Source organism: Lissotriton helveticus, chromosome 3_1 (genome assembly GCF_964261635.1).
Source record: "Lissotriton helveticus chromosome 3_1, aLisHel1.1, whole genome shotgun sequence".
In the NCBI taxonomy this organism is placed as follows: Eukaryota; Metazoa; Chordata; class Amphibia; order Caudata; family Salamandridae; genus Lissotriton; species Lissotriton helveticus.
Genome location: NC_136061.1, coordinates 1861232618 through 1861376796, shown reverse-complemented (window position 1 = coordinate 1861376796; position 144179 = coordinate 1861232618). Strand labels below are relative to the sequence as shown.

General features: G+C 44.3%; 1 protein-coding gene across 1 annotated transcript; it reads right to left on the bottom strand.

Annotated features, from left to right (window-relative positions):
- Positions 1-46757: 46757 nt before the first annotated feature.
- Positions 46758-135236, bottom strand: LOC144824336 (uncharacterized). The gene is made up of 6 exons (XM_078683453.1): positions 134981-135236; positions 91779-91907; positions 87340-87436; positions 80475-80582; positions 52516-52635; positions 46758-47571 (listed from the first exon to the last, which is right to left on the bottom strand). Exons 1-6 carry the CDS (start codon positions 135234-135236, stop codon positions 47466-47468), a joined length of 816 nt encoding a protein of 271 aa, XP_078539579.1. The 3' UTR covers positions 46758-47465.
- Positions 135237-144179: the final 8943 nt, after the last annotated feature.

Sequence of the window (144179 nt, the reverse complement as noted above, 5' to 3'; positions counted from 1 at the left end):
GGTGATGTGGGACTGAGAGGCTGGAACAATCGGCGTTGGGACTGACGGTGGTAACGTATGCCAGGCAACACCCCCTTCTCTCGTGGAACCCTCCGTAGGGAGGTTCGGAACGGAGTATGGGAAGGAGGGGGTGATGAAGTGCACACTCTAGATGGCCCCACTAGGGTGTGCCCCATTGACATTGGTTTTTGCACTGCGGCTCATTGGGGGTTTGCTAGCGGTGATGTGGGAGGTGGGGGGACGGAGTGCTGGAGAGTTGGGGATACTTCAGTGGGAGGGGGGTGGGCGGGGAATACATGCAGTATGGATGCTGAGAGCACTGCTAGGGGGTTTGAGGATTTGGGAGGATGCTATAGACTCTGATTGGGATGTGGGAGGGGCTGTTGGGGTGTTTGAATTGGGTGGGGGGAGGAGGGGGAAACTACGTGTGGTTGGACTGGTTGGTTACTTCGGACACTGGTTGCACAGGACGCAGCATTCTATGTGGAGGAATTGCACTGAGATGGCTGGCGGGTAGTGCGGGGGAGTAGGTCTGAGCGGCATTATATTTGCCACAGGAATGTATGGCTGCTAAGACTAGGAACTTGATATCGATTATGTCATGGAATGTGAGGGGCATAAATGATGCGAGGAAGGGGAGAAATATCCTTGCTTATCTGGACAGGCATAATGTGCACATAGCCCTGTTGCAAGAGACACATTTTAAGCCACGGCTAGACCCCCCTTTTGCTAGGAAATGGGCGGTGATCAGGAAATTTGCTTCATATTCCTCGTACTCTCGAGGCACTGCTATACTGATCAGAAGCTCTGTGCCCTTTCAGTTGGTTGGTGAGATACTGGACCCTAATGGACGATTTGTACTAATATGGGGAAGATTGGGCACAGACACTGTTGCGATTGTGAGTTGTTATGCTCCTAATGTTGACACCCCGGATTTTTTTGTGAAGATTTGGGGGCATGTACTGGGGGTGGGTGCTTCTCATGTTCTTTGGGGGGGATTTTAATGTAGCTTTCATTCCTGGTATGGACAGATCGGATGGCTGCGCACAATATAATAGACAGGCGCGAGATATATTGGTAGGCATTATAGAGGAAGCTGGGCTGGTGGATAGTTGGAGGCACACACACCCCACACAAAGGGAGGGTACACACTTCACTTCTTACACTAATACTTGGGCTAGATTGGACTACTGCTTTGTGACGAGGGGACTATGTGAGGGGATGGGTGCGGTGACACACTTGCCAAGAACTTACTCTGACCATTGCCCGGTGCTGCTGGCGCTTGAAGTGCCGGGTCAAAATCGATTGCGACCTCCCTGGAGGATGCTCCCGTCCATGCTATTAGACACAGTGTTTAAGACTGAGCTGGGGGTTGAAATAGAAGACTTTTGTCCCTAGGAATAGGGACTCAGTGGATAGTGTGGAAACGGTGTGGGAGGCATTCAAAGTCACGATAAGAGGGGTTTGCATATCTAAGGGAGGTGGAGTGCTGAGGGACATACAGGGGACGTTGAGCAGATTGAATCGTGAACTGAAAGCGCTCGAACTAGACATGACGACACGACCAGACGCAGGATTACACAAGATGTTTAGAGATAAACTAACTGAATATGAAGTAGAGGCGGAAAGGGAGGTCAATTTCAAAGGAAAGTACTGGACGGCGCGTCGGTATTGCGAGGGGGAGAGACCGGGCAAAGTACTAGCTGCAATGACGAAGAACCCACGCTTTAGCTCCAATGTGTTAGAAATAGTGGTGCAAAATGGGGTGCGGTATTGTGATACTGAGAGCATCCAGAGGGAATTTCTGTCGCATTATGGTCACCTTTACACCTCGCAACAAACCACTGCGGTTGATGTGAGTGGCTTCCTGGATGACATTGCGCTGTGCTGGATTAGCGATGTGCACAGGGCATTCCTTAGTGCGCCGCTGGAACTCGAGGAAATTCGTGACGCAATAATGTCATTAGCTAATGGTAAGGCGGCGGGACTGGACGGACTCCCTGCGGAGTTTTACAAATGTTACATCGATATCATGGCGCCAGTCCTTCGTGAAGTATATACAGACGCTCTGGAAGCTGGTGTATTGCCGAGATCAATGAGGGAAGTGGTTATTTCCTCCTTGTTGAAACCGGGGAAAGACCCGGCGGATACAGACTCCTACCGTCCGTTGTCTCTGATAAACTGCGACGCTAAAATTCTGGCTAAAGTTCTGGCGACGCGGCTCTCACTGATAATGTCTAAATTGGTACTGCCAGACCAGGCTGGTTTTGTACCGGGGCGTGCCACGTCGCATAATCTCAGAACGTTGTTCTCCTTAATTCAAACGATCGCACCTGATATCCCTGTTGCCGCCATATTCCTAGATGCCACAAAAGCATTCGACTCGGTTGAATGGACCTACCTCATTGCCATATTGCATAGGATGGGATTTCCGAAATTGTTTATTAGCTGGGTGGAACTGCTATATACCGCACCGACGGCCAAAATAGTCATCAACGGACTACTGTCTTCCCCTATCCCGATAACCAGGGGCACTAGACAAGGATGCCCTCTCTCCCCATTGCTTTTCGCTATAGCAATAGAACCCCTGGCTTGTCGTATCCGGCAACTGCACAGGGACAGTGCCTTTCGCTGCTTCCAATGCCAAATAGGTGTATCATTGTATGCCGATGACATTACGATTTACGTGAAAGATCCGCAAACTAATCTAAATCCTATTTTACGGGAGTTCCTGGTTTTTGGCCGACTGTCAGGGATACAAATTAATTGGAAGAAGTCTCAGTTTTTCCCGCTCACGGAAGCGGTCCAAAAGTTCCAGTTGGACTATCCGTTGGAATGGTGCGACTCGGATCTTAAGTACCTGGGTATTCAGATATCCCTGTGCAGAGAAGAGACGGTGAGGATGAATTACGGTTTGGCCATATCAAAGTTGGCGGATAACATAACGCGGTGGAAAACACTGCCGTTGTCAATGGCAGGGAGAGCATCGCTAATAAAAATGGTGATATTGCCAACATTTTTATACCTCTTCCAGAACATCCCTTATTATCCAGGAGCCTTTTTCTTTAAACAGCTGAGGTCGGAACTCCTTCGTCTGTTCTGGGGGGGAAAACAACCGAGACTGCGATGGGACATTCTAACGCAACCTTATGAGAAGGGAGGGTTTGACATACCAGACTTCGAGACCTACTATAATGCTGCGCAAGCGCAGTACGTATACCACTGGATTAAACCCGCCCCCTTTATGCCACAAGTCGCTGCTGAAGACTGGATCGCACGACCACTGCCACTTAATGGCTTGGTGTACGGGTCAGTGCGGGATATAGACACACCGTACACTACGGTGACGTGCACAATAGACGCTTGGACTCGCATAGCGAAAATGCTTCATACCACGCACCTATATTCACCTGCTTTGCCCCTAACATATCACCCTAGCATGCCGCTCCTGCAGGAGACAGGCTTCCAGCTAATGTGTAAGCGCCTAAAGGTGGCCACCTGGGGAGACATGTTCCTCAATGGACAGTTTCGCACCAGGGCACAACTGTTTCAGGATGTCGAGCCTACCCCTCTGGAGGTTTTCTACTACGTCAGGCTTAGACAGGGATTAAGAGCGCTCCTGCCTGACTTCCCGAGGGACCCTGAAGTGGTGCTGCCATTACACGTAATGCTCTTATCTGATGGCCGCCATCTTGTGTCTAGGCTGTACAATAATATAAGACTCCAGAGTCAGGGACCTGAAAGTTTGGCTCGTAGCCAGTGGAGCGAGGACATGGGCGGGATGATCACTGATGATCAGTGGCACTATTGCTGTGCCATCACAGCCAGGATCTCATCTAGTAGCAGGCTGAAGATTATACATTTCAAATTCTTACGACTGTACTATACACCTGTTAAAAAGTTGCGCTTTGGTCTGGTGGATAATGCTCGATGCGAACGCTGCAGAGGGAAGGGGGGCGGGATTTCTCCACTTAGCATGGGAGTGCCCTGGGGTGCATGAATATTGGATGCAGGTACTTGATGCTCTACAGACTATGACTGGAGGGGTGCTCAACAGTGATCCGTTGATACTGCTGCTGGGATTCACACGGGATGTACCTAAAACGGTCCGCAAGTTTGTAGAAGTTGCGCTGCTGTTAGCCAAAAGACGTGTAGCGTGCAGATGGGGCAGGGGGAGGGCCCCAAAGTTCAAGGATTGGATTGCCGACATGGTTTATTGCCAGGATCAGCAGTCTGTATATGCTGAGTTGATTCCACTACGAAGCAGGCCGGGTGACATTTGGGGTCCATTGCAGAACTATTTGTTGAGAGATGCGGAGGCGTCAACGGAATCGGATGCCTGTAGTCAGGAGTAGAAGCTGCAGTGGATGGTCCACCGGTCCTGCAAAGAGTACCCCTTAGACTCCTACATGAAATGATGCACCCGCCTCTCCCGGAGCGTGTGCTCCTCCCTTCCTACAGGATGATTGAATATGTGACGCTTGAGGGAATGTGAGAAGGGGCGGTAATTCTGAGAGTGAAAACTGTCCAATATCACGAGGCTATGGGATAGTCATTCTGCAGGGTCTTCCTGAATATTGTTCAAGTACGGATGTAGCGTTTTATACCCACCACAGATGACTTGCACTGCTGTACTGTTTTCCTGTTATATAAGATTGGTTTCCTGCGTTGAGGAACAGCGTGGGGACCTGATGTATGCTTGGATTCGGCCTGCTCGGGCCCGCTACCTACCATATTATAGTTATGTATATGCTTATAGAATGCACTGTGGAACTGTGTAACCTACCTGAAAGCCGTAATAACTTGTAGTTTTGTTATGAAAACATTACAAATAAAGTTAAAAAAAAAACTACTTCAGTATTTAATGGAGTGGACCAATAGTATGTATCTGCTTAGAGATTTGCAGAGATTATGCAAATAATATTTTATGTGTACTTATGTTGGTGCCTAGGTCATTTTATAAGAATACCATTAGTAACTGGAATGATGCCAGTGCTGCAAACAGAGTGAACACTTAATTTATAAGTGCTTACGTATTGGTGGAGTGATAGGATAAGTAGATAGTGGTAGATAAGTGATTACAGAAGTGCATGGGAGAGATTGGATGATTCCTACACTACATGAGTACTAACTGGGCATTTAGAAGTGTGTATCAATAGTATGTAGCTAGTTAGAGGTCTGCTTTGATAGTGCACTAAATATTATAGCTGTACTTGTGTTAGTAGCTAGGCCATTCCATAAGTTCATGACTAGTAACTAGAATAATTACAGTATTACAAACAGAGTGTACAGTGAATTTATAAGTGCTTAGGTATTGGTGGAGTAATAGGATAAGTAGATAGTGTTGGATGGGTAATTGGAAAAATGCATGGGACAGACAGGAGGATTCCTACACTGCATAGGTACTAACTGGGTATTATTTACAAGAGCGTATCAATAGTTTGTAACTGGTTAGAGGTGTGCATGCATAGTGTACAAAATATTGTACCTGCACTTGTGTTAGTGACTACGCCATTCATTAAGTATACGACTAATAACTGGAGTAATTTCAGTGTTGCAAAGAAAGTGCGTGCTGAATTTATAAGTGCTTAGGTATTGGTGGAGTGATACGATACGTAGGTAGTGCTAGATGGGTGAATAGAGAAGTGCATGGGACAGACAGAAGGATTCCTAGACTGCATAGGTGCTAACTGGGTATTTAGAAGAGCGTATCAATAGTATGTAGCTGGTTAGAGGTCTGCGTGCATAGTGCGCAGAATATTGTAGCTGAACTAGTATTGGTGTGTCTATGGTTTGAGAATGGTAGTCTGTATTTTAGGTTGTGAGGAGGTGCATCAGATGATCACGTGGCTGATGTCAACAGTGATGTCATTAGAGATGTCATCAGTGATGTCATCAGTGATGTCACTGACCATGTTATGAGTGATGTAATATGTGACGTTATCAGCAGTGCATTGCGGGGTGCGAGTTATAGTTAGCAAAACTAACTATAACGGCCGAATTTCTCTTGTTTTGTACGAGTGAAATGTCCAACTAACTATGACGTCCATGAAACCTGTGGTGTTTTCATTGAATTTCTGAGTTTTTTTATGCTAATTTCTAACTATAATGTCCCTGAAACGTGCGTTTTTTTCAGTGAATTTTAAATATATGTATTTAATCACCTCTCGCTCTTACAAGGAAGGAATCATCACTCAGGTTGTAGTTTGGAAGTATTTAATCTGCAAAGGACGTGATGTATGCGTTTCGGCTCGTCCAAACCTTGATAACGATACAAGACGTCATTGTAGCATCCTTATTTAAATAAGCCTAAAGTTGCCAACATTAAAAAAGGACTACATATTACTTTAATCCAAAAGTTGGCGGCCATATTGGCCTGGTCACGATGTGAAAATTCAGGAATTGATACAATAAAGAAAAGAAAATAAGTGTTAATATGCACACCATGTCATTTCAGCATATCTTGCCCCGTGACCGCCATACCTGTATGTTCGTCAACGTGACTTATTCATAATAAACATACTTACGATTGCAAACATCAACATAAACAATGGACTACACATTACTTTAAAGTGAAAGGCTATCGGCCATATTAATCTGGTCATGTTGCATATTATAATGGTTCTTACACGAAAGAAAAGAAAAAAGGGGGTGTTAATATACACACACTATCCCTAAATAAAGTTCTAGCGATTATAGTTCTATTCCATTCATAGCTTATTTGAGATGTCATGAGTGATGTCATGAGTGATGTAACTGACCATGTCATGAATGATGTAATGTCTGAGGTCATTTGCAGTACATTGCGGGGGCGTAAGTTATAGTTAGCTCAGGTAACTATAACTACTGAATTTCTCTAGTTGTGTATGAGTGAAATCTGAGTATAACTATAACGTCCCTGTAATCTTTGTTTTTTTCAGCAAATTTCTAGTTTTTTTTATTAACGTTAAGTAAGATGCATATCACAATGAATGGTGAGGTGTTGGAAGCAGGGCCTGGCATTGTGCTGCCCCCACCCAAGCTTGCTGCTCCTGCCTTCCCTCCTCCTAGCCATCCATTGTCCAAGTCCAGGTCCCTGCTCCCTTATTACAGCCCTGTGTGGCTGTTGTTCTGCCACTGGCCTTCCCGCCTTCTCTGAACAGTTAGCTTGCTGCCCCATCCACCTCCTCCCTATCCTCTGTTGTCTAAATCCATGGACTAGCCTCTTCCCTCCTGCCATGCATGGTCTGATGTGCCGCCAATGCCCTCCATTTATCATGATGTACCAGTCCACTTCTCCTGCCCTCCATTGCCCAAATCTATTCCCCATCATTGACCTCCAGCTTAGCCTCTGTGCTTAGCTTGCTGCCCCTATTCTCCTTCCCCCTGCCCTCCGATGTCTGTGTGCATGCCGCTGCTCCATCCTTTTTGCCCACCATGTTCCATGGACCTGCCGCTCCTATCTACTCTGAGTGTTCTGTTGAGCTGCCACTCCCCTTCCGCCTGCCTAGCATTGTCAGATGACTGTAACCTGTCCCTGCCAACTCCACCCTGGCTGTCTACATTCCATGCCCCTATCCCCCGGTCCCCCATGGTCCATCATACTATAACACCCTTCGGCCCTCCCTGGTCTGTTGTGCTGCAACTGCTCTTCCTGCCTTCCCCGCGTGGTCTGTTGTGAGGCCCCTTCCCCTGAACTATCTTGTCTGTGCCCAGGTCCTGACCCTCCCTTCTATCATCCATGGTCCTTTATGCATGCCCCTGCACCCTACTTCTTGCCCATCATAGCCATTGTGCTGCTACTAACCCTCCCGCTTGCCATGCATGGTCTTCTGTGCTGCAACGGCCCCTCCCACCTTCCCTGTGTGGTCAGCTAGCTGCCCCTGACCCCCTCTCACCTTCCCTCCATGGTCTGTGTGTATGCCATTATAGTCTCACTGTTGCTCTCCATGGTGTGTATTGCTTCTAGTGCCCATTCTGCCTGACCTTCATGGTCATCTTGCTACTCCTGCCCTGCCCCCTTACCCCCTGCCCTCTGTTTCCATGTGCAGACCCCTATTCCCTCCCTCCTGGCTTGTCTGTTCCATTGTAATTACCTTGATCCGTCCCTCCTGCCCTTTATGGTCCATTATGCTGCAGCTTTCTCTCCTGACTGTCCATTATGGTCAGCTAGCTACCATTGCCTCTTTCCCCTCTGTTCTCTGTTGTCCATGTGCATGGACCTGTCCCCTTCCTATTGCTTTCTATGGATTGTTGGGCTGCACTCCCGTCCTGCATGCCCTGTGTGGTGTATTTTGCTGCTGCAAACCCTGATCCCTGCCCTATAGGGTCAGTTTGGTGAATCTCTCCATGTCCCTCCTGTCCTCTGTTATCCGAGTCCATGTCCCTACCCCAAATCCTCCTGCCTTCCATGATCCAATGTACCATACTTGCTAACATTTTGAACTTGGTATTTTGAAAAAAAACTGCGGTATTGATTTTCCTCTTTAACTTACATTGAAAAAGAGGAGATTGTACACAGGAGAGAGATCAAATAAAGCCCATTTGAGCCTAAAAACTTTGGACGATTCCTGGCTGAATCGGGTCTGTTGGCATGTATGGTTGTACTACCACTGCCTCTTCCTTCTGACCACAATGGTCTATTATTATATTGCCTGTCCTGTATTGTTGGTTTGTTGCCCCTGCCCCCCTTTCCACTGCCCTCCATAGTCTGTTGTGCTGCCACTGCCCTTCCTGCCTGCCCAGTGTGGTCAAATTGTTGCCTCTGCACCCTCGTACCTGCATTCAATTTTCAGAGTCCGTGCCCCTGGCCTCTGCCTCTCAACAGTATCCTAATGAACAACTAGATTGCTAACATTCTATATTTATTACAGAAGTGTGGAACGCCTGACGTCATCTTGATGTAATCAAAACTGTAATACCTAGAGCATTTCCTTTAGAAATTACATATATGAGAGGGTCTTATTTGCATCAAAATTATCGTTAGTGCTCTAAAAATCTAAAATGAGGACATATTTTCTGAGTTTTCAATTAGCGACAAAACTCTTTTAAATTATTTGTTATCTTTATGTTTTTTTGATCAAGGTGACCACTTGATTAAATGTTGCACTAAGGGGGGAGGATGTGGTGTTACTTCCAGAGCTGCAGACTTTGCAAATGGGTAACCAGGTTGGAGTTTCTGCTTCAGCTCGACATTCTGTGATTCTGGTCAAATCACTTAATCTCCCCATGTCTAAAACCAGAATGAATTTGTTCTTGTGTGATGTAACCAATGCTCATGTAAAGAACTCCAATACCTGACAAGTCTGCACTATATAAAAGTGCAAAAACACCAAAATAAAAAGTGTTTTGCACACTTCTGTTATTGGGCTACATGTGGGCTACATTTGGGTGATATTTGTGCTACATTTGGGCTGTTTTGTCTCTGGTGGCCATCTTGGGAGACTTATTTGTAATTTCCTCATTTACTGCAGTCTCCTCAGTAGGAAATATTTCAGTTTTTTACTTTGGTTCCATCAAGAAGGCATTCAGATGTGTCACAGGTTTGCCATACATTCTGAATGTTAGCACTCTAGTTGCTCATTAGATCACTGTAGTAAAGCTACTGCTCACCAGGGAAGTCTGCGGCTGGTATTCAAAGTGCATGTTTCAGTCTGCATGTCAGAATTTTTTAATGAAATAGAAGAGGATTTGAGAAGTCAAAATGTGCCCTAATTTTTCTTACTGCAGCACTAATCATAATTTCTATGGAAAAATTAACCCCTTCATTGTGTTCCTTTTTAAATTAAATGTTTTAAGAGTTACCACTTTATTACAATCAAGATGGCTTCAGGTGTGCAATACGTTTGTCATAAGTAGGACTGTTAGCGCTCTAGTTGTTCTTTAGAACACTCTGGGACATTCTGTCATTGGGCTATACTTGGGCTACATCTGGGTGATATTTGTGCTACATTTGGGCTCTTTTGTCTCTGGTGGCCATCATGGGAGACTTATGTGTTATGAAGTTTCCTAATTTCCTCACTTACTACAGTCTCCTCAGTAGGAAATACTTTCAGTTTTTTACTTTGATTCCATCAAGAAGGCATTCAGATGCGTCACACATTTGCCATAAATTCTGAATGTTAGCACTCTAGTTGCTTTTTAGATCACCGTGGTAAAGTTACTGCTCACCAGGGAAGTCTGCTGCTGGTATTGAAAGTGCATGTTTCAGTCTGCATGTCAGAATTTTTTAATGAAATAGAAAGGATTTGAGAAGTCACTCAAAATGTGCCCTAATTTTTCTTTCTACAGCACTGATCATACTTTCTATGGCAAAATGAACCCCCTCATTTTGTTCCTTTTTAAATTAAATGTTTTAAGAGTTACCACTTTATTACAATCAAGATGGCTTCAGGTGTGCAATACATTTGTCATAAATAGGACTGTTAGCGCTCTAGTTGTTCTTTAGAACACTCTGGGAAGCTGCAGTAGAACACAAAGAAATCAAGTGACAGTCTCTGCCCTTGTTGGATGTACATGTTTTACTGAGAATGTCAGACTTCATTCTCACATGTCTGAGAAAGATAAAGTGAATTTACAGAAAATATGCTTTCAGTTTAGCTTATAGATCACCGTCTAAACCTCTGTGGGAAAAGCATGAGAAAATAGTTTTCTCTCAAACGTGATATCCCAGCAGCAGGCTTTTTCACATGGTAAAATCACCTTAGAACACACCACTATTCCTAAAATGAGTATGGTACCATCAACAAATGATTTATAATGTAACTAAAGTCTTAAAACCTTCTATTAATTGCAATGCTTTTTAATGAGGTGCTATCATGTATATTGGTCCGAAGATGGCTGCCAACACTTCTTGGATGAAGTGCTGACAGCCAATCAGATCTCACGATGAGATGTGTGGTTAGGCGCTGCCCAGATATATATATATTTCTTTTTCAATTATTATTTAAAAAACTACTGAACGGATTTACACTATAAACCAAGGGCTACGTTTTTGCCAGATTTGGTGTAATTCCATTCCGCAGTTCGTGCTGTAGCCGTGTCTAAAGTTTCCTAAGGAAAATTGCATGGAGAAAACATGTTTTGGGACCCCCTTTTTCTCGGCCCCCGCTTGCCGAATCACCCCGAAACCTTCAAGATAGGAGCGGACAGAAGCGAGCCATAAGTTCTGATAATTTCACGAAGATTCGTCAGTCGGCCCCAAAGTTATTGGGAATAGAATGTTGCAAATTTCCTATGGTAACTAGGTCCTAACTATAACTACCTACTGGTGACCGCCAGAAGGTAATATATATGTGTGTGTATATATATATATATATATATATATATATATATATATATATACATATATATTTTGCTCCATAGTCCACCTTAAGGCACAGATGCACTCTTCACGACGGGTTGCATACTAGCACGGAGGTGGGTCCATGCCAAATATCAACGCTCCAGATTCAAAGAAACTTGCTGCACTCGCGGGGTCCCTTTTAAAATAACTTTATTTGCAAGGACGCATTTCGGCTGTGTGCCTTCTTCTGGCTGCTTCATAAATAAAACATCACTGTCATGATTGTGCTTTTAAGTTCATACCTGGATCTTCATTGGTCCCTGCACAGAAACAGGAGAGAGGATTGGACGATCATGGGCCAATGGCAATGCCCCATTTCAGATTTTACATATCATCGGCGTACTTCGGCATTTTCAATATTTAGTTCTTTAACTGTATGCCAATGGCAATGTTCTTTTTCATATTGCACCCCCAGATGGGCACCTCCAAAGCACGCACACACATCCTCAAATACTGGACATTTACGCTGTGGTGACGGTTATATAGCGGGACCCCTCGTCAAACCGTCAGGGTTCTCAGCACGTCACGCAGGAGTCGGTAGATAGCCGTAACTTCAACAGTCTGTATGCCTGTCGACAATATCGACATTTCATGCCTGAAGGGAATCCTGGCAGTGGGTCCCACAAGTACACCCAGGGCCCCCCAAATTTTTATTTTTAAATCGGCAAAATCCGCGCAGGATGCCAAATTCAGGGGCCATTGTGAATAGGGAGTGTGAGTGGCCCAATTCCCCCCATACTGCCCTGGGGACTGCCACCCCCTGGGCAAAGTTTGAATAATTGCAGGGGGCACACAGCCCGCCTCCGCAGCCCTGGGGACCGCCACCCCCTGGGGCTTAATACTTTACTGTTGGGGGGCCAACTAACATTTTGAGTGTTGGGGGGCACACTGCCCCCGCCACAGGCCCCGGGGACCGCCACCTCCCCGGGGCACTAAATATTTAAATTGGGGTGTCTGTGACGGACCACCACCCCCCCGGGCTTTGCAGAACCCCCTCCTGCTTTCTCTTCCAAATATCAAAGCAGATTGCTTTTCCACAGGAGGAGCAGCTTGTTAGTTGCTCCCCGTGTTGAAAAGCAATGCCAGCTCCCGCAGGATGCAGAGAGCTGGCTGGGACCATGGGGGGGATTGGGGACACCCCACAGTCCCCAACTAAGAGGGCAAGTCCCGGGAGATGGGGTCCCCGGGGCTACAAGTGGCCCGGGAGGGGGACCACGTACCCCCCTTCCCAAAATGTATTACAATTTAAACATTTAAAAAAAAAAAGGCTGGCCCGGGGGATGGGTGCCCCGGGGCCAAAAGTGGCCTAAGAAGGGGGGCAAGGCAGCCCATTCCTAGATGAAGAAACAAAAGGGCCATGCCCCGGGGGATGGGGTCCCCGGGGCCGAGTATGGCCTCTGGAGGGGGGGCCACACGGCCCCCTTCCAGAATTTTTAATAAAAAAAAAAATTAGGGGGCAGGCCCTGGGGGATCGGGTCCCCACGGCCAAAATAGTAGAAAAGAAGGGGGGCCACCTCGCCCCCCTTCTTAAACCTAAACAAGAAAAAAAAGACCAGCATCGCGCCGGATGCCATGCCCCCTACCAGCATCACTCTGCAAACGCGCCTCCTGGCGCCTCCTGGCGCGTTTGCAGAGGGGAAAAGAATTTCCCTTGAATACTGGGGGTACTTGGAGGCCAACTAGCCCACCAGGAACCTCCAGTATGCGCCAGGGGGCTGCTTTGCAGAGAGGTGTTCTGAGGCCACGCCCTTTTTTACACCTCTCTGCAATGCAGCTCTGTGGCACTTACTGGAGGTAGCTGATGGGCTAGTTGCAACCCAGGGACCCTCAGTATTCAAGGGGAGTTAATCCTTCAACGTAAAAAGCGCCACGGGGTGTGTTTGCACAGTGGTGAAGGTAGGTGGCGGGGCCTGAGGTGATATGTGTGCAGACACACCCTGTGGGATGTATTATGTTGGGGGATTAACTCCCCTTGAATACTGAGGGTCCCTGGGGGCCAACTAGCCCACCAGGTACCTCCAGTAAGCGCCATGGAGCTGCTTTGCAGATTGTTGTAAAAAGAGGTGTGGCATCTGAACACCTCTCTGTAATGCAGCCTCCTGGCACACACTGGAGGTACCTGGTGGCCTAGTTGGCCCCCAGGGACACACAGGAGTGAGGAGGAATTAATTCTCTAACTTAACACGCGCCACAGGGCGTGTTTGCAGACATATTACCTCAGGCCACGCCCCCTTCCTTCACCACTGTGCAACCGTGCCCTGTGGCACATTTTAAGTTGTGGAATTAATTCTCTTTCAACACTGAGGGTTCCTGAGGGTCAAATAGCCCAACAGGTATCTCCAATATGCGCCAGGGAGCTGCGTTGCAGATAGGTGTTCAGAGGCCACGCCCCTTTTTACACCTCTATGCAACGCAGCTCTGTGGTGCTTACTGGAGGTACCTAGTGGCTAGTTTGACCCTAGGGACCTTTAGGATTGAAGGGGACTTAATCTCTCAACTTAGAATGGTGACAGGGCGCCTTTACACAGTTGTGAAGGGAGGGGACGGGGTCTGACGTGATGTGTGCAAACACGCACTGTGGTGCGTTTTCAGTTGAGAAAACAATTCTACATCAAACCTGAGGGACCATGGAGGCCAAGTAGCTCACCAGGTGCTTCCAGGAAGCGCCACTGCGCTGCGTTGCAGAGAGGTGGTTCAGGCCGTGCCCCTTTTTACATCTCTCAGCTACGCAGCTCTGGGCGCTTACTGGATGTACTACGAATTCCGATTTACTCACCTGTTATCAGGAGAGACCTCAGTGCTGCATCTTTGAGCCCAGTACTGATTCTGAAAAGTAATTCTAACCATACTTACCAGTAACTTGAATTTCCTTCCATAGGCTAACATTGACTGGTTTCACTTGGAAATTCTTCTAAGTGTGGAGTTTTGGAACTTTAAAATATTCACCTAAAATCAACCGAACAACGAATTCCGATTTACTCACCTCAGGAGAGAACCCAGTACTGCATCTTTTAGCCCAGCGCTGAACCTCAAAAGTAATTCTAACCGTACTTACCAGTAACTTGTATTTCCTTCCACAGGAATCCATTGTCTGGTTTTCAACAGAAAAGTTTCTAAGTGTCTGTTTTCATAAAATAAAATATTCCTAAAAAATCGCCTGTATGAATTAAACGCATTCTATCAGCTGTTTACAGGAGATGCCGCATTGCTGGATCCAGGATCCACCACTGAGTAAGAAAAGGTAACGATAACACTACTTACCTGCTGAGTGAATTTCCTTCTATAGGGTAACATTGACTGTTTTCACTTGGAAATTCTTCTAAGTGTGGATTTTTGGAACTTTAAAATATTCGTATAAAATCAGCAGAACTACGAATTCCGAAGAACTCACCTGTTATCAGGAGAGACCTCAGTGCTGCATCTTTTACTCCAGCACTGACCCTTAAAAGTAATTGTAACCATACTTACCAGTAACTTTTATTTTCTTCCGTAGGAATCCATTGTCTGGTTTTCACCAGAAAAGTTTCTAAGTGTCTATTTTCAAAAACTAAAAATATTCTTTAGAAATCACCTGTATGAATTAAACGCATTCTTTCAACTGTTTACAGGAGATGCAGCAGTGCTGTCTCCATGGAATAAACAACAATGAAGGACTGACAGAGTTCTTGGTGCAAATAGCGATGTTGTGACAGCCATGTCTGCATGCACATACATTACTTCAAACCTTTCAGTAATCATTTCGTTTTGCCATTATTAGTAAGTTCTTATAGTCTTTCATTGACAATGCGAACCCTTTTGAATCACTGTGCCAAGTTACATGATTTATTCCTTTTTTATTGATGAAATGTATTTATGTGATTTATTAATATATTTCAATATAATGTTGAGTAACTGGTGAGCCCATCGTACTACAAAAATCTTTTTTCATTGTTTGTTATTCAAACTAGTCACGTGGTGATGACGAAATGGAGCACTGGCACTTTAAAAATGAGCACGTGAATATGAGATGTTGTCATGTGAGCAAGGGTCCGAGGAGCCGAAATGTCATGCGGCATACTCTGTTTCAATAAATGATTTGCACAGAACTGGTCTGTGTCCGAGGTATCCTTGCAGCGCTGCGAGAAGGCGAGAGGCTGACATTGGGATGCGGAAAACCGTAATATATATGGCCTGTTGGTTCTGGTTTGGCCATCACACGGGACCCTCCTCATCAAAACGGACGATGCCATTACTGGGACCACATCTGAGCGTGCCTGGATTCTACATGCTCCGGAAGGAGAATGGCGTATGACCCCCTACAACCGCGGAGCATTGGAAATCCCACGGAGAGTACGCGGGTCGGCGGCTGCTTGGATAAACCTCGCTGAAGCCTCCGAAATCGACGGGAAAAACAAGTAAGCGAAAAAAAAGGATGGAGGAGAATTGTGCATACGGTGTCACAGACCTTTACAAAGAACTAGGGTTTAGCTGATTGACACCCGTTAATTATGAATAGTGCAGAGATGTCGGCTGACAACGTCAGGAATCGGGAAGCAGCTGCATTGACCATGTTTTCCGTCGACTCCCCGATACCCGACAACATCCAGGGACGGTCTAATGAGGGAGCTAGCAGTGGCAGCAGCACGCTAAAGCAAATATTTAAAGTATTGGAGAAAAAATCCAGAAGCGAGCAGGCAAAATGGTGGGAGTCAAAATCCCTTCAACTGTACATTGATGTTAACCGAATACCCCGTGGCCTCCGGATTCTTACAGCGCCCACTTTTGAAGACCCAAACCCGGAGTTGATGAAGGAGTGGGCTGAGATAAATTTAAAAGCCTCACGCCGCCAGGTACTCATTCTGATTAAGTACGCTGACATTGACAGGGCGGCGCTCCTTGTTGAAATTGTGGCTTTATATGAAGAAATTAGAATCCATGGGTGAACAGGAGGAAAGAGCAAGACTGACAAAAGACATGAATATACGTTTGAAAAAAGAAGAGGCGAAAATAATGGAACGAAAAACATTCAAGTTCCAACGGGATCGTAATGATTATGAGTTGGGCCAGATATTTACGTTTTCAAGGAAGTACGATGCAATGCGGCGACCTGCCCCTAAACCACCTGCTAAATTTAAGGGCAATGCAAGACAAAAACAGCCAAGTGATTCGTCTGCCTCAGCACTCAGTTCGGATGTTGACACTGAATCGAAGACGGACCGACGCAAGAATGCGGCTACCGGTGCACAGGCCATACCATCACCAGGGCAAGAAATTCGTTTTTATGTCTGGAAAGGCTGCAGTCATTAAGGCCACGGACTCGGCAAGACTACACCGGCAAAGGTCCAACTACAAATGGAGGCAGAGACTCAGGGCGAGGAAGAGGCGGGAGCTATCAAAACCAAAGAAGGGCAGGGGTCAGTGGGCTGCAAACCAAAAATAATGAAGGGGCTGCCTAATCGGACTGTAATAAACCTGACATCACTCAAACTTTCCAGTGAGGAGGAAATGATTTTGGGTCAGTGCCTCTCCTATGCGCCCCCCTGCAACTTCAATTACCCGGGCAACTAGGTGCGATGTATATAAAGCTATCCGCAAATTAAAGTTGCGAAAATTCTTCACTTTGAAAAAGAAATAGGAACAAAAACATGCCCAAACAGCAAGACACATAGTTGGATATTTCGGGGACTCCCGTTCCAGATGAAATAATGGAGCTGTGGACTACTGATGGGGTGGGGTATAAAAAACGTGGCTCTATAATCCTACCCTTTGGTGAAATGGACAAAGAGGGAAATCGTATGTCCACTCAAACGCCATTTAAACCCCATTCGACATTTACCCCGATTATGCCCCGTGACGCCATAGACATTTTTTCATGAGAACACAGTCAAACAGCTAAAGGAACTGCAAAAAAATACCTGCATGCAGAATATGAGAATGGACAAACAAACACAGGAATATCGAGCACTAATTGCACGTCTCTCCAAGGATAATAACATCATCATCCGGGGAAGCGATTAAGGAGGAAATGTGGTTCTCATGACCAGGCAACAGTATAACAAGGAAGCATACCTACAATTGAATGACCGTCAATGTTATGAACGCATAAACATCACAACATTGAATACGATAAAATTGGAGTTCCGCAAGAAATTGATCAGATGGAAAACGGCAAAACTAATATCAGAAGCCGAGTTCAAATATTTGAAGAACGACAACCCGGTAATGCCGTGCCTGTACTTTATCCCAAAAGCCCACAAGGATGTCAATAACCCCCCTGGCAGACCGATCATCTCGGCCAGGGGTGGATTATTGTAACGGACCTCCGTGTACATTGACTATTTTTTACCGGGATATGTATGGACTTTGGAATCGTACATACAGGACACGGGAGACTTTGGGCAGAAAATGCAACATACTACATTGGTGGAGGGAGATTGGCTGGCACTTGATGTCACCGCCCTCTACACAAGTATTGTGCACAAAGACGGTTTGGAGGCAGTTAGGCATTATTTATCCAGGCGCTCACATTTGTTTAATGAACATAACAAGATGCTGTTGCAAATGTTGGAATTTTGCTTGGTGAACAATGTATTCATGTTCAATAACCTCTTATACCGACAGTTACAGGGTGTAGCGATGGGAGCCAGCTTCTCCCCAAGCTGCGCATGTTTGCACATGGGAGCTTGGGAGGAGCTGGTCCTCAAAATGGAACATCAGGAGGCGTTCAGGACACATGTTGTAAAGTGGTATAGTTTCATTGATGATCTTTTTATAATCTGGAGAGGGAGTGAGCAACAGGCAATTGGGTTCATTAATGAAATCAATGTTTTTTTTTTGTGTTTGTTTTAAAGAACCTTTATTATTATAGTACGGAGATACAAACATGGGCCTACAACCAGTCCGACCGGCCGCTATTCAAATTGATTAAAATTTAATATAGTATAAAAACATACAGCGGTCCGGAGTTCAAAAGCTGAGTAGCATCCAGGATATATCATATAAGTAAAGTACCATGCGATAATAAGGATCTGAGGCGGTTCATTTTGTAATAACGAAAAATAAATTGAAAATCAATGTCGCATAATCACACACACACCTAATACAGCTAACTAAAAGCAAAAGATTTTACGCCAGTGATGTACATAGATGGAAGAGACGGGGGAGGGGGTATATGAGTCAGGATAGATGCAATAAACACTAAGCAATCCTGGCGAACTAGCCCCACCCCTCAAGGCGAAACACAATATGGGAGACATGGAAGACGACGACATCGAAAAAGGAAAAGGGCAAAGGGCCATAGAAACAAAGATAGAACAAAATAACAAACCCATCCCCCAACCCTCAACCCTGCACCCCTGCAAAAGGCTACGGCATACCCCCCCAGCAGCGTGCCTGTCTCCCTAAATAAGAGACCCGAAATACAGAGAAGAAAAAGAGAAAAAGAAGAGAAAAAATACAGGAGAAGGGCCCACGATCTGGTTATCCGGGCCCTCCCACCTCCGCGTGCGAAAATCGTAGAAACAGTAATGGTAGAAGAAGTATAGGTAGCAGCAATCACGTATAACACAATCAATGACATCCCCGCTAAGCACCCCTCAAATCACCATCAACCAGCCATGAGTCCCTCCATGTTCCAAGCGAATTCACCCCTGGCCTCGTTTATCAATAGTACCAACGTTGAACCATCCCTCAAACGGGATACAAAGTAGCACAAAGGGTCCGATTACACCGGGAGGGTCAGGCAGTGTCGCCGCTCCATAGGAACCCAGCCACCGAAATTTAGCCGATGATGCATGGCGGAAGTCTGATTGGAACAATGTCAACACCGCCAACAGTCTCGAGTCTGAACACAGTCCCGCCAGACACGGAAAGGGAAACACACGATGCGGGAAGCGCCAAAACCCGGACGGGGCCACCCAAGCCGTGCATCGACTCTGTTCCTCCACTTGCCGATCAGAGAAAGGCCCCGGTGAGACAATCACATGCGCCACAGGTGCATCCACAGTAAGCTCATGAACCAAATCTATCCACGTCTCTAAGAATGTAGACTCATCCGGGGAATACGTCGATGAAGCAGAGGCAGACACATCGGCTCCTCCATGAGCGCAATCCGTGCCGTTACAAGATGGCGGGACAACAATGGCGGCCATCCTTTGTCCCAAATTCCGGGCCTCCCGGATCAGGGCTGTCTGCAGGGTTGTTAGTGCAGCCAGTATATGTTTGGGCGTGGGCGTTTTCACGCATAGCCAGACCCCGGGATTCTCTTGTGCACCGGTTTCTCTGCCCGGGTGAGGGGTGCACGGGAAAGTATCATCCGCCATTTCAGCCATCACGTTCTCTTTCTCCTCCACCGCACCTCAGGATCGGGTCCGACCCCCGGAATAAGCAGGATTCACAGCGGGATCCCAATAGTCAGGGCAGGCAGCAGAAAGGAGATTCACCAAAAGGCTAAACAAGCTCCCTGCTGCCCGGGAGTCACCCACCGGTTCCCAGGGAGGGCTGTTAAAATAACCGGGTATCACACCGAAGGGGAACTGGGCATCGTGGACTCTCTCCGTCCCAGCCACTTCGCACCTCCCGCAGGGCAACCCACTATTGGGAGTGGGTTGGTATCATCTCTTCCGGCTCGCAGATCTCAGGTTCTCTCCGACCGGCTTCCCATCGCAACCAGAGGCCGCTGGTGTTGCAATCACGGCCGGACACTCTCCCCACTCGAGATCCCGGTCTCAGCACCTCGAAGGCCGCCAAAGAGACGGGGACAGTTCTTCGGGTCTACTGCGCGGTGGAGCCTCAAAAGCAGATGGTAAGTGAATGCTTTCCTTCACCTACTTAAATTAGCAAATACTGCTCAGGTTTATCGCCAGGATATATGTGCGGGCGGGAGGGCTCACGGAGCCAAACGGTTATGCAGCCATCCCGATCGCATCTTGGCTCCTCCCCCCAATGAAATCAATGTTAACAACCTTAACCTTAGGTTCACAGCCACACTCAGCCAAGAAACGGTAACTTTTTTGACACAGAGGTCTATGTCTGGAATGGCACACTTGAGACCAAAATCTATCGCAAAAGCACGGCAGGTAACAGCATCCTGCATGCTGGTAGTGCACATCCGACCCACCTCATAGCTAGCATCCCCTATGGGGAGATGCTACGCATGAGGAGGGTCTGCAGTAATGACACAGATCTCAAGATGGCACAGCAGGCCAGCAAAGAAAGATTTTTGCAGAGAGGCTATTCGGAACACCTTATTGAAAGTGCACGAATAAAATCCATGCCACAGAGTAGACAGGAGTTACTTGCCAACTATTGTGAGGGCAGTGACAATGCAGAAGGGGCTATCGCCACTATCGATGCAGGTCAGGACACCAGATACAAGAAGGTATTCAGAGTCATTACGGGCTACAGCAGGCAACATAGGGCCATATATAACATCATTAATAAGAATTGGCCTATCCTTACTGGTGACCCTGTAATTGACCCCATGTTACCTAAGAGGGCATCTTTAACATTCAGTAGGGCACCATCATTAAGGGACCAGCTATTGAATACTTGTCCTGAGGTCCTGGAAAGGGCAGCCTGGTTGCAGGAAATGTGCGGATTTTACAGGTGTAAAACCTGTAAGGCATACATGCACGGAGTCAATAAAAAGTCGTTCACGGATGGCTTTAGCAAACATGAACATCCCATCACCCAGGTGTTAACATGCAAAACAGAATTTGCAATTTATATACTGGAATGTCCGTGCCTGTTGAAGTATGTAGGAAGCACGAAGCTTCCAGTACATAAGCGCATACTTCAGCACTTACGAGCTATAACGAACCAGGACAATACGTACCCGGTGGCACGGCACTTCCGGGACTTCCATCAGAGCAATAACATCAGCCTCAAATTCTATGTTATTGATTCTGTCAAGGCCAGTCGGCGGGGGGGTGATAGGGAGGGAAAACTCCGCAAGCTGGAAACCCGCTATATATTACAGCTTGATTCCAAGGCACCAGGAGGCCTGAACACAACTGAAGATTTATACACCTGTCTGCCTTCATTGCTGGATTCCAGAGAACCCTTCATTAACTGTGTAGTACTGGTACTCGTTAGGTATAGGGACAGCCGGCTGGCTGCCCGGCCATTTGGTGAACATGATTTTTTGCATTTGCGACTTAAGTCTTGATCTCTTTGTATATCGGATAAACACACATACATGCCCCGGCTGGGGTATTAATTGAGAGTATATTAGGAATGGGATACTGACATTCCATCTAGTCCTGCTCTTACGTATAGGTCCTAATTGTGACTCAACTTTAGGCATACATGAGCTACACGAGAAACTTTGCAGTGAAATAACATATACACCACTGTGGGTCTATTTGAATGCTGTTGTTATTGTGCTCTCATAGCATTAGAAGACATAAGGAATATCATATATGGTTTTAATCATCACAATCACACGAAATATCACAAAAAATCTAAAAAGAGACACGATTTTTGTGGAGGGCAGGTCATCAGTGACAGACATGAATATAATATTACATCTAGATCTGTTAGGGTCACAAATAACGAATGATGTGTATTTAAATTCCATCACATCTATCATATAATTGATGTTATGAGATTGCAGTCTTAGCCTAAACCTTATGACAGCAATCCTGAAAAGGATGTCCATGTTGAGAAGTCTATAAGGTATTTTACCGGTATTGCGAACCCTTTTGAATCACTGTGCCAAGTTACCAGATTTATTCCTTTTTTATTGATGAAATGTATTTATGTGATTTATTAATATATTTCAATATAATGTCGAGTAACTGGTGAGCCCATCGTACTACAAAAATCTTTTTTCACTGTTTGTTATTGAAACTAGTCACGTGGTGATGACGAAATGGAGCACTGGCACTTTAAAAATGAGCAAGTGAATATGGGACGTTGTCATGTGAGCAAGGCTCCGAGGAGCCGAAACGTCATGCGGCATACTCTGTTTCAATAAATGAGTTGCACAGAACTGGTCCGTGTCCGAGGTATCCTTGCAGGGCTGCCAGAAGGCGAGAGGCTGGCATTGGGACGCGGAAAACCGTAATATATATATATATATATATATATATATATATATATATATATATATATATATATATATATATTACCTACTGGCGGTCGCCAGTAGGTATATATAGTTAGGATTTTTTCTCTATGGGTTTTTTGAAAATTCTATGTCTAATAACTTTGGCGTTTGTGGACGGAATTGGCTGAAATTATCAGGAAAATGGCACATTTTGTTTCTGAGCAGCCCTTGAAAATTTGGGGGGGGTTCGTCAAGGGGGGGCCGAGAAAAAAGGGGGGTCCCAAAACGTGTTTTTAACATTGAGTTTTCCATAGGGCGGTTGGCCTCACTTTTAGCCCGAACGGCTGAATGGATTTGCACGAAACTTGGCAAAATTGTAGGGACTGGTAGCCCGATGTGCCTTTTGTAGGTCTCAATATATGTGCTCCAGTGGATTTTGAGAAATTAACGTTTAAAAAAAGATATATATCTGTAACAGCGGACCAGGCAGCGCTCCGGTTCGCGTACTTTACGCGCAACGGAGCTTTGTGAAGCGAAGCTGATTGGTTCTCCGGCGTCTGTCAACATTCCAAAAAGTCCGTAGCGGCCGCCATCTTGTCTCTCGGTAGGATCGAGAGACAAGAGGAGGTCAAAACAAAGGGGGAAATAACTATAAGGGGGCATAGTAGATCCTCGCTGACCCCCTAGGTTTGATGTGGAGGTTTTAAAAGGGCCCCGCGGGGCAAAAAAAAATAATAATAATAATAATCGAACGGCTGAATGGATTTGCACGAAACTTGGCAAAATATTAGGGACTGGTAGCCCGATGTGCCTTTGCTAGGTCTCAATATATGTGCTCCAGTGGATTTTGAGAAATTAACGTTCAAAAAAAGATATATATCTGTAACAGCGCTCCGCTTCGCGTAACTGAGGTTTGCGAAGCTGATTGGTCATTCTGTCACTGGGCTATAGTTGGGCTACATCTGGCTGATATTTGGGCTACATTTGTTTTTTTGTGTGTCTGGCGGCCATCTTTGGGCTACATTGGGCTACATTGGGCTTCATTGGGCTACATTGGGCTACATTTGGGCTCCAACATATATATAGGCCAATGTAGCCCAATATATATTTTTCAAAGTTAATTTTCGTAAAAACCACTGGAGCATATATCTTGAGACATAGCAAAGGCACATCGGGCTACCAGTCCCTACAATTTTGCCAAGTTTCGTGGAAATCCATTCAGCCGTTCGAGCTAAAAGTGAGTCCAACCGCCCTATGGAAATGAAGGAAATGAATGGGTAATTTGTAATTAGCAAATAGCTAATCGCAAACTAGGAATGGTAAAGAATCGCTATTTATTCCTTAAAGTTCGCTATTTAGGAAATGCAAAAAACTTTGATGATACATATGGCGGTTCATCTCTAACAAGATAAGAAGCATAGGGATACATTTATGATGACTGGCGCATCACCAGGGATGTGTTAGTCATTCTGTGCCGCTGTTCCGTCACCTATGGTGTGCTGCATTTACAATGCGGCGCATCATGGGGCAAAAACAGCACAGATGCGTGATGTATCTGTGCCGTAAAGGTGGCGCATTGCTGGAGTTGTATCGCAAGTGTGATGAAGCTCCAGCAAGGGTCGGGGGTGCCCCTGTCGCAGGGTTTCTGTTCTCACACAGAACTGTGGACAGAGGATTGGAACCTCGGCGAATTAGGGTGTCCCAAAACTCACGTTAGTAATCAAAAACTCCTTAGCAAGCTAGGTACAGTGTCACATTGGATATAACAAACTCTCAATGTTTAGACAATCCAGAATATGAACTTATAGTACCTCAGGATACGTGGAACTCATGAACAGTCGGTCGTTATATATTTCTTAGAAACCAGAACATGGAGTTAAGAAGAACACATGTGTATTTGAAATGTTTATTTACTAATGCCGTCTTCTCAGGCGTAGTATCTTAGATAATAGAAGTACACATATTATCAGTAGCAAAATTACCAGCATAGTTACTAGTACATAAAAAGCGAATGGTGACAGTATGTTAACATGCTGTAAATGAATAAGAGTTAGCAACACTTATAAGCAGCCGCGGGCCGTGGAGGGAGTTACGGTGGGGCAGGGAGGCGGGGAGGGGGAGGGGCAAGGTAGAGAGGGCTCCACCCTGCTTCTCCCCCTCCCCGCCTCCCTGCCTCACCGTAACTCCCTCCACGGCCCGCAGCTGCTTATATCTCACCCTCCCTAATACACATATTATATTATTTGCTAAGAAGGTCTCTTTGTGTTGGTTTAGGGCGTGCCCATACTTTAGTGTCTTAGATTTGAAGGAATCACATCAGCATACACCAGCTCTCTCTTCATGTGAACCGCATCAACTGTTGTGTATGTGTGTTCGGCAAAGCAATATAAAACTCGCCTCATGCCCAGAATTGGCAGAAGTTGCACTTATGTTATGAGTATGAAGTCGTGGAGATCAGACCTCATAACAATTCTGTATCGTGTTGTTCTTGAAACTTTAGCACTCGCTGTACAGATATAGTTTAACAAGCAAAGCAGATAGTAGAGCAATAACATATTATTCTCATGTAAACCACGATGAACTACTAGGTGGAAAGCTAAAGCAACAACTAAGTGTCGTGTGCAGAAGTTGCAAAAAAGGAAAAATGGCGTTTAAACCGGTAATGAGCCCATGCTAACTTAACACGGTGTAAAGATATCCAGGACCTAGATGACACCTCCCCATGATCCGGAAACGAACTGAATAAGATAATAGAAGTGCCATCTCATGAGAGCAGATTGCAAGTTTATATGTGGACGGTCCGCAAGGTAAAGCATTAAAAACTAGGAAAATTTAATGCTAAAGAAAAATAAAACAGCCAAGTACTTTATCGAGTCTTAAGCCAATAGGCAAGGTAAATAATAAAAACTTGACAAATAAGTCAATGAATTGTCAATGAAATGCTAGTACTCAGCATATCAAACATGAAAAAGGTCTATGACATAACTGTGTATGCAAAATAAGCTGCAACAGCCTCCAATAGGAAGTCACCGTCTTCATCCGAAAACAGTTCAGCCATCCAATTTAAAAGCGGAAAAGAACATACGTGCTCTCCCAGCACCGGATCCTCTATCACCATCAGAGGACAGCTCGGTGGGTTTTCAAGAAAGCTCTGTTTCAAGAAAGACTGTGCTGCCGCCAGTAAATTCCAGGGACCAAGTAGTCCATGCATCAATGCCACAGCCATAATCCTTTCGCCAGGACAAACCAACTCGTGAGTAATGATAGGAGTCATCAGCTGATTAAAGTCGACGTCAGGAGAAACCGGTCCGCAGAGACACAAATCAATGGCCCAATCGAAATCACAGGTCAGGCAGTGAAATACAGGCTGGACACAGGTGAAGTAGGAGAATCGAAAAGATAATCCATATGCCGTGCTTAATATCGCCAACGGCATTGTGCCATAATATTCTAGCATGCGATTGCGGAACAGTGTCAGCAGCTGCAGGGCGGGAGGTTGCATAGGAGGGACATCCATATTTAAAAATGTAAAAAAGCACAAGAGCGTCCGCTGGTAATGCAAGTAAAAATGCCAATCCACGAACCGGAGTGGAGAAAATGGAATGAAAGGAAGCAGGGATGACTCCAAAGATTTTCTCAAATGAAGTCACGAGACCACTGGTAACAACTTTAAAAAAGTGCGCCAGGGTCTTTGTGGAGGATGCGTTAAAGATAGTCGGAACCATCTTGCTGAAATTGAAAGGCAAATCTGAATTAAAAGTATTCCTTTTATCGTAACAATAAGTGAACGGGTTATTTGCTGCAGAAATGTTCTATTTCCTCCCATACATGAACATAGGGAGTTTTCAATCTGGCCACAAATACCAACCTTGGGACAAATTTCAACGGCATGGCAAGAATAAGAGCTCTTTTGTCTCAGAGAGAGGTGGCCTTGAGTTCGGCCCGTGAAACTTTCGTGCTTCACATAGCGAACACCCGTACAGAGGTGCAGACCCTTTTCAATTAACTCAGAACAATCTTCATTATTGAGCATCAAATAACTACCATTTTCCAACAACTTGAACGTGGGGATGATAGCAGGAACTGGCGTGCCTTGCAACACGCAAGCCATATTTGGTCGGTGTTTGTTGCATGAACCGTGTAACTGTATGTGCCTACACATTAGTGAATGATCTGGCGTCTCAGTGCATTCCTCTCCATTCAGATAAACTTCTTGATCATCTTTGAAACATCTGTATGTGTATGGAAGCGACCAGACCTCATGAAGAAAAGCACTACCTAAAGGTTCATAACGACCTATTGGTATATATTTCATACAATTTGAAAACTTATATAAAGCAAAAGGCAGCGTTATTAAACCGTGGATAAGGCACGTTGCCAAAAAACCCGCAATCCTCTGCTGATGATGTCACTGAGCATGTCATGAATGATGTAATATGTGACATCATCAGCAGTGGATTACGGGTAATAGTATCTCTAGTTTACTCCCCTATAGCTGTCTTTCTTTTAACATAAGTGTCTGTTTCCTTCCCTTATACTTACTGTTTTTGGTTCGCTTCTAGTTCGCGTACCGGCGAGCGAACTGGGAAGCGAACTAAGAGAAATAGAGGTTGGCACAGTTCCAAATATTGTACCAATTTTTTAATAACGGGGAGGTAGTTCTGAAAAGAACTTTTTTTTTTATTGTTTTTGTTGTTTTATATTTTTTTTATTATTTTTCGGAACATTTTTTTACTTTTTTTGAATTTTTCTGAAGTTTTATATTTTTTGGGGTTTTTCTTGGAGGGGGCAATGAAAACGATTCATTGTAAAGGGCTCAACAGGAGCAACAAAACAAAAAAAGAAGTATTTATTATTTTGGGCGTTTCGTACAAACTTGCATATGATAGTCAATAGCTCTGTTGATCAGAGTGATGCTTTTTTCTCCGTAGGAAATGAATCCATCGCAAAATACGCAGGTGTGTTTTACTTCACCAAATTTCATTTGTATATTTGGCACCATCTCCCTGCCCTCTGGTCCCGTTACTTCCGGTACAACAGATCTTCTGGCCATAATAGGGAGATTATCTAGGTCGTTCCGAAACTGTGCAGCACTGTAGTTGTTAGGATGCCACCTAGTCATATGGCGATGCATTGTGTAGTTTCCGAAACTGTATTTTTTCTCGGTTCCTCTGGACAGTCTATCTTGACATATAAGGCAAGTTACGTATCTTGCATTTACTTTTTTCTGACCTTTGGGAATTTTAAAAAATTGCCAAATGAAGTTTTCTTTCCGGTGAGACGTCCTGGGCTGCTCAGGCAAAAACTGCCTCTCTTCGTGCTCGTCGTCCTGTTCCTCTTCTTCTTCTTCTTGTTGAATTATAACTTGAGCAGGTGGTCCACTCTTCCTTGGATGTGGTGGAGGTGGTGGGGAAGCACCAGCTGAAGCTACTAAAGAAGCCATTGCTCAGTGATCACAAAGGGTCTTTCTCTCACAATGATGAAAGTCAGAGTGAGGAAAGAAGGAGGGATTTTCATCATTTGGGAAAAACAAGAGTTCTCAACCAATCAAAAGTGTTCATTTTAGATTATATGACCTAGTCTTACATCATTAGGAAACCAAAAGTGAAATGAACCAATGAAAAGTGTTATTACCAAGTCACATGACTTGCTGTGTTTACGTTAAGCGCTTTGCAGGGCCTCCCGGTTTGCTTCCAGAAACCTGCGCTTTGCGACTCGCTTCGCGTACCAGTTCGCTAACGTAGCACGTCATATGACGTATCACGCGACAACGTGAAACGTCATGCGGACGGGAGGCGTCACGATGTTGTTTTCTAACGCGGCACTTGCGGTAAAGAAACGTTTACCGACTCGCGGTCTATTTCGCGGCATCAAGGTCAGCTAACGGGAAGCTTCCCGATTCGCGAAGCGGGAACGAAGAAAAAAAAATATTTAAAAAAAAAATTATTCATAAACATATAAAATATATTTTTGGATTTAAAGAAGAATACATTTTACAGCTACAGATATTAGCTGTTAAAAAACCAATGAAATTCACAGAAAAAACCATAGGTTATAGACCATATATAGTTAGGAATTAGCATTTACAAAACCTTGAAAATTCACTGAAAAAACCACAGGTTATAGACCATATATAGTTAGGAATTAGCATTTAGAAAACCCTATTTTACTCACACAAAACCATTGAAATTCCATATATAGTTAGTTGCACTAACTATATATCGTGCACCCGCAATCCACTGCTGATGATGTCACATATTACATCATTCATGACATGGTCAGTGACATCACTGATGACATCACTGATGACATCTCAAATGACATCACTGATGACATCACTGATGACATCTCATTTGACATCAATGACCACATCACTGATGATATCATTCATGTGACAATACAATGCATCTCCTCACATTTTAATATAACCTCTGTTTCACCCAGTGTTAAAAAGAGAGTATAATTTTTGAAACCATTGACACACCAATACTAGTTACTACATACGCACTCACTGATTGCTACGTCTACACACACCTTCATTCATTCACCCATACAATCATTCATACATACAATCACTCATCTTTACAACACTATCATATGCACTCATACACCTATACAGACACTCACAGTCTGCCACTCATCCATGGAGTTACTCACACACCTAGTCAGTCCTGTAAAGAATCAATGACACTTCCATTTTCTTGTCTATACAGTTAAACATAGAGCACCTTACATTTTCAAACATATACTAACACATACTTACCTTCTTATACAATCATTGATACAAGTACAGATTGATCTGCACAGAGTCACACACCTCCCAGCTAGCCACACACACACTCAGTCTCCCATACAAATACTTGGGCAATCAATCAATAACCCATATAGTTACTCATATAGCTACTGATCAACACATGCAGCAGTTTACAGAACAACAGACATAATGATGCACAAATTAAGACAGTTTAGTCACTAACCCATGCAGTCAGTGAGACACATTTAATCACTCACTCATACAGTCAGTCATGCACCTACTAAATCCTTCGTCCAGACACTTACACATCCACTCATTCTTCAATATGTAAGACATATTTAAACTTTATAGAAACAAAAAATCACTGGATGTTGTTATCAGTGATGTCATCAGTGATGTCATTTGAGATGTCATCAGTGATGTCATCAGTGATGTCACTGACCATGTCATGAATGATGTAATATGTGACATCATCAGCAGTGGATTGCGGGTGCACGATATATAGTTAGTGCAACTAACTATATATGGAATTTCAATGGTTTTGTGTGAGTAAAATAAGGTTTTCTAAATGCTAATTCCTAACTATATATGGTCTATAACCTGTGGTTTTTTCAGTGAATATATATATATATATATATATGTATATATATATATATATATATATATGTATATATATCACTCCAACTCTCTCCTTTACGGAAAGCAACGAGCTGCACTCCAACAGTAAAATTAAAAGATTTATTTAGATTCCTTGGCAGTCCTGACGCGTTTCAGTCGTGCTTCGACTTTCTTCAGAGGTTCCGCCTCGGCATCTCGTCGTTTCCACAACGTTGATTCCCTTTAAATAAAGCCCCCTAGTGGGCGTCCATTGATGGATGCTACCAGTGCATCCTGGGATTTGTGGTACTGATTCGAACCCTCCAGTGGGTGATGCTGCATATAGTTCAAGATTTAATCAGGAGTACAGTCCAAATTTTGATTTTACTGTTGCTCCATCGCATACCTCCTTTTGAGGTTGCAAGGAAACCATACCAGAGGCAGTCTTTGGTAGCGCCTGCCATCCCTATTCGTTTTCACGAGCATCCAAAAGTGGTTCCATTTTGGGCAAGAGCGGCGCACTTTCTGGCGGTGCGATCCTCCGGGCAGAACCAAGCCCGTGTATATCACTCCAACTCTCTCCTTTACGGAAAGCAACGAGCCGCACTCCAACACTCCAACAGTAAAATTAAATAATATATATATCAACAAAGAGGTCCCTCCTTCAGGAACACAAACGGAGCACTCATGGGTTTAGGAATCCTCTTATTGTACCCAGCATGACAAGTTTCGTCTGTCATGACTTACTTTTTCAAATGCTGTTTGATGAGCAAAGAGATCTGTGCCATCCAGGTGTTTTAAATGCCTCATTGGGCTTCCTCTGCACAGTGTTCAGCAAGAAAGGACTACACTTACAACACAAACTCTTCTAATTCTTATAGCCCCCATCTTTGAGTGTATGGTCCTTTCATTGTCATCCCATAGTGGTATATTTTACTTTCAAGAAGCAGCTTTTGAAAAAGTCGTGGCAATCACAACGCATCATGCTGGGTGCAATAAAAGGATTCCTAAACCCATGAGTGCTCCGTTTGGGTTCCCGAAGGAGGGACCCCTTTGATGATTTATTTAATTTGTGCTAGCTGCACGCACGAAGGTGACACCCATCACGAAAGGAGTTTGGCAGTGTGTGTTGGGACATTTATATATATATATATATATATATATATATATATATATATATATATATACATATATATATATATATATATATCATACACTAACATTTTCACAGCTTGGAAATACTTTTGTACTTTTGAAGTAATTAAATGATTGTTTCTGTTCACCATGTTACTGGCCGGAAAATACGTCAAAGCAAAGAGTTCCTGCTTACACATGGTCTATGTCGACCTCACAGCAGCCTTTGACTGTGTTCAACACTCCAAACTCTGGAGAATAATGCTGCAAATGGGGATTGAACCATCAATCGTTGACTTTCTCCGTGAATTATATACTGGCGCCACTGGAAAGGTCAGATTTGGGACCGGAGGACAACTGACAGACAGTTTTCCCATACAGAAGGGGGTCAGACAAGGGTGCGTACTGGCCCCCTTCTTATTCAGGCTCTATACTAATGGCCTTGAGAATGCAATGCTAAAGGATGTAAAAGATCTCCCTGAAGTAGGTCGTCGGCAGATTCCTGCATTATTATACGCCAACAACGCGGTAATTCTTGCCCAAACCCCTGTCCAACTTCAACGGGCTCTAAACAACTACAGCTCCTTCATGACCAGCTTAAATTGGAAAATTAACATCAAAAAAACGTACGTGATGCATGCAGGTACCAAGGGGAAAAAAACAAAAACTATATACGTGGATAACGTACCCCTCGCAAGAACAAAAACGTACCCTTATCTAGGCATCACCATAGACGAGGCCTTCAATTGGAAAGATGCAGTTAACTCTCGAAAATTGTCCCTCATAAGAACTATAGGGGCATTAAAAGCTTTTTCCCTCCGTCTTGGGAAAAGGCCCCCGACCAAAATGATCAAGATCTATAATGCTAAATGCATAAGTACTGCTACCTTTGGAGCAGGGGTATGGGGAATGACAAACGTCGAGCAACTGCAAAAAATCGAAAACTCCTTTTTCAGATTTTTACTGGCTGTCCCGAGAAGCACAACAACGTATGGATGTCATCTCGAACTCGGGGTGGAATTTATTAGTGACATTATTAAAATTCAACCAATCATGCTATGGCGCAGAATATGGGCCACGGATGAGTGTCACCTCACAAGATCAATAATCCAGGACTGTCTGAAATTAGACAACAGGAGAGAGATAAAATGGTTGGCCTATGTGGAATCCTTTTTTACAGATATTGGTATCCGGAGGTTTTTTGATGATCCATTTTCAGTGGCAGACATATCAAAAAAAGAACTGAAAACAATCTGTATGTCGCATCTATCTCAACTTCGGCTAATGACAGAAATAAGGAAGCCATCAGTCCAGCATTGTCTAATGATTCAGCTGATCCCTACCATCCAACCTTACCTGCAGTTTGATTTAACACAACATGAAAAGTTTCTTCTCACACGTTTTAGGTTTAATTTATATCACTATTTGGTTTTGTTTCCAAAACAAAACGATTGGACACATAACATTTCAGTATGCCCTTGTGACTCAATGTCACCCCAGTCCACTATTCTTGTCTTATTTTTTTGCAAATTTTATATACCATTACGTAAAAGATGGATAATACCAGTACTTAAAGTCTTAAAAATCCGTAGATGCCGCCCCGCTTACCTGGCACTACAATTTCTGGAAAACTACCTGATGTCCAAATCGGTCGTACAATATCTAAAACTTTGTATCAGACATAGACTGAATTTATGATCAAAGATGACGCTCTCTACTTCCTTTTATATGTATTGTTTGATTAAAAATGAATGCATTTTAAAACATTTTTTGTGCTTTTATGTACTTTTATGGTTTTCAAAGAAAAAGGAACCCGAATAAAGTTGATTTGATTTGATTTGAGTGTATGGTCCTTTCATTGTCATCCCATAGTGGTATATTTTACTTTCAAGAAGCAGCTTTTGAAAAAGTCGTGGCAATCAAAACGCATCATGCTGGGTGCAATAAAAGGATTCCTAAACCCATGAGTGCTCCGTTTGGGTTCCCGAAGGAGGGACCCCTTTGATGATTTATTTAATTTGTGCTAGCTGCACGCACGAAGGTGACACCCATCACGAAAGGAGTTTGGCAGTGTGTGTTGGGACATTTATATATATATATATATGCCACACACGTGCAGGAACCCTTTTGGAATCAGCCACACACGAATTCAATATTGAAACTCCTTTATTTCCAAACCTTGCCAGCAGGGTTTCAAAGGTGACGCCTTTCAACAAAGTAAACTGCCATATGCATTTCAAGAGCAGGAAGCTCTCTTCGTCAGTGGCCAAATGTCATCAGGTGCTGGAGCACTCACCATATATGCTCAGTCCCCGCCCTTTTGGGCGTCTGCCATCACTAGCGTTTCTGGGATCTGAAGTCCTCATTTAACAGGTAGGTGCGCTCCCAGCGAAATGGATGCAAATATAAACCCTCGTGGGTGAGAAGGCAAATCTCCATCGGCTGCCTGCCTCGCTTTGTAGATTTCATGAATGAGTGTTAAGGGGTTATCCCTGCAGAGCCCCCTAACGTTCGTGTCCACATTGTCCTCCTAAATTAAGAGGGCTGGCTCCACCTCAGCAGCGAGCTGATTCCACGACCGGGACGGCCGTCGTAAATGCCACACACGTGCAGGAACCCTTTTGGAATCAGCCACACACGAATTCAATATTGAAACTCCTTTATTTCCAAACCTTGTCAGCAGGGTTTCAAAGGTGACGCCTTTCAACAAAGTAAACTGCCATATGCATTTCAAGAGCAGGAAGCTCTCTTCGTCAGTGGCCAAATGTCATCAGGTGCTGGAGCACTCACCATATATGCTCAGTCCCCGCCCTTTTGGGCGTCTGCCATCACTAGCGTTTCTGGGATCTGAAGTCCTCATTTAACAGGTAGGTGCGCTCCCAGCGAAATGGATGCAAATATAAACCCTCGTGGGTGAGAAGGCAAATCTCCATCGGCTGCCTGCCTCGCTTTGTAGATTTCAGGAAGGAGTGTTAAGGGGTTATCCCTGCAGAGCCCCCTAACGTTCGTGTCCACATTGTCCTCCTAAATTAAGAGGGCTGGCTCCGCCTCAGCAGCGAGCTGATTCCACGACCGGGAAGGCCGTCGTAAATGCCACACACGTGCAGGAACCCTTTTGGAATCAGCCACACACGAATTCAATATTGAAACTCCTTTATTTCCAAACCTTGCCAGCAGGGTTTCAAAGGTGACGCCGGTCGTGGAATCAGCTCGCTGCTGAGGCGGAGCCAGCCCTCTTAATTTAGGAGGACAATGTGGACACGAACGTTAGGGGGCTCTGCAGGGATAACCCCTTAACACTCCTTCCTGAAATCTACAAAGCAAGGCAGGCAGCCGATGGAGATTTGCCTTCTCACCCACGAGGGTTTATATTTGCATCCATTTCGCTGGGAGCGCACCTACCTGTTAAATGAGGACTTCAGATCCCAGAAACGCTAGTGATGGCAGACGCCCAAAAGGGCGGGGACTGAGCATATATGGTGAGTGCTCCAGCACCTGATGACATTTGGCCACTGACGAAGAGAGCTTCTTGCTCTTGAAATGCATATGGCAGTTTACTTTGTTGAAAGGTGTCACCTTTGAAACCCTGCTGGCAAGGTTTGGAAATAAAGGAGTTTCAATATTGAATTCGTGTGTGGCTGATTCCAAAAGGGTTCCTGCACGTGTGTGGCATTTACGACGGCCGTCCCGGTCGTGGAATCAGCTCGCTGCTGAGGCGGAGCCAGCCCTCTTAATTTAGGAGGACAATGTGGACACAAACGTTAGGGGGCTCTGCAGGGATAACCCCTTAACACTCCTTCCTGAAATCTACAAAGCAAGGCAGGCAGCCGATGGAGATTTGCCTTCTCACCCACGAGGGTTTATATTTGCATCCATTTCGCTGGGAGCGCACCTACCTGTTAAATGAGGACTTCAGATCCCAGAAACGCTAGTGATGGCAGACGCCCAAAAGGGCGGGGACTGAGCATATATGGTGAGTGCTCCAGCACCTGATGACATTTGGCCACTGACGAAGAGAGCTTCTTGCTCTTGAAATGCATATGGCAGTTTACTTTGTTGAAAGGCGTCACCTTTGAAACCCTGCTGGCAAGGTTTGGAAATAAAGGAGTTTCAATATTGAATTCGTGTGTGGCTGATTCCAAAAGGGTTCCTGCACGTGTGTGGCATTTACGACGGCCGTCCCGGTCGTGGAATCAGCTCGCTGCTGAGGCGGAGCCAGCCCTCTTAATTTAGGAGGACAATGTGGACACGAACGTTAGGGGGCTCTGCAGGGATAACCCCTTAACACTCCTTCCTGAAATCTACAAAGCAAGGCAGGCAGCCGATGGAGATTTGCCTTCTCACCCACGAGGGTTTATATTTGCATCCATTTCGCTGGGAGCGCACCTACCTGTTAAATGAGGACTTCAGATCCCAGAAACGCTAGTGATGGCATACGCCCAAAAGGGCGGGGACTGAGCATATATGGTGAGTGCTCCAGCACCTGATGACATTTGGCCACTGACGAAGAGAGCTTCTTGCTCTTGAAATGCATATGGCAGTTTACTTTGTTGAAAGGCGTCACCTTAGAAACCCTGCTGGCAAGGTTTGGAAATAAAGGAGTTTCAATATTGAATTCGTGTGTGGCTGATTCCAAAAGGGTTCCTGCACGTGTGTGGCATTTACGACGGCCGTCCCGGTCGTGGAATCAGCTCGCTGCTGAGGCGGAGCCAGCCCTCTTAATTTAGGAGGACAATGTGGACACGAACGTTAGGGGGCTCTGCAGGGATAACCCCTTAACACTCCTTCCTGAAATCTACAAAGCAAGGCAGGCAGCCGATGGAGATTTGCCTTCTCACCCACGAGGGTTTATATTTGCATCCATTTCGCTGGGAGCGCACCTACCTGTTAAATGAGGACTTCAGATCCCAGAAACGCTAGTGATGGCAGACGCCCAAAAGGGCGGGGACTGAGCATATATGGTGAGTGCTCCAGCACCTGATGACATTTGGCCACTGACGAAGAGAGCTTCTTGCTCTTGAAATGCATATGGCAGTTTACTTTGTTGAAAGGCGTCACCTTTGAAACCCTGCTGGCAAGGTTTGGAAATAAAGGAGTTTCAATATTGAATTCGTGTGTGGCTGATTCCAAAAGGGTTCCTGCACGTGTGTGGCATATATATATATATATATATATATATATATATATATATATATATATATATATATATATATATATATATATATATCATACACTAACATTTTCACAGCTTGGAAATACTTTTGTACTTTTGCAGTAATTAAATGATTGTTTCTGTTCACCATGTTTTGTTTTGAACCAGCAAGAGACAGGAAGAGCCTGGCGGTAGGGAGAAGGGCAGAGGCTGTGCTTTAAGTAGGCAGGTACTCAGAAGTACTCAGCACTCGCTTTTATTATTTTTAGCACTCTGAGTACCAGCCTTTCTCTATTGCGAAGAAGAGTACCAGTACACATGAAAGATAGGTTCATAGGCTGCTAGTGTGGTTGAGCACTAGGTTGTCAGAGGGGAACCTGTCTCTGAGAGCCAAGACTGTTATGTTGTTATGTTTTAATTATATTGTGTGTTTTACTTTAAGTTGCTCGTGGTGCCGCTGTCATGCAATGAATAGCTGGTTTGATTCTGGTTCTATGGTCAGTTACTCTGGAGCCGGACTTGAGCAATCTGCTTCCCTGGCACTCACCTGTTGTGTACCTTTTTCTTGGATATATAAATAAAGGACTACCATTGCTACAATTGATTGGATCCTTTTCTACAATTGGTGACGAGGGAAATCAGTGTATTACAGTGGATTTTGTGGAGATTTCGAACTTTATTGCACTTCGTGAAACGGAAAAAAAAAAAAAAGGAAAGAAAAGGAATGGAAATACGAGTGGAAAATAAAGAAAACTGAGAGAACTGTTCGTGAATTCCTGCTGGATAATTTGATTGTGGTAAACTTTATGGTAGGCTTCACCATACCTTGATCTGCGCAGTGTCCGTTGAATTTTTTCCTCGGCTGCATCTTTCAAGCAGTGGTAAGATTCGGCACGGGCTGCTTGGTGACGCGCGCTCTCTGGTGTTGAGTTTGCGTTGGGACGTCTCTGGGGGAATGACGTCAGTGTGCAGGGTCACACAACGTGACCTTGCGCAGCGGCCATATTGAGAGCGCCGGAAAAACTATTACGAGCCATTGTGAGAGCGCAAGAAAAAGATGTTTACAAGTCTTTGAGTACACCGGCTGAAATTGTATTTATGAGTCGTCTAAGTGAACAGTTTACCAGCGGTTAGCAGAAGTTCACTGGGACTTTGCAACAGGTGAGGAAGTCGGGGAAAAAGTTTTTTGTTTTTTTTAATATACAATAAATTTGATTCACAGTTAGAGATTGAAGGAAAGAGCAGTTTTTTTTAATTGGTGAATGGATGAAGGTGATTGCTCTGTCACTAAAGACAAAGAAATGGCACAACAAAACTTTTCAATTAGTGCTCCTGAACCATTTTGGGCATCTGGTTCACAACCCACCATCAAATGGGTTGAATGGAAAGAATATTTTATTAATTTTAATTGAAGCTATTGATGAGGCAAAAAAGATGAAGGCGGAACAGGAGAAGAGGATTTTATTGCATTCATTAGGACCGGTTGGATTAAAAACTTATTCTAGAATGAGTAAACAACTGGACCAGGATGTAGACGTGTTTGAACATGCTATTAAAGATATGGATAGATACTTTGCACCAAAAGTCTGTATTGGGGTCATAAGGCACAGATTTTTCCAGAGGAAGCAGAAAAAGGAAGAGACAGTGGATGAGTGGATGGATGATTTGAAGAAGCTGGCAATTGACTGTAAATTTGGTGTGTTACACAATGACTTAATTCGTGATCATTTGGTCATGCATAATAACAATTCGACCTTGCAGGACCGATTATGGGTCAATGGGGATGCGCCTCTGGATGATGTGGTTGCTATAATGAGAAAATTGGAGATGTCCGGCAGATGTGCAACGATTGTTAAGGAGTCTGACAAAGATCTAACCAAGACATCTGGGGCGATATGTAAAATTCAAGCACCATCTAAGAGTTTTCATCAGCAGTGGCAAAACAAAGGAACTGTTCAGCCTACAAGATTCCAGAATAAGGATAGGAAAATAGATGAAAGAAGATGCTATCGTTGTGACAGCAGACAGCATTTAGCATTTAGTTGATATTGCCCAGCATTAAAAAAGAAATGTGGGATTTGTGGTTTAATGTGGTATTTTAGTCAAATGTGTAAAAGACGTGCTAATGTAAAATGTATTTGGGATGTAGATGACGGTGATTTGGAAGAGAATGTGCAATATGATGAATGTATCAAGAACGTGAGAGGGAATTATGTCATTAATATCACAGAGAGTTCTTTAGAGGGTAAACCTGTGTGTGAGATTTCCTTAGGTGGTGTGAAGGTCAATGTGTACGCAGACTCGGGTTCTCCTTACACTATTGTGAATGAGGATGTTTGAAAGGAGAAATTTGTTAGGAAAATTGAGGATCAACTGTGTGTATCAGAAATTTTGTCTGGTTAGTTATACAGGACAGAGTATTGTAATGCTAGGTTTTAGATGGCTGGTCTTTTTATTCAAGGGTAGATCTACTAGGGGTAAGTCGTATGTGTCAAAGGTGGAACCCTCGGTGCTTGGGTGGTTTGATCAAAAGAACCTGAATATAATTTTGGATCCAAATAGCATTGAAAAAGTGCTGATTTTGGATGAATGCAGCAAACTTAGTGATGCAATGTGTGAAAGATTTCCTAAAGTGTTTGGAGGGGAACTTGGTACTTTAAAGGGTTTCGAACACAGGATTGTGTTGAAAGCGAATGCGGAACCTAAGGTTCACAAAGCCAGACCTATCCCTATGTTAATCCGGGATGAGGTCAAGAAAGAGTTACAGGGGTTATTATCCAAAGGGGTAATTGAGGAAGTGGAAACATTCGAATGGATTTCTCCCATTGTGGTTGCTCGGAAACCCAATGGGAAAATTAGTTTATGTATTGATTTGAGGCACCTGAACAATAATATCGTAATTGAGAGATTTCCCCTTCCTAAGATTAACGAGATTGTATCCTCACTGAGGGGTGCCACATGGTTTTCAACTATCGACCTCTCGGCTGCATACCATCAGGTGGAGTTAGAGTTTGAATCCAGAAAGCTTACGGCGTTTATTACACCGTTTGGGTGTTTTCAGTTTAGGCGTATGCCGTTTGGACTGGCGTCGGCTGCGGCCGTATTTCAGCGTCTCATGCATAGATTATTTGGAGATATGGAGATGGTATCATTTTTTCAGGACGACATTTTAGTGGCTGCAGCTAGTAAGAATGAACACGATTTGAGGTTAGGCCGGGTTTTAAATACTTTACAGTCAGCGGGATTGACAGTGGAGTTATCTAAGTGCAAATTTGGTCAGAGGAGTGTGACTTATTTGGGCCATGTTATTAGTGAAGAGTGGGTTTGTCCAAAACCTTCACTTGTTGAGAACATTGTACAATCATCTACACCTACTAATAAGGAGGAAGTAAGAGCGTTTCTAGGCATGGCAGAGTACTGCGCCAAGTGTATCAAGAACTTTGCTTCTAAAGTGTACAATATCCGTGGTTTACTCAGGAAGAATGCTAAATTTGAGTGGAATAAAGCGTGTGAGGAGGAGTTTGTAATGGTCAAGACGGATCTACAGAAGGTAAACGCATTAGCTAGCTTTGATCCAAATAGTGATTGTTTATTGACTACTGATGCTAGCGATAAAGGGCTAGGAGCGGTGTTATCCCAGAAAGGTATGGATGGAAAGGAGAGGATTATGTTGTTTGCATCGAGGGCACTTTCTCCTGCGGAAGGAAGATATCCGATTATAGAAAGGGAGGCTTTGGCGTGCGCATGGGCTCTGGAACGTTTTCGGGCGTTTGTGTGAGGCAAACCGGTCACTGTTCATACCGATCATCGGCCTTTAGTTCGCATCTTGTCTTGTGATTGTATTTCTGGAGCTTCGGCGAGGCTTGCTAGATTGTCAATGCGCATGAAGGAATATATTTATAAAATGGTTTATTTGCCTGGAAGGGAAAACCTCATAGCAGATTGTCTATCAAGATTACCGTCTCCTCTTGAGGAGTGCGTAGATGACCCGTGGGGAAATTTTAGCATGGCATTGGTACATGATTCTGGTGCGCCTGCTATTAGTAAGGTTCAGTGGATGGAAGAGCAGGATAAGGATATGATTTTGAAGGATGTTATAACATATATTTGCAAAGATTGGCCTAGAAAGAATTTCATTAGGCAGGTGTTAAATGCTTTTTGGGAAGTTCGCATGGAGCTGTCTTTGGAGAGGGACGTGCTTTTGAAAAGTGATAGAATTGTTCCACCAGTTTCATTGAGAAGGAAGATTCTTCAATTGTGCCACGAAGGGCATTTTGGAATAGTAAGGAATAAGTTGATAGTTAAAGCAATGTTTTTGTGGCCAGGGATTGATAAGGAGGTGGAAAGTTTTGTGAGAGGTTGTGAAGTATGTAACTCGGCGGATAAAACACTTAAAACTTTGAAACCTGCAATGAGTAGTGGGTTAATTCCTGATCTTCCCTGGGATACTGTTGCGGTAGATATTATTGGACCCATTGGTGAGTTGAAGGAGTTTGGTTTAGTAGCTATTGACCTTTTCAGTAAATGGCCCATTGTTAGATTTGTTAATAAGATTGACTCGGAAACTGTTCTCAAGTTCCTTGACAACATTTTCATTATGGAAGGTTTGCCTGCCTGCATCCTGACTAACAATGGAGTGCAGTTCATGTCTAAATTGGCTAAGGAGTATTTTGAGAAATGTGGTGTTAAGCAAAGAACAACAGCTTTGTATAACCCGAATGGCAATGGCACTGTGGAAAGGTTTAACAGGGTTATTAAGGGTATCATCCAGGCGGCGGTTAATAAGAAGTTGGATTGGAAGATTCAGGTACAGAAAGCTGTGTGGTCGTATAGGATTACATCTCAAAACAGTTCTGGCTTATCTCCATTTATCATGTTGAGAGGTAGGTCACCTAGGTGCAAGTTCAACCCTGGTTGGTTGTTAAAGGGAAGTGTCATGCAATGGTCTCCGGTGGATGTGAAGAATGATTTGGTTTGTGCTCATGAAAAGAGTAAAATGTTTTTTGACAAACATCAGGGCACCAAGGTTATTGGTATTAAAGTAGGTGAGTGGGTACGGGTTAAGAAACCTTTTAAAGTGCCTAACGGTGAAAGCCGTTATGACCGACCTAGACGAGTTATTGAAGTTTTGAGGAACTCGGTTAGGCTAGATGATGGTAAAGTATGGAACCTCAAGAGTGTTGCTGTTAATCCTGAGCAGAATATTGTTGAAGATTCTCAGGATTTGGTAAATGGTGAGGATTTTGAATGGATTGAAGATCATTTTGAAAATAGTTGTTTGCAAGCTCAGTTGGCTGATGATGAAGAAGACACTTGTGAACAGTCAAGTGACCCTGTTGGAATGTCCTCTTCCTGTGTGGGGGGGGGGGGGAAGGGTTGTAGGTGTTGGTTCAAAGGTTGGGTTGTCCGAAGGTGATGGATCTCGGAAGGTTGGGTCTGAGCTTGGGAAAAGAACTAGAGTGTTACCTGGTTGGCTTAAGGAATATGTCAGGTAGTTTGTGTATATTGTTTGTTTTATTTTTTTGTTATAAGGGGGGGATGTGTTATGTTGTTATGTTTTAATTATATTGTGTGTTTTACTTTAAGTTGCTCGTGGTGCCGCTGTCATCGAATGAATAGCTGGTTTGATTCTGGTTCTATGGGCAGTTACGGTGGAGCCGGACTTGAGCAAGCTGCTTCCCTGGCACTCACCTGTTGTGTACCTTTTTCTTGGATATATAAATAAAGGACTACCATTGCTACAATTGATTGGATCCTTTTCTACAAAGACGCTTCTATAGTCCTGAGCTGAGCCGCTGCTCAACTATTCAGCAGGGGCTCATTTGCATGATGTCCCTGTGTTCATCATCACCCTGTGTTTGAGAGTAGAGGGTTCATTTAGGCCCTGTGCTGTTAATCACATTCACACAATTGGGTGAATTTGTGCAAACACAGGTATCAAGGCAGCCCCCGGACAGCAACAATTAAGAAAGCAATGGGAGGAAAAGAGTTTATAATGACTTTAATCTCACCTAAGAATTTGGGTGAGTGTTTGCTTATGTCTGTGTGCTTGCCTGCTTGTGTGTGCCTTTTTTGTGTGAGAAAAAAGTGAGAGAAAGAAGGAGAGAATCAGGACACTCTCAGGAAATATTTTAATGGAGATGTCTGGAATGCTTTGCATGTACACGTTTGCGTGTTTCTTTCTGTGTGTGTGCATGCTTGAGAATATATATTATTGTGCCAAACAAATAACAAATAACAGTCTGGCATTAATAAGCTGCAAATGGTATAAAGCAAGAAATATTAACATTGTCTCTGGCTTTCATTTTGTGTAACAAGTTAATCTGTTTTGTTGACATAAACATTTCTCATGTGTTTTGATATGTGTTGCAATTGGTATAGAAGTCATTGATTCTCATCATGTTTTGCCCTTAGCCCCAAGCCTAACACCGCCCTCTTGACACACCCATTTTAATGTGTACCTGCACTTATATTTTCTCATTTAAAGCCCTGTGGGTGATGGTGGTGTGTATGAACACTGGAGTTCTCATGGCATACATTTGTATTGTAACACATGTAAATAATATTGTTTCCTTTTACAGTTTTTGCATGTTATCTCTGCAAGCCTCCACAATACTTCTGAAAATCCTGCATGAAAACCAACCTCAAAACTTCGGATTGTCTACTCTAATTGTTCCTTCAAATAACCGTCTTCTTCCTTTCCATCTTCTGCATACCTTCTCTCCCTGAGCCCGTCTACTCTAAGTCACATGCATGTTTGCCTTAATCCCTTTTATTGTACCTCAGCAAATTGCCCACGTCTTTTTTCTTTTAAAGATCATAGCCTCTCCTTTAAAAGTCATAACTCTGCACCCTAAAAATACCTAATCTCCTGTGGCCGATCTATGAATACTGCCAACCAATGCATAAAATTCTAATGCCGACCTCTCCCACTAAATAGCACACCTAATTTCCGACTAATGTAATCTACGACATAGAAACTGGAGTAAAGGCATGGAACGGCTCTGCTAGAGCACAAGACAAAGCTCAATAACCAACAATACCTACAAAAACATTAACCTTGGGACTTGGAGCAGCATTCTGCCCAGTGTAAAGCACAACAATGCCTCGTCAGGGGCAGTAAGTGCTAAGTAATGCAATCACAATACAATATACAACCCACCCTCAAACTAATACCATAATACTCAGTGGTCATAAAGTCGATTGCAGTTCATAAAGACTGCCTAATATTTCCCTTTACTTCTTGCAACACTTACACTCACATAGGAAAAAACTGCTAAGGGTCACTTAGGACCACATCTACAACCGGTAATATATTAGTCTATAGCAACAAACCACTCATTACCATGTGAACAGGCGTGGAATAACTAAATGTAAATGTAAATGTAAATGTATTTCGATTTATATAGCGCACGAATCACCCAGGGGTCTCAAGGCGCTTGCTTAGGGAACACGTCCTGGTATTCCCCTGTGAGATACCCCGGCAGGGTATTCACAAGGTGAAAGCCAGGCATCCCGCCGCGAGGGGCCGTAGTGGAGATTAAGCAAGCTATTGCCCAGAGTCGCAGAGTGTGACCCCGTGAGTCGAGTAGGCACCGGAGCGAGAATTGTCGAGTCCGTGGAATTTTTGAGCCCGAGACCCGCCGAGGCGGGGAATCGAACCCTGGTCCACGGCTGATCTCAGCTTCCGGGTCTGCCGCCTCTAACCACTGAGCCACGCTTCTCCTAACTAAAGAGATCTGCCTCATACCGCTGGCCAACAGAGGCCTCTAATTTAGTCCACCAATGCAGGTCCTGACTGGATACATATTACGGCCACTTCCTGGCATGTGACAATGACAATCAGATTTGGGATGATTTTAACAAAGTCCATCCCAGCAGAACTCTCCCCCACTTCTCCCTTTAACCTATGCCTGCTCAGGACCATAAACTTTAAACAAAATTTCTCAGAATGGACAACCCACTGCAGTAACCGCCTAAGTGGACTATGAACAAAAGAATTCCCAAAATGGGATGTGCAGAGTTGCTCGAAAGCTCCAGTTTACTAAAAACCATAAACTGTTTGCCTGTCTCTCACACTTCTTCATCTATTACACTGCTAAATGCTGAGCCCCATAACACAATAACCACACATTGATGGACCTCACGCATAACATGGAAACACTTCTTACCTACATCAAGAGAAAATAGGGAATGCCAAAGCAAACATTTCGAAACAATGCACAGACACTTACAAATAAACCAGGGCATTTCCCCGATTCAGTCAGATGATCTTATTTTTTTTAGTAGATCAGCAGGTTGGAAATGTGTATTTTCGGCTCTTTTCATCTTTTAGAGAAGCTTTTTGCAATGCAGAGTATGCACATAGTCCAAACCATAGCTAGCAATAGTACCTGTTAGAAGATATCTTAGAGGAGGAGAGGGGTTACTAGGTTTGGGTTGATCACTTCTTTTTTAGTTTTGATAGATGAAAGAAGACGTTAGTACTAAAAAAAAGTTACCTTGAGTCCTAACAACAACACATTGTGAAAACAGACACAAAATCTGAACTTTCGTGGCTGGGTGTATCTTGCCATTATTTACCCTTGGATGAACATCTGCATTAACAGATTAGGATCTGCCTAAAGTACAAAACCTAAACAAGACACCACTCAATGTGCCTTTGTGCTGTAGTGTAATGCTATCATGATTATGTGCCATCTTGTAAATTTAGCTAACATGCCAAAGGCATCATCAGCGTGTCACATAGTAAATTCTGTACAATTACAAGTTTGGCTGTGTGTGCAATGCAAAGTGGGAGGCTGTTAAGCAGTGTTGGGTTGTGTTAATCTGCGTAAACTTGACCCCATGTCTAGAGACTCAGGGCCTGATGTACCAAGATACTTTACAATTGCAAAGGTAAAATCTGAGCTTTTGCAACCACAAAATAGCTTTTTAAAATGTACAAAACCCAAATTACGATTCAGTAATATGTTACACAATCGCAAGCTGGGTTTTAGAATAAAAGCAAAATTGGTATTTGGAAGGGGTGTGTAAAGGGTGTTCCTTACAAATACAGCTTCTTTAGCTTCTGTATTAATGTTTTGTGACCGAAATCTGGTCGCAGATCATTCATATTTTACCAGCAAATCTAAATTGGGTAACCATTTCCAAACGGGAAGGGGTCCTGGGTCCCTAAGGGACCCCTTCCTGTTTGTTAATGTCTACAAAAACAATATTTACATGTAGGCAGTGGTCCCTGCTACCACTGCCTGTGCCTAAAACAGTTAATCGAAGTATTTGTTGTTTAATGCATTCTGTTTTCTTATTAGGAAAAGCAGACTGCACAGACTGCATAAAAAAAAGATTGCTTATTTAAAAGCAATCATAGACATGGTGATAGGCTAACCCCAGCAGGCAACCATGACTCTACCTAATCTTAAAAGGTCTCAATTTGTGACCTACCTCATGCATATTAATGAGGTAGGTCAAATTGCGACCCATCACAAATCAATTTTTTGTGAACCAACCTATTAATACATAGGTTGGTCCACAAAATTCCAATGGATTTAGTAGGAGCTGGTGTGCAAATTGCACCTCAACTGAATTTATTTTAGTAGATTCCTAATAAGAAATTCCAAATGGCAAATCGTTATTACAGGGCCTTATTTCGGTCTTCATGAATGCAAGACATCTGTCAAACAAAGCATTTGCCCCATCTTTATTGTGGCTCTATGCATTCTAACATCCTCCACTTTTTGGCAGTTTATCTTGCATCTCCCAAAATCTAATTGAGGCCTCAAGTGGCTATTAGAGTGTGCAAAATGTTTGTGAGACATGATACACCTTATTAGTATTTTTGTATGTAAGTAAACTTTTTGTAAAGCGCTCGAATGCCAAGGTGTCTTGACACTAACATCCTATACCAGAGCTGAACCTACATAGTGCACGAAGCAAAGATGCAGGTTTTTAATGATTTCCTGAAAACTACCTGATTCGATCGAGATCTCATAGGGAAGGGCATGGAATTCTAAAAACTTGCAAACTTTATGAGAAATACTTCTACCTCCACATTTGGCCTTCTTTATTATTGGCATGGCCACTAATTTGGCTGCGCCTGATCTAAGGTTATGATGGGGAACATGCTATGGGAAAATCTCCTATAAATAGAGGGGGACAGTTTTGTACAGTGCTTTATACACAGGGCCTTAAATTTGACCCTCTTGCTGATAGACAACTAATGCAGGCCGCAAATACTTATTGAGAAAGGGCTATATTTGAAAACTCTTAAAAGCAAATGAGCTACCGCGTTTTGCAGTGATGAAAGCTTTAATTCCAAGCATTTCTGAATTCCAATTTATAACGCGTTATAATAGTCTATCTTGGCAAGAACCAAAGCTACCATAATCCTTTTTTGGATATCTGGGAGAATGAATGTAAAGACTTTTTCAAGTATCTTAAGAAGATGATAGCAAGAGGAGTTAGTATGATTCATTGGCTCTAAACAGCAGACCTGCTTATCAAGTATGTCCCCCAAATTCTTCACTTTCTGAGATGGAGATGGAGATGGAGATGGAGATGGAGATGGAAGAGGGCCAAGATTAGATGTCCACCAGGAATGACTCCAAAATGATATTTCATTGCCAAAGAGGATCACCTCAGTTTTCTCTGTGTTTAATTTAAGGCAATTTTCCTGCATACAGACCACTATATGAGCCAAATAGCTTTTAAATTGCATGCTAACAGTTATAGTCTCACATTTAGAAAATTTGAGCAACTCAATAACGCCCACTTTAAAATACACGTTTTATTGAAAGTACATTGTTTAATAAATATTCCATTAGCTTAAAACAGTACTACTTGTTTTAACCTGTATATTAACCTTCAGCAGGCTCTTCTAAACCCAATAGTGTACTTAATTTGAATTGTTTTCTCCTTGACTTAGAGAGACTGCCAGCTAGGTTTAATACACAGTCTAGTGATGCATTGAAGCTGGATTCTCCACCCACTGAGCAGTAAAATCAAGGTAGGTTTTCCAGGAGTCCATCATGAATATTTATGAGTTGAATTTTTAAAAAACGAATTTTATTTGGAGATTATAAGCATGTTTGTTGATCATTCTGAATATCCAACTGAATTTTAATATGTGTTGGTAAGCCCATCATATGACTGTCTATAATAAGCATTAGTGAAAGCTATTGCTAGGCTTTTCTATGTACATGCACAGGTGTGACGAAATCTTTCTCTGTTCAAGCACACAAATAAACCCATGATCTCTGATAGTTCGATCTCTGCTTTTCAATTCTTTTAAGGACAATATCAGAGACTTATCCATTTTTGCAGAGGCAGAGGGTTAAATAGCAGAGTGGGAAGAATGAAATCCTTGTGGAAAGCTAGATGTGGGTCACTTGAAGATCCAGTGAATGTTGAGTTTTTCCATCTGCCTCTACGTCACTGAGACATCATAGTAGCGTCAATGCCTCTTCATTGTGGTGTGCTAGGCAGACAGTTCGTCAGACAGTTCGGCTATCAGTTGAGCAAGCTTTGGGCAGAAGGACTTGTGGCTTATCTGCGCCGCTTCCATGGCATCTCCATTTGAAAGGCTGTAGGGTACAGAGCAGAAGCACATATCAAGAGAGTCAGATATGGCAAGTGTAAAAAATTATACTGGATAAAGTTCAGTAATCACTAATATTGGAATAAAGTTACAGAAGAGCATAGAGTATGTTAGAGGAATGCAATTGAGCTTAAGGGAGTCATGGAGTAGTAATCAACACCTTAGTAAACACATTCAAGTTAGATTGCAAAATCTCACTAAGGGGCAGATTACGATCTCGTAAGGAAAGCCTCCGAATGGGATTCGGTATTGCAGAATCCGATTCGGAACCCTTATTACCAAACGAATCGAACACATTTCCCAACAACTGATTAGGATGCCCAGTAACCGTTTGGGCAGTCCAAATGGGGTCTGAAAGGCATTTGAACAGCCTGAGTCTATCGGAGCTGATACGTAAAGTTCTATGGACACAGTTTCTGGACAAGCGATTACGCCGACCGATTCACACAGCGTTCCAATTCGGTCTGCCCAACATGAAACGGATGTTGGAATCTGTCTTTCGGGGTCTGTTGTGGGCCCCCCTTTCCCCAGAGGCATCCAAATGGGGCCCATGAGGTTGCCCAAAGGACCCCTCTTCCTATCCATGCGCAATGTGGCAGGCACCATGGGGTACCTGCCACAGGGTGCAAAGTTCTCCCCACCCACCCCTTTTTTCAATGGGAGCCTGTGTTCTCGTTTCGAACACAGGCTCCCATTGAAGTTAATGGGAATTCGACCGAACGATGTTGGGAAGGATAATAATCAGTCGGCTGGACTTGCAGAATCCGATTAATTCGGAAACAATTCCGAAACTGATTCGTCAGAAGAGTTCCCTAACGAGATCGTTATCGGCCCTTTGGTTTAAATAATCAGTGATGGAATATTCCTCATCCCTGGAATAGGATGCAATAAATTAAAAACGATAGTAAGTATAATAGTTCATCTTTTCCACAGCGCCATGTTTGATAGCTACTCTTTTGGATTATGTAAGAAATGTCGAGAAAGATACTCTCTTACAAAGGTGCAGTGTGCGCAAACAGGCCCGTAGGCAGAAGCATATGTTTAGGGGGTACGGCCCCCAGTAATTACCCAACATTGAAGAAGAGCTTAGGGGTGCAGTCTCTTCCTGATATTTGTAGGGAAAATTGTATACTATAGAAGTCTTGAAAGCACCATATACTTTTTTTGTTTTTTCAAAGAATTGATAACAGTTGGTAGACCAGAGAGTTCCTCTGTAAGGGCAGACCAAAAATCATAAGAAGTTCATCAGTGCTGTGTGAAGACATCTTGAGAGGTCAATTATAATGCCTTTGCTTTCCACATTAGAGGCCCTAGTGATGGCTCCCACAATGTTCAGTCCAAGGAGATCAGTGTGTTGAACCTCAAAGATTATCTTGATCTTAAAACATGTTTTAATGATAGATAGCCCCCTATAGCACCTCAAAGTTAAATGGAATGCTAGTTGGGTTAATTTAGATTCATACTACTTATATCTAGAGTATGTGCTCAAGTCTTCAGCAGGCACATTCATTAACGAACCATTTTAACATGATTGGAATCCAACTCTGTACACAAAGTACATGCTGTGACCTTGCATACCATTTACTCCATGGGAACATCACATCAAGATGGTATACAATTCTATGAGTAATTCTTCTAACTTGAAGCAAGGAATGGGATTAATGTGCGAGAATGTCTTGCAATGTTCTGTACACAAAGTACATCCGTGGGGTATGTACATGAACCCACCAGGCTATATTTCACAATGGGGCAACTTGTTTGTGAATATAAATTCACTTACATCTGGAAATGGCTTGATGTATGTGTGCAAGGTGTTCATCACAAGATGGCATACAATTGTATGGTAATTCTTCTAACTTGCAGCAAGGAATGGGATTAATGTGTGAGAATGTGTTTGAATGTTCTGAACACACAGTTCAGGGTCAGATTGGGAAAGAAATTAGGCCGGGCACCAAAATAAAAATGGCCTCTGTTAGTGAGTTAGATACCTAAAATAGTGGTCCATGTTTGCAAATTTGGGAAGTTTTGAACTTGTAAAGACATGTTGCATAAGTGTTTTGCAAGGTTGTTGCTCTGGTTCAGTGAAGAGGTGGGTTTTGGGAAACCACATTCAGTAAAACGGGAGGCCAAAGTGGGACCCACTTTGGAAGAAGTAGCATCTTTGATGAGGTGAGAAGAGATGGAGGGGTATAGTGAGTGTTCAATGTTTATTATTTTTTCAGAGAAGAGTTTGGCAAACTCTTCACAGCGCTTGACTGAGTCATCCATTGAATTTTGTGGGGAAGAGGATGTTTGTTATTTGATGATATTGAACAGGTCTCTAAGAATGTTTCTGGAGTGGTCAAGAATGTTTCTGGGGTGGCAGATTTTTCTCTGTATATATGTTTTTTGTATTTAAGACGTTCAGCTTGAAGTAGAGTGAGAAGGGTCAAGGAGGGTTGTAATGTCCAGGTTCTTTCAGCCAGCCTAAGATTACGTCTCTTTAAATTCAGATATCTATTGAACCAGGATCTGTAAGAGATGATTCTTGATTTCTTGAGTTTAAAAGGAGCGATATTGTCAAGAAGTCCTATCATTTTTGTGTTAAATGGGGGTGGTGAGGTTGTCTGCTGAAGTGAAGTCGGGTGGGGGCAAATTTGAGAGATGCTTAGGGATTCTAGCTCTAATTTAGGGATTTGGTGTGTGTTCCTTGCCCAATGTTTAGGACTATTATTTTGGGTATGGTGCTTGGGTTTGGAGAAATTGAGATCGAGTAGGATTAGGTGGCGGTCGGTCCAGTTGGTGGGTAGGATGGAGTGAAGGGAAATGGTAATGGGGTTCGAGAGGACAGCAATGAGGGTGGAGCCTTTATTGTGAGTCTGTTGCTTGCAATGTTGAATAGATCTTTTACTTAAAGGATGGTGGATGGGGCTCATATTGTTGCATCATCTGTATCGTTCAGGTGCAGGTTTAGGTCTCTTAGTGTACTGTTTGTGGAGTCCTTCAGGGAGTTTTGTGTTATGTTATTATGTCTGTTACATCCTCAAGGAGTTGGGTTTTATCACCTGGAGGGTGATATATGGTGTCAAATTTGATTGGGTTGTAGCTTTTGAAGGACAGATCAACTCCTAGATATTCGAAGGATGAGTGTTCGGCTGTGCGGAAGGGTTTTTTGGCCTAGATTGTTTTTGTGTATGGTAGCTAATCCACCACCGATACAATCCTTTCGGTAGCAGTGAATGATCGAGAAGCCTGGTGGGATGGGAAGATCATTAATGGGAGCTGAGAGGTTGTTCAGCCATTTTTAGTAAGGAAACAAATGTCTATATCATGTAGTTGGATGGTTACTGCTATTTCTGTGACATGTTTGGGTGCAGACCGATATTTTGAAAGCATGCAGTTTAAGGGAGGTGATGTTTTCAGTTCAGATTGATTAGGCTGGATGGTGCCAGTTGGGAAGGAGGTCTGGGAAGTTGATTAGTAAAGGGGATCCTCCTAATAGCGAGGATGACCAGAATCATGTGTTGGCAGGGTTGGGAGAGAGCATTGTCATATGAGTTGCTCAAAGTTCCCGCTTCTAACTGTTACATTCCGGTAGTGGTGCATTTAGGTCTAAGGTGGTAGTAGGTATATGGTATGGTTGCCCGGGGGGAAAACACAGGGGATTGGACTGCATGTATGTGGTAGGAGCTGTGTTCGCCAAAGTTATGAGATTGAAAGGTGCTTTGGAGCAACATTTTATGTCCTTTTGTAATGAGGTGATTTCAAACAGTCGGTTGTAGATTTTGTGTTCAAGATTGTTGATTTAGGGGAACACTTCAGCGGTGAATGGATCAGTGGTGAATGGATCAGTGGTAGAGAGTGGGGTAGGTTGGTGATCATCAAAAATTGGAGTGAGGGCTATGGTTGAGTCTTGTCTGATATGGTTTAAGGATTGCGAAAGTACAGGTGTGGTAATCTGGACTAACTGCATGTGGGAAGTGGGCCATGATGTTGGGGGAGATAGTTCTTGGTGTGTAGTCATGGTTTTGGGGCGTTTCAGGATAGGGGAGTATAAGGGGGTGGTGATGGTTTGAGGGGATTTAGAAGTGGAGGGTTCATTAGAGGGAGGAAAGAGAGTGGAGATAAATTTAATGGGGGTGGGGTGGCATTGAGAACAGATGGCATGGAGGCACGGAGAATGGGGAAATGGGGGAATGGGGAAATGAGTGTCAAAAATACTGAGATTCTGTTCTGATGAACAGCCCGAACTGCCAAGCCATGTCTTCCCTGGACCGGAAACAAGCATCCTGGGACCAGTTTCTGGCTAATTAGCCATCATCAGCCAGGCTAGCTTGAATCTAGTGGCAAAGTGAGCAATTAGAACAATGGTCTTGAGATGGGAAATCTGGCTTTGCTAGTGAGGTTAGATTGAACGAAACCCTGTGATTGCGATAATTTGGTTTTGCACACTGCACTTTACAATGTTTTAGTCCGCAAAACGAGTTGCATGCTGATGGTTAATCTGCTATTCTTCCAAATGTTTTAACACTTGTGGGATAATGGGCAGCAGACTTCTACTGCTTTTTAGTGAGAAGACATTTTAATTTCTATACTATTTTGTATTAATTACATGTGTTGGTTGAATTGATTTAAATAAGTGATATGTATTGCTGATTTTATTGTATTTGTAACTGTATATGTCAATGAATTGGGTAATGTGTCATTGAAATAAAGAATTTTGATTGATTGAGAGGTCCCTCTCACTGGAATCATATTGTTAATATTTCCCATTGCACTCTGGTTTAGCAACATGGCACTTACAATGAAAATGCATTTAAGGGGTTTATAGGCAGACTGGAAGAAGTAATGAAAAGGAACTTTTCATGTCAGTGCAAATTTCAGGGGAAAGCAGAGAGCAAGTGTAATACTTTCCATTATCAAGCACTGTCCTATCCACTCCCATCCATACCTGTCATTATTGATAAGGCTCTGGTACAGCCACATGAAGCAGAACTCCTGGAACTGGTTCCCATCTTCCTTTTCAGAGATGTCCATGTTGACTAGGCTTGGCAAATTGGTCTTAATCAGACTGGAGAGTGATAAAAATAGAAGCAGTATTAACCAACAGCACATAAGCAAAGCTGGAGTCACCACTGTAGGTGATCTTTACTGGCGTAATTCAGGTAGGATTTGGGGATCACTCCAGCCATACACAGTGATTAATTCTTTGAGAGGCTCAGCCTAACTTGCCTTTTTCCTATTCTACTGATGAAATTAAGTAATGTACAAGTAGCAGCTATCAAATATAGATCTCATTTTGACTTTGGTGGGCCTGAGTTGATCTGAAATGAGTCTTGTACAGAAAGATGACTTGATTTCAAACATAACCTTATCCCAATTGAAAAATCATTTGTCTCTTGACTTAACAATGCATCATTTTTTATGTGTAATATTCAGGTTTTCATAAATCATAGCATATTTTGGTATAGTATTAGAATAATATGCATGAAATAATATCTTTAAAACTAATATGTCCTATATATAATTGACAAAAATGTTGTCCAATTAGAGCTAAGAATACAATATCAACTCACAAAGGAACACTATTTTTGCAAATTATATTCTGACATAAAATCCATATTTTCTCCACCTTTCATACCTGATCTCAGGTCCTGGAATTTATGTTTGTCCACTTCTCTGAGATTCAGGTACAGTTAATGAAGGATTTGAAGCGGCAGAATGATATTCTGTAATAATCGCATTTCAGAGGCTGGTGGCTAAGACACATACAACTTGATGGATTAAACAAAGCACTCTCTGGGCGCTGGCATAGTGACGGTCCAAGCTCATAAGGAAGCCATTTTACCTCTCTCCACCACCCCAACTGCATCCTTGGGATGAAGCTCTCTAGCTCTGTGGGAAAGTATTGGAGTTTCTTCCTACTACCCCCGTTTTCATGAAAGAACTTAGAACAGCTTTTGGTACGAGGGATAGCTCCAATCTGAGATCTCAAGGCTTTATTAAATAAGTATGTGTCTGTCTGCCTGGCCAGAAGTTATTATTAACACCAACACCTTGCTGAGCAGTTAATATGATTTTTCAACAGTGATTTACAAATGCCTGTGCGTGGTTGAGCAACCAAAATGCTTTGTTGTTTATTACAGTTTCAAACACTGAGTCCTATTGAGCAAAAAACATTGCATTCAGGCGATCAAAGCTAGAGTCTTGCTGAGGATAATGCATGGGTTTGTGTTAGAGGAGTATTACAGTCTAAGGCTGTGCTGGTCACAAAGTAGCTAGCCTGGCTGATGAGGAGTTTTACCCCAAAACCAGTCGCAGAATGCTTCTTTCCGGACCAGGGAAGACCTGGCTTGGCAGTTCGATCTGGACTGTTCCCATGAGGTACAGGGTCAAGACTGATTTGCATATGGCTGGGTCTGTACTGGGGTGGCGAAGTGAGATAAAGACTGATAATGGATTCAACCCAGATCTGTGACTGGGGGGAGTGTCTGAAAAGTTTCAGCACTTCGCCCATCATCTCCCTGTGTCTGCTCTGATCCAAAATATATCAGATCATTTTCACGTTGATGAAGTTCAAGGCGATAGCTCATAGGTGCTAGAGTAGGGGTGTTGAGTGTGCTGCAACATCCTCTAAAATATCCATGCTGGGGTTCAGAAAGTGAATGAGCAATACAGATGCCTTTAACTTTTGTGTATATCTTGCCACATGCTATGCGTTCAATGACAAAAGTCAAATATCAAGCTATGTCTTCTGACAAATTGCTCCTTAGTCAACACTAGTGTTTATTTATATTTTTCTGACTGTAAAGGGAGGGGACCCACGTGACAACCTTGCTGGGTTACAGAAAGGGAAATGAACAATTGTAGGACGTCAGTTCAGTTTTTTTCTAACATACAACAGCAGTTAAATAACTGTAATATAACTATACACATATTTAAAAATATAACAGCAATTAGGAAATGACAAATGAATCACTTTTTTGTGATTTTAAGCAGTGATTATTGCAAAGATTTTGATAGGACCAGAACAAATCAAGACACTTTACTTGGTGATGTGCAAATGATAAATATTCACTGATACCCAATATCCACACATTATTGTTTGTTCACTATATAGTTTTATCGCCAGTATATATCTGTGCAAATTTAGTGGGTCTTTCAATTGAAGCTTTGCTGTCTATAAATGGCCATGTCTGAACTGGGGTGGTGTGGAGTGCAAAAAAAATGGATTTAGGCCCAGATCTCTGTACTGGGGTGAATGTATGACATTGTTCTGCATTCTGTCCATCAACTGTTGTTTTTGCGTTTGTCACCCCGAGTGGGATGGGTATGTTCAGACGTGAGTCCCATGCTCTCCACACCACTGGAGTCAAGCTATCCTGGCTGAAGACGGCTGATAGCCAGAAACCGGTCCTAGGATGCTTGATTCCGGTCCAGGAAAGACATGGCTTGGTAGTTCGGGCTGGACTGTTCCCATGAGGCAGAGGGTCAAGGCTGATTTGCATATGGCCATGTCTGAACTGGGGTGGTGTGGAGTGCAAAAAAACGATGGATTTAGGCCCAGATCTCTGTACTGGGGTGAATGTATGACATTGTTCTGCATTCTGTCCATCAACTGTTGTTTTTGCCTTTGCGTCTATAAATGATAGCACACTACCATACAAGTGATCTGTCGTGCATCAGTAGTTTCATACTACACTCTTACCACTCTTTCACAGAAAGAGTGCAGCACATTTTTCACAGTTGTTTTTTGTATGACACTTGGATTTTTCACAATCCCTATGACTTCAGTGATATAACATTATTAGCAGAACCCACACTCTGAAAATTCATCTGCACCACTGCTATAAACATCCTTTACAACGAAACTTTTTCCACGCAGTACCTTTACAATGCAGGAATTACAACGCAAGTCGTTACAACGACTTGCGCTGGAGGGCACTGTAGGATAGGGAATAGTTTAGTTTACTATCCAAAACCTTCCCTACTATCCACAGGGACTGGAGTTGGAATAGTAAATTAAACTATTCACTATCCAGCTCGCCCAACGCAAGTCGTTGTAAAGACTTGCGTTGTAAAACCTGCGTTGTAAAGGCATGCGTGGAAAAAGCATGCGTTGTAACGACATACATCCCTGCTATGACCTTACTGAAGAAGCTAGCCGTTGACATTGAAATGTCTCATGAATGGAACGTGAGTGTGTGTTCCCCTGCTCGACTGCATGTATATCTGGTATCATGACACGTCCTCTGGGATGTCACAGGCCATCTACACCAAACTCGTAGAGACAACTACTCTTGTGCCTTAACGAATTGCGGAAATTTAAGACTCCAACCAAAGACCGCTGCTGCTGCTGAGGACTATCTCTGTCAACAACTTACCAGTTTTTATTGCCCTTTTAACTCCACTGGACAGGAATCAATCCGCTGTTCTCTCAGAGGGCCCACCCATTTTTTAAGCTGCTATCCTCTTTGCTTATTTTCACAGCAAATCTCATACATCTATGAACACACAATGCAATAAACCATCAACTGAACTCTGCTTCTCCTGGGAACAGTTAAAAAAACTTCTACCTCTGGAAAAAACAAATATGACACTGGTTTTAGACTACTTTGGCAATTCACACTTATTTGTTTGATTTTACTTGCAACGCTCCAGTCTCTCACCTACCTTCCTAAAATTCAGCCATTTTATTCGTTCTGCATTTTTTTCTAATTGTTTTAATTAACTATATACAATAAAGATTACTTAATGGCATCATGATTTTTATATTGGCCTTAATGTTACACCTTACACCATTTCTTGCTACGTCCATCAGCCTAAATTGTAATCCACCTCTTCTCCCCTACACAGTGTATGATAATAATGAGATACTTCCTCCATCCCTAAATGAAAACAATAACCTAAAGACTGCATGTGTGTGTTTATTAAAAATGTGCCTCACATTGTTATGGTAGAGTGCATGACCTAATTATTTGATATCTAGTATAGGTCTGGATTCATGGATATTAGCATATTAGTGTGTTTCCCTGCTTACGTATTTTTAGAAAACTCCTGATACAGGGAGACTCAGAGTTGTAAGTATTGCCTCAAATGTTGTTCTATTTATGTGTGTACAGTTGATAACATTAACTACTCAATACTTAGTGTTAGGGAAAGTTTTCAGGGATTCTGTTCCTCATGAAAGCCACTGACACACTAGGATTTTAACGATGGCTGACACATGTTGACCCAAAAGATGATAGAATGCTAACAACTCCCAGATTAACTTTGCGACTTATTAGTGGTACCATAAATAAACTGCTAGGGTACATACTAGATACTTGTATATCTCAGCGGATCCTCACTTAGACATTCCTCAATAGGTGCTCCCATGTTTGCTGAGTGCACATCTGCTTATTTGAAGACACAAGTGAGGAGATGTCCCAAGGATGAAGCATACCACTACTGGTGGGATGGTGGGTCACATCCAAGTCTTAATTAGGAATACACCCAGTGATTCTGACCCTTCTAACGTAGTTTGCTGTACTTGGTGTTTTTGTGATATATATTGGGAGGACATTTAGCGAGCACCTTTCTTTTCCTCCCACTCCCTCCTTTTGGTCTTGGACCGTAGAAACATAGTAAGTTGTCTACAAACCACATTTTGCTCTGACTGCTGCATGTGGAGCTCTCTGTAACCTGCGTAAACATTTTTTGGAAGACCAACATAAAAGTGCATTGAAGTAATCAGTTTTTTAAGATTAAGACTGGTTTGAGATTTCTAAGATGGTATAAGTAAATCTGAAACCAACAACAGAATGTGAGATTTTATGGATAATGTTAAAAAAAAATACATATTTTTTTACTTTCTCTTTAACAGCTAGTTTGAGTCTTTTTCAAAAAGTAGGACCTCTGTCTTTTCAGAGTGTAACTCAAGACAGTTGTTTTCCATCCATCCTACAACTTCACTCATACACATTCTGAAACGATGGCGACCTCTGATGGATTTTCTGAGATTAAAGGTACAATCTGTATATCATCTGCATGTGATACAGTAGAAAAACCAATCGATCTTATCAATTTGACCAAAGTTGCCACACATATATTAAAAAGGGTTGGGCTCAGGGAAGATCCATGAGGGACCCCGCATAGCAGCGTGAAAGATGTTAATGTAAAGTCGCCGAAGGAAATTGTTTGCTCTCTATTTAAGAGAAATGATGTCAGCAGCTCATGTGCTGACCCTCCGACATCTATGATTTTCAGCCATTTGGTAAGCACTGTATAGGAGACAGTGTCAACAGTGGCAGTTAGATTGAGTATGATCAATGCCGCTTTCCCTCCACTGTACATAATCTTTCTGATTTCTTCCACTGCCGTGACCAGTGCTGCCTCTGGACTGTAATTTTTCCTGAACCCTTACGTCATGGCATTTGGCATCTCATTTGCGTCCAAGAAGGATGAGAGTCTGCAATTAAGGTGTTTTTCCAGTATGTGTGCTGGAAAGCGAAGCCCAGATATAGTCCTGTCGTTTTTTAACCTCATTGGGGTCAAGTTAGGGTTTTTCAATAGAGGAAGGATGGAGGCTTTCTTCCAATCAGTCAGAAAGATTCCTGTTTTGATGATTGAGTAAAGTGACCTGAAATTGTATTAGTTGCTGATTGTAAACACATTGGTGGACAGGGATCTAACGAGGAGCCAGCTTTTGTAGACTCAATAAGCAACTTATCCTCGTTGAGCAAGGGGAACTTCAGTAACGTAGTCTGTAATGTCTTCGAGCTATCCAGACAGTCACCCAAAAAATGTAAGTTCTGGCTGGGGGTGAATTTACAACATAACCTGAATCTTTTCTAGAATGCAAGTTGCTATCGTGTTCCACATAGTTTGATTATGTTCCAAAGTATTAGGGGTATCCGGACTAACATATGTTTTGATAGTATTAAATAACTACTTGGCACAGTTTTTGGTCAAACTGATTTTGTCTGTGAAATATTTAGATGTATTCTCTATAATCAACGGCTTATACTCCAGTATTTATTGTTTGTATTTGTTTTTTACTGCTTCACAATAATGTTCCCTCCACATACTTTCTTGGCGCCTTAACTTTTGCTTAAAAAGTCTTAGGTCTGTTTAAAACCAAGGAGCAGTGGGACTGCTTCTATGTTTTCTAGGGGTTTTAATGGGGACTGTTAAAAATACTGCATTATTGATCCAGTCCATGTAATTAGAAGCTGCTGCATTCGGATCCTCATCTAGGCTGAGTGTTAGCCAGAGCACTCTTACAATTAGAACGGTCGGACTGCCATTGCCCCACCGCAGCCTCCAGAGAACCGCCGTTCCCTGGTGGTATTGTAGCAGTCAGAAGGTCGCAATATGCCTGGCAGGATCACTGCGGTCCCACCAAGCATATAACGAATTTCCTCTCCACAATGGCTTTCATGGCGTAAAGGAAATAAAGGTGCCTCCGCTCCATGGGGTGAATGCAGGGGGACACAACTTTTGCCCCCCTGTGTGCATGCAATTCAGTTTCTCCACGCATGGACTTTACAGTCTATGCCGTGCAGGGACTGTGTTTGGCGTTCCCAATGCATTGCCTATTTTCAAGGCACCGCCATGGAAATGTAAAAAAAAAAGGTTAGGCAACTTGGACCATTGCTTTCCGTTGGCTTTTTGTTATGTCACTTTTAGTTTCCTGCTTATTTGTTTTGGACCATCTATCTAGTCTTTGTCCCTCCCGTGAAGCACAACCTGTTTACCATCTCTCTCTGATTTACTCCTTTTATCCTTCCAAAAGTGCCTGTATTTCAGGATTTTTTTTGATCTTTTTCTAAATGCACTCCTTAGGGGTGCATTTGTTTCCCTCTTCTTTGTGTTTCCCATCTTCTCCGGTCACATTTCTTTTCATAACATTATAAACATTTTATTTTCCACAACTTTGTCCTTTCAGTTACTCTTATGTAGGTTTTCACTTATGTAAAGCTTCGCCCTTCAAGCCTCTCACCCATGTGTTTGAATATGTTGCACTCTCTCTTTTTCGTTTGCTTCCACCCTTCCACATTGCTGTGTCCTTTTGCTTCCCTCCCTGTGCACACAGTGTTTTTCCCCATCCATGCCCTCTGTGTTGCTTCCCTCACGCACACACATTTGTGTTGGTTCCACCCATTCTCAGGGGGTATATTCACAAGAATGTGTGCTAAACATCACCACAAAATGCTAACGCACCTTTACACATCGCAGCTGACTATGGGAAAATAACCCTGTGTTAACGTGGAATTCACAACTAGGCGGTAGCATGCAATAGTCTGCCTAACTGCGGACCACGTCCGTGATACAACCACCTCGACAGAGATAAAAACACAAACCACAACACAAAAAACATGTGAAGAGCCCTTTCGTGATGAGGAAAGCAGGGATACGCACCACCAGGCCCGAGACACACATGGCAGGCGGGAATAAGCACAACAAAAGCCTGAAAAAAGAGACAATCCAAACAGAAAACAACAGCCAAGCACAATGGAGGCAACCCGAGCCAGCAGACATCCCCACAAGCCCCATTGGCAACAAAATATTGTACATGGCAGGCCATCATGGACAAGGTGAATGCAGCCTGAGAGCGGAGGTGGACAATGGAAGAAAACCAGAACATCCGGAATGATGCGAATAGCTTGGGGTGGTTGTGGTGGGTGTTGTGGCCATCATGGGTACCCGCGGTGCATGGTCATTGTTTCCATTTCATCTGTGGGTCTTCAGGTGTGGCTCTTGGCTGGGCTCCCTTTTATGCTGCAGATAGTCATCCTGCTTTACACCAGCAATAGGCAAGTGTTAATCCCCTGCTGCTACCGCGGCTTATCGCCTGTTTTTGTTTTACATCACAGATTTGGCAGCTCATTGTGAAAGTGGCGTTGTGATTTTTTCACATGTTTTTGCATGGGACTGCCTTCTTTGCATCTCATTAGGGTTAGTTGGTGGTGTCCACCGTGGAGATACATTTTGTGGCATTTATCATGGGAATACAGGCGATGTCTGCAGTTTGCACCAGCTTGTGAATGGGGTGTTAAATCTATCTCCACTTTTGATGCATTAAGGTGGGGATAAATCAGAGTTCAGTCCTTGTAAATATTCCCCTCAGTGTTTCTTCCCCATGCCCCGTGATTCTGCCCACTGTGACTACGGCTCCATGTTCTTACACCCACCTGTGTTCCTCCCCACCCACCTTCTTTCCCCCACCCATGCACATTCCTTTTCTTTTGTTTACCGATCCAACTCAAATCAGGAAACAAAAAAATGCTTGCGCCAATTTTTAGGCCCATACATGCTTAGTGTGCGTCACTACAAAAAGGCACATCATACTTGTTTTTCTCCTGTTTATTAGCTAAGCCGCACAGCATCATAGATGATGTGAGGCCTGGCTAAAACCATTGGAAAATCGAATAGGTTTCAAAGACGAGACCTATTGCCTTTGCCAAAGCTTGTTTTATTTTACTGTTGCGCTGCAGCAAGCTTTTCTATTGTTCTAGTGAGAACTCATGTGCGAGACTAACATGGTTGAAAATGTAATGTAATGTAATGTAAAAGAATTTTATAAAGCGCAGCTAACACCCAGCGGTTTCTTGGCGCTAAGCACAGGGAGGCAAACAGTCCGTGGGGCCAGAAGCGTTAATTGTAGGCATTACAAAACAGGTGGGTTTTGAGATGGGACCTAAAATGGGTGTAGGAAGGAGCCTGTCTCAGGCCTAGCGGGAGAGCATTCCAGAATGACGGGGCAAGGAATGAGAACCTTAGTCCTCCCAGTTTTTTACGTTTAAAGGTCGGGGTCCGAAGTAAGGCGCGGTGGGAGGAACTAAGATTACGGGAGGGGACATAAGGGTACAGTAGAGAAGAAATTAAAAAGGGACCCATACCTGCAAGGGATTTAAAGACAATGCAGCCCAATTTAAACTTACAGCGTTCAGAGACAGGGAGCCAATGAAGGGATTTTAACAGAGGGCGGACATGTTGGTGCCTGGGCTGATGATGGATAAGCCGTGCGGCCTGATTTTGTACAAGTTGTAACCTCTTCAGTTGGTAGGCCGGTATACCAACGTAGAGCGAGTTGGCATAGTCAATCCTAGAGATGACTAACGCCAGCAGAACCAGGGTAAGAGCCTCGATGGTTAGGAAGCGGGCAATCTTTCTAATTTTCCTTAACTAGAAAAAACTAGCGGAGACTATCGCGTTGATCTGAGGCTTCATAGTGAGATCATTACTGATAATGATCCCGAGGCTTTTTACAGAGTTGACAGGGTTGGGGGGAAGGCCCAGCCTCGTGGGCCAGAAGGTGGATTTCCAAGGGTTGGCGGCCCCCCCGACAAGCAGTAGCCCTGTCTTGTCGGGGTTGAGTTTCAGGTGATTCACCCCCATCCAGTCACTGATGTGACAGAGGGTGGATTGAAAATTGTCGATGGATTGGTCAGAGGAACTAATATAAAAAACCAGCTGAATGTCATCCGCGTAGTTGAACGCGGTGACACCGCTGCCGCGTAGGGACCGAATAAGGGGAGTGAGGTATAAATTAAAAAGGAGAGGGGTTAAGGAGGAGCCCTGCGGGACGCCGCAGGTTAGTTCAACCTCATCAGCGGAGAACTGAGAGAGCCGGACCGTCTGGCGGCGATTGCTCAAAAAGGAGCGAACCCAGTCAAGGGCGGTGCCCCGGATGCCAGCCTCCCCGACACGGTCGACCAGGAGCACCAGGACCTGGCTGGTGTTAGAATCAGCCCCTCTCCGCAAATCCTCCATAACTGAGAGTATAACAGATTCCGTAGAATGATTAGGTCGGAATCCGGCCTGTTGGGGGTCGAAAAAGTGAGAGTCTTCAATGAAGGTGCTCAAGATGTTGGTGACATGAGACTCGATGACTTTACTGAGGTAGGGGAGGAGGGAAATGGGGCGGAAATTACTCATAACCGTGGGGTCTGCCGTAGGTTTCTTTAGTATGGGCACAACCTCTGCTTTCTTGAATGACCTGGGAACTTGGCCAGAAGAGAGGGAGTTGTTCAACAGTGCCAGAGGGAGGGAAGGGCAGGCTGTAAAGGCCTCACGGAGAATCAGGGGAGGGCAGCCAGAGGTAACCTTCTTTAAGAGGGCAAGAAGCTCCGTCTCCGAGATTGGAGGAATCTGGGTCAGCTGCATAGAGTTAGGAAAGAGCAGGGGAGGGTCAAGCCCAAAGAGGTGGAGCGGGGTCAAAGATAGAATACTGTTCTTAATATTGGCGATTTTCTCCACAAAGAAAAGATTTAAAGAGTCACAGAGTGCACGAGAAGGGAGAGGTTTAATGGTGAACCTATCTGGGTTTGATAGTTCCTCCACAATGGAAAAGATATCCTTGGTTCTGGTGGTGGAGTCAACATTTTTTTTTGAGAAGTGAGTGGTCTTAGCTTGCAGGACTGCTATTTTGTATTCTTTAAGCAGGGTTATGAACCGTATTTTCATGTCAGGGACATAGCCGCGTCGCAACCGACGCTCGACCTGCCTAAGGCCCAGCTTCAGGGCTTTAAGGTCTTCGGTGAACCACCTTTGAGCGTCATGCAGGCGCTTAGTCTTAATCTGTCTAAGTGGAGCCACTGTATCGCTTGCTGATTCTAGCCAGTGTGTGAGGGCGGAAGCTTGGGTGTCGATGGAGCCAAGAATAGGGGGGGTGGAAGATCTAAGTAATGTGAAAAGAGTTGTCCACTCTATTTTTAAGCCTTCACAACGAGATACTTTGTTTATTCCAGGAGAATATGAATGGAAGTGCAGTTTCTTGAACTTATTCCCCTATTTGAATTTCTATTCGGAAATCTGGGCTCCCAGCTTCAACTATAAACTCAGAGAAGAAGCACGATTTCCCTGTTAACTTCCTGCCATGTATTTACTGTCATCACAACACTATAGAGAATAAGCTGCTTCGATTATTACTTGACAATGCAGTCCAAGCTGCAGCAGCGATCTGTGGCATTTTCCATGCCCTTCTCCAAAAAATCTATATTTCATTAACATTAGAAGACTCAATAACAGAGAGTTAGTTGTCCTTTCCAAACTGGGATCTGCGACTGATTCCCAATTCGCAACTATGGACGTTTACAAGCCTCAGTTTATCAATTGGTATCATGCCGGCATGTCAAGGCTGACTCTATTATGAGAATACCCGAAACATACAATCTCGGCAAGACCTAGACCTCATGTGTATGGGTTACATGTTCATGTGCAAATAGCTTAAATAAGCCTCTACGGTTGTCAGTCTACTTTCATGCCTATATGTCTAGCTTGACCCCATAAAAAATGTTTCTTCTGCTTGACCATAAATTAAATATCCTGGCAGGTATAAGAAAAACGCATAGAAGAGAGATGAGAGCCTCATGCCTCATCTTTTTGCACGGCACGTATGCACACTAGGCAGGCATTATAGGAGCCCCGATGAAGGCTGTTTTCCACTATGGCATTTAATTAGGCTGAAACATGCTGGTAAGCCATCAAGGATGGATTGATCATTAATTTTCATGAAACGTCCTAACAAAGAAGGTTTTAATCATATCTAGGGTACCTCTCAGATGAACTGGAAGTCTTTGGGTATACAGTAAGATATTTTTTTTAAACAACTGGATCCCTGCTTTTATTCAGTCAAATTATCCGGACCACCCAGGACTGGTTTAGTCTATCGTGGTGGTGCTTACCTATCTTGGTCTGGAGAGGTCACCGATGATAAAGCATGACATAATAAACTATGGTGAGGTGACCTCTTCGAATTTGTCTGGCCATCTGCAATGCTCAAGAGGATACAACATTAGTTCCTTTTTTCATATTAATAATACTTCAATAGGTGGGGAGAGGAAACAATAGAGAATGTATGCTTGCTATCCCGAGGTAGAATAAAGGAATAGATGTATTTGTGATTTTTTTTTAAATGTATTAGGTTTTTATATGTTACAAAATAAAATACAGTGACATAACAAAAAATACCAATAGGAAACTTGTTTGTTACGTCCTTTTTTCACAAGACATAAGCAATTTTTTTATGTGTGTATTATTCGTTTATAGGAAGATTGTGCATAGGTATTTTATCCTCTCTCTCTCTCTCTCTCTCTCTTTCTCTCTCTCTCTCTTTCTCTCTCTCTCTCTCTCTCTCTCTCTCTCTCAGTGTACTGATCTAAACTGTCAATAAGCAGTAGTGAAACACAAAATTGCCTCTAATTTTCAAAAGGAAGAGATATTTGTTCACTTATAGTTGATACTTTGTTCCACTTCCAAGTAGTTACTACGTCATATTTGTTAAAGGAGGCACGTTGAGTCACTAAGCATGCATAAATTGCAATAAATAAGTTGGCCTAGATTTGTTTAAGCATGTCACCGATAATAGGAGTACCAATCATCTGAGTTGCAGCATCATGCCATTCACAGTGCTGTAAATGGAAAAAAAGTCGTAGCAAACACTGCGTAATTATAACTATTGTTATCACTGTGGGAACAGCCGGGACAATCTTTTCCATTATAAATGTTATTCCCTGTCTTGCATTTCAGATAAAGATATATTAGGAGGAAAAAGTTAAAACTATACCTTTCACATTGAATGATTCTCCATCCTAAACCGGGATCTTAAGCTTGCAAGCACGTGAACACGGAAGCCACCTACGGACTTCAATGTCACTCCACTCATGGCTTAAATGGGATCAAAGAAAACACGTTCTCCCAAACTAATTACATCCTCAGACTTGTCAACAGAAAGCCCTTCAGCATCAAGCTGCACAGGGGCGGATCAGTGTTGTGCAGAACGCTGTCTGCACACAACCCCCGACAGAAAGCTCAGAAGCGGACTCTCGCATGAATACCGACGACGGATCAGACGTTTCCGATCTTCCAGAACAACGGATCCTGGAAACATGCTTCAAAAATAAAATAAACTTTTCATGGATTTTCATTTATTCGCCGAAACAATTCAGCGCTATGAACTAGCGTTGGTGTCAGTGTTAATTAATTTACTAGAAGCTGTTTCTTTCCCCTTAATTTTCATTTCTGTTGAGTTCATTCCGACCAAGCATTCACAAAGTCAATAGGGCTGGCTTTACTGCGGTAAAACATAAAAACACAGCCATGTGCAAATTCTGGGACAGATTTACAAGAAAGTGACGCAACTGTAGAGCGGCTTCACTTTCCCTGCGCCACCATGTAAAACACTTGCGTCACCATGGATGCGCCGTATTTACAATAAGGTGTACCATGGCGCAAGGACTGACAGACGCGTCAGAAATTCTGACACATCTGTTGACGGAAAAGTCATGCGTTGCTGGAGTCGTGTCGAAAGCACGACGCAACGACAGCAATGCGTGTTACAGCCTAGTCCCAATACACTGCGTCACTCCTTACGCCTGCTTCAAGCAGGCGTAAGGTTTTGACGCAGTAGCGTCCTAAAAGTCACGCAGTGAAATCTTGTAGATTTCACTGCATCACTTTTACGAGGCTTTCCTGCGTGGGAACGCCTACCCTGCATACATTATATCTGACGCAGGTATAATGTCACGCAGGGCTTTACAACGTGACGCATCTCCCTAGATGGGTCACGCTGTAAATGGGCCGCAACTTTTACGCCGCCGCTGCATCACAAAAGTGACACAACGACAGCGCAAAAGTGACGTAAGGGGCTTGTAAATCAGCCTCTTTGTTTGCATCAGTTTACTGCATTAAAGGAAGACCTATTAGCTTAGCCAATGCCTGTTCTCTATTATTTTTTGTCATCAAGTGATTTATGCATTTTTTGTCGTCTTATCATTGTGGACCTTTCATTATACCGGGTTTGGGGCACTTCATAGGCTGGTCCCACATGCAGTCCTAGGTCTTCCTGTTCTTGTGTATACAATGGAGTCATTGAAAACATGCTGTGTTGGTCTGGCGGCTCTGCTTAACATAAGACTGCCGAGTGAATACATACAAGTGCACATTCCCTATGAATTGACTTCAATAATACAGTTTTCAGCCGCGTGCATCTATCCCACGTTGTATGTTTTTCTGTTATGCAGCAATTTGTCCCTTCCCTGCCACATAATTCTATTGGCCATGGCAATAGTGCATCACTTATACATCAATGGAAGGCCGAGGGTCACAAATGGACTGGGGCAAATAATTGAATGAAGCAAGGCTGCACAGAAACACACATGGTTTGGAAATGGTCGATTAGACTGAGGATAATTAAACCACAAGAGAAAAGTGGCATAGGGAAGTTTGGGTATGAGACACATGGGCACTGGGCGCACCCCTCCCCCACCATTCAAACGTGAAATTGTTAATGGTAGTCAAATTATTCAGCAGTGTTGACTGCATTATGCAGCAAGAAAAAGGCAAATTATGCGGTGTAAAGTGACACATTTTGTGATAGTATTGCTAGAATATTTTTAAATGTTTGCACGTTAACACTGTCAAAGTTGTTACCTCATTAGTGTCAGTTTAACTCTGACATACAACAATATGCAAGAGAAAGGTGACCAGTCAACCTTTGGGCAGGCTAGCCCACAGCTCAGGAACACATGTTGTTGTCTTTTTAGTAACTTTTGATCCGTTTGAGCTAGAAACAAATGTATTTTTTGCTAAAATCTGTAAATTATGCATCAGATTTTGTATTATATGGTAAAACTGACAAAACCTTAAGAATGCGGAAAACGCTGTGGCTGCAGGAACACATAATTCCAGCGATTGTGACTATTGTTTTACTATGACGCGGCTCTTTACTGATCACCAATGATAAGGTGAGGTGTGCAAACCTACATGCCTTTGTTGTTTTTCTTATTTCTCTGTAACAATTTCAAAGCTCTGACCCAAGGACTTGTGCAATGATCCCCATACACCATCATCGGGCCAATAATAGAGTACACATTGGGCCAATGTGAGTCCAGCGATAGGACGAGCCAGAATATATGCAGGGGACCTGTTTTGTCTGTTACACATCTAGTGCATCTGATTGAGGCTGTGTGAAATATTTTATGTAGGAGATTTGGTGCTTGATGTGAGATATTATATCGTATGAGCTTGAACATGGTATTCCTTGACACCACTTTTGGGTTTTCTATCAGTGAGACCCATTCTTTGTCAACCAATTCTTTCCTCGGGTCACTGACTATCTACCCCTCAGTCTTTTGAGTTCCATTCTTGACATACTTATTAATGCTGAGAGCAACTGTGAAGCCTCCTGCCTACGCTGTTGTAAAACAATTAGGTTACGGGTTGGAGGGTTGGAACCCTAATCAAGCAGCAACCACAATCCTTGCCAAGCCCCTCCCCCCCGCACAGCAGGTGAAAACGCCCCGCAGCGAAGGGGTTAAATCTCTGGTAGTTTGGCAAACAAGTAGTCAGGCTTAACTTAGAGACAATGTGTAAAATATTTATGCAGCACTTGCAATAGTGATAAAGTGAAAACACAACATAAGAAAAATTCTACAGCAACTTAGGAAAACAGAGTGTATTTTAATAAATAACTTCACACCAAAACAACAAAAATCCAACTAGTAGAACTGGTGATATGCAGTTTTAAAATGTAGCCAACAGCACCACCTGTGGTTATCTGGCAGTGCTAGATGGAGACAAAGTTACAAGTTCAGGCTGACCACGATGGATCGTGGGCTGGATACGGGGGCCAAGTTAGGCTCACTAAATAAAGTACCTTACATTCTGGTGCAGAGCATTTCAAGGTCCTGTGTTGAGGATGCATCATGCAGCTGTGGTTCCGGAGAGCTGTGGGGCTGTGAGGTAAGGTCCTGCATTGAGGATGAGTGGCTCAGCAGCAGTTCCAAGGAGCAGTGAGGCTGCAGTACAAAGTTTTGGGTCTCGAATGCGTTGGGCACCAGTGTATTCGAGCAGCTGCAGCTCTGCGATGTGAGGTCCTGCGTCAGAGGATGTGCCGCACAGTGGTGGTACTGAGGAGCCTGCGAGGTCCCAAGTCAGGGATGCATCACGCAGTGCTGATCTCAATGTGGAGTTGCAAGGCCATGCATCTCGCGCTGCATCGGTTCTGCTAGGACCACAGTTCGGCGGGCAGAGTACCTTTCAGGCCCACTTCCAATGGTCCAGGTTTGAGGTGGCACCACTTGGAGGAGCAGGACTCACAACAGGCAAAGTCCAGGTGTAGGGTTCTGGGTGGTTGAAGCCTGTTCTGTTCCTGAGGCCAGCCAACTAGCCCTTGGAATCACTCTGGCGGTCCTGGGTTTAAAATTCAGGTGCAGTCCTTCGCACTCATACAGCAGGGCAGCAGGGAGGCAGGGAAGCAGGGAAGCAGAGTAGCAGGGCAGCAGAGTAGTAGCCCTTTTTGCAGCAGAGCAGCACAAATGTCCTTCTTTTGAATCTTCCACAGGTTCAGATGTGTACTGAAGAATTGGGTTTGAGGTTCCACTACTAACACTGGGTGCCCACTTTGAAGTTTAGGGAAGCTTCTAGAGTCCCCCACTACAGAGGTGTCTGGAATTTCCCACTTCCCTGCCCTGGCCCTATCTTATCTGGGGCCACAAAAGAGTAGTGTGAAACCCTTTGTGAGTGTGTTGAGGCAGAGTCTTTGTGTTGTGCAAGTGTGGTAGTTGACAGCTCTGCCCCCTCATTATGTCAGAGATGGCCCAGCCAATGTCTGTGAGTAATACACAAAGGCCAACTGCCAGCTTCACCTAGTCATGTGACCAAGGATGTAGGCTGCGGGCACCAAATGGTTGGGACAAAGAAGTGCCAATTTTTTACCATACGATGCATTTTCAGAATTGTGACTAAAAATCCGACTTTACCATTAAAGAGGGTTTTAAGTTACAAATCTTTAGACACCATACTCAACATTCCTACCTTCTCTCAATTAGAAGTGATCAATTAATAAATATAAGAAGGTAAATAACTCCTTGGGTCTGATTCACAAAAGTAATCTGAGACAAAATCCTAACTTTACAATTTTGGGTATTCACAAAAGGAATTTAGGAGTAGTAAAGTTAGGATTCCTAAATGTACTACTCCTAAACAGACAAAATCCTAACTTTACAACTTTCGGTATTCACAAAAGGCATTTAGGAGTAGTAAATGTAGCAATTACTTTACTACTCCTAGATGCCTTTTGTGAATACCGAAAGTCATAAAGTTAGGATTTTTCTCAGTTTAGGAGTAGTAAAGTTAGTAATCCTAACTTTACTACTCCTAAATGTCTTTTGTGACTACCAAAAAGTCGTAAAGTTAGGATTTTGTCTCAGGTTACTTTTGTGAATCGGGCTCCATGTTATTTTATGGGAGAGGCAGGCCTTTCAGAAGGGTAAAACTAATTTGAATTTGAGTTTTTCACTACGAGGACATGTAAGTGCTAAAAGTACATGTCCAACTTTTTAAATACACCCCTGCTCTCTCGGCTGTTTAGTGCCTAACTAAAGGTGACTGATATGTATTAAAAATGGAGGTTTTGGCCTGGCAAAAGGTTTTGTTTGCCAGATCGCAATGGCAGTTAAAAAGTGCACAGACAGGCTGCAATCATAGACATGAGACATGTTTGGAGGGCTACAAAAGTGGGTGGTGCAATCAGTGCTGCAGTCCCACTAGCAGCATTCAATTTACAGGCCCTGGGTACCTGTGGTACCACTTGACTACAGACCTATAAGTAAATCAAATATGCCAATTGGGTGTAAGCCAATGTTAAAATGATTAAAGGAGAGAGCACAAGACTTTAGGACTGGTTAGCAGTGGTAAAGTGCTTAGTGACACTAAGCATGTTTGAGGATGTCTGGAAGTCAGTTACCATGTTATTAGAGCGGTAAACCTCCGAAACATGCCAACAAGGATTGAATAACCTCTACTGAGGATAACAAATGTTTGCAGTTCTTCTCCATCTTTCAAAATGCAGAATACTGCTAATCCTGTCTGCATCCATGCCTCCCAGTCAATCTTGTAAGAAAACGTTTTAAATGCAGATATAACCTGAATGGGCAGCTCTTGGGTGTTGGGGTATCTTTGTGTTTACATGATTTAAGAATCTGCTCCAGGCAATCTCCAGACAGAGTCACTCTTATGGTCATACCTACTCAAATCTTGTGCGACTCTCTCAATGCTTTTTTGTGAATAAGATTGAGGCTATTAAAAATAGCATCCCTCCCTGCCCAACACACAATAATCAATCTCTAGGTGACACAAATAGTTACACACTCTTCTGCTTCCCCAATATAAAGCAAGAGGACCTGGTTAATCTATTGATAAAAGTCAAGTCAGAATCACCAAAGGAATCTGTCTCCTGAAAGTCCTAAGGTTAGTATTTACCTTCTTCGCTGACCTAACAATGTCACTTTCCAATCAATCAATCAATCAATCAATCAATCAATCAATCAATCAATCAATCAATCAATCAATACTTGGTTTGTTCCCAGTTCCCTCAAAAGGGAAATCATTGCACCAATTCTAAAAAAAGCTGGAGCAGATCCCTTAGATATGAAAAACTATTGTCCTGTTTCTCTCCTGCCACACTTCGCAAAATTACTTGCGACCCATATAGCCTGCCACCTTTGCTCATTTTTAGAGGAGTCAGACTTCTTGGACCCTTGTTAAGCAAGATTCCGGCCGGCACATTCTACAGAAGCAGTAATCATGTCGGTAGTAGATGATATACGGAAGGAAGTAGACTTTGGCACTACTCAAGCTTTAGTGCTACTTGATTTGTCTGTGGCATTTGACATGGTCGACCATACCCTTTTAGCTGACCGGGTCAGGGCTACAGGGCAACCGGATTCAGCCTTCAACTGGATCATTTAGTTTTTGAAAGATACTGCGCAATCTGTTAGGCTACCCCCGTTCAATTCGGCAGAGGTACAACTAAGTTGCAGGGTGCCACATCGCTCCTCTCTTCCTCCCAACCTTTTCAATATTTACATTCGCCCCTTGGTCAGCTCTCTTAAAAAGATGAAAGTCAATATCTTCAAGTATGCTGATGACATGCAACTGCTATTTTCGGTTAATGATAGTCCCACGTCTAGGCAGCAGTCTCAAGACATTTTGCTGTTCGTTAGCGACTGGGTGAACAGTAACCACCTGAAGCTGAACTCCAATAAAACAGAGATTGTTATCACAAAAAATAAGGTGGATCACTGGAATCCTTCCATCTGGCCCAGCGAGATGGGCCTGCCCAAAAAGGTGGTAAAAAGCCACAGTGTCATCATTGATGAGGAGTCATCATTTAAGCAGCAGGTAGGCGCAGTGACATCGGCAAGCTTTGTCAACTCCGACAAATAAAAAAGATAAAGAAATTCCTTACTAGGGAGGCCCTGACTCAAGTTAAAATAGCTCTAGTCATGTCAAGAATTGACTACGCCAATTCTCTCTATTTGGGCCTCCCCAAATTCTTTCTGCGTAGGCACCAGCTAATTCAAAACCAGGCCACCTGGATAATATTTCATCTGCCCAAATATGGCCACATCTCCCAGGTGACTGAAGACCTCCACTGGGTGCCAGCTCCACAGAGAACCATGTTCAAGGTGTGCGGGACAGTCTTTAAGGATTTACATATGGACCGCCCGCCTTAGTTAAATCCAGAGTTAGTAAATACTGCCCTACCAGAGAACTAAGATCCAGCCACCTGCACTATCTGCATAAACCCCAAACAAAAAAAAGGACAGAAGGGTGTAGGTTCTCCGTCATTTCTCCTCGAGGGTGAATTCATTGCCAATGGAACTCGGGATTTCTACTATGCTAGATTTTTATGACAACTGAAAGCATGGCTCTTTAAACAGGCCTACCAATAACTGTCAATGAATACCAAACAAGCTACCCATCGCCAAGAGACTTTCTAGTGAATGTATGCTCTAGAAATATTCATTAACATAATATAACATATTGGTGAGATGGAGTTCCTGAAAGAAGAAAATATCAATGTGATGTCGGTGCAAGTGGGTATGCACTAGCTGAGCCTTGCGCTGATCATTCAATCTGTGTTCCAGGTCAAACGCACCCTATCGCGTGGGAACGCTGGGTGTAGAGCTTATGCCAAGGGGGCTGGAAGCTGAAAAGGGTTTCAGGCAAATATAGTATACTGATATGTACACCCACTTCAACCATCCATTCTAGTTTAACCATCCTCAAACTAGCCCCTCCCATTCCAATCTTGACATGATAAGAAAGAATATAGGAATGAATCTCTGGGGCACCAGGAGGTCATGCGAAGATCCCAGCAAGTCCAAGCTGGATGGCTGAGAATGCAAACAGAGAACAGGGGGTACACAACTGATGGTTTAATATTGTAGGTGGGGGCCAGTTCAAGCCTAACTGGCCACGAGTGGCAGCCATTGGCACACAACCCCAGAAGGCCCTGGTCAGGCCCAGAGCATGCAACACTAGTCTGGTTCAATCATTTCACTGAAAGCATTGCCTGCCACTGCCCCTTGCGTCCCAGGGCGGGCCTCTCCAAGAGGCTCAAGCTTGCAGGAGAATTTCAGAGCTGCCTTAAGATCAATGAAAAGGTGAGTTTTGCCATAGAATGAGACATACAGTTTGGCAGGGTAATCAATGAACATTGCACCTCAACCTTTTGCAACAGGCTCTTGGCTGGTAGAAATTCTTGGAGAGCCATTTGGACAGATAATGTGAAATCCGGGTAGAACGAAAGTTCATTAACTTGGTACTGGACAGTCCAGTGTTCCATGGCTAGCTGCAGGACAGTTTCTCTATCTTTTTAGTTGAGGGGGCGTGCCACAATAGGCTGTGCCGGAGTCCCAGGATGTGAGCGAGGATTTAGCAAGCAACGGGCACACTCAATGGCAAACAATTGGAACAGGGCGTCTCCGAACATGGAGCGGATCAACTTCACAACATAGGCATCCATTTTATCCATGGAAGTTGATTCTGTGACCCCAAGAATACTGAGAGTACTCTGTTTAGATTTAGCTTCCATGTAGTCTTTTTTATTTATTAATATTATGACCTTTTCCATTCTGAAATGATGCTCACTGGTGGCGGTGTGGGCTTCCTCCACCTCCGAGACATGCGTCTCAAACTGGTCAAGGTGTCTGCCGTGCTTGTCAAATCCCTCCTTCATATGGTCCCGGCGCATGGTTAGTGTACGGATTTTGGAGTCCATGTTACTGAGGCTATGCTTGAGTTAAATGAACATGCCGTTGATATCCTGGTCAAGCAGGGAAGAGGTCTCTCAGTGGCCTCTCACCTTACAGTCTCCGAGAGTGTCTCTGTCGCAGTTGCCGTCATGCAGGCCTGGAAGGTCAGTTTTGACTGCCTACTGTCCTGCATGCCCATTGTAATGCAGGCTGCAACAGAGCAAGTGAGCACGATTCCAACACATTAGGTCCCGCCACACCCCTATGCCTGGGTGGGGCAAGAGCAAAACCCATGAGTCACCACAACGCTCAGCAAGTCAGCCCGAGTGGCACTTCAGCTCCGTCAGGGCCAGCAAGTATCAGGGGTGCCACCCACCACTCAAACTGTATTTGGTGTGTGGGGCACCCAACCTACACCCAAAAAAGACAGCCCCACATCTCTGTGGTACAGTCCTCAGCATGGCCCAGGCAGTGGCGGGCAATAGCAGGCCGACTGCTCCAATGGGCCATGCACGGAAAGCCAAGCTGCCAGCATCCCCTGCCCCGCAAGGTCGGCACGTTGGCTGACACACACCCCAGGGGAGGTGCCCACGGAGCGCAGCCCAACTGCAACTGGTTTATCATCCCATACAGCAAGCAGGTGGGTTCAGGGAACAGCAGCTGGCCCTCACAAAGGCCCCTTCAGTCCGGGAAGGCCACGCCACCCCAGGGGCCAAACCCTCCATACATCAGCCTCAGATGAGGGCCCAAGATGCCCAGCCTCATTTCAGTTGCCCATGGGCGCCCTCCACAAGCGCTGTGCTAAGTATTTGAGGGCTGTGAGCCCTTTGAAGGGAGGATTATAGAGGATTATCATCTCATCTGGCAGAGCTGCGTTAACGAGAGGCCATCTTGATGCACGCCTCTATGATACCCCCCACCTCTACTTGTTCTTAATGGCATTGTGCCCTCAATGGGACATGCTTATTTCTGAGCTCCTTTCTATGGCATTGTCTTGCCCATAGGGTTGGTAATGCACCTTTTTTTGTGGCAGCTGACGAGTCCTTTGCCTATTCTCTCTTGACTGCTCGGTCTTCAAAGAAATGTAAGCTAGTTCCACCAACAATTCTCAGTTTTGCTGGGACAAGCGACAGGCATTTCTCACCAGACTCTACTAGGATTCGTTTAACATCTAAGATCTCGTTCCTTTCTTGCTGGACCACAGAAGTATGATCGGGAAAGAGCAGCTATTTTCCACATTGTAAGGACTGTTTTTCCTCACCAATTACAGTAAATTGTAATAATCTCTATAGATTCAAAGGAAGGGGGCATAAAAGCGCCACGCCCGGGTCAAGTTGGCATCTTGGACAAGGGGCAGCGGCAGCACGGTGACGGAATCTTGTCCCACCCACCCACACTAAAGGAGCGGCAATGTCGCAGTGCTGGAACATGGGCAGGGAAGGGGCGGAAAATAAGGAAACAATGGTTGCTACGGAGACACACCGATGGGCGGTGTGGAAGAATGGGCACCCTCACACTGGGATGCCGGACGGCAGGGTGAGGGGCCAAACAATGAGAAGGGGGTAGAAAACAGAGACGGCACTCGCTGCCCAGCCCCCGCCGGTTGGCAGGGCACAACAGAGATCAACAAGGTGGCGAGTATGGTCCTAACTCCGGGAAGGAAGCTACCCCCGCGCAAAGTAAGCGCTGAGACAACCCAAAAGAACTAACGAATGAACTGCCAGTCCAAAGGGAATGGACAACGGATGTGATCAGCAAACACATGACTGATGATTTATGACCATGCATGACAATTTACAAATAGTATTGTATGGCAAATCGCATATGACATATGACAGACAGTATATGCTAGTATTGGAATAAAACCTGCGGCCAACACTGACCACTAAGAACCAAACGGGTGTTGGCTTGTTCATTCAGAGGACCAGCATAGGTCCCATGCATATGTGCACATACTCTGGAGTTGGGGCACAGTGCGGGGGTTAATTAATATATTATTCTTCAAAGCTCTCCCTTCAGAATATTCCACCCTAAATTCCAAGAATCAGATACACTCCTTCGTGGTGAATATTCATTCAGTTTCTTTGACTCTTTAGTGGAACCTGGTCTTATCTGCTCTCAATAGGCCTATATCAAGTGCAAGTATCAATTTTATGCTCCAAAGTCTCCCTTGTTTCTGCTAACGCGTCCAGTTTGTCTGTTCCAGTTCAGCGTTGTTTTGTTTTGTCTACCCATGCTCCATGCTCCCAAATTTGTGTTTTTGGTCAGTTGTCTGCTGTGGAGCTTTAAGTGGAACCATTTTGCCTTTACTTTTATGGCCACAGCAAATAGATTTATGTGCCAGTTTGACCTTCCTTTAAACACCCTGCAGTGTATATTTTTGTATTTAGCGTCCGGTCTGCGATTAATAATTGAATGCTTGTCCTCTATTTCTAATCCTGTCCCAGTTTAGTCTTTCATTTAATGAATTATGCAAGGTGTGGTCATGGTACTTTACGAGTAAATTTGGGATCTTGAACCTTTGGCATACTGTGGCCTTTTGATACTGCTAATAACCTTTCTGATAATGGTTCCCAGGATCCTGGGTAGTGATCTCTGCCTGACCTCTTAAGACCTGTTCCTTGGAATGCATGTGTGCCCTGGTGTTCCTTTGGGGCCTTTCTACAAACGACTGACATGTCTCGGAATGCCAGAGAGTCTGGGATGGTCTGACTGTGCTGCTTTCTTTCACTTATCTGCACTGCTGCGTCACCTCCTTCAGCCTATCTCAAGTCCCAAACCTTGCCTCAAAGTAGATCTCCCTCAGTGTATCTGGGCATGTCTGAATTTTCCCGTCCTGGACAACTGCCAGCCAGGGTGAGTTTTCTATTCTCTTTTCTGGTCGTCTACTTCCACACACCTACTCTGCCTATGACATGTCCTGAGCCATTCATTCAGCCGTGACTTCTCTACTCACTGTTCTTTTTGCATTTATGGCCCTAAGTGGGAAGGGTATGCCCAGACGTGGGTCCCATGCTCGCTACGCTACCAGATTCAAGATAGCCTGGCTGATGAGGGGTGTTGCCCCAAAACCCGTCCCAGGATGCTTGTTTCTGGTCCAGGGAAGACGTGTCCTGGAAGTTCAGGCTCCACTGTTCCCATAAGGGAGCGTGTCAAGACTAATTTGCATATGGCTGGGTCTAAACTGGAATGGTGTGGCGTGCAAAAAAACGATGGATTTAACCAAGATTTGTGACTGGGGTGAATGTGTGATTAATTCAGCATTCCATCCACCATCGGTACTTTTCGCAGAGCTTACTACAGGCCGTACCCGGCTCCCATCTTCTGTGACTTGGGTTGACGTCTTGCCACAATAATATTCATGCTCCCATTACATTATGTCCTTCCGCCTTTCTTAGTATTGAAGGACTCCGATCACAGCTGGATACAACAGGGTGAAGTCAGGCTCATGGAAGCCAATCCACCACATGTCTGTTCGGCTTGCCTGGCCACACCACCCCGCTCCCCTTTCAGGAGAATGCTTAATCTACTTTCTTCAGTCGTTTTATTTTTGCAAAATATGTTGGAAAATACTCAGTACTTTAACTCTGAAACTTCAGTGTGCGAGACCTTAGTCAGCCACAGCAACATTTACAAATTGTTAGTCATAAAAATATACAAAAGGGAAAACAAATATATATATATATATACATAACTTATAAGACAACAGATATTCTATTAATAATTAATGTGACAAAATATAATATAAAGACGTTGTAAAGTAATTATTATCTCAAAAATGGTTCATACATAGAACTTTCGCGTCAACATTCATTCTAAACGCACACACATCAGGAGGAAGGGTACAGGTTAGATGAGTATAACAGTAAAATCTTAAACATAAAATAATACTTAGTAGATGAATAATACAATCAATGTTTTGTTCTATTTGAACATAAATCTTGTTGTAACGAATCTCCTTGTGGCTTATTTCAATTGTATCTCTTCGCGGGTTTCAGCATAGCGCCTTTTTCAGGAAACCCATATGCTAATACCAATCAAAAGTACCTGCAAGAATACTGGAGAGCCGGAGGAACCTGCTATTTATTTCAGGGCAGGTGGAAAAATGTAGAAAGTGCTCGGCAGATTCCAAGGGATGCAAAATGTGGCCTTCCTACAAACTCGGATGAATACTGGGGCATATTTGCAAGGACCTCGTTAAAATCATCGCCGCTTTAGCGGCAGAAAACTGCCGCTAAAGCGGCGATAATGGGCTTGATAATATGCCGTAGAGAATTCCAATAGAAGCCCATGTTAACACCAGAACATGGGCATCTATTGGAATTCTCATGGGTATATTATCAAGTCCATTATCACCGCTTTAGCGGCAGTTTCCTGACGCTAAAGCGGCGATAATTTTAACGCCGTTCCTTGATAATATGCCCCACTGTTTTTTGCGTGACGAGGATTCACGGTCCTAAGCACGATATAGCACCGAGGTTGAGTGCAGGGAGGGCACAGTTGGCAGAAAGATGTACCGCTACTTCTCAGGGGACTCAGGGTGTAAGAAATGTATACATAGGTGACCTAAAAAATGTGCTTCACGTGTTAGTTACCTGTCCACAGGCAGCCGTCCATCTGGTTGTAATACAAGGGGCTTGACAGCATGGATTCGGCAGTCCGAGGGGGCCAGGATATGAGTTAGCAGCACGGCGTCTACCACAAAATGGATAATTCTGCTGACCCCTCAGAATGCCGAGACCATGCGGAGGGTTAACTAACTCGTGAATGACTCACGTTTTTTAGGTTCCCTAAGTAGACCTTTCTTACACTCTGGGCCATATTATCAAGGAATGGCAATAACATTATCGCCGCTTTAGCGGCAGGAAACTGCTGCTAAAGCGGCGATGAGGGGCTTGATAAAATGCCCTTGTGAATTCCCTTAGATCCCAGGTTCTGGTGTGAACCTGGGCTCCTATGGGAATTCACAAGGGCAAATTATCAAGCCCATTATTGCCCCTTTAGTGGCAGTTTCCTGCCGCTAAAGCAGCGATAATTTTAACACCGTTCTTGATAATATGCCCCTCTGAGTGTAGTCTACACCCCATCCCTGTCTCCGTGGATGTATTTACGGTGGAGGATGAAGTGTGGCTTCAGTCTTAGGATGCCGTCCCCCATGGTTCACCCTGTCGAAATTGACCTGGGGGGTATACGAAGGGAGCATAGCCCAACCTGACATAAAAAAATACTATTGGGGGCCTTAAGTAGGAATTATAAGGGACTGGGTGTTTGCGTCGCCAGCAGTCCGAATGGATAACAATGCGCGTGATCGGACCAAGGGGATATCTCGCATTGTTATAAAGAAGCGTCATGAAGCAAAGCTTACCACCACACACTGAGACGACAAGGGTGGTCTGAGGAAAAGCAACAGCATTTGTCCCCCATGGACTGACCATGCTATGGGACAGCCTACATACTCAAGGCGGTGGGGCACTTGGAAGGGTTCACTGCTTGCAACACGACAGGGATTTAACAACTGGGTGACCTATGGCAGAGGGTGACATTATCCACTCTGACACCTCGAAGGAGTTTTATTAGATGGCAAGTCCGGAAGCATTTCGCTACATCCAAGTAAGGCACACTTCGAGGGCCATATTCTCACCCAAGCAGCCCCCCTTGAGGACAGGCTACTAGCCGGCTTCCTGGCCACGGGTACACGCTCCTTAATAGACGAAAAAATATTTAACAATTCCCTAGACGTCCAACACAAACTGAACATTTACTGAGAAAAGAATCTTTAGGACTTATAGGAGAAAGAGTAGGAGGAAGCTCTCCGTGGTCCTGTAGCGATCGCCATAAGGGTGAGGTTACTACACAGAGTCTACTATTCCCAAGCAACTGTGCACAATATGGGAAGAGGCGTCTCACAAACATGTGTCAGGGAGTGGGGATACGTGGGCATCTTTTTCTATATAATGTGGGAATGCCACAAACTGCTGAGTTTTGGGGAGGGATTGGTAAACTGCATGACAGAGGTGACTGGTCTTCCTGTAGTCAAGACGGCAAAATGGTTTGTTTAAAATATATGGGGGGACAAAACAGTACCAAAACATCCTAATTTATGGATTGCACTCATAGTTGGGAAATAGAACACAACCCGACATTGTGACAGCATCAGCATAAATGACGGAATGGGAGTTTGACATGGGCTGATGTATGTTGACGGAGAGGGTGGTATACCTTAAGAAATGGGCCAAAATTTGGTCCGCCTAGTGAACCTATAGAGGATTCTGAACGGCAAAGGGATAACTGGGACCTGCCTGGCCCTATATTCCCAGACAAGTCATTGTACTTATGATTGGTGACATACTGTTTTAGTAGATTTTATTTTATTTGCGTAAACCCAATAAAAAAGATTTATTTAAAAAAAAAGGTGAGGTTGTGATTTGACCTTGGATTTACTGTATGTAATTACTTGTGCCACAAAGGAGCAGTGCTTTGTGCTCTTCGCAACATTCTAGAGTAAGGTTTACCTGCTCACTACCTTTGTGGGCCCATCTGGTTCACAAATGAAGTAAGCTGGCATTCCAATTGAAGTTTGATGTTGCCCATATGGCCGGGGCACCAGTGATTAATGACAAGACCGACCGGATGAACTCCACCTGACTACCCCAGGACAAAGAGATCAGTATTCAGGAGAGCAGAGTGAGGCACAGGAAGGATTAAGCACAATGTAAATAACATATACCATATCATATATTGTCCATCCTCCCAGTGGAACCAAAGAGGGCCATCTCCCTTCTTCCATACTGTCAAAGGCGCTACTTTCAATGTCTTGCTGTCAGTGTCAACCTGCAGTGAATAAATAAAGCACGTCTCCTTTTTAATCTTCTATATTTGTTACCTGCGCTTCTGGGTCCCCAGTAAGTCGTTGATTATTTTTTTCATTGCAATTTCACTCCTGATTTTGCTAAAGTCATTGGTAAATATTCCTTCGCTATGCCTCAGAGACCTGGAATAAGAAATGAAGTAGTTACTGCATACATTCCCATGCTCATGCCGCAGAGGGTTCATTTAATTAAACAATATCATACTCATTTCCATACTGAACAATCCCAGAGGAAAAAACAAAGTAACTTGTGAAATCGTTATAGTCCCACACTGTTTTCTGGTTTAAGACTCACTGGGACATATTCACCCCAAAAAAAGTATAAAATCACTGGCCGATTTCAATGACTTTCCATGAACGGACTGTTCAACTTTCATGCCCTTCAGTAGGTAGGTGTAATAGGACACCTGAAAAGGCACAGGTTTTCAGCCACACTGCTACACTGGTCATGTGATTTTTTTAAGGCCGTATATTCCCCTTATTAGGATTTGTACATTTTTCCCCTACAGTTTAAACGTTTTCACCTTGGATATAGCTTTTCATCCACATCCCCAGCAAATATTGTGGTGATCTGTTCCCCTTCCCTCCCGGCTTGGGAAAAATGAAGTGTCAGGGACCAAGTGCCAGGGTCCACAGCATCTGGCATAACCCATGTCCCATGTCACTTTAAACTGCAGCTTTAAGTTCAAGTTGTATCATTTTGTAGCATATATTAAATAGATGTAATGCTTTACTAATTGACGTTGCTTAAAAATACATACACAGCACCACCATGTGGTGGTTCCACTTACTGACATACACATTTGCCAGTGTACTGTACCGGGGTGGTGTGCACTGGCACAAATTAAGTACTGCGCCAAATAGCCTCTTTGGCTGAGGTAACTTTCCGATCATGTCCACGGTTGAATTTCAGTTTGCAAATTCCAACAAACGTACATATTTTGGGAGTTTACAAACATCCAGAGCAAGCCACTTTTTTTAATAAATACTTAACACCTCTGGAGTGAAATCAACTACTACCAACTTCCCCACCCTTGTAGCGGAGAAATACTCAATGGTAAAATAAGTAAGTCTGTTGATGCCTGCGAGTAATATTTTGTGAATTCCTGGCAGGTGTAAATTGAGGTTGTTTCAGCCATAAATATAGATGTAATTAGGGTCCTTTGCCTCATCCAAAACACTTACTAAAAGGTATGTTGTGCCTTTAATCAAGAGTCCATTCTTTAATGTCAAATATGAGTTTGTGGTTTTGGCACAAATAGACCAATGTTTAGAAAACAGAGACATGTGGCACATATCTAGAAGCAAACTGCATTGTGCAAACCATTCCCCTTTCCACAAAAAAACCGAAACAAATTGTTTTAACTAATTTAGCCACAGTGTTTCCTGTACTCTGGAGAATAGCACTACTTTTGAACCTCTGTAAATTTCTTAGACATTGATTCTCCAAATTATCTTGGGTAGCAGAGGTCGCATCATGCACCGTTTTACCCCAAATGGCATCACATTCTTGACAACAAGTTTGTGCAACTAATCTGTTTGAAACTACAAAGTTAAACAAACACTGGTAAAACCAAAAGCTCTTCCTTTGTGCAGTTTGCAAATACTTATTTGTCTACTGGGAGCAAGCACAGACAAAAAAGCATCTGAAAATGGAGGCTGCAGAAAAATAGTTTTGCTTTCTTCTCTGCATCATTAACTTTATGCGGTGAACAACCTTTACAACGCAACTTTTACCACGCAGTGCCTTTACGATGTAACTTTTACAACGCAAACCATTACAACGCATTGCGCTGGGGGGCGCTCTAGAATAGGGAATAGGTTTAATGTACTATCCAACACCTTCCCTACTATCCACGGGGACTGGAGTTGGAATAGTAAATTAAACTATTCACTATCCAGCGCCCAAAAGCATTATGCGTTGTAAAGGTATTCGTTGTAAATACCGCGTTGTAAAGGCATGCGATGTAAAAGTATGCGTTGTAACGTCATACATCCACTTTATGCATATGCTTTTCAAATCTCACTCTCCAGTGCTACGCCAGTACACCACTCATTGACTGATTAAAAAGAAGGCAGTCCTCTTGGCCTGATAAGATATACTGTTCCAAAATGGCTGCCACATTTATAATTCGTCGGTGAGAAGCATGGCTGCACATGGGGGCAAATGCTAACTAAAGCATATGACAATGTATGATACAGAAACTAAAGAAACTCTTTTTTCTGTATTATCCATTTTTCACCTGACGGTTCTGCTCCCCAGTGCTACCGGGCCAATCACAGACTGTAAATCTCTCCCACATGCATTTCAGTGGAGGCGGATGGCACACCTCAACAGCAAAATGCTGATTCCAACATTCTGTGGACTGATTCAAGATCTGGTTGATAATATTTCACACCACCAGCTAAAGGTTTGAAGACAAACAAAAGAAGTCACTGGCTGATGGTAAAGCAAGTATTTAATACAATATGTTTGCCCTGAATGGTTCAAGCACCACGCCCATCAAACCTAAAAATGATTAGAGCATGTTAAAGGTTTCTGCCAAACCTTCTCTTTAGGGTGAGACAATTTGTTATTTAAGGTCTATGCTATTGTGGTGTGTAGAGGTAGTCTAGGCAGAGATGAAATACTATTTGATGCAACTCTTTCCCTCCCACTTGTTAATGAGTGAATATTATGATTTATGGTTGCAATAATTCTTAGAAGTGACATGTCATACAGCAGGCCCTCCTTACCCCGGCCAATTTGTATTGAATCACAATATTTAATGCTTGTCAATCTGGTCACTTCTTTAGGATACAGATCATTTCTAAAGTTCAATTCTATGGGGTCCTAAATAGTATCAGAGGAAGAGGCATATCAGGTAGGAAACCCTGATCCTGGACACTTACTACCGGTGGGCAGATGAGTCTTCCTATCCTCTTCACTCTGTGCTTGTAAGCACTTCATCTTTCAGGGCCACAGGAGGAGTTGTGGTGCGCAAGGCAGCAGACAAAGTGCACATCAGCGGCGGCTCCTCTATGGGGCGTTTGGGCACCGCCCCCCTGCTTTCTCGCTGTGTGAGAAGGCAGAAACAAATGGTAGTTATTACCGTTATAACTACCATTTGTTTCTGCCTTCTCGCACGGCGAGAAAACAGAAGTTCCTGGTTGCGAGTGGGCAGTGTTACTCGATGGCAGGGGGGAGTGGCTTGCCTACTGTTGTTAATGCTGTCTGTTTGGGCAGCCTGAGGCCGCCCAAACAGACAGTATTAACAACAGTGGGCCAGCCACTCCCCCCTGCCTTGAGTAACACCGCCCACTCTCCCTGTTCTCTCTGTTTGCTGCAGCATACAGAGAGAAAATGACGCGGGTGGGGCAGCAGCCGCACCAATCAACGACGCGGCGGTGGAGGGGAGGGAGGCCGCCTGCCGCCTTCCTGATGACGTGCACAGTGGTGCAGGAAATGAAAAGCAGGACTGCGGAAGTCTGGAGTCTCGGAACTAAGCGGGAAGGTACGTTTTACTTTTATTCTTTTATTATTTATCAGTGGCGGCTGGTGATCTGTGAAAGTGGTGAGCCGTAAATGTTCTCGATGAGTCCCCTCTTGCAAGCAAGGGTAGGGGGTGAGCTCAACCATCATAAGAGGGGTTTGGAGGGGTCCTCACCCAGGAAAATTTTGAAAAAAGAGTGGGCAAATGGTGCATTTTCAAGCCATAAATGCATAAAGCTTCCTTTTAAATACCTGCACTTTTTAATTTCAGAGTTGTATTTGTGAATTCTAAAACCTAGTTACAGGCACCCTGCACTCCTGCTGGTCCCCTGATGCCGCTCACCTCCTGAGGGACAGTGTGCTTTAAATGCATGGATTTTGCCTGTTCACCAGACTCGCCTACACAGAAGATGTTCAATTACTTTTTCTGAGAGATATACTTTCAAGGAAAGAATGTTTATACGAGCCCCAGACAGCAGAGCTGTCGACATTAGAGCCAGGGAACCAGGTTCGAGTCTCATCGTGGGCTTAACATTCTGTGATTCTAATGACTCCGCGCCTACCATAAATGAATGTGTCCTTGTGAAATGTAACTGGTGCTCTTGTAAAGCGCTCCAATACCTACGGGTCGAAATCGTGCTAAATAAAACTTTAAAAAAAAGAAAGAATGGCTCATGGATCACACCCTGCTCTGACAACGACCCCTGAGTCGGCAGTGGGCACTCTACTGTAGAAACGCCTGAGGACCCTATGGCCAGTCCGACGACCCTGTCAATACGATTCTCCAGCGTTCCTTCCCGCAAGGCGGCGTCCTAGCGTCCTAGCTGATTGTACACACACCTTTTTCAGTCGCAAACCCTGTGATTGTGTAAGTTGTAGTGTGCAGCTGTAAAATTGCTTTGTACACCTGGCCTTTAGTTCTTCAAAATGAAAACACTCATGTGTTATGAATACACAGGATACAGTAATTGGGCTACACCAGCCTTGATATTTTAAATATATTATTATGATTGCAGCTGTTAGTGTGTGTGTCTTCCTGTGCTGTTATTGGTAAAAAACACATCCCGCCGGTGTAGGGCATCTGAAAATTGATGCAGTTAGGAGTGGGCAAGCAAGGTGGTGATCAGAAGAAAAGGAATGCTGGATCAGATGAGAGAGGGGGGAATATGGTTTAGCACTTTTCTGTATAATTGTAATTTCCCTTTTCATAGCTGTTTCATCCCACATAGTTATTGACGAAGAGGTATTCCATGATTGTCATAAAGAAAGGCATTTCTGAATGAGTCATGTGCACTAGTAGAGCCCTTGACAGGGTGAGAGTCTCTAACAGTGTTTCCAACTGTGTTTATCATGCCACAGTTTACTAATGGTAAATAAAACATAGCACCACTGCTTATCTTATGCCACATGAAAAAAATGGAATAAAATAAAATACATCAAAAGCTCAAAACGTCTCTATTGTAGGCATGGACATATTGTTTAGACCGATATAACTCTTGCCCATTCCCAAGGTGAGAGTGCAGGTTTGCCACACTTTTTTGGACTCAGGAAAAAACTCTTTGTTCCTAACATCAGACATGAAGTACAAGGATAACAACACTTTCCCAAGTTCCCCTTTAAGAGCTGAAATAATTATTTTTGCAGTCACTTTGATATTTTATTTTCTGTGTGGTCCAGGACACAGGAGTATATTTACAAGGGAAGTGGCAGAGTGCGGCGTTAGCCATCTTGATCTAACGTCACACTCCGCCACTTTGGAAACGCAGGACAGCACCGTATTTACAACAACACAGTGCAGCCCTGCATTTCTCCCTGTGCTGGTACCAATTACAGCTGCCTAGAGCCAAAGCAGGCACCCTTGCACCATAGTGCAAGGGTGCCTAAGTTTTGGGAATTATTGTTTATGTGCAGAAAGGTGTCCTTTCCTGTACATAAACAATCTTAAATGGCGATTTGTAACTTCTTTGTGTGCTGCTTATGTGCAGCACACATAGAAGTTGCAACTCGTCATTTTTAAAATGATTGTTTATGTGCAGGCAGGGATACCTTCCTGCACATAAACAATCATGCTTGGTGTTTGGCTGTTTTTGTGTGCTGCACAATGCCGCACACATAGAAACAGCAAAAACGAGGAGAAATAAAGCATTTCTGCGCCGGGATGCCCCAGGGTAAGCTGAGTGCATTATAAGTTTCATATTATTATTATTATTCTCCTTGTTGCGCCATGTTAAGACCAGGTTTTTTTTGTTCTTAAATTTGGCGCTGCTCCATATTTACGCCACCTCTGTAAATAGGGGGCAGCGTCAAAATTAATGGGTGTAGCGGGGGAACGCCCACCGCAACACCCATTGCCCTCCACTTTCAAGCTAAGTACACGTGGCTTAACGCTGCCTTGTAAATAAGACAAAACCTGTATTGCCACAGGAACGTCTTTAAAAGTGATGTTCCTGTGGCAATAGGGGCTTGTAAATATGCCCCACATTACCTTAAGATTAAAAGTAAATGAGAGCTTTAAGAAGGAAGAGTGTTGTATGCTTCTGTCTAAAATCACACTGTTTGGGCGATTGACAAAAGACCTTAAAAGCACATGAAGCAGTACTACAGATGTACTCTTCTTGAAAAACTCCTTACACCGCATAATGTTAAACTCCCTAATACTAAAAGTACAAACAGGGCAGAAACGTTTCTATTTGTACTAATTGTATAGGAATAGTCCAATTGTATTCCCATTTTAGATGTTTTAGTGCCAAGATAACGTAATTACTGCAAGTGGTTCCTTGTTGATAGCTCATCAGCCCTAAATCCACAGTAAATTCCTAAGGACAATAACATTAACACCGTATTGAAATATTGCACCTGGATTTACACAAAACTCTAACAAAGAGCCTGGGGCCTGGGTTACATGTGCTGACAGAATTTGTAAATGGTGGCTTATCTTTCAAGCACAAGTCAGTCAACCTATCTCACCTTTCGGAGGGGTGGCACATGTACTAGTTCTTCTAAAGCTGTGTCAGTTTGCACATTAACTACTTATTGCTAGAAAACAAACTTCCATAGAGCAACCTCCACCCTTCCTGCAAGTATTTAGAATAGTGAATCGTTTTTGTTATTTTAGCCAAAAAAGCAATGACCTGACACATTTCTCTGCCCTTCAAATTCTCGGTGCATGTTTATAGGTAATACGAGGATCCTTCAGAATTTATGTATTGATCTGATTTGAGATTCTTTAATATTGGCATTTAATCAATAAATGAAATTTAAACTACATCTCGACTATATCTGAGTCTCCAGTTTCTTGGGTAAGTGAGTTGGTTGTAATTCTGGCTAAGCCCACTTACATCATCTTGTGAGAGTAGATCAGTAAGAGTGAGTCGGCTCCGACGTGGAGGTGTGCGGTGGGTATCTTACCTGTCCAGAGCAGGCACTGATGTTGCAAGCTGGAAAAGAATCATGAGCGTAGTGAAGACCAGCCAAGGTCGGATCTGCAGAAGGGCCATTGTGTCACCTGAGAAGAAGAGACACACTGTTAGGAGACAGGTAGCTTGGGAATGATATAATCAGCTCCCCCTTTCATGTGACAGCATTCCAAATATAAAATGATGCACAGAGCCAAAAGAGGAGCTTGTTTTCACAGCTGGTATTTATGCACCTAAATCCACCTAATATGACTAATTTCCTTGGGTTGAGAATAACTATGAGGACCTGTTTTTTCCAGACGACCTATTTCATGGCATTATGGCTTATAATCTGGGCCTAATTGTTTAACAGGATGTCCTATTGACCCGAGGACATATTTATTTGACCTTTCACCCAGAGGTCTTTCTGGTGTTACCGAGCAGTACCACAAACACAGGCTAGATAGCAGGGAAGGATTAGAGAGAGGGAAACTCGGACCAGAGTAAGGAAGTATAGAAATCAGTGTGAAGAGGATGACAAGTTGGAAGGCTCTACATTAGCGTCCTTTGGGTGCTTCAGACGGTATGTCGTTGTTAATGACGTAAGCCTTGTATAAATAACTGTATAACTCAGGCGTGCAACACCCATTGGAATCAAAGGACTTCAACACCCCATCCCCCCCCCACACCCTACCCCCTTCCCCCCGTCGTGAGTGGCAGCCAGGGCTCAGACAGCTCCCGGGCACGCACACAGCCGCACCCGAGCACTTCACGGGTCTTTAAAAGGCCATGGGCATGTTAATGATGCTTTGATGTTGTTTCACCCCTTCCAAGAGCCCCTGCAGCGCCACTCTGCCTATTGCTCAAAATTTCAGCCCCCCCCACCCGAAATTTTTTCTTAGCCCCCCGAAATGTCGCTCTAAGTTGCGCCTCTGTTATAACTAATGTTCACTTCTTAGGGGTAGTGAGAGTGAAACATTTCACATGGGGACATTCTAAGGATTTCTGAACATGAACAACACATTGAACATTGGCTTTACCTCAAGTTCATCGTTATGCTTTAGCTCTTTGAGCACTGTGCTATGGTTTGCAGTATGGCCTCTCCCAGGAGCCCTCCTAGAACAAACCTCATGATGAAATGTGAAGTCACTTTGAAGAGACCTGCGGTGACACAGCAGCATGGAGGCCCACATCATCTACTGTCCGCACTCACACTGCTGAATTGATTACTACGAGTAGCCGTCATCGTTAGAACCGATTTTAATTGTGAATTTATATAATCCTAAAATTCAGAGGATCAACTAAGCCCTAGCAAAAGCTCCAGGGCCTGCAAACCTTTAGACACTGACCAATTAATGACCAGCCCGACACTTTTTTGGTCTGTGATTTGTATCAGGACAGAATGTACTCTGCCCATTTTGAGATGCTTAAAAACTATAAGGAGGACATCCCCATTACTAGTAGACTGAATGCTCCCTCACATGTGTTGTATTCATTGCTCAGCATTCCAGCTTAGCTCCTATTTAACCATAGGTGCACCTCTTACTTATTTAGCAGTTACAGTTGAGAGACTTGCCTAATGAAAAGTCTTTGCAAAGCCAGGAGACTGACCGGATAACCAAATCCGGGCTCAGTACTTGCACAATGCAGACATGCCAACCCTCCCGATTCAGGCGTGAGACTACCGATTTGAAGGCTAGTCTCCCGGCTCCCGATTCCTACAAGCAAAAACCCGATTCCTCGGTGGTTTCAGCTGACAGGGCTTGTTGGTATTGTGTAAAGTACTAATTCTTCCAGCAAAGAGTGGCGATGCAGCGGCTCTCGAAGGAGTGACAAACCAACAAAGCGTCATTAACAAGGGAATCGTCTTTTAAAGACCTGCGAAGTACTGGGGGGGGGGGGGGAGCTGTTTCAGCCCGGGCTGCCACAGGGGGGTGGGGGGTGCATGCACTGCCAACAACCTGCCAGGCCAGTGCCCAACATTTGTATGCTCCATGCTTCTGAACGTGCATTTGAGTTTCAGATGTCCGATCCTACAGCAGCACACTTCCAAAGCCCATGCATGCCAGTAACCCGATTCAAAGCCCCATTCTCCCGATTTTTTTACTTTGCTCTCCTGAAATGTTGGCATGTATGACAATGTCCTGAGCCCTTTGCTGCATCCATCCACACCATTGTCCGAGCATAGCTCGCCAAGGGGCTGGACACATTCATAAAAGAAAGAGATCATCCCATCTTATGAAAGAAATTTGGCCTTGCTCAGCCTCACCATAGTAGGTATTGGCCAGATTCTAAGTAAAGTCCACCTAAGAACACCTCAGTGATTAAGTAACTTCAAAATAAAGTGTATAAGCATGGTTCACTGAACCTATGAAAACTAGATCTGGCCAAGCCATGGGGCACAGACTGCATTACTAGGCACGGCTGAGGCAGAGATGGAGGCAGCAGACATGGGCCATATGACTTGCTTAGCCCTCCTGGACCTTCTCCAACACTCATCATGATGGACCACTGCCTGTTATCTGTCAGAGGGCGATCCATTGGCGGAATGAAGTCTCTGGGTTTTCCTCCTTCAGTAATATTTCAGTTTTGTATATCATATTTGCCCCTGGGGTCCAGCTCTAACAATGCCTAATTTGTTTTATAGATGCATGTTTAATATCTGTAGCAAGCCCCTATAGTAACCTCCATATGTCACTTAAGGTTGGTGCCTGTAATTAATTGATTGAACAGCCAACCAGTACCACAGCACAAGTCAAGAACCTAGGCGCCATTTTAGAAAACATATTTCTCAAGACACATATTAGACGAAATGTGTTCTATTATTCTAGGATTGCAGGCACTAAGGCTATTCACTTCACTTTCCTGCCTTGCAACCCTTAGAGTCTATTGTAAACTTCAGGAACAACTTGAGCATAGTTAAGGAAATGCCAACAAGCTTCAGGCTGCACAGCAGGTATCTAGATGAATGACAGCATTAGGCACACTGGCAGCATGCCAGCTGACTTTTGCTGACCCTAAAACAAAGCTCCCACCAAAATGCAGTGCCTTGCCTTTTTCACAAATGTTTGCGTCCCGCCTCTCCCAAACACAGAGCAGATCAAGCCGGTCAATCACTGTCCAACTAGAAATTGTAGACTAGCAGAAGAGGTGTTACTTGTTTATGACCCTTATCACTGGGATTGATGGGGAGTGAGTGGTCCTTTATGGCTGTCCATGAGTGATTTAATGCACTTTTACGTATAGTTCATCGGGATCCAACACAGCCAAAGCCCCTCCTTTCCGAAGTCTGCTTCTCCCTTCAAGGATGGCTTGCCCTATATGTCCTCTCTAGAAGCATCCCTGCTCATCTCTTCCTTTAGCAATGTCAGGGCCACTGTGGGACACTCACAACAATATTAGAACCACCAAATACAATGTCAGATGCATGCATCCGCACATCACACTGAGAGACATTTAATGCAAACTACAAATGAGGATCAATCTCAGGCAGCGGGTGCTGTGCTGTGTATGATGGAGGGTCACCCTGCAGGTAGATGACCCATCAGGCTGAGGGGATTCTTGCAAGCGGAATATTGGGCACAAGGAGGGGAAATATCTCCAAAAATTCCAGCCAGGGAATCCCACTTCTCCGTACACCTGTTCCATATCCACCTTAAGAAGGAGCCCTTCTTCGTATGAGGCAGACTCGAGTATCTCTCTGTGACACTGATAGTGACACACTGAAACCGACTAATAGCTACGTAGGTCACTGAAAAACCCAAACCGACCAATACTCCCACAGACAAGTAAGGTTCAATGTTTAGATCCTTAGGGCAACACTGAAACCAACTAATGCCCGATTAGAATCACTGCCACACTGAATTGACTAATACCCCCACAGACAAGTTAGGCACAATCTTTAGGGTCTAAGGGTGAGACTCAAACCAAAAAAGGCCCCCTGAGACTTACAGGGACACCGAAAATGACAACAACCGCACAGATAAGTCCGTTTCATTCTTTAGGTCCTTACAGTGATAGTGAACCCGACTAATGCCCCGGCATAGGCTCTCATTGAGTCACTGAAACTGACATCCACCCCCATAGACAAACCACCCTCAATCTGTAGGTGCTTACGGAGATATTGACACCTGCACAGGCAAGTCAGATACTTAGGGTGACACTGAAAGTGACTAATACCGTCATTTAAAAGCGGTGGCTCAATCTTCAGATGCCAAGGGCGGCACTCAAGCCAGCTAATGCCCCCCCAGACTCACTGAGACCTGAAATGTACACATACCCACACAGGCAAGTGAGATACTTAGGGTGAGACTGAAAGTGACTAATACCGTAACTGAAAAGCGGTGGCTCAATCTTCAGATGCCAAGGGCGACACTCAAGCCAGCTAATGCCCCCCAGACTCACTGAGACCTGAAATGAACACATACCCACACAGGCAAGTGAGATACTTACGGTAACACTGAGACGTGCAGTCACAAAGATGTCCCTCAAGCATCCAGGAAGGCACAGGGACCAGTGTGAGCATCCCAACTCTTTTAAAGGCCTCTCCACCAACATCGGAAGTCATTAGTTGAACAATTACTAGAGATACGTGGGGACAGAATACACATTTATTATGAGCAAATTATTATTATAGATTCTGAGGATTAGTTTTCATTGGTAATATGCAGGACTGTTGTAGATGGATTTATGGGCCTTTCCAGCCAATACGTTCCGATTTCTGTTTGTACTGTTAACAAACCACTTCCACAGAGCAACCTCCACCCTTCCTGCATGACTTTAGCAGGTGCTGATTAATTGGCCGTAGACGCTCAGCGTAATCTCCTCGTGGTGTTTGAGCGGATCCTTGCATGTTGATTTTATTTGATAAGCACACTACAATATTAGTTGGCAGACTCTCTACAATCTTGCGGTTCTGTCGTCAGTGAGTTAGGAAGAAATGATCCTTTGCGTCATTTCCTGCAAAGCCTGCTTGTTCCTCTAAAGAGCTTGTGGCTGCAGTGTGTACCCTGAGTAGAATTCCCTGCAAAGGTGTCTTTGTTTTTCTTCACACGTCACGGCAGCATGATTCGGGCTTTTGGAGTAAGATCCTTTTGGAGAAATGTCTTTAAATGTGTTCCTTAGCTGTGGAGCTGAATCCCAACCAAAAAGAGAAACAAAGGGCAAATATAGGGGTAAATGTACAAGAACTGCCGCTAACTAGCGTTAGCATTAGTTAGTGGCAGTTTTCTTAATGGGGCCTATCACCAAAAACTATTGCCCTGTTAGCGATGTATTTATAATACATCGATACATGGCGATAGTAACAGCTAGCCTTGGTGAAAACTGCCGCTAAAACTAGCGTGAAGGTGCTAAAAATGTTGACGTTAGCGAGTGAATAGTTGCAAAAGGCCCATTAGCGGGACAAAAACTCATGTTAGTCAGCCCAACGTGACTTTTTTTGCCTCTAGAGGCAAAAATAGCCTATATGTTCACCTCCTATGAAAAATAGGAAATAAAACCAATGGAATGCAGGATGGAGCAGCCAGGGCCAAGTGCATCACAGATCAACAACCACCCCACCCCCCCCAAGTCACCCACAGCCAGGGTGACCAACTAAAGTCCCAGGGGAAGAGGACATGCAGATTCAGGGCTACAGTCATGAAACAAGGTGCTTTGCTGGGAAAAACCAGTGATGCATTACTTTTTATAGCGCCCTCCTTGCAACACCATGGTAGCCAAACCTTGAAAGTGGGGTCAGTCCCCGGGCCCGGACGCCTCGCTGGGCCTGCCTCTGTGACCCAGAGTGGGAAGCAGAGGTGCTGTGGAGTTGCTGGGCCATGGCGTTAGACATTGAGGCATCGGCAATCGCCCTTACCTGGTGGTGAAGTCTGGCAGGTCGCATGGAGACACGTTGCTGACCTGTGTGAGAAGACCGCCTGGCGCACCTTTGAGCTGTGAACGGTAGAGGCACTCCAGTGCAGCAACATAGGGAGGTCTGCATTGCAAACCAGGTGCTACCACTACTCCGGGGTGCAAGGAGGGGGTTACCAATGGTGAGCCACGCCTCTCTGAATCACAGGCCATAGGATGTTGAGCTGGCCGGACGCTGTGTAGGGTGAGGCCCCTGAGCTGTCCAAACTTGTGTGGTGGGAGCGCTACAACTTCATGCCTAAGGTTGTCCTGTCGCATCACCTGCGTCAGGAGGTTCCCCTATGGACTTAGTGGCAACTGCTTTACCCAGGCTTGTGAAATCCCACTTTTTAGAGACTCCTGCTGGCTAGGTCACAGATTTGGAGAGAGTGCAGCGTATTGAGCCCCAGTGTAAATGTCCAGGTGAGGAGAAGGTGGGACGCATAGCAGAGGAGGCCCGGGGCGAGTTGGGATCAGGCCTACCACCTGTGGGTAATACACACCGTGCCCTGAGCAATCCCTGCACTGCTGCTGACCTTCATAACTGAGAGCATCGCACAAGAATATGGTCAACACTTTTAGATCGGAAGAGGCAACCGGGTGGTGCTGCCTTTCCTTAACCCCTATTAGTCTAGTTTTGGATGTACGGGGGACTAAACCTTAGTGGACTTCCTCTTCCCACAGCACTGCACCTTATGGTTGCTGCTGCTGTCCCCATCTGCTGCTGTTGGTTCCTCTGACCCGGAGGGCAGGTGTTTGAGTCCCTCCACCACCCGCAGGCTCCTGCCTGCACCTCATCCCTGGTGGTCCAGTGGTAGAGCGTCACTGCTCTGCAGCTTGACTGCCCCCTGTCCCTTTTTTTCTGCTGTTCCCATTTATCTTTCTGCTCTTCTCCCTTGCTTTCTACTGTTGTCTTTTTTTAATCTTTGCTTTGTTTGCCTTTGTTTTTCCAGTGCTTTTTTGCAGTTCTATTTTCCCTATCCTCGCCATCGTTGCCGCTGTGAACCCCCATGTCCCCACTCCCTCTAGTGTCCATTCCCGCATTTCCCACCTCCCACCTGTCCAGCCTCCCTGCAGCACTACTTAATCATGGATGCTGTGCGGCCATGCGCAGCGGGCGTGCCACTATTGCGCCGAAGGCAAGCACGTCTGTGTCCGTCTACCCCTGTACCACGCCCAGCACCAGGGACCCTGCCTCTCGGATACTCCACCACACAATGCCAGCACCCTCCTACCTTCAACCCTGGACGCCACGCCGCCTGCCATTTAGCATCACTGAAGAATACCCTTGCACCCTGTTCCTGCCGAAACTGCAAACGCACCTCCTGCCATATCAGCACACCAGCGCCTCTTGCCGCCCAGCCTACCAACAGTGCACCTGACCGGCTCAATTGCATCCTCCTCAACGTGCGGTCCCTCCACAAATACGCCACAGAAATCTGGGACCTCCTCGATGCCAAATCACTTCAGACATCGCCTTCTTCATGGAAACCTGGACCAACCTCTGCTCTGGCCTGGATATCACCATTGCCATACCCAATGGCTACAAAACCACCCACAAGGAACACCACGGCCGTCCAGGAGGAGGCATTGCCATCATCTACAAAAGCACACTCCGACTGACCTCACACTCTAAAGGCCCAACGACGACTATGGAACACCTCCACTTCCAGATCTGGACCAACATCACCGTCCGTGGCTCCCACTTCTACAGGCCTACGGGTAAGCATGGGCGGATTTTGCGAATCTGGCGTACGCGAACTTGCGTATTTACGGATTTGCAATCCGCAAAATCCGCGAACTCTCGCGAATTTGCGGATTTTTGTGTTTTTTTGTGTTCGCAAGGGTTTCTGCCAGTTCGCGAGGTTTGTGTACCAGTTCGCAATTGCGAACTTACTTGTCGGCTCGCAACGGCCGCGACTATGTTGTTTCTACGTCTGGTTCATCATCACAGGTTCACAGCACCCTCTGTTTCACCACTGCCACCCTCTGGTACACCCATGCCACCCTCTGGTACATTCTCACTGCCACCCTCTGGTTGGTTTATCACAGTAGATTATGGTGGTGAAAAAAAGCAAGCACACCTGCCCTGCTTCAACTGCCATGAATTAATTTGGGGTTGATTAATGTGTCACTGATTTTTAAACTTCCAGTCTGGCTGGCACCTGCTTCCTTCCTTATCTGTAATTTGCTTTCTGTTGCAGTGCAATTTTTTTTCACAGGACCTTTATGGCTTACTTGTAGCTATTCTATGAGCCTGCTGTGAGGGTCAGAGCAGGGTCATAGAATAGTTGCAAATAGGCAACTGAACTCTGGAGGGGCCCCTCAGGAAGCACTAGAGTGAATGGTTACTAATGTTAAGATTGAACTTTTGCACCTGGTGATTGCTTTCAGTTTTGCAAAAATCGTTTTCCTGCAATTTCGCGTGATTTGAGGGGCGCAAATCTGTGCGAGATCGATTTCGGAAGCCGCGAATTCGTGCGAATACGCCATTTGTTTTTTTTGCTGCGTGTTTGTTCGCGTGATTTTTTGTGTGTTCGCAAGCCCCTTGTAGCGCAACGTTTGCGAAGTTACTCTAGCGGTCGTACATGGGCCCGGCCATCTTGTTTGCGTGACGTCATTCCGTTTCCGGCCGCTATGTGTAATCTCGCAAAGTGTGCGGCTCGCTAGTACAATTTTGCATGTGATCGCGAGGAAAATCTCGCGCGAACTTACCCACGCGGTTGTGAACGGGCGCGGCCATCTTGTTTCTCATTCATTGCTATGGTTCTGGGCATGCTCTCTGTATCCTTTCTTAATCTCTGCCATCCTTTGCTTGTTTGAAGTTTTTTTTAATCTATTTTACTTATTATCTATCCCTCTATTTTTCTAGCTCTATATTTTTGTGTTTTCTGCCACTTTTTGTTAATTTTAAACTACTTTTTTAAACGCTTTTCTTTTCTTCTTCCCTGTTCTATTTCTTCTTTCTTATTTTGCTTCCTTTCTGCCCAGACCATGGAAAGGGAGCCGGGAAGAAGCCCGCAAAGGGGAAGGGTCCCGCACCCCGTGCCCGGCTCCCGTACGGGCGTTTGAGGGGGGAGACAGTTACAGCTCAGGAGATTTTTAGTGCGGAGGAGGTGGCCGCACTAGTCTTTCACATCCAGGGCCGCCTCCCCAAGACCATCATGGGAGGCGGCAGGATCGCTACCGGCTACGGGATCCGGGAGCGCCGGAAGCGGTGGGAGAAGGTGTGCCGGGCCATGTTTGAACACTCTGGGGTCCGGCGCACCTATAACCAGGCCACCCACCGCTGGACGGATCTAATGGACCGGGAACGCGACTTTCTGGACGTGCTCGGCGTAGAGATCCCCGGGCTTGGTGAGTAGTAGTAGCTATTTCCATCTATTTCATCACTACTCTTTTTTATCCCGCTCTGTGTGTTATTATATTGCAAATTTTTGCTTTTTACCAAGAGCAATAATGCTGCCGATTACATTGTAGGTAAATTATATTTCAAAATCTTCTATGCATTTCAGGTGCACTGCTCTCCTTCTCAGTAGCCTTCTTACTATGCTTATTTGTTTTCTATTTTGTGTTCATTTCATTGGCCTGAGAAATTATGTATGAGTGTAGTGTAAAGAACTGCGTAATGCTAGACACTAAGGGTCAGATTTTCAATTACCGGCGCATCCCTGCAAAGTAGCAGGGATGCGCCAGTAATTGTGCGCCATGCCACCACCACCCATGGTGCGCCGTATTTACAATGTGGCGCACCATGGGCCCAAAACGTCACAGAAGCCTTACGCATCTGTGCCGTAAAGGCGGCGCATTGCTGGAGTTGCGTGCCAACGATGGCGCAGCTCCAGCAATGCTCTGGGGTGCCCTATCTCCCCAATGCTGCATCAAGCCGTACGTCGGCTTCAAGCAGGCGCAGGGTTTGAGTCACGCATCATTGTCCTAAAAGTGACTGATTGACATCTTGTAGATTTCCCTCAGCCACTTTTAGGATTCGTTCCTGCGCAGGAACGCCCTCCCTTGCGCCGGAACGCCCCCTGATGGCGCAGGGCTTTACAACGTGATGCATCTCCCATATGCGTCACTTTGTTAATATACGCCACACCATGGCGCCTCTTTTGTTCTGCCGCTGCGTCACAAAAGTCACGCAACAATGGAGCAAAAGAGCCGCAAGGGGCTTCTAAATCAGCCCCTACAGACTCAAGTCCAGTCCTTCCTTTAGACACATGGCTATAAGAAGAAATAGTGGTGGTGGTCGGTGGATTGATAGTTTGAGTATTCACTGATCTGCAAGCACGATGGACTTTGTCTGTCACTTCGCGTGCTGCGGACTGCTGCCTGCCAGGCCTAGGCAAACCTTTTTAGTAGTTTGTTTAGTCAGTTACATAGGAACTTTCCAAGTCAACGGTCTGCAAATCAAGCAATACTAATAACGTAGTAGACCACATGATATCGGTCAATATATCCCGTGGAATAGCTGTCTATTTGCTATTTCGCCAAAATATTTTGTTATTGTTCTTTTGAAATGTTTGATTTGGTTGACAAATATCATCCATGTTTTCTGGTCTTTCTTTCTTTCATGTTGTACATCAGCTCCCCCCAGGGGCAAGAGGACACAGGAGGAGGAGGAGGGTGCTGTTCAGGATGCAGGCCAGGATCGGGCAGGCGAGGGCTCCTTTGCTGGCCCCAGTAAGTTTTAATTTTAATATAGAGTACCTATTTTTTCCTAGCGTTCCTCATTCGATTTTTTCTAAATCGTCTTTGATCTTCTTGTAGACTGGATCTAAATTCTTATCCTGCCTCAACTATGACTCCCTGTGGTATTACTAGATTATTCTTATTAGTCTGTCTGTGTAGCTAACTAAGATAGCACATTTGGCAATTCCATTGGACTCCCATTCTAGTCAGCAATAGCTGTATGCACTGAGTGCAGTCCTCTGGGATTGTCCATAATGTCTTTTCAAGTCATCTAAATGTTTATGCTTTGACAATTGCCAACAATAAAAAGGTGAATGACCACCAAGAAAGAATAAGATACTACTTTACTTTTGGTTTGGATAGTAGGACAATCCATTCTACTACTGTTGCAGGGACAAATCTGCACAAACAGAACTATGGACACTAAATAATGCATTGCTTAGCTTATCAATTATAAAAGGTGCTGTTAGACTTTCCACATACCTCAGTGATAACAGACTTTGTAGTTGAACCCCCAATCTCCTTACTGACTAGATAGTGTGGCAGAGTCATTTAGCTCCCAAAGTCACTGATGATTGATCCCCAATGATGATTAGATTATCCAACGCAGGACAAGAGTACGGAGTCAGAGTCAAGAAGTGTCAGAGGCACAGACTCATGCTTGCAAAAATTCCAAAACCTTTAGCTCATCCACTCTAGTCTGGAGGACCAAAAACCACAGAGTCTATTTAAGTTTAAAAGCTTTATTAAAAGTAAACACATTTATTAAAATCAACTTTGTCATAAAACTAAACGTTTAACTGAAAATGGAAAAGTGCTTAGTGCTGACGCGATTAATTGGACACATTTCTTGTGGTCGAGCCGAGCTCTCACCTGGTTTGAACTTGATCCTGCTCGTGTTCTTAGAAGTCAAGCTTCTGTCTGTTAGGAGAAAAAGTGGTGCGTGTTAAAAATAAAAAGCAAGCATTCATCAGTTTTGCGAAAAAGTGCAGCAAGACAACAGCCTTCCCTGGAAAAAGGGACATTTTTACTTTAGAGTAGACAGTCACAAATTATTACATTGTATTCTGTTTTTTTCACATTTCTTTATTCCTCCTAGACCAAATATTATATAGTAGTGAGTGGTGTATTCTAACATTCTTAAATGTACTTTGTAGGTGGAGCATCTGGTGGCGGGGCCAGCGCGGAGGTGGTGGTATTGGACGAGGGGAACAACTCTGGGGAGGAGGTGGTGCAAGTGCCGGACGTGCCTGTGAGGGTTCACACGGTGGTGGCGGGCAGAGGTAAGCTATATATTCCTTACTTATTGAGATTGAAGACTGCATAGTGTGCTTTCTGCACGGGTGTATTATAAATCAACCAGGTAGTAGCCTCCTCTAAATGTACTTCGACTTAGCTGTGAAGTTTTTGGTGAGAAGAATCCGAATAAGATCTGAGATGAACTTGATGGATGGGATGAACGAAAAGCGAAAGAAGGGTGTAAGTAAGTGTGGAAGGACGAGAAATTTAATGATGACTGGCAAAGAAGAAAGATATGTGTTTGCTTGGTCCCCGAGGTGGCTGGGAAGGAAAGAATATGGTATGGTGCATGGCTGGGTGAATGATGAAGCAAGGATGGGTGGAAGGAGAACAGCCTGGGTGGGTGAAACAGAAACTGTATGTGTGCATATACTTTGAATGGATGGATGCCTGGATCATGGTATTATCTGACTCTTAGATAGCATATGTGTATCTAGAGAGAGTAGACGGTCACTGGATGAACTAAGTGTTACTTTGAAGAGCATGTAACACCGCACCCGCACGTCCGTTCCAGTGTAGGAAAGGCAAGGAAAAGAAGTTGTACTTTTGTCCAAATACTACCATGAATAGTAGCAGTAGTTTGTATTGCAACTGCAAGCACAGCATATATCCGGTTATTACGGTGGACACTCCCTACCTCTCTTAATAACTTTAGTTTAGTAGTAGTACGTCATTCATGTGTGGGTGTATCACTGTTCACTCAATAATAAGCAAAGCACCTAAAGTCATCCCATATGTCATCAAATACATCCCATGTGAAGTGATAGATAATCAGATTATTTAGCTTCTTCATTTTCCTTTTCTAGTACTCATTTGCACTGTAGGGTGAAAGCTAAATTAATTAAGCAGTAGCCCTTTTAACAGAGTATTCTCAGTGTCACCCGTAATAGAAAAGTAAGAGCTTCACCACCTGCATGTACTGGACTGGTACAGTAACGCAAGTCTGTCCCACTCATCATGGTGTGCGTCTGTTTTTCTCGGGTGCAAGTTCACTGCGCTGGCATTATGCCGGCTTGCATAAGATAACGTACCAATTTTCCTAAACAAGAGAGAAGAAGAAGAATAAGACTGGTGTACTGTCATAGTCGACTGTAATGGAAGTCCATAGTGTTCGTAGAATTTGTTCCTTAAACTCCCACTAATGTTAGAGCAAGGATGAAGAAGTGGGAGGTTAGATAGATACTGTCCTCAATAGTTATGTACTGTGCTTTCAATTTGCTACTTGTACTGTGACACAACTTTCTGCTCAATCATTTTGTGTTAATCTTAAGGAGCATTGGTTACAGACTATGTCTTTCTTTCTTCATATAGTTGCTCCTTCCAAATCAAACAGAACATCAAGGAGGGAGCTGGCTCAAATGGCCCGGCAACGGAGGCTGGATGCCACTGTCGCCGAATATCGGCGGCTGGTGGACCTGGAGGAGGAGGAGATGCAGTCTACCGGTACAACAACAACATCCACTGGGACAGCTGCATCCTCCTCCGTGCCCCCACGGGCTGCCAGCCAGCGCAGTGCTCCAGCGGTACGGAGCCGGGCTACCAAAGCCAACCGCCACCGCCGAGCAGCAAAGACAGCAGCTGCCCCCCACAGGAGTTGCAAGGCACGCCAGCGCCGCTTATGCCTCAGAGTGTCCTACCTGGAGCAGGAGGTGCATACCTATAAGAACTTGGTGGAGGGCCTCCGCTTCGACCATGCCACCCTCCGCAAGGAGTATGATGCCCTGGCCGCTAAAGTCAACAGCACCCTCCCGTAGTGTAGTGTCCCTTGCCCCTTTTTTAGAGACTTTTGGGGGGTGGGAATTGGGAGTTGGGTTGTTTTTGGGACTTTTGAAGGACAATCGTTGGGGTTAGGGAGGGTCTTGCGGGAGATTATTTTGTTAGGGCTACAAAAATATACTTTTTGAAACTTTATCTGACCATACCTGTTTTTTACTGCTTTTGAGTCTGGTGGGGGGGGGGGTTTAACAGTAAGTTTGTTTTCCTGAAGAGTCCTAGGACTTTAGTAGTACTACCGTCAATCTCTCGTCTATTCCTAATACTCCATTATACTACCTCCCACCAAACGCTTATCTTACCTGTAATTTGTGTTTGAAAGTAGGGCTAGGCCCAGGGCTGGCTCCACGGGAAATGGCGATTAAGGTTGGCAATCCTGGGCGGATGAAATGTCCTCATTGCGGTGGTACTAGTGGTGTGACACAGTGACAGTTGCATGCCTATGGAAAAAAAGAAAATGAAACCTGGTTTGTCCTTACTGTAGCATTACAACGGTACGATAGAGAATATAGCAGGTGACAGTACACTAGAACAGTGCCACACAGAGCCTAACAAATGGTAAAGTATTGAAAGTATAACTAGTACTTGCGTTGAATTTCTTTGACATTGGCTACTACTACAAGAAATAGTACTGAAGCTGAGTAAGTCTAGAATATATCCTCGGATTCCTTCACCAGCCTGTTGCTATGACCTTATCCTCCCCAGCAAGTGTGTGGAATTATTGATGTCATTTAGTCACACATCAAGCAAAACCATACAGCCTGGGGAAGAGGGTTAGGGTTTGGAAAATGGATGGGAATGGGGGTTTCTTTTTGGGTAGGTTTTGTTGAAAGAAAAAAAAAAGCACAGCATGGACAAACAATAATTGAAGATAAAGAAATCTTTGGGTACAAAGCTAACCATAAATCTTTTAAGTGACATAAAGGAAGTGCATGCCCTACTGCATGCATTGTTACTGAAAAGTAAGTAGTACTAGAATGCGACAGTACAGGGCTGCAGCGTTTTCACTTGCCTATCTCTGCACTCAGAGAAACACTTCTTACATTAAATTAGGTTTAAAAATTAGCCGAAGTAAAACCTATAGAATGGCTGTAGGGATCAATTTAGAAGCAGAGAGAGATCCAAGAAATGCAGTCACACTCATAGAAGAAAACAATGGATACTGTATCTGTATGTTGTTGTAGTTGTCCTGTTGAATTTGGTAAGTAAGTTGCATGCAGCAAACAATTCCTCTTATTAGCGGCACTCCTCCATTCCAGCTGACGCTTCGTCCATCAATGTTGGTGACCAGAAGACACCCTGTCCACTGCCTGCCTGGTGGATGCTGAATTGCGGCTCGCTAATGTGAAGCCTGACTCCATCCTTTTTTCCCCATTGCACAGACTGAAACCCGGCCTGTAATTATTGAACGAAAAACAGGAAGTGCTATTACAACACCACTGATAAATAAATATAAGGTATGTACGCTGTGTAGTGCAAAAAGTCACACTTTGATTTTCCTAATAGACAGTACAATATTTTTGAAAGTGCGTACTCTGTCTGAGTCACCTTTTGAAGGATAAATAAGTATGGGCAAATTAATTTAGCGGATCTTTCCCCTCAAGCTAGGTGTACTGAAAACTGTGTTTTAGAACAAAATTAGACCTTCCCAGCAGTGCTCCCACCCAGACCCTTACTAAAGCCAGTCGCAAAAATGTAGAAGACACCCAATCAGATCTCAAAAAACGAGGCCTAGGAGAAAACTGGTGACAAAACGTACTTTGAAAGTAAAAGTAGGCCCAAATACCCCCTTACCCACCGTGGATTGTATTCAAACCACTTGCAAGCAAGCAAAAGTATCCATAGCCAGCATCGCTCCAAGACTCGAAAACCCCCCACCCCAAACACATGCAATAGAAATACTGCTAACCCTAACGAGCCCTAAGTTAAGAATAGTGGCAAAGGCTTTCTTTAACTATGCCAAATCTCCCCTTTCCCACCATACTACTGCTTTTGAGTCTGGTGGGTGGTGCTTTAACAGTAAGTTTGTTTTCCTGAAACTTAAGTCTGTGTCATTTTCTTCCTTTAAGTGTAAATGGCTAAATGTTTTCAACACTAAGTGCCTCTCACAGAGTAAGTGATCCCCCCTTTCCCACCATGGATTTTCTTCAAATCACTTCCAACAAAAATTACACATTCCCACGAGTGCTCTAAAACCCCAGAACTCAGTTGAAAAATCAAGAACACCCCGAAACACATGCAATCCTGCTGCTAGGGCTAACCCTAACGAATCCTAAGTTACAAAAAGTGCCAAAACCTTTTTCCTCATGGATGTTGTTTAAACCAGTTTTATCCGGTATTAGACCTTCCCAGCAATGGCCCCAGAGCCGTCAACCCAGGCGAAAACAAGTAGAAGACCCCCAAACAGCCAAAAAGCAAAAGTACAAAAATGTGGACTTAGTCACTTTTCTGAAAATTTCCAAAATCACTCAGCGCGCGCTCTGCAGCTAGGCCCTAACTCCCCTCTGCCTCCATGGATTTCCTTCAAACCTCTTGCTATCTAAACTATCCATACCCAGTAGTGCTCTCAGACCCCGAAACCCACTCACAAACACCAGGAAGCCCCCCAAACAGGCCCCCGAAAACACTACATTGAGCGAAAAGTCAGAAAATGCAAAACCTTTTTCCTCATGGATGTTGTTTAAACCAGTTTTATCCGGTATTAGACCTTCCCAGCAATGGCCCCAGAGCCGTCAACCCAGGCGAAAACAAGTAGAAGACCCCCAAACAGCCAAAAAGCAAAAGTACAGGTGATTAAAGTTTTAATTATATTAACTTGTGCATAACAAAGAAAGACAGAAACACAGGAATAAAAGTGAACAAGTACGAAAAAGAAAATTTCTGAATTCATTGGCTCATTTTCAGGTCTCGGTGTCAGGGAAGAAGAGTTCGTCCTCATACTCTACGAATTCAGGCAGGAGTAGGTCAGTGTCACCTAACACAGAAGAAATTCCCTCATCTAAGTTGCTGTCCTCCTCGTCTTCTTCCGTCGTGCGATCTGGTACTTTGAAATCTGGTGGTATGAGGTGCTCATTCATCTTGATCATTGTCAATATCTCCACATTTTTGGGCAAGAGGCGGGTCCGTTTGCAAGTTACAATGCCACCAGCAGCACTGCAAACACGTTCAGAAGACACGCTTGCGAGTGGGCAAGACAAGTAATGTATAGCCAGGCGGGTGATCTCTGGCCACAATTCTTTTTTCCCATGCCAATACGCCAATGGGTCAGCATTAACATAGACCTCTGTTGAGTCATTCAGATAGTCCTGCACCATCGACTCAAAGTTCTCCACGGTTCCTCCACTTTGCTGAATTTTCGCTCGGACCTTTTCAGAACCATAACCAATCTCAGCTAGCCAATCCTCTTCATCATCATCACCCGATATTTCTGTTGTGTCTGGTGCAGATGATGCGGTTGCCGGTGTCTTTAACGGCTGAGAGGTCACTTCTGCCACAGCCACAGGTGCAGAAGTGGAGTCTTTTGACTGGCAATGGCCTGCTGATGCTGAGGTACTGCCTTTTCCTTCAATTTGCTTCCGTTCTCTTTCAAAGCTGATGGCTGACCAGGCTAGCCAACGTTTGTACTTTGTAACATCTTCATCACTAAAAGGAAATAATGCAGAGCCTGCCAGCGCCTTTTTGTAGCGTGGATGCAGAATAGTAGCACAAATGTAATGCTGTTCTGAGTGGATCTTTTGAAGACGTTCATCGCCAAGTAGGCGCTCTAATAATTTCTCTGCCAAAACAAAAGCTTCTTGCTTTTCTTCATCTTTTTGAAACTTTGAAGACACCGCCTTCAGTTTGTGCTCCAGCATGCGCAACAATGGGATAGCTTTTCCCAAATTACAGTCCTCCCTGCTGACTGCACGCGTGAAGACCTCAAAAGGACGAAGCATGGCTGTCAGGCTTTTAACTAGCTTCCATTGCGCCGCATTTAACCTCAGGTCCTCCTTCACAGCTGTACCCATTGTTAAGAAATACTGATCGAGTACCGTAAACTGCTCATACAGACGCTCAAGCATGTAGAAGGTTGAGTTCCAACGTGTTGGCACCTCCTGGATGAGTGCTTTCACTGGCATTCGACGTTCATGTAGCAGGCTCCTCAGATGCTTCCGGGCCTTAAAAGAATGGCTGAAATGGTTGCACATTTTTCGGCAGGTGACCACTAACTGGCATGCTGGACTGTCTTTATCCAAGAATTTTTTAACAACCAGGTTTATACAGTGCGCCAAACACGGCACTCTGAAATAGTCACCCAGTTCCATGGCCTTAACTACATTGGCGCCATTATCCGTGGAAACATAACCAATGCCGCGTTTTTTTGGAGACAGCCAGTGAAAGACCTTTGTGTTGAACTCATTCAAAATGTTTTGTGCTGTATGACGTTTCTCCAAGCCAAACATGGCTAGTGTTGCATGTTTCCGAGCAGCTTTAAAAACTTGGTCCAGGTCAGCACCTGCGTTTAGCTTTGCTTTAACCCCTGAAAAAGAGACCCAGTGTGCAGTGATGCACATGTAATCAGTGCCTGCGCCACTGGTCCACATGTCTGTTGTCAGATGTATAGTGTGAACAACACTCTTCTGCAAAGCTGCCCCAATCACCTCCAGCACATCTTCATGTAGTGCTGGAACCGCAACTCGGGCAAAATAGTACTGGCTAGGAACCTTCCATTTAGGGCAGAGCGCTGCCACTAATTCTAGAAAACCAACCCCTTCTACAAAAGAAAAAGGGAGAAGATCCAGCGCTAGCATTTTAGCCAGCTTAGTGTTATACAGACGCACCATTGGGTGGTTGCGGTCATATGGCGCGTCTGAAAACAACATTGTTTTCATGTTGCCCTGGACCATTTTACGGGATGATGATGATGACTTCTTCGACCCAGTTACGCTCGCTGATGAACTTTTTTGCATTGGTGTCTCACTCTGTCCCACACTCTTAGTGTGGCTCACAGGGGGTGTGCTGACAGGGGTACTGGATGTAAGTGAAGTGTGTGACACTTCTTCCTCCTCGTCATCATCAGATGTTACATCAACGTTTTCTCGACTTGCAATTCGGGCTTCCTTGATCTCCTTTAGGTGCGCCAACCATTGGACAGTGTGCTGTCTCTTAAGATGACCTCTCTGGCCTCCAGTCCCATAGTTGGTACCAAGCTTACCACGACTAACTCCAAGCTTACAAATGCTACAAATGGCTATGTTTTCCCTTTTTGGGCAAACACTAAAGAAGTCCCAAACTGCAGACTTGAAATGTCTGTGGGGGCCGGAGGAGGCGATACTGGTGGTGGTCATGCTGCTAATGCCAGATGAAGTGGAGGATGTGTATTGCTGAACTTTACTACGTTGTGCACTTTCACCACCACTAATTGAGGTCGAGGTGGATGGAGGTCCCTTCTGGCGAGTAAGAAATATGGAAGCGGTAGGTTGTGGTGTACTAGTTAACATCAATGATTGTGGTGTTCCCATTGCCTCCTCGTCGGCTTCATCATCACGCTCAGCAGCTTGTCGGGCTAGGGTCAAAATGTCTGTTTGCTGCATGCCCGCTGGGGCTTCAGTGACGTTAGTGATGATGACTGCGTCGTCGTCGTGAGAGTCTTCAGCAGCAGGAGTATACGCCACTTCTTGTTGAGCGTCATCACACTCCATAACTATGAGAGTTTCGACGACCTTCCTTTTACGCTTAGCTACCTTTGTCAGATCATGGTGTGCCTCCTCAACCTCACTCTCAGACGGCAGTGGTGCTGGTTCCCAAGTAAGATCCATATCATCAGAAGGAGGTGGGCTTGAAGAAGATGTAGACACCAACACCCTTGATCTTTTCCTTGCTCGGGATGTGGAAGACAATGAATGATCATCAGGAGGAGTGGCTTCCTCGAATGATACCTCGGCTTGATTGTCGATTTCCAGATGTGCCCCTACTTCTGGAGGAACAACTATTGTGGCCACTTGTTGTGCCCCTCCATGCACCTCTGCTTGCTCCTCTCCTTGCGCCGCCTCTCCTTCCACATGTACTTGGGCTTGTACTTGCACATGTGATTGTTGTTGCGGCTGTGGTTGTTCAACACTCGTCAGATGAGTTACAACAACCTGTGTTGATTGAGGGACATTGCTGCTACTTTCTTGCGATGAGCCAACATCACTGGTCGATGGTGATTGAACAACTATACTGGCTGCCTCTGCAGCACGCAAGGGCTTGGACCTAAGTTGCCGTGGTGGTGGTGGCACTGAGCCCATTGGAGCGGAGGTGCTGCTCCCAGCTTGGTCCCCAGCAGACCCCGCTGCTGCTGCAGGCGTACTTTTTTTTATCCCAAAAAATGTGGCGGTCGTCATCACACCAGTCTCCTTGGTAAGTGGCGCCACTTGCTTCTTCTGCTCCTTACTGGCAACTTTCTTGCTAGAGGAGCTACGGGCAACTTTTTTTGGGGCCATCTTCTTCAGATGTCACTCTGAACAGCAGGCCGCAGTTGCACAAGTTGCAGAGTTGTCTGTGGCCACACGTGACGTTGTGCTGCACACACCGCAGCAGGACTTCTTCCTGGCACTGGTCGTTCTCTTGTGCACCTACAAGCAATGGAAGACAGAGGAACATCAGTTATACACCCCAAAAAGTCGAAAAAACACAAAAAAATCAGCACAAGCCCAGCCCATCCATGGCCTCAATGATGTTTAAATTCAAGAAGACACCCCACAGAAAGACTAGGCCCATGCACCACTCACTACCCCTGGGCAAAAGGCCCCACCAGCAGCCCCAAATAAACGACAAAAAACACAAAATTCGGCACAAACCCAGCCCATCCATGGCCTCAATGGTGTTTAAATTCAAGAAGACACCCCACAGAAAGACTAGGCCCATGCACCACTCACTACCCCTGGGCATAATGGATGAAAGCTAGGCAAAATAAGTGCAGGCCTCAGACACTGCCTCTCTTCAGAATGGCCCCTTGAACCCCAAGCACATGTTGCCTGTACCAGCACCCAAGATGGCCACCACCACCACACACATGGCCAGTCCACATCAACAGCACACCCCAAAAAGAAACGAAAAACACACAAAAATCACCACAATCCAATGCCATCCAGGATGTTTACATTAAAAAGACCCCACGGGCAGACTCAGTCCATGCACCACTACCCCTGGGCAAAAGGCCCCACCAGCAGCCCCAAAAAACCGACAAAAAACACAACATTCAGCACAATCCCAGCCCATCCATGGCCTCAATGATGTTTAAATTCAAGAAGACACCCCACAGAAAGACTAGGCCCATGCACCACTCACTACCCCTGGGCAAAAGGCCACACCAGCAGCCCCAAAAAAATCGACAAAAACCACAAAATTCAGCACAATCCCAGCCCATCCATGGCCTCAATGGTGTTTAAATCCAAGAAGACACCCCACAGAAAGACTAGGCCCATGCACCACTCACTACCCCTGGGCAAAAGGCCCCACCAGCAGCCCCAAAAAAACGACAAAAAACACAAAATTCAGCACAATTCCAGCCCATCCATGGCCTCAATGGTGTTTAAATCCATGAAGACACCCCACAGAAAGACTCGGCCCACGCACCACTCACTACCCCTGGGCAAAAGGCCCCACCAGCAGCCCCACAAAAACGACAAAAAACACAAAATTCAGCACAATCCCAGCCCATCCATGGCCTCAATGGTGTTTAAATCCAAGAAGACACCCCACAGAAAGACTAGGCCCATGCACCACTCACTACCCCTGGGCAAAAGGCCCCACCAGCAGCCCCAAAAAAACGACAAAAAACACAAAATGCAGCACAATCCCAGCCCATCCATGGCCTCAATGGTGTTTAAATTCAAGAAGACACCCCACAGAAAGACTAGGCCCATGCACCACTCACTACCCCTGGGCATAATGGATGAAAGCTAGGCAAAATAAGTGCAGGCCTCAGACACTGCCTCTCTTCAAAATGGCCCCTTGCACCCCAAGCACATGTTGCCTGTGCCAGCACTCAAGATGGCCACCACCACCACCCACATGGCCAGTCCAAATCAACAGTACACCCCAAAAAAAACGAAAAACACACAAAAATCACCACAATCCAATGCCATCCAGGATGTTTACATTAAAAAGACCCCACAGGCAGACTCAGTCCATGCACCACTCACTACCCCTGGGCAAAAGGCCCCAACAGCAGCCCCAAAAAATCGACAAAAAACACAAAATTAAGCACAATCCCAGCCCATCCATGGCCTCAATGATGTTTAAATTCAACAAAACAGTTGTATCATGCACCCATAACCAACCCTGGTCCTACTGGATACTGTGGCTACCCACAATATATTTTATTTAATGTTCTGAAAAAGTTCCAAAATTGTAGTTGCAGCAACTGTAATGCCCCAAACAAACTTACTTGTGAAAGTTGATTTCTAATCCAAAAGTGATCCAAAGAAAGTCAAAAAGGCCTCAAATCCAAATATCCAGCAGCACCCACAAAAAGTAATCCTTTCAGGTCAAGGTCCAAATGAAAGTGACCAGCACATGAAGAAAGCACTGGGAGGAGCCTGCTGGACAGGAACAGGAAGTTGGAGACTGTGGGGCACTTCCTTCCTCCCCCCCCCACCCCAAAAATGGACTCCTTGCAAAACAAAGTGCAGGCAAATGTCAACCTGAGGAGTGATTCTGATAAAAATCATATTTTCTGAAGGTTTATGATGTTTGCTGGTGGATTTCTTGTGCAGAATTGCAAAATCTCTATTTCGCGAGTGCAGGATTGTTCCTGCCCGCCGCACCTACGTGTTCGCAATTGCAATCTGCAGATTCCGCGAGCGGAACGGATTTTACGCCCATGCTTACCTACGGGCCATGAACCCTCATTCACTGATGCCATTGTAGACCTCATCGCACACCAGGCTCTCCCATCCACCGACTACATCCTACTCGGAGAGCACAAGTTCCACCTGGACAACTCCAGTGCCCAGAACACCACCGCCCTCGCTAACATCGGACACAAGCAGCTAGTCACCGCACCAACGCACATAGCAGGACACACATTCTAGCCCGAGTTCTCCACCAGCTGGAACTACAGCCCCACCACAGAACCCTCCTGGACCGACCATCATTGTATACGCCTTCACCACACCCACCGTATACCACTGCCATCATTGCCCCCGTCACAGCAGATCAAGACCACTGAAGAACTTCTTGTCAACTCCCTCAGGACCACCAATCCACCAACGCTTACAGACACCAACACCACAGCACCCAACATCCACTGATGGATCTCCAACTGCGTCGACACCTTGGCACCCCTCAGGAAAAGACAAGGCAAACAACACCCCAAGAAGGCCTACTGGTTCACTTCCGCCCTCCTCTAATCCAGAAGCACCTTCAGCCATCTCAATTGGAGATGGAGCCACAACATCAATTAACTCCACAACACAGTCACCCTTGCACCATGGCGCAAGGGTGTCTGCGTTGGCGCATGGCAGTCATTGTGCCATGCGCCATGCCATTGAGCAAGACCACTGACTCATTGTCAGTGAAATTGCTCTCCCACCCTCGCAGCTCCACCATTAGGTGAGGTGCCCCTGCCCCTGCACTCTTGAGTGTTGGTGATCGAGGCCCTCCTCCACCCGCAGGTTTCCCTGCGCCTCATCCCTGGTGGTCCAGTGGACCTCTGTCTCCTTTCTTTCTTTCTGCTCCTTCACTCGTTTTTCTCCCCTTTCTATCTTTCACCTTTCTGCACCTCTGCTCTTTTGCGCCTTATTTCTGCCCATTTTCCCTTTCTCTCCCTCTGCTCCTTCACTCGTTTTCACTCGTTTTTTTACCCTTTCTATCTTTCACCTGCTCTTTTGTGCCTTATTTCTGCCCGTTTTCCCTTTCTCTCCCTCTGCTCCTTCACTCGTTTTCACTCGTTTTTTTACCCTTTCTATCTTTCACCTTTCTGCTCTTTTCTGCATCTCTGCTCTTTTGTGCCTTATTTCTGCTTATTTTCCCTCTTTTCTTTATCCCTTCTTTCCTCCCTTTACCTTTCCCCGCCGCTGCTGCCCCCGCGGCCCCTCCCCCCAGCACGACCGGCCCAATCCAGCTCCCCTCCCCGCTCCCGCCTCCCAGCTGTCCAGCCCTCCCCGACCCCTACTTAATGGCGGCCACTGCGGGGACAGGCGAGCAAGACCACTGACTCATTGTCAGTGAAATTGCTCTCCCACCCTCGCAGCTCCACCATTAAGTGAGGTGCCCCTGCCCCTGCACTCTTGAGTGTTGGTGATCGAGGCCCTCCTCCACCCGCAGGTTTCCCTGCGCCTCATCCCTGGTGGTCCAGTGGACCTCTGTCTCCTTTCTTTCTTTCTGCTCCTTCACTCGTTTTTCTCCCCTTTCTATCTTTCACCTTTCTGCACCTCTGCTCTTTTGCGCCTTATTTCTGCCCATTTTCCCTTTCTCTCCCTCTGCTCCTTCACTCGTTTTCACTCGTTTTTTTACCCTTTCTATCTTTCACCTTTCTGCACCTCTGCTCTTTTGTGCCTTATTTCTGCCCGTTTTCCCTTTCTCTCCCTCTGCTCCTTCACTCGTTTTCACTCGTTTTTTTACCCTTTCTATCTTTCACCTTTCTGCTCTTTTCTGCATCTCTGCTCTTTTGTGCCTTATTTCTGCTTATTTTCCCTCTTTTCTTTATCCCTTCTTTCCTCCCTTTACCTTTCCCCGCCGCTGCTGCCCCCGCGGCCCCTCCCCCCAGCACGACCGGCCCAATCCAGCTCCCCTCCCCGCTCCCGCCTCCCAGCTGTCCAGCCCTCCCCGACCCCTACTTAATGGCGGCCACTGCGGGGACAGGCGAGCAAGACCACTGACTCATTGTCAGTGAAATTGCTCTCCCACCCTCGCAGCTCCACCATTAAGTGAGGTGCCCCTGCCCCTGCACTCTTGAGTGTTGGTGATCGAGGCCCTCCTCCACCCGCAGGTTTCCCTGCGCCTCATCCCTGGTGGTCCAGTGGACCTCTGTCTCCTTTCTTTCTTTCTGCTCCTTCACTCGTTTTTCTCCCCTTTCTATCTTTCACCTTTCTGCACCTCTGCTCTTTTGCGCCTTATTTCTGCCCATTTTCCCTTTCTCTCCCTCTGCTCCTTCACTCGTTTTCACTCGTTTTTTTACCCTTTCTATCTTTCACCTTTCTGCACCTCTGCTCTTTTGTGCCTTATTTCTGCCCGTTTTCCCTTTCTCTCCCTCTGCTCCTTCACTCGTTTTCACTCGTTTTTTTACCCTTTCTATCTTTCACCTTTCTGCTCTTTTCTGCATCTCTGCTCTTTTGTGCCTTATTTCTGCTTATTTTCCCTCTTTTCTTTATCCCTTCTTTCCTCCCTTTACCTTTCCCCACCGCTGCTGCCCCCACGGCCCCTCCCCCCCAGCACGACCGGCCCAATCCAGCTCCCCTCCCCGCTCCCGCCTCCCAGCTGTCCAGCCCTCCCCGACCCCCTACTTAATGGCGGCCACTGCGGGGACAGGCGAGCAAGACCACTGACTCATTGTCAGTGAAATTGCTCTCCCACCCTCGCAGCTCCACCATTAAGTGAGGTGCCCCTGCCCCTGCACTCTTGAGTGTTGGTGATCGAGGCCCTCCTCCACCCGCAGGTTTCCCTGCGCCTCATCCCTGGTGGTCCAGTGGACCTCTGTCTCCTTTCTTTCTTTCTGCTCCTTCACTCGTTTTTCTCCCCTTTCTATCTTTCACCTTTCTGCACCTCTGCTCTTTTGCGCCTTATTTCTGCCCATTTTCCCTTTCTCTCCCTCTGCTCCTTCACTCGTTTTCACTCGTTTTTTTACCCTTTCTATCTTTCACCTTTCTGCACCTCTGCTCTTTTGTGCCTTATTTCTGCCCGTTTTCCCTTTCTCTCCCTCTGCTCCTTCACTCGTTTTCACTCGTTTTTTTACCCTTTCTATCTTTCACCTTTCTGCTCTTTTCTGCATCTCTGCTCTTTTGTGCCTTATTTCTGCTTATTTTCCCTCTTTTCTTTATCCCTTCTTTCCTCCCTTTACCTTTCTCCGCCGCTGCTGCCCCCGCGGCCCCTCCCCCCCAGCACGACCGGCCCAATCCAGCTCCCCTCCCCGCTCCCGCCTCCCAGCTGTCCAGCCCTCCCCGACCCCTACTTAATGGCGGCCGCGCAGCGGCCGCGGGCTGCGGGCGCGCCGCTGGTGCACCGAAGGCGCGTCAAAGGCAAGCACGTCTGCGCCCGTCTGCGACCCATCCGCGACCAGCACCAGGAACCCTGGACCTCCGTCCCGCCAACGTTACGACCCAGCAGCACTCCACGCACTCAACCCAGGCTGCAACAACAACTGCAAGCTAGCATCACCAGCCGACACCCATGGACCCTTCAGCTGTCACCGCTGCCGGCACACCTGCAGCACCGCCAAGAACACGGATCCAGCACAACCTGCCCACAAGAACACAACCGAACCGAAGACCCTGCAATGCATCCTCCTCAACGTCCGATCCCTCCACAAACACGCCACAGAAATCTGGGACCTCCTCGACAGCACAACCCCAGACGTAGCATTCTTCACGAAACCTGGACCAACACCACCTCGGGACCGTACATCGCCATCGCCATCCCCCAAGGATACAAGATCTCCAGGAAGGACCGCCCCATCCACCCAGGAGGAGGAATCGCCATCGTCCACAAATCCAGCCTCCGCCTGAGCACACTCCCTGACGAGTCCACAGAACTGATGGAACACCTTCACTTCAAGATACTGGCCAGCCCCACCGCCGCCCTCCGAGGAACCCTCATCTACCGACCCCCTGGACCCCGCGGACCCTTCGCCAACTCCATCACGGACATTATCTCCCCGCAGGCCATCACATCTACCAACTACACCCTGCTGGGAGACCTCAACTTCCACCTCGACAATCAACTGGACCCCAACACCACATCCCTCCTGGACAACCTCCACACCATTGGACTCCGCCAGATCGTGACCGAGCCCACGCACTCAGCAGGACACACCCTCGACCCCCTCTTCACTACAGGAAACTCCATCACCTTCAGCCACACCACCGAACTCCCATGGACCGACCATCGTTGCGTCCACTTCACCTTCAGAACACCCACCATCCACAGACACCAGCACCTGCTTCCACAAAGAAACTGGACCAAAATCACCGATGACCAGCTCACCTCCTCACTCAACAACTCCACCCCAACCATCGCGGAAAACGACGACCCCAACACCGCAGCCCGAACCCTGCATAGATGGATCTCGGACAGCACCAACACCATAGCCCCCCTCAAGAAAAACAACAATACCCGTGCCAAGAAAGCCAGATGGTTTACCACCGAACTTCGAGAGTCCAGGCGCACATGCCGCCGCCTCGAAAAGGCCTGGTGAAACACCAAATCCACAGAAGCCCACAACAACTTCAGAGCCGCCACCAACGCCCACCATCAACTCATCAGAGAAACGAGGAAAAAAGCGATTGAAGACAGAATCTCCACCCACGCACACAACAGCAAGGAACTCTTCAGCATCATCAAGGAGTTCGCCCAACCCACCAGCGAGTCTACTGACATCCCTCCCTCACAAGACCTCTGCGACAAACTCAGCATCTTTTTCCACCACAAAATCAAGAGCATCTACGACAACTTCGACGAAGACAACCAACACACTGAACCCTCACCAACCACCCCCGACACCCGGAAACCAGCGATTGATGACTGGACAGCCCTCACCACCGAAGACACACTGAAGACAATGAAGTCAATCCACTCAGGGGCCCCCATGGACCCCTGCCCCCACCACATCTTCAACAGAGCCGCCAACACCATCGCACCCATGCTCCACCAAACCATCAACCGCTCCCTGGTGACCGCCTCGTTCCCCGACGACTGGAAACACGCCGAGGTCAACCCCATCCTAAAGAAACCCTCAGCGGACCCCACCGACCTCAAAAACTACAGACTCATCTCCCTGCTCCCGTTCCCAGCGAAAGTCATCGAGAAAGCCATCAACAGCCAACTCGCCACATTCATTGAAGAACACAACATCCTCGACTCCTCCCAATCCGGCTTCAGAAAAAACCACAGTACGGAAACCGCCCTCCTCGCCGCAACAGACGACATCCGCACCTTACTGGACAAAGGAGAAACAGTAGCCCTCATCCTCCTCGACCTATCAGCGGCGTTCGACACAGTCTCCCACCGCACCCTAATACGCAGACTCTATGATGCAGGAATCCAGGACAAGGCCCTCGACTGGATCTGCTCCTTCCTCTCCGGCAGGACGCAGCGGGTCAGACTCCCCCCTTTCCTCTCGGACCCCACACCTATCACCTGCGGAGTCCCCCAGGGCTCCTCCCTCAGCCCGACGCTCTTCAACGTCTACATGGCTCCACTTGCCCCCATCGTCAGAACCTACGGACTCAACATCGTGTCATATGCAGACGACACCCAGCTCATCCTCTCCCTATCCAACGAGCCCAACACCGCCAGACACAACTTTCGAGAAGGCATGGAAGCCGTCGCCAAATGGATGAAAAACAGCTGCCTACAACTAAACACCAACAAAACAGAAGTACTCATCATGGGCCCAAACCCCGATGCCTGGAGCGACACCTGGTGGCCCACCGCCCTCGGAAGCCCGCCAACCCCCACAGACCACGCACGCAACCTGGGAATCATCCTGGACTCCGAGCTCAAAATGGACCGCCAGATCAACTCTGTCTCATCTTCCTGCTTCCACACCCTCCGCCTCCTTCGTAAGACCTTCAAATGGATCCCCCTCGAACACCGAAAGACAGTCACTCACGCCCTGGTCACCAGCAGACTCGACTACGGCAACGCACTCTACGCCGGAATAAACAAAAACCTCATCCGCAAGCTACAGAACATCCAGAACGCCGCCGCAAGACTGGTCCTCAACCTGCCAAAACACTGCCACATCTCCCAGCACCTGCGCACACTCCACTGGCTCCCCGTCGAGGTGAGAATCACCTTTAAGATGCTCACCCACGCACACAAGGCCCTCCACGGCACCGGACCAGCATACCTGAACAGCCGACTCAAATTCCACGCACCCCAAAGGACTCTACGATCAGCCCAGCTTTCCTACACCGCGGTCCCCCGCACCAGGAAGACCAGATCAGGAGGACGCTCCTTCTCCTTCCTCGCGGCCAAAGCATGGAACGCCCTTCCGCTCCACCTCAGACAGACAACATCGCTCCCCATCTTCGCAAGAAACCTCAAAACCTGGCTCTTCGACAGACCCCCTCCTTGATGGAATGGAACCTGCACCCCCCCACCCCTAGCGCCTTGAGACCCTTACGGGTGAGTAGTCGCGCTTTAACAAACTCCTGATTGATTGATTGATTGTGCTCCATCATTGGGGAAAAAGACAGGGGGGCTTAATCTTGAGCCCCTTCCAGTAGATTAACGCAGCCAGTACGTCATTTTCATGATGTACTTGCAGCATGAATCTAGCACCACATGCTCCGTATTTCCGAAGTGACGTATCTAGGCATATGTGTGACCTTGTAAAGCCCTATGCCACATTATACCAGCGTCGGGTATGATGCATACAGGGTGGGCATTGCCACGCAACAAAGCCTTGTAGGATCGGCGCAGTGCAGTCTCTCAGATTTCACTGCAGCAATTCTAGGATGCCACTGCGTCAAAACTTTTATCCTGCCTCGCAGCCGGCGTAAGGGTGACTCAGTGCCATCGGGATAGGCTGGCCCCCATGCATTGCTGGAGTTGCTTCATGCTTGCAACACAACTGTAGCAATGCGTGACTTTAACGCTGCCAGATACGTCAGGATTCCCGATGTATCTGTCATTGATTGCGACATGGAGCGTCATACATTGAATACGGCGCATCCATGGTGGTGCACTGATGGCGCAGTGAAAATTGTTGCAACACTGTTTTATCACAGCGATGCAACACTTTTCATGAATGGGGCCCGTGAATTTGCCCTATCTTATTGATAGGGCGCATCCCTGTCCTTGTTTTGGCACAGGGCAGCACAGTAATGTTCCTTGCAGCGCTGTCCAGCACCCAAACATCCTATATGTGGACCCAAGTGTTTGCCCCAATTTAAAACCAGCTATTTTCTGGTCTTAAAAAAACTGCATATAACTGGACTTAGCAGCAGTTTTGGGGGGTTATCGGCGTATGGGAATTTCATTGTAATTATTGTGGGGCTAGCAGCAGTTTTTGCACGTGAACGCCCACCTTCCATCTCATTTTCGTTAAGTCCTGCTAATAGAAGTGCCAATCCTAAAAAATCACGTTTATGCCAGAAAAGGGCTGCTAACTGCAGTTAGCGTCAGTTTGTAAATAAGGCGATAAAAAAACACGAACATAAAAAAAATTACACTACAGCGGCGTTAAGTTCTTGTACATATGCACCATCGTTTTCCTTTGCATATTCAGGGCTCTATTTATGAGAAACTAATGTAGCACAGTGCTGCAAGTTATTTTGCTGCACCACACTGTGTTAGTTTGAAGGCACGGGGATGCAACATATTTACAGCAACATGTTGCATCTCCCTTTGCTGGCACACAAACTTCTGCCATGTGCCAGCGCAGGCTCCCCTCCACCATGGTGCAAGGATGCCTGCTTCGTGGGAAGATTTGGGTTTATGTATAAACCCCTGGTGCCGCCAGCGCGTCACTTTTAACATGGGTAAAAGTGGAGTATGGGTGATGCAAGGGGCTTGTAAATATGACCCACTGTTTTTGTGCAGGAAGGGCATGCAACGTGTTGCGTAAAAATGGGTGATATTTCCGAGCACAGGTAAAGCCATGCAGGGTGGCTTTACGTGTGCTTGTAAATATCATGCAGCAGGTTGCCGTGCCAGTGTGTCACGCAATGTGACACACCGACGGTGCAAGGGGCTCATAAATAAGTCCCTCATTGGCGCAAGGGGCTCATAAACATGCCCCTCATTGGGGCTTATTTATGAGCCCCTTGCGCAGCCGGTGTGTCACTTTGTGTGATGCAAGTGCGGTGCAACGTGCTAAATGATATTTACAATGCATACGTAAATCCACCCTGTGTGGCTTTTAGTGTGCTCATAAATATTGCCCCTTTTCACGCAGCACGTTGCATGGTGCCACGCAACACTCATATCCACTGATGCATTTCCAAATTTACGAGCAATAGTAAACCGGGAAATGTATCAGAATGCTTCGCCACCCACAGGGGTGGCGTAGCGAGGTGCAACGAGGAGAAATGTTTTCATTTCTCCTCGTTTTATCCTCTTTCAATGCGTGCTGCATTCGACAGCATGCATTGGAAGAGGAAATCACCTCAAGTGATTGATTTGTGCAGGAAGGTGCGCCTTCCTGCGCAAAAACAATCTTCGCACGACGCAGGTATCCTTACACCATGGTGTGAGGTTGCCCTCGTGGGAGCATGGCAGTAGTTTGTGCGCCAGTGCAGGGAAAGGCACAGAGATGCGGCATGTTGCTGTATATATGTTGCATCTCTGTGCTCAAAACTAATGCAGCGTTGCCCAGCATAATAACTTGCGGCACCGCGCTGCATTAGTTTCTCATAAATAGGGCCCAGAATTCTAAAATTCTCTCACAAATATGCTTAGTACAGATTTTCCCGCTGGTGCATGGGGAGGGGTATGGTTATCCCACAAATCTGCCCCAAGTGTTGACTACGTGGACTGATGCATTTGGTAGAGCCTTTCTGTAAGCTGGGATTTTTGTTTCTGACTTTCTGTAAATCAGTTGCTACCACCTCCATGTCCAGTAACCACCCATCTTCAGATGACTGGACGGACTTTACTGTGTTTTACTCTCTGATACATTCTATTTCCGATTTTCAGAGTGGGCCTTGTCCTAGGCCAAGGTGAGAAGAAAGGCATTTTTCACTGTAAGTGAAGTGAGCCTAGCATGCCAAAAACGTAGGCTTGTCTTTAGCTCAGCCTAGATCATTCCTCTTTCTTACTGCTGTCTTTTCTGCCCAACACAACAGTCTTTCAATTAATGCCAGTGCCACAGATACGGATGAGTATTTCCGTAATGATGGAGATTCTGCTATCCAGGGCCTCAGAGATAAGTTTCTAATGGCCAGGAAGGGCATCTAATTTCAAACGAATGTTTTGGTCAGTGGCCTAATAATATTACATCTGCTGTATAGACTACAGAACAAATTGCCTCTATCCATCCTTCAAATGATGTGCCGCTCTAGCTAAGGAAATCAAAATAGATTTCTGAGTTTCCGCAGTTACATGCAGTACAGTCACTCCACACACAATAATCTGCAGTGTATAGACGACATCTGTGCCATTCATATCTCACATAAATGATTGACAGACTAATGAAATATGGGAGAAGCCGATAAGAAAAACCACCTCACAGGCAACAGGTAAAAAAGGTGTGTCCTGCTACTAGAATCTGTTGCCGATACCACTGTCAGTATTCCACAGCCTGGTGAACTGGCTGTAGTCACACTCAGAAAAGAAGGATGCTCATGGTGTCCAATTCCAAAGTTCAAAGAGCGTTTCTGTGTCTCATTTTGTTTCATAAGAGGCCCTCAGCAAATGTGCATGATTGTAGTGCACTTTATGGCAAAAAATCTAAACTTAGAAGAAACTCACTCTGGAAACTTGAGGCACGGGTGCACCCTCTCTAAATCATGCAGTGGAGGGGACCTTTAAAACCCGTCATGGGTGCTGGTGCAAGCTTGTTCATACCCATAAGATAACAGGTATTGAAGTCTGAATGTAATGTTGGTCAGAGTTTTTTCTTTATTATTGTACTATTTTTCAATTTCAGATTGCCTACTCGCGGCACTAACAGTAACTTGTTGGTTCATCAGGGCTTGTGTCAATATTATCATGGAAAGAAAGTTACAATATTTTTTTGAGAAGGAAATTATAATGAACCCTAAATTAGTTTTTACATACAAGTTTAGATAGGAACGGGAAGGTAACGTAGCAAATAAAAAAGAGTTAAAGTAATATAAAAAAACAACATTTATAAGCATGGTTGCGACCAACAAACCGCCCAAAATGATTTGAATCAATTTATCTGAAAGCCAAACACTCAAGGTTCTCATGTAGAGCTGAAATTACATCTTAGATAGTGTTGCTGTTGGTTGTCATGCCGCCGCAAGGATTTCCAATGTTTTTTTTTCCGGCTGTAACTTTAATACAAATTGAACACTTTATTTTTTATTTAAAATTGGTTACGTTACCATACAGTACTGAAATCTCAGAATCTTTGCCACTTTTACGGGATTTATCATGGTCTACAAATTGGATTCTTCTCATTAAACAGTTGCTAATGAAATGAATGTAAGATTATTTCCTGCTGCCATGCTTTTTGCAGTAAGCTTCACAATTTCTTTTTTTTTCTCCAGTTGGGATTCCAGCATATACTAAGGATGGTGGTCTTTATATGAATCCGGAATTAACTGCCCGAAAGCCTCATGTCTGTTTACCATTTAAAAAGAAATGTTCTATGAGGGTAAGGATCACTCAGTTTAGATTACATTTTAGCTTTTACCATTGAGAATCATTTAAGAAATTGCCATATTCTTTTCAGAAACTAATTTTGAAAGAAAAAAGTAAAATGCACAAAACTTTTCCAAACCTAGCTCATCAAAGACTGGATTTTAACTTACATTTACTGGATTTAGAGGTAGTCATGAAGCATGATTTGTTCGAATTTCGCATCCTCTACATGTATTGGGTACTCAGGCGGCACGATTGGTCCAAGTTCTTTGATTTCATTATATATTTCTAATATTTTGTAATTCACTTTCACTGCGAATGGTAAATTGTTTTCAGTAATCACATGGTTTGATTCTAAATTGTGGCTTCAATTTCTTCATTATTTCTTCCCCCTATCAGGCACCACTTACAACTAAACATGAATGTCAGATGGCCCTGAAGGACAGGGATGAGAAGGAAGGCTTTGTGAAGGGTTACATTTACCATGAATTACCCCAGAAGAACCAAAATATTCGCACTTTGTATACAGTCCATTTTGAAATGATCAGTCCTGGCCAATCAGTTTATCATTTCTAAATCCAAAAGTGGACGATATCCTTATTTGGGAACAGAAACAAAATTGAATAAAGTTTTTGACCTTCCCCCTTCAATGGAACCAGAAAAATGCATACCTCATAGTTTTGTCGTATTATATTTGGTACCCATCGGTCTGAAATGGTTTGTTCCTATGCTGAAAGGACTTCTTGGATATGACTCCTCACTGGATAGAAATAGTCTGGACTTCTGCTTCTGATCTGATGGGTGGTGAGAAGATTCTTCTTTTTTATAAACCAATTTTATTGATTTAGTTTGAAGCAAACACAACAGAAAAATATTGCTTTCCAATCAGTCCCTGCCATCCCAAACATTTACTGAGCAGCCAAACCATCTACAGACACAGTTTTCAATGTGGTCGACAAGCTGTAACAGTCCCATCACTTGCCCCAAATCTTATACAACTTCTGGTGTCAGCCCCTGGCAATAGAAATCAGCTCCTCCTGTTTGGCACACCAGTCCATACCAGATCTCCAGCGTGCTAGGCTGGATTCCTGGGGCAAATACACTTTTCTCGCAACATCCCTTTTGGCCACCAGAGATGCCAGAAGACCAGCGTTCAGTCACCTTTCATGTGGCCAAGGTCCTCTAAAAGCCCCAAATAGAGCCAACTTTTGAGTATGTGTAATAATTTTATCTGGGACACTCGAGAGAGTTCTACCTACTTGAGTCCACTCTTGACTGATCCGTGGACAGCTCCACACCATGTGAACGAAATGAGCCTCAGGCAGAGCATATAGGACAAATAGGGTCTGGTCAAAGACCAGCATGCCAGAGTCAACATGTTGTCTAGCCTTTGACTCGGCTAGTGGTCACGCAGTGATTTTAATTGCCTCCAGGACTTACGGTCATTTTGCTCTGCTTATTTTGATTTCATCAATGCTCTCCGGTCCACAGTGCAAAAGATGGACAGAATGCAGAACAATGTCTTACATTCACCCCAGTACAGAGCTCTGGGCCTCAATCCATCTTTTTTTGCACTCCACACCACCCCAGTTCAGACATGGCCATATGCAAATCAGCCTTGACCCTGTGCCTCATGGGAACAGTCCAGCCCGAACTGCCAAGCCATGTCTTCCCTGGACAGGAATCAAGCATCCTAGGACCGGTTTCTGGCTATCAGCCGTCATCAACAAGATTAGCTTGACTCCAGGGGTGTGGACAACACGGGACTCACGTCTGAGCATAACCGTCTCACTCGGGGTGACAAATGCAAAAACAACAGTTGATGGACAGAATGCAGAATAATGTCATACATTCACCCCAGTACAGAGATCTTGGCCTAAATCCATCGTTTTTTTGCACTCCACACCACCCCAGTTCAGACATGGCCATATGCAAATCAGCCTTGACCCTGTGCCTCATGGGAACAGTCCAGCCCGAACTGCCAAGCCATGTCTTCCCTGGACCGGAATCAAGTATCCTAGGACCGGTTTCTGGCTATCAGCCATCATCAGCCAGGATAGCTTGACTCCAGTGGTGTGGAGAGCACAGGACTCACGTCTGAGCATACCCGTCCCACAGTGGCATTGCTGTTTGATGTGGTGAAAATGCAGTTTTACTCACTTCCTGTGGGCGAGGGGTCAACAGTCTAGTGGTGTGCTCCTTGGCTACTGTAAAAACCAATGCAAACATGAATGTGCAGCCTTTGACCTGACTAGCCGTCATGTTGTGATTTTAAGTGCCTCTGGGATTTACATTCATTTTTCTCTGCCAATTTTAATTTTGTCGATGCTCTCCACTCCACTGCGGCACTGCTGTTGAATAAGGAAAGAGATTTGTTTTTACTCACTTCCTGTGGTTGGTGTGCTCCTTGGCTACTATAAAAACTGATGCAGACGTGAACCTCAGCAGGCGCAACAACGGCGCACTGAAGGCATGCAAAAGGCAGGCCCATCTGTGCCCGCCAACGCACAAACGTCATTAGGAGCCCGGACCCCTGAGTTTTCTGGACCGGAGAGTAGGTATGCTAGTAGAATTATTTTCACTACAGATGAATTGCATAAGATAAAGCATTCTTATGTGTCAAATTGTTACAATGCATTTCCTAAGTACCTAGAAGATCCAGTAGTTTGTTTTGTCTTGTAAATGGCAAGGCTTCTGTGTTGCTTCAAAGTTAATATCATTTGAAGCAAAATGGACGGCTTGTCCTGAGAAGATGTTTTTCTATCTGCAGACTGTGCTTTACATAATGCTGCTCCCTACATCTTTAAGTCCTTTGCATCAGCTTGTTTCAATTGTTTCTTATTAATTATTAGGTCACTACCTAAACATTCATTAGAACTTTGGAAATTGATGCACTCATCCACGCCTGCAATAGGATTTTATGGCAAGATAGGAGGTTAGCATTATGCATAACTGTTTAATTACCAACTTCTAGGCAGCACTTTAAAAGCTTCAAGTAGAACAGACTGATGTCAGAAAAACAATAGAATATCCAGCATAACATGAATCCCCAACATTCGAGGTTCATCCTCTTTTGTTTGCTGCTTCTGAGCAGATGAGTGCATCTTTTTTATTATGAATATCTGTATGAGGATTGTGTGCTTAAGTGATTTAGATGTTTTTCATATAGAGTAGTATTATGGTTTTACATTTTTGGAGTAGTTTATGTGTGTATTGTGTAATCATTTTACCCAATTTACGGGTAAAACGTTTAGTCTTATGTATATTTTATGATTGTTTGTTAGACTTTGAAGTTAAATAAGTCACTTTTGGTAGAGAGTATCAAGCTCAGGCAGGGACTATGTGGGAATAAATGAAAACGTTTTTATACAGAAGATTGTTTGAGCCTACTGTTTTAGCGGCAGCGCGAGCGGAGAGTTTAAAAACTGTGGACTCGAGACATGTCTCGAGCCCAGATTGTCATTCGCTGGAGTCCAGTGCCGTGTTACACTCAGGTTGATTTCAAAAGGAAATCAAGTGTGATCGGCAAGAGTCTGGGTTGATGTGTGACTCTTGAAAGGCTTTAGGGCTTGCTTTGGATACAGAAAGAAACACGTACGAGGTCAACAAATTTTGCCAATTAACGTGTGTCCGATCAGCATCTGCTGACAGTTAACCGTTGATCCCAGGGGAGAGCAGTTTGTTTAGCGTGTTGTGATCACTTTTGTTAATTAAAGAAAAAAGAATTTGTAGTTTACATTTTTTTTAATAAATACATCCAAAGTAAGTAAAGAAAATGAGTGAAAGTGGGGGAGTAACCTCCAAGGAAGTGCAGGAGGATATTATTTAACAATTAATAGTGTGGGAAATAGGTAGCAAGTGCAGTAGACAGTAGAGAGGTTGGTTGAAGAAGGTAAGAGAAGGATAGAGGATGCAGAGGAAGAGGAGTCTTGAACTCTATATGAGGAGGAGGAATCTCAGAATAGGGGACCACGAGGAAAGTGTTTGGGAATTTGAGAGTACAAATGAGAATAGAATAAGAGGATCCTCTGGGTCAGAATTTATTTAATCCTGCACAATTAAGGCACCCAAGAAGTTCAGAATGGTGCCCATTGAGCATGTGGCCGATTATATTAAGCACTGGATAAGACATCCTTTAGAAAGGAATGAGAGAAACCTTATGCAAGCAGAATGCTCACATCCAGTGATTTTTGTCAAAGAAACAATGGCTCCAGACCTAGACCCTGGTCTTTTTACTTATTTGTTTAAGTTGGGTCGTGATCCTAGGCACTGACTGGATAGGTCCCTAAAGCAGTGCAAAGATAAACTACTGGATGTTTTGAGTCCTGTTGGTAGGATCTTTGACATGGTGGAGGAGTCCTATTTGAATGCGACTAAACTGGACATTAATTTATTGCGAGGATGGAGCCAGAGGGCTATATGTTTTATTGGTAACGCCAATGCAGGGTTAATTACAGAAAGGCTTAAAGCAGTCCTTTTCAGGATTAGCCCAAAATTGGGTTACATTGCCAAAAAGGAGTCGAGTGAGGTGTCAAAAAGGCTCTTATTTGGAGAGTAGAGTGAAGAGTCAAAATGACTCTTATTTAGAGCGGGACTAGATAGGTAACTGTGAAAACAAGTACACACATTCACAGTGCATAACAAGGCTCATGTTTCTATGAGTTAAGTGTTTGGAGAAGGAAATTTATATGGCAGGGCCGGAAGGCGGGATCAGACTTTCAGCTGTCCACATGTCAGGGGCCCACATTATCATGGAGGAAATGTCTCAGGAAGAGATGGCTATAGAGGATCATCTTATTCAGGAAGTTTCTAACCTCAATGAGGCTGAGGAGGAAGGAATAGAGCAGGTCAGGGAAGTTCAGGTTTCCAAACAGGATCTCAAACAGGACAGCAAGGTGATTATGAAGAGAATAACTGGTTTTATCCAGAAAAATACTGAAGGGAGGTTAAGGATTTTTTGGAAGGAATAGGAGGAAATAACAGGAGATGTCTGGGTTCTGGAAACTGTAAAAGGTTATTTGATAGAATTCTAGTTGGAACCATTTAAATAAAGAGAACCAAAGGAAATTATTTTTCAGTAAGAGGTGAAGGTTATTGTGCAGCAAGAAAGAAAAGAAATGTTAGAAAAGAAAGTATAGCAGAGACACACAAGGGTTTGTAAGTACTCTTTTTGTGGTGGAAAAAAGAGAGAAAAGGGATGGAGACTAGTAATCAATTTAATGGAGCTACATTATTTTGTGGTCTACAGACATTTCAAGATGGAGGGTGTCCATCTATGAAGGGATATATTGATGGACAATGATTGGATGGTGAAGATAGATTTGAAGAATGAGTATTTTTCAATACCAATAGCGGAAGAAAGTCAACGATACCTTCAGTTCAGGTGTAGAGGACAGCTTTTCCAATATACATATCTTCTGTTTGGTCTGTCTTCGGCCGCTTGGAGTTTCCCAAAGGTATTGAGGCTTGTAGTTTGTGATTTAAGAGAAAGAGAGGAGCAAATGATAGTGTAATTGGATGACATTCTGATTATGGATCAAAATGTACAAACTTTACAAGAACAAATTGTGATGACTTGTGAGGATCAGTTAAGGCGCCTGGGTTTTGTGATAAACATGGAAAAGTCAGTATTGGAGCCAGCTCTGATGTTGGAGTTTTTGGGAATTGTAGTGGACTTAATGATGAAACAATTGAGTTACCGGAGAGGAAAATAACTTAATAAAACGAGAGGTTAAGTTTTGTTAAGGAAAGCGGAGGTAATCTTGAGACAGTTGGTAAGAGTGATAGGGCTTTTGTCATCCTCAATACAGGCAGTTTTTCCATGGCCCCTACATTACAAAACATTGCAAAGGGTCAAAAAGTTAGGTCTGAGTCGAGGTCTCTGGTATGGAGACAACGTGAGGTTGGATATAGAGGTGAAGGAGGAATTAAATTGGTTGTTAGAGAATCTGCAAGCATGGAATAGACATGCAATTTTTGGAGCGTGTCCACACTTTGTGGTGGAGACAGATGCAAGCAGTTTAGGATGTGGAGCGAGACTAGACTCTCAGGAAAAAGGTGGAAGATGAAATATGTGAAAGAGAAAAGATCATATAAATTGTTTGGAGATGACAGCTGGGGAATTGGCAGTTTGCAGTTTCAGGAATCAGGTGCAAGGTCCTACAGTTCTTTTGAAAATGGACAATATATACACAGTGACTTAAATAAACAAGTTAGGAGGGAGCAGGTCAAAAAGATTGTCAGAGCTGGCAATGGACTTTTTGAAAATTCTGCATGGAACACAAGATCAATGTGACTACACAATATCCTCAAGGGAAGGAGAATAGCGGACTGGAACTTCCATTTTTTAAGGAATTTTAGTGATTGGAGGCTGAATTTGAGAATATTTCAAATAATTCAGGATAGGATGGGTCCATTGGAGATAAATCTGTTTGCGGCAATGTTGACCAATCAGTTGGTGAAGTATGTGAGTTGGAGGCCTTATCCAGGAGCAATAGCAGTGGATGCATTCAGTCTAAATTGGCAGAACATGTGAGGTTATGCTTTTTCTCCAGGCAGAGATACAGGCTGGTTCTAGTAAATCCATTTAGAGTAACACAGGCTTGGTATCCTTGTGTAATGGAGTTAACTATAGAGGATCCATATTTGATACAAGCAGAGAGGGGTCTTCTAACAGATTTAGACGCAAGGGTGAATCCTACAGTGGAGTCAGGAATGCTCAACCTTCTAGTTTGGAACATTTCAGAAAATCTCATGGATTTGCAGATTTATCAGGAAAAGCTTTAGAGTTATTATATGAGCTATGGGCTCTGGGAACCAGAAAAATATATACAAGCGCATGTAAGGTTTGGTTACGTTGGTGTATGGAGAGGGATTTGGATTCCGTTGAGTCAGATAAAGTTATAATTACTAATTTCTTAGCGCGTTTATGCAAAAAAGTTTCAGTTATGGGACTGTTAATTGTTACAGATTAGCAGTAGCAGCTGGTCATTCTCTGGTTGAGGGACTCTCAGTAGGTAAAGGTCAGTTGGTTTGTAGAATTATTAAAGGCATTCATTTAAAGAAGCTGCCAGGTTCAAGATATAATTCTCTATAGGATGTGAATTTGATTTGGAAGTTATTTGAGAATTAGCAAGGTAAAAAGTATTTGCCATTAAAGCATTTAACATGGAAGGTGGCTACATTATTGTGTATGCTTTCATTTAGAAGAATATCTGATGTGAAAGCTTGTGATGTTTCTGGAAGGTTATATCCTCCAAAGGGAGTGTTTTTTGAGATAAGGAGTAGAATGAAAACGATGTCCGATAAAGTATTTTATCCTAGGTTTAATAGCCATCCGAAGTTGTGTGTGGAAAGGTGCATCAGAGAATATGAGGTGAAAGTAAATGAGATTAGGAGTGCGGTGATAGATCAATTGTTGATATTTTATAGAAAACCACATAGGGCTGTTTCATCAGCAAGATGGATTAAAGAAACGATGCATGAGTTTGGTGAGAATTTAGAGAAATTCAAAGTGCATTTGATTCGTGGAGCAATGGCATCAAAAGCATATGTGTAGGTCGTAGTTTGAGTGAGATAGTGAAAGCAGCTGATTGGTCGAAAGACAGAGTATTTCGGGATTTCAATTTTAGGCCAGTGGAACATGTATCGGAAGGAGTTTTAAAGGACTTTAAACATGCATAATGCTAGCCTCCTGTCTTGCCATAAAATGTCAATTCTCAGAGGTTAACTACACAGAGAATCGTGATTTTATTAAAGACAAGGAGGCTAGCAATATCCCTCCCTTCCACCAGTGTTGGTGGTTGGGTGATTAAGGATGTTGTAATACTTTTTCTTTAGGAAATTCGAATGAATAGGAATTAGGTGAATGTGTAAAATATATTTCTTTTTTAGATGTTTTGTGGATTATTTAGTTTTAGATGGACAGTGAACAAAATGAGGAGAAGATTTGAAAAGTGAAGAAGAGGAAAGTCATGGGAAGAAGAAGAAGAGAAATAAAAGAGGATGAATCTAGAATGTTGAGAGCTTATGTTATGTTTGATGTTCTATTGTTTGTGTGACTTCATTCTGTTCTACTTGAAGCTTTTAAAGTACTCTTAGAAGTTGGTAAATATAAGGTATGCATAATGCTAGCCAGCTTGTAATCAAATCTCAATTCTCTATACAGTATACCTATGAGAATGGACATTTTTAACTGAAATGTGGATACATTTGACTGCCCTACCTGCCATCGCAACAGCCCTTCCTGACAACTATCACTTGTTAAGGATTGATAGAGAAGGCAGGTCAGGTGGTGGGATAGCAATTTATTTGAAAGATACCATTAAAATGTCGCCATTGGACTCTTTAATCATTGACTAGGCAGAGATCTGTGTTTTTAAATTTGAGTTCTCTCCTAATGGCTGTGGGCATGGGGCCTCAATCTATCATCCGTCTGGTCCCAAAAAACTACTTAGTCATCAGCTTATGGAATTTATTGCACCTCATGTCTTGTCTTCCAGCAGTTTTTTATTGTTGGTAGATATCAACCATCATGGGGAAAACCGTCAAGACTTCGAGGCCTTACAGCTTATGACCGATTGAGCAGCAATTGGCTTAACTCAAAATGTTATAGGCCCCAGTCATGTTGCTTGGCAAACTTTCGATTTGATTTTCACAAATTCAATTTTGCTGACTTGTGATAGCCATGAGCAGCTTCTTTGGCCAGATCATGCCATCATCCATTTTCAGATTCCACATTTAAATAGACCAATTACTGTAAATTGTACTGAGTCTAAGGTGACCAGAGGAAGATTTTTCCTGACTCTTTTTCAGAGATGTATAATCCCCTCTTATTTTCCAAGGTGACTTTTGTAGATGCAGGGTTGTTAGAATATTAGAACTCATTAACGTTTGCATTTGATAAATTAGCCCTTCTTAAATCTTGCTTAAAAAAACAATATGGAACACATGCCCGTTGTTTACATCTAAATTGCGAGTAGAAAAAACCTTATGTAAACAGCTCGAAAGATGATGGTGACATATAAAGAAATCAGCATCCAAAGAATCTCATAGGACAACTTTGACTAGCTATAATCGTAATCTTAAACACGCGAGAAATCTATACATATCTATACATATCTAATCAATTCACTTTAGTTGTCGTCAAATCCTCCAAAGAACTGTTTGAAGTTCTAAATTCTTGAATTAATTCTCTAACTTGCACTCAAAGCGTACGGGCATCTCAAGCCTTATGTGATGCGCTAGCCAACTATTTTGATTAGAAATTTAACATGATTTATGAGAATAGGTAAAGCTTTAGACTACTCTATTGCCAGATGTATTTCCAGTCTTGGAATATTTTTTATTTTTTATGACATAATCCATCCAGATGGCTCTTGCTTTAGCAAAATCTGTGTATCCTCTAGATATTTGTCCACCTATGATATAAACCTCTCTCTCTAAAATGCATACACCTGTATTGTGCACTTTATTTAATCTATCAATTAGTAGTGGATAAATCCCCTTACCATTGAAAGCTGCTATACAAAAGAAACCTAAAGTGGCGCCTAATGAATTAACTATCGCCCTATTTCGCTGCTTCTCCTATTGGGTAAGTTGCTGGAAGGCCAGATAAACAGGGAACTTATAATCTATTTAGATTCTTCACAATAAGGGTTTCGACCAATTCATAGCACCAATACTAATTTAGTGGCTGTTACCGATCATATTAGATGTTATTTAGATACTAAAAGTCCCATTATGGTAGTATCACTCGATTTATCTGCAGCTTTAAACACGGTGTCACACTCTTATTTTTATTTTTTATTTTTTTAGTCCTCATTCACCTCAGAAAGGAAGACAAAGCAAGGTGTCCATTATTCCTGCCCTTATTTTCGAAAAGTGGATACTGACCATTTATGAGAATACTATAATAGACACCCGCCCTTCTACAGCTTTCTCTCTCACATGGTGTAAACACCGGAGCTGCTTATAATTTTAGGAGTGTGACCAGGCCCTATAGCAGTTGAAGAGTTTGTTTGCCGGTGTAATCATTGGACATTATTTCAGATCTTATTTGCATGATTTAGGATATTAAAAATACACTTATAGCAACCCGTCGGTGCTCTCCAACCATAGCTGTAATAAATGCCAAAAGGCTTTCTTTTTTTTACTTTTTTCCGGATAGGTCCATCCTGGACATATGTATGAGAAACTCCAACCATTCTGCATACTGTGATGGTATATTGCTCACCCATTTACGGCATATCTCTCTCCTGGCTAGGAGCATTGCATGAAACAACATGTCTCTAATACCGCTTGTGTATTCATCAGCAACAACAAAAATAACCGGGAGGAGGCATACCTTTATATGCCGACCCAATATACCTGATATTGTCGTTTCCACTCTGCTCCAGAAGTCGCCAATTGCGGGGCATTGATAAAACATGTGTACATCCGTAGCATCTTTAAGCCCGCATTTAGCACAGCTGGTTCGACTTCCTTTCCCCATCTTTGATAACTTTTCAGTGATATATACGCCCGGTGGAGTGAGAACACGCAGTTTTTCTTAAAAAAGCAGGTTCAACTATTTGGTAAAGTGTGCACATAGATACTTGCCAGATATGCTGCAGCTTCTCTCTCGGCAAGTAATTCCCCCATAGTTCTTCAGCTAAAGTGAACTCTCCGTCCATGATGTCATGTAGACGCCAGTACCATAGTGCTACTTCCTTGTTTCCTGGTGGTTTAGTTACCAGTTGATCTTCCAGGGAATTCCCCATTCCTAATGTAATTTTTTTGCTTTGCTCCCAGCTTTTCAGTTGTAAATATTTGAATTTAGAGAGAGTCACCGCCATGATCTCATTTAAATTGTGCCACTGTAATAATTTGCCTTCTTTTGTCAAGTTGCCCCAGATTTTAATATCAGCGACTTTGATTGATGTTTCCATTTTGTCCTTGAGACACTCAGGGGTACCTGGTGACTCCCAGATGGGGGCAAAGTATGAATAACAATCCAGTTTCATGAGAAGTCTGATTTGATACCATAATCTTGCCATTGACTGTAGCACCTTCAGTTTAACTTTTTTTTAAATTTGGGATCTCCAAATTTAAAAAGAAAACCGTCTGAGTTTATCTGGCACTCCCTTAACATAGCTGTATACATTCGACCTATCATAGATGTATCCGGAATTCTTGTAAGCATTCTAGAATTCTTTCATTGGAAAGCCCAAGCGTAGTATTGGATGTCAGGCAGGGTTAAGCCTCCTCATCTCCTACGCACTTTTTTTCCAAGAGATTCTAACCCCTTTATTAGCCCAAATGAATGATTTATGTCCTGTTATATTTTTTGTATGGTAGTTTTTTTATAATAGAGAGGTATGGAATCAAATATAAAGGTGAGTTTTGGTAGAACAGACATCTTAACTTAACTAACTCTACCTAAAATGGTTATTGGGAGACGTATCCAACACTTCATTAGTTTAGCAACTTCCTTAAACACCCTTTTCAAAATATTCTCTGCAATTGCATTTATATCCTGAGATATCCTGATACCTAGATATCGTATCTCCTTTTTTATTAAGGGATTACTTCCTGCATGGTTCCATACCATCACTTCATTCACTGAGTACCCCTAAACTTCTCCAAATTTTGTCGCTATACTTAAAATTGCTGGTAAGGCTCTATCCAGATCAGATGAGTAGACCATAAGGTCATCCGCATATAGCGCAACTTTCCTGACCCAGTCTCCCTGATGGAATGGTGGAATATCAGTTGCATGTCTAATTTTAAAGGCAAAGGGCTCCATATAAAAATTAAACAAAACCGGGGAGAGAGGGCAGCCCTGTCTTGTGCCTCTGAAAATTTTAAAGGGCGAAGATAATCTTTCAATTACCAGGACCCTTGCTACTGGTTCTTCATAGATTAACCTGATTGCTCTACATAAATTGTCTCCCAAGTTGTATCTTTCTATTACTGTGAAGAGATAAAACCATCTCACCTTGTCAAATGCTTTTGAGGCATTGAATGTAACTATAGGTAATGGGGTATTGGAAGTTGTTGCAAGATCGATAGCGCCTATAAGCTCATACCTGAGTTTGTGTAGATATCTTTCTCTTACAAAACCTCTCTGATCTTCATGAAGTATACTATTTGCAATTTTTGATAGTCTATTTGCTAAGATTTTGGTGAAGATTTTGTAATCAGAAATTTAAAAGAGAGATTGGTCTATACGACTCACATATTGTCGGATCTTTTCCCGGTTTCAAAATAAGTGAGACTGTAGCCTCATTCCATGACTTTAGTCGTTTTTTACCCTGGCCCAGTATCTCATTCATCACCACTGTCAACAGGGGGGACACTACCTCTACTAAGATTTTATATAGCTCAGTTGGTATAACGTCTGGACCGGTCGCTTTACCCCTTTTGCTAGTTGAGATGGCCTTAACAACTTCCTCCTGTGTAATTTCTTGATTGAGACTATTTTGTTGGTTAACATCTATAGGTTTTGAGCATTCCGAGAGCCAACCCTCTATCTCTTCGTATACTACTTCATATTTTCCCTCCTAATAGAGATCACTGAAGAATTCTTTAAAGGCCTCATTAATCTCAACTTTACTACTCAATAAATTACCAGATTGAGCTTCTCTGACTTCTTTAATTCTTAGTTCGCGCTGCCTTAACTTTCCAGGTTAGGAGTTTGCCAGCCCCCTCCCTGTATTCAAAATGTGCTAGTTTACTAGCATCCCACCTTTTTTTAATCCATACTTGGAGAATCTCTGATAATTGATTCTTCTTTAGTACCAGCTCTTTCACTAACTCTATTTTTTGTTCTTCTGAATCTGTACTTTTAATTTCCTTATCTATTTTCTTCAACTCCTCTTCTAGTTGTAATATTTCTTTTTTATATATTTTGTTTCTATAACAGGTTAGAGATGCAATCTTCCCCCTGATGATGGTCTTTAAAGTGTCCCACACTGTTCCATTTGAGGCTGTGTCTCTGTTGATCTCAATGAATTCTATGACCTCTGCTTTAAGATTTCCATTATTTCGCTATCAGTCAGTATCGTGCGGTCCAGCGTCCACCTTCTCTCTACGCCCTTACTGCTAGCTTTCAATGTTAGTAGAACTGTGAAATGGTCCGATAAATGGGCAGCTTTATATTCTATATTCAAAATATGTTCTCTGAAGCACCAATCTACCAGAAAGTAGTCAATTATGGACCTGTTCCCATATTTCTTATTGTGAAAAGACATGCCCTGTGTGGTTCCTGCTCTTTCTCTCCAGAGGTCACACAGTGTATGCTGGGCCATCATAGCTTTTAATAGATTACGTGAGTTAGGAGTTGGAGTTGTTCTAGATTTACTAGATGTATCTAAATTAGGATTTAATACAACGTTAAAATCCCCTCCCATAATTATGGGACCAGGGAAATCCCAAAGGTTAGCAAAGAGATTTTTTAGTGGCTCGCAATCATCATGATTTGGGCCATAGAAACCTACAAGCGTCAATGGATTATCGTTTACCTTGATTTTTGCTATAACCCATCTTCCCCCTTTGTCCACTCTTGTTTCTGGTACCCATATATTTGCTTGTTTTTTCACTATTATTGCTACCCCTCTTAAATTATAACTCTGGTTTGTGCAGAAGACTTGTTCTACCCAACTCTGTTTTTCAAAGAGGTCAACACATTCTTTTTTCAATAGATGTGTCTCCTGCAAAATTAAGATGTGTGCTGGGGAATCTTTCAAGCATTGAATTAATTTATCTCTTCGTCCCTTTGCTCGTAAACCATTGACATTCCGGGTTAGGATCTGAATAGACATATCTTTTTTATTCTTGCTAAACCAGAGGATCTTGAAGATTTTTCTTATTTTTTCCCAAATGCTCCTCACCCTGTGCCCCTCCCCCATCCATCCCCCCACCCTTCTTATCTATCCTACCCAGGAGAACCCACCCCTGCTTCTTCTCCTTGGACCTGGTGTTAGTCCAAGTTAGCCTTGGCTCTGATTGCTCTCAGCCCCATTTCTCATAATCTTGTAGAATTTTGTATAATCTATATACCATCAAGTGAATATCAACCTATTTTTCCCAGCAAAAAGGTATTTCTTTAGCTTCCCCCACCACCTTTTATGCTTTCTAGGAGATCATCTGCTTCCTTTATATTTCTGGCCATCTGCATTCTGTTATTGTACATAATGCGAAGTGACGCGGGGAATTTTAATTGCACGTTGGCCCCAGCTTTCTTGAAATTCCATGCGCTTTCCAAGCTCCCATTGTCTGTCTAATGTTGCTCTCGATAGATCAGACCGTATTTCAAAGGAAAAATCAGGGCCTTTTAAGGACTTAAATTTCAGTGCGGATAGCAAGATTTTTTCTTTAATTGCGTATGTCTGGAAGTTTATGATGATTTTTCTCGGCTTTGTTCTTCCTGGATTTCTTCTAAAGGGGTCCCTGTGTATTCTCTGTATGTCTTTAGCGATGACTTCTTCACTTTCCTCTATATGAACAACAGATTTTCATAAGGGCCACCACGAATGATCTTAAATCCTCCCTTTCTTTACCTTCAGGCACATTTAATAGTCTCAGATTATTTTTTCCAGAATTATTTTCAAGTTGTTGGACTTTTTCCGGAAAGCCTTGTTCGTCCTTACGGAGTACCTGGATTTCTGCTCCATTTCTGGCGAGGTCTTTTTTCAGCTCCTCCACTGTACTTTCAAGGACTTCTGTCCTGTCTGACAGTGAGTCTAATTTCTTTTCCAGGTTTTTGCAGAACCCCCGAATTTGTACGCGGATTGGCCTCCGACACTGAAAAGCCATTCCTGATTTCAGTGGTTAAGTTTCCCATCATTGCTTCTAGAGAAGTGGCAATTGGACCAACTGGGTCCCTAACTCCAGGGGTGATTGTACTTATGTCCGACAAGCTCGGTGATTCTGTATTTTTACCAGTGTTCCCTCCACATCTGCTATTCTCCATCTCACCCTTATCCTGCGTGCCCTGGGTGTCCTGGGTACAATCCTCTATACCCCCATTGAACTCGCTAACCTGACCCCCACTCTCCATATTGAGGATTCTAGTATCTACTGCGTTTGTTTTCCCCCCGTTGTCTTTATATTCTTCTTCTTTGGTTAATGGGGGCCTTTTTAAATTAAGAATGGGCGGTTGTACTTTAAAGAATGAGCGCAGAGAGGGAGAAACTTTAAGCTTGGGGTCTAAAGACTCTGCTTTTTTCTTTTGTTTTCTGCCCCTTTTTTAACTTCCAGTCTTATCCTCTCCTGGGGAAGGGGGGGGGGGGGAGACTTTTTTTATTTTTGCGCTGATTTTTTAAGAGGAATTAATTCCACCCAAGCGGTTAAACTCCTGGTGGGGGACCACTCTTTATTACTTTTACTTTTACCCTCCCCGAGTAGCTCCTCATTTCCCACTTGGTATTCACCTATTGTTTGCCCTCCCAATTTCCTGTCCAGGCAAACCTCCTCTTTACCCCCCTATCTCTCTTAACTTGATGTGTTTGAAGACCTTCAACCGACTGGCTTCCCCGGAATCCAGAGTCTGATCCACCCGGGCGTGCAGCGCATGTACTGCCACTGTCACCCGGAGGTAGCCTCGTGCTGCTGCCCTACGGCTCTTCCTGAGCTCCAGGGCAGCTGTAATGCAGTGCGGACCGGTAGGCGACGACAAACAGGTTGGAGTTGAGAGCGGCTGAGCGGGATTATTCTCGTCTACCCGGCACATCGAGGAGGCAACACCCAAGGTGAGAGCATAAAGTTTTAACGTTAGGACTGATACTGGTATCCGTATCAGGTCAGATCAGATGTAGGTCGACATTCGTGAATCGAGCACCGCTTAACGTGATTGCGAGTGGCGGGCAGCTGAGAGCTCTCAGAGCCACGACCGACTTGTTGCTTGGCCACCAAGTTCTCTTCTGGGGTTTGTGAAAATTCAGAATTGCATTGACTGGGTGAAGCAGTGCTCATGGAGGGGGTTTCTGCGCCAGGGCTCGATACGCCCATTCACCAACAAACCAAAGTGACAAGATCCCCTTAGGGACCCTGGATTTAATCCAGGTTTCACTTAATGTCTCTTGGTGGGGGATTTCAACCGCCTCGGGGAAGCCCATGAGGTCCTTCCAGAGCCCAACTTCAGGCATTTTATTGGTAGGGGAAATGGGACATGCCACATACGCCCTTTGAATCTATGCCTCTGTGTACAGTGACCGAAACACCTAGCAGTCTTTGATCCGGAAGCTGCTAACTAATTAGAGGCCTTGGCTTCCTATGCAATGTGCTGAAGTCCAACTTCTGATTTGCTTAAAACAGACACATCGTTTTATAGCAGCAGGGCTAACACTGAACATGCACAGGGAAGTAAATAATAGCCTTTCCGTATTTGTTTAAAGGAACATTCAGACAGAATATTTCCTACAACAACAGAAGTGATAGATGGGCGAGATCAGGGACTCAACTAGACCTGTACTTTATTGGGGGTGGTGGCGTCTAGTGGGGGTGAGGTAATCGGTGACCCAATGGAGGTGGGGCTAACAATGCAAACAATGGTGCAGAGCTATCCTTGAAGCCCCAAAAAGAAAATACAGTGATACATTGTGCATTTTAAACATATTGGGCAAACCTGATACGAATACAACAAATATGTTTTAGTGAATTTGACAATGTTTCTGGGCTTCTGGCAGAGATCATTATAAAGGGGGATGTGTCATTTAATAACTACAAAGCAGCTTCAACAGCTGGTGTCTCCAACCAATGGATTGCAAGCTACCAATAGCTCCCTGCGCCTTCAGAGTAGTTCATAGTAATTTTTAAATATGTACACTGTCCTATTTTACCTTTTAAATGAAGGGAAGGGTGTGTTTATGTTCATTATTATGATTAGGCTGCAAATAGCTTTATCTGATAATGAGCAGTTCTCTGTCAGATTTGTGACTCATGCTGGGGCATAGAGGTGAAACACTGAAGCACTGAGGTATTTAACTCTCAAATAAAAGTCCTTTTCAACTCAATATTAGAGTGTGAGAACAAAATGATGTTTTTGGAAAGCTTTTAAATGGGAGAAAATTAAAATAATAAGTTATCTTAATGATTATGTTAACGCCTCAATTTAATTTTCATTTTTAAATAGGAGTAATGTAAAGTGAAGAAAAATATTTCAATGAAACATTGTCTTAATGCTTTTGTCAACTTTCAATTAAGCCAGTTATATCTTAATTTTGTATGGAGCATGTTTCTTCACTTTAAATTTCTCCCTTTTAAAAAAATTAGTGCATTTTTCTGTTATAAATATGGCAGCTTGTTTAAAGACAGCTGGGAGCAAGATGTCTGCTGTTTGTAAATGTGACACTTGAAAATGGAAGAACATTTAAACATGAGTTTTATGGAATCCCTATAAACATAAAGCTAACTCTTCAGTTTCATTTTCTTCCATTTCAAAGCGTTGCCTTTACAGACAGCAGGTATCTTGCTCCCAGTGACTGGTAGACACAGGGCCATGCTTATAACTAAAAAAGAAAGCAATTATTTTAAGTCGAAGACATTTAAAGTGTAGAAAAATGTTCCATATTATGAACGATTTTGCTGAACATTTTTCTGTGCTTTAAATTTCTTACATTTAAAAAAATGTCTGTTTATTTGTGTTACGCATGCAATGGTGCCACATATGGCGAAAGGTATGTCCTGTGCTACAAATGCGTGTGACATGGGGTCACCAATACCCATATTTCCCATTCATATGCACACATTTTCATACATCCCCAAAGACCACGCTCTCACTGACACACATTGCAGCCCTGCCATAGTGCCCCCAGTCAAAGTATTTTGTTTAAACCATAGTATCTGGCTCTATGGACATTAGGCTTATAGTAAATGTAGCTGAGCATGGGGTGTCCGGGCACAATGCATGAGTTCAGTAGCTCACAATAATGTTCACTGATCAGAAGTAACTCTCAGTACAGAAGAGGTTAGATACCTTAAATCTACAGATTTTATTACACAGTGCCTTGCAGACAGTTCTTGTAATGTTATTTGAAGATGACAACTCTATTTGGCATTTCGCTGAAAGTTAGTTCTCTATAATAACAGTGGGCTCCTGAAACATTTTTAATTCCAAGTTCAGAAAGAGTGTCCTGCATGACTGTTGACCAAAGGAATGCTCATCGGGACATTGCAACAAATGCTTGTTTGAGGCTGCACACATCTACAGTCCTGAGACTAATCAGCTTGTTGGGTTGAAGTACCTGATTTCAGAATGTGTGACTGGTAAGTCACAAGCTTAAATCCTAATGCAACTGCCACTTCTCCCGACACTGAATAAGTGAGTGCCAGTCAGTTGGCAATATTATTAACTGTTAATTTAATAGGTTATTTCCTTAAATGAACGTTGCCACAAATTAATGGTATTCTAGAATGCAAAGGATACAAGTATTCCCTCAAGCTCCAGAGCACATAGAATGTGCAGCTGATGGAAAAGTGTGCTAAAAAAGGTCACTGCAACAGAAACTAAAATTGGGCATCCAAATTGCATATATTATAACAATACTAACCATGCCTTCAATTCTCTTCTGAAGTACATAAAGTTTGAAACCCCTTTAAAATATCAATGTTGTTTTCTAAATCCTGCAAGAGCAATAATGCATCATAAAATGCTTGTTTTGTTACAAATTTCTCCAGAATTCTTTTGAGAAGAATGAGCATATTCTCTGTCTATTTTAATTATAGTAGTTAGTGTGGCCTGGGTAGAGAAAGGAACAATTTTAATGGGGCACAAGGGAGAAACTTGGCAGACACATGGTTACCAGTTTGTCATTGTAACACTGAAAAGAATAGTGCACAAAGGAGTTCTTTCATTGTACAGTGCTTAAGCATTGGTAGTCAATTATGCACACTATCAGATTTATGATACCTTTAAAAGATCCAGGCTTGTGTTGACAGCAGAATAAGATTTCACAAGCATCTTGCTGCTAAACTGCAGTAGTTTGAAGGGACAGGACATTGCTATGAAAAACCTACACAAGCAGGGTGCAGTTGAAATGCCTCTTTAGAGTAACTATTCCAACTGAAAACTCACAAAAATCATAACCTAAAGCAAATTCTACATCTGTCTTACAATGCACTTTAAGAAACTGATCCTACTTGTATTTGCTTTAGGCTGCAGAGGTATACCTCTGATTCAACATAAATGATTTGTTCAGGCTTCACATAGACGAGCTTTGTCAGCTATCCAAAGGACAGGCACCTGAACTATTACTTAGGTGACAATGCTCATTCACCAAGGACAAGTGCTTCAACCTTACTTTCTGTTCCATTCATACATTGTGTGCCTGAATATATTGAAAAACTTTTACATGCAAGATCTGTGTTGAGTGGTGAGTTGCTACTTAGAAAACACAACAACATAAGGCATCTTGGTGATGAGCTGCCTAACATCAGAAAATATACAAATATAATCTCTAAAATAGAGGAATTTTAGGAGTCTTCCTAAACAGAGAATCATCCTCTGTTTTGCACAGGCCAAAAGGGACTGCATGTCAAGTAAAGAAAGCAACAACAGAGAAGGGACATCCGTCAAGTCTTTCTAACTTGGAGGATAGATAGCAGGAGGGAAGAGACAAAATGATGGAATCGCAGAGATTTGGAAGCAAACACATAAGCAGCATGCAACCTGTTTTATCACAGTCTCTGCAGACAAAGCAGAGTACCTTGTAAGGGTCCCTTCTAAGAACTGACAACCAGCGCAGCTTAGAGTGAGTCTCAGGGAACCTGTTAACTTTTTTTAATTCATGACAAGTCACACTGGTATATTCTGCATACTTTAGAGCATGAACATTGACTCAAGAAGGGCAATGTTGCAAGCAATGCATATTTCAATCTAGAAATTATGGCAGCATTAACAACACAGGTTTTCAACTGACATGGAATTTTTTTTTTAAGATCCTCATTTGGAGGTAACAGGATGACACAACTGCAGCTGCAGGATGAGCCAGGTGGGAATGCTATCATTGCAATCTTGTCAGACATCATCCAATACAGTCACAGGAGCAGTGTCGGTGCCTAAGTCAGACATTAAATTCATCAGGCTGCATCTACTAACTGGCGCTCATCAAGATTTTTAGAAAGACAGTGAGACAGAATGTCTTTCCCGACTTTAGGGAGGTAAGCAAGAAAGAAGCGTCCTCCTCTTTCTTAATCAATGGGAAAGCTGTGAGAGTAATAACAAAAATGGATCAAGGCTTGTAATAATACTGCAGGAGACAGGACCAGATTAGTAGCTGGACAATGCAATCATGAATGGCCTTGATCATCTAATAGAAGAAAGAGAAAAAGAGGCAGATTGTCACAAATGATTTGGGAGAGAGAAATGTCTTTTTGACACAGGGCAGATTGTAGAATGTCTGGGAAAGAGCCCTTGAGGAGGAGTGGAAGACCTGAGAAATATAATTTGAAATAAATGATGGCTTAAAAGTAGTGACAGATAATTTGTAATGCCTATGTTTTTCACATATATGTGGAGCTTTCAACGTCTGGTGTGTGTGTGTGTGTGTTCACTTACATTTAATTTTGTGTTTTGCTAAATGCAAAACTGTATCATTCTTTACATGCAAAGGTGGAGAGGTTGTAGCCTTCTTTCTGTTCCACTTCATAAACAGCATCCAGTGTGTCCTATTCTCTAAAGAATGTTACTTTGATGATTATTACATTATTGTTTGAGTTTTCCTTAGCACTATATACAGCATACATGGAGCTTCAAGACACTGTGAGCAAAGACAGAGCTGAAAATGAAGGGCCTCATTTAGAGTTTGGCGGAGCAAGAGCACCACCATAACTCAACAGTGCTTCCTCCCCACCAAACACGCCATCCTCCACTCTATTTAGTGATGGTAAAAGGGCCATATTTGCACCAGTGGACCTTCTGCTAGCTCTGCTGGTATGAACCTCTGAAAGCCCCTGCAAAGGGGCTACCAGTAACAATGATGTTCACCCAACCCTATTGAGTGTGTGGATACCACCACTAATTTTCCCTACTCATAGCATGCTGGATACAAGCAGAGACATTGAAAAATGGCCCCAAACATACAAGGGGACAGCTTCCCAAATGTCATGTCGTCTGGGATTGCATTGAGAAGACATACTCGGTTGAGAGTTAATTTTCTTAATACAAATAAGTTTGCCAAATGAGTGCTTTGAAAATGGTGCCTGCTCACAAAACAAGTTGTACTCTGTAGGGGGTGTTACTGCCACAGCTGCTATTACAGGCAGGTGGGCTGTCCTCTGCCTGAGTGGCGGTGACATGGGCGTATCCCTCTTGGTAGATCCTCTGATTGTCCACCAGGTTCTAAAATGTCTCCCCTAGCATGGTCTACAGAATTAGAGTCGGCAGGGCATTTAATAAAGCAGTTCTGCTCATCTTTGTGTATCATCAATATCGGTGCATCATCTTGATTATCTATCTATCTTCTATGATAATTTCATAGTGGAAGAGCAGAGCAAGGAGAGTAATGGAGACTGCAGAAAAATGGACAGAATAGATGGGTCACACACACACGCACACACGCACACACACACAAACACACTCACAAACGTACTTTTCTAATACGTACTTGTGAGGGCAAATACAGTAGTGGAGATTTATTAGAGGCTATGAGATTTCAGTAGGTAAAAGAAATGGGCAAACTAGGTGGACATGATGACCCCAGAGTGAGACCAATGTATTTTGAGCTATATACCTGTGATTGATACCACTGTGATAAACAGATTTGAAGACTAAGATCATGGCTCCAAGTTATGTAGGATCCAGGTGATAATTAGTGCACACAGTGATAGTAATTATCTCCAACCTGTTTTTTATTGTTGCAGAACATCAAACACATACAAGCGTCTCTTATGCTTCCAATATCTCCCATATTCCAGATACATACTTTAAAACAGTGATATACCCAACCGGTAGCGCCTTGGGACTTGCCTGTTGCCTGTTGCCACTGAAATTGCCGCTGGGGAGCCCGGGTGGAGGGCTGCTGCCTTTCTCGCCGTCTGACCTGCTGGGGTTGCCGCCTGCCTCCCGCTGCCCGCTCCCACTTCCATCTGGGGAAGCGCTGGCCACCGCGTGCAGTGCAGGTCAGGGGACTGCAATCCCCAGCAGACCAGGGAACCACGTGACCTCATCGTAGTGCTAGGAGGCGCATAAAACTATCGACAGCCCTGCCGAGCGGGGGGAGCGCCTTGGGACTTGCCTGTTGCCTGTTGCCACTGAAATTGCCGCTGGGGAGCCCGGGTGGAGGGCTGCTGCCTTTCTCGCCGTCTGACCTGCTGGGGTTGACGCCTGCCTCCCGCTGCCCGCTCCCACTTCCATCTGGGGAAGCGCTGGCCGCCGCGTGGAGTGCAGGTCAGGGGACTGCAATCCCCAGCAGCCCAGGGAACCACGTGACCTCATCGTAGCCCCAGGAGGCGCATAAAACTATGGACAGCCCTGCCGAGCGGGGGGAGCGCCTTGGGACTTGCCTGTTGCCTGTTGCCACTGAAATTGCCGCTGGGTAGCCCGGGTGGAGGGCTGCTGCCTTTCTCGCCGTCTGACCTGCTGGGGTTGCCGCCTGCCTCCCGCTGCCCGCTCCCACTTCCATCTGGGGAAGCGCTGGCCGCCGCGTGGAGTGCAGGTCAGGGGACTGCAATCCCCAGCAGCCAAGGGAATCACGTGACCTCATTGTAGCGCCAGGAGGCGCATAAAACTATCGACAGCCCTGCCGAGCGGGGGGAGCGCCTTGGGACTTGCCTGTTGCCTGTTGCCACTGAAATTGCCGCTGGGGAGCCCGGGTGGAGGGCTGCTGCCTTTCTGGCCGTCTGACCTGCTGGGGTTGCCGCCTGCCTCCCGCTGCCCGCTCCCACTTCCATCTGGGGAAGCGCTGGCCGCCGCGTGGAGTGCAGGTCAGGGGACTGCAATCCCCAGCAGCCCAGGGAACCACGTGACCTCATCATAGCGCCAGGAGGCGCATAAAACTATCAACAGCCCTCCCTCGCGGGACACAAGCGAGATGCCGGGCGAAGCCCGGGCAAAGGGCGGGCCCTCTGTGGCCCTCAGAGGCCAGAGGAGGTCGGGTCGGGACACCCATCTTGGTTGGGCTCGCGGGACTACTGACATACACTAAGGTATGCCCAATTAGAGACTAACCATCTAGAGCCCAACAACGAATGTCATTGTTTGTTTTTCTCAAGTAGCCTCTTTGTCTACCTAGTTATCCATTGGTCCCTTACTAGGTGTGTGTAGTTGGGTCATAACCCTGTTCCACCATGACCTCTAAAGGGCCAGCCAAACAATCCGCCTCTCAAGGAGGGTCACTCAAGGGGACACTGGACCTATATATAACTAGGGTAACTTCGGCTTTTGAGTCAATAGAACACAGCCTCTCTAAAGACACCATATGTTGCGAACGATCCCCTCCGATCTCAACTGACTCGCCGAAGTCTTTACTACAGAGGGAATTAAATGCTATTTGCAATACCAGGTACATTCCCATAGAACAGGGAACAGGGAACCGAACAAACCGGCTCCCCAAAATGCCCTACGGGTATTGGAAGCCCACATGCTCAGGAATTCGCATCCCCACCCCCGAGACACCCAAAGCATGTCAAATACTGGAAACCCCAATATCCCTTTTACCATCTATTTTGTTGGCCCACTTTGAAGAAATGGTAAAAACCCTATTATCCCCGCTTATTGAAAGGATAGAGAGAATTGGGGAAAAGCTCTCAACAATAGATGAA

Bases quoted from the DNA above. Each gene is read 5' to 3' on its own strand.
- LOC144824336 (XM_078683453.1), bottom strand. From the start codon at position 135,236: ATGGCTTTTCAGTGTCGGAGGCCAATCCGCGTACAAATTCGGGGGTTC. The intron at 80,583-87,339 runs GTAAGATACCCA...TTCTTATTCCAG, and splicing joins TCAGTGCCTGCTCTGGACAG to GTCTCTGAGGCATAGCGAAG. The intron at 52,636-80,474 runs GTAACAAATATA...ATCACTCTCCAG, and splicing joins CTGGGGACCCAGAAGCGCAG to TCTGATTAAGACCAATTTGC.